We start from the raw sequence: 121,702 nt of genomic DNA, 5'->3' as shown, positions 1-121,702 counted from the left end.
AAGTTTATTCCTCACAAACCGTGCTCAAATTCCTTCCCCGCACTTTTCCCTCCACCTCCCCGGGTCCTATCGTTTCGTTTGGAGGTGAGCCGCTGATCAATGTTCAAGTATCGATTCAGGAAGTAGCAATGCTGGACCAGATAGAATGTGTGAGGCTCCAGGGGCCTGTTCACAGCTTGGGGGAAGTCGCTTTGTACTCCTAAGATTCAAATTTTGATCACCTTGCTCCTGGAGACAAAATTCAGATCTGTTTACTACTAATGAGAAAATAAATCGGTGACAATATCTTTTAATAACTTAACATTTCTTCTGTCTTGGGAGGTCCTACATGCTGCAAGCCTTAATTCCTGTGAGTTTACAGTCTTTGGAAGTTACGGAAGCCAATAATGGTCTTTACATTTTGAACAATGGTGCCCCCTTAGATAACTCCCAAACAAGCGCAGTTGGAACAGTTGAACAACACTGGTAAATTTAATTTCTAACTTTCAGTTCAACTCCCTCAAACATTGGGAATACTACTTGAAAAATGAAAATGAAAATCGCTTATTGTCACGAGTAGGCTTCAATGAAGTTACTGTGAAAAGCCCCTTGTACCTGGATCAGCAGCACTCACACGCGGCCCACCAAATATAGCTATTATTATAAGCAAGCTGAATATGGACATCAATAAGAATCTCAACCACCCAATAATGGTCTGGTTTGGAACATGATTTAATCAGTAGTGTGTCACGGGAAGGTCAGAGCAAATATGTCAAGAGTTTGGATTGAAAGCTTGTCATGTAGAATAAGGAATGGACGGCGGATGTATCACAAAATGATGTGAACCACATTTATAGTTGTAAAGAACAAACTTGCATTTATTTAGCACTTTGTATGATTTCAAGATGTCCCAAAGCACTGAAGTATTTCTGAAGTGTCGACGTTGAAGGAAATGTGGCAGCCAATTTGCCTACAAAAATGTGGTAATGAGCAAGCTGCTCTTTATGTGATATTGGTTGAGGAATAAATATTGGCCAGGTGTCTGGTGGGAACTCCCTTTGTTCCTCTTTCAAGGAGCACCATGTAACCATGTTGCCTCGGCACCTTTGACAATGCAGCACACCCCTGGTATTGTATTGGAAGTGTCGGCCTAAATCTTGTGCTCAAGGTCCTGAAGTGGTTCTTGAACTCACAACCTGCTGACTCAAAGGAAATGTGTGCAGGTCCTGGTGTAGATGCACCACGTTACTGAGTGGCCTTCCGATGCTTACCATCAATGTTCACACCTGCAGAGCCTTGGAAGCAGTATGTAATGGCGACAGATGCTGTGGAACCACACTCTCCTGTGCAAGTCACAGTCTTTACTGGGAGGGAGGCACTGAGCAAACAGGCCAAGAAACATCGACACAACTGGTGTCATTGCTAATGACACATTTATCCTTACAGTGTGCTAACATCAGAATGGAAAATTTGTGATTTTGTTTACTCCAGAATAAAATCAAGCCAAAGTGTTGATTACTGCTGGATATATTATAATGTGACGTTTGCTCCTGATGGTAAGGTTCATAGACTGCAAACAGATACGTGTGTGTGTGTGTGGAGGGAGGTAAGAAATGTCGCCATGCTGATAATTAAGGGCTAGTGCAGAGTGCAGACTGCTCAGAGTATCGGGGATGGAATACTCAGAGGAGATGGTTCATGTAGGGTTACTGAGTGGCTAAGCTGGAGATGATAATTTTGATGTGCCACAGTTATTTTCTGCCTAACAACTTTGCAGCTGTTTTCCTGTACTCTTTTGTAAAATGTTTTAACATCGCAGTAAAACACGTTTTCTTTTTCAAATGCTAGGTTCCAGTTATTTTAATTTGAATTGTTGTACCACACTTTCACGCAGCGCGAACTGCGACAACGTTCAATATTTTCAGTGACCCAGCCTCCACACATCCGAGACTGGGGCGGTGAGCTGTTCCTTTTGCTGTGGGTCTATGGAATAGTTCTAGTCGTGTTTCCGCTGAACAAAAAAAACTGGCCCTAATCTGACACAAAACTGGCAATCTAACTCAGTGGGGTGTCGGGTTGACCGGTGTGGGAATTGGAAAACTAGCAATTGATGCAGTAAAGGGTGCTCTTTTGGTAATTTAACTTAGAGCAAAAGTGGCTTCACTCCACATCTAACCGTGACGCAGGAATGGCTGGTGCCCTGAATCTCAATGGGGGCTCTCCCAGTGTCCCTGTATAACTCTGGGGCGTGCTGGTGGGCAGCATGGTAGCACAGTGGCTAGCACTATGGATTCACAGCGCCAAGGTCCCGGGTTCCATTCCCGGCTTGGGTCACTGTCTGTGCGGAGTCTGCACGTTCTCCCCGTGTCTGCGTGGGTTTCCTCCGGGTGCTCCGGTTTCCTCCCACTGGTCCCGAAAGACATCCTCTTAGGTAATTTGGACATTCTGAATTCTCCCTCTGTGTACCCGTACAGGCGCCGGAGTGCGGCGACTGGGGGGATTTTCACAGTAACTTCATTGCAATGTTAATGTAAGCCTACTTGTGACAATAAAAGATTATAGAGATGGGAATTCCTGTGCCTGCCTTGATGACAGCAATGTTTAGTGTGAAACAAATGGACCCATTAAAGTTCACTTGTAAAGGTAGAAAATTCCTCTAATCTGTATCACTGCTGCACTGAAAGGCCGCTGCTGAATATTATGCTATTGGTAGATTAGAAAATGGAGATAATGGCTTCAAAACATTTCAGTCATTTGAAGGGACCAGCTGTTCCCTCTACTTCCTTGAAATTCTGCACAACAGCAGCACCACAGAATTTGTACAATTTAAATAGATTCATACAATCCGTACACTGCAGGAGGAGGCCGGTTGGCCCACCGAGTCTACGCCAACCCTCTGAAAGAGCACCTATCTTGGCCCACTCCCCTGTAACCCCACCTAACTGTTGGACACTAAGGGGCAATTTATTATGGCCAATCCACCTAACCTGCACATCTTTGGACTGTGGGAGGAAACCCACGCAGACACTGGGAGAACGTGCAAACTCCACGCAGTCACCCAAGGTTGGAATTGAACCCGGGTCACTGACGCTGTAAGACAGCAGTGCTAACCACTGTGGAGAGGTCACATCAATCACTCAGGACTTGGAATAGTTTCACTTGCACAAGGCAAACAGGTGAGAGTTTCACAGAGCATTCAGGAAGCCCAAGCTCCATTGCATAATCAGCTGTACATTCCCAGAGAGTCATCACAGTCTTGGTGTACCCACGAACAAAGAGATGAACTCCAGAGGTGAGATAAAAGTGAATGGCCTTGACAACAAGGCAGCGTTTGACCGAGTGTGACATCAAGGAACTTCAGAAACATTGAAGCCAATGGGAATCAAGAGAAAAACTCTCCACTGATTGGAAGATGGTTGTGATTGTTGAGGTCAATCATCTCTTCCCCGGAGCAACACTGCAGGAGTTCCTCAGAGACGTGTTCTCGGCCCAACCATCTTCAGCTGCTTCATCAATGACGTTCTCTCCAATATAAGGTCAGAAAAGGGGTTCGCTGATGACTGTACAATGTTCAGCAACATTCGCAACTCCTGAGATTCAATCGATGTCCATATGTAGCAAGATTTGGACAACATTTAGGCTTTGGTTGATAAGTGGTGAGGAAGACTTCTGCCACACACGTGCCAAGCAATGATAATTAATCTTCAACAAAAGCTAATCTAATGTTTGCCCACTATTAACATCCTGGAGATTGCCGTTGCCCAGAAACTGAACTGGACCCAACCATATAAATACTGTGCCGACAAGATCAGGTCAGAGACTGGGAATTCTGTGGTGAGTAACTCACCTCCTAACCCCCCCCCCCCCCAAAGCCTGTCCACCATCTACAAGGCACAACTCAGGAGTGTAATGGAATACTCTACACTCACCTGGATGAGTGCAGCTCCAACGACACTCAAGAAGCTCGGCACCATCCAGGTCAAAGCAGCTTGAGAGGCACCTCCACCAACATCCACTCCCTCCACCACCAACGCACAGTGGCAGTGGTGTGTACCATCTACAAGGTGCACTACAGCAACTCATCAAGGTTCCTTCAAAAGCACCTTTGAAACATGCAACCTTGACAACCTAGAAGGACAAGGGCAGCAGATGCATAGGGAACACCACCACCTGCACATTCCCCTCCAAGTCACTCACCACCCTGACTTGGAAATACGTCGCCATTCCTTACTGCTGCTGGGCCAAAGTCCTGAAACTCCCTCCCTATCAGCACTGTGGGCGTACCTGCACCACATGGACTGCAGCGGTTCAAGAAGGCGGCTCACCACCACCTTCTCAAGGAGCAATTAGGGATGGGCAATAAATGCCGGCCTAGCATTCATGTCCCCTGAATAAATAACAAAGTTGTAGGCTACAATACACAATAAGCAAATTTCAATCACATGCTTAACATTTTATGAAATTATTTAATTGGCACTCGATCTGGGGCGTGGGATGGGTAGGGGGGGTGGTGAGGTGGAATAAGGTCCGGGGGTCCCGAAGCCCCTCACTCCCTTCCCCAAGCTCCCCAGTTCCTGCCCTTCCAGAATACCAACTTACCTCGCTCCACAGACCACGCTGTCCTCAGCCACGGGCCCACATGCATTCCCGCCCACGTCTGGTTGGCGATCAATTAACCAATCAGATTAGCGGGCACCTCTCGGGGCGGGAACTCCTCCGATCGAGGGGCAGAAACTCCACTCTCTGATCCTGAAGGCCACCGGGAGTGGGTTGTATATGCGGGGCGACATCGACTAACGTTGACTGGTTCTGAGCCGAGAGTATTCCCAGGGGCAGCGAGCAGTGTCCGCCCCTGTAAAATTCAGCCCGGTGAATGCAAGATAAATCGCTTAGAAATCCAGCAGGGAATTCAAAAAAAAAAAACCTCTTTACTCAGGAGACTGGTGAGAATTTGTTACCACGGGGGAGTGGTTGAACCGAATGGAATGGATGCAATTATGGATTAGCCCTGCAGCCTCACGGCGCCGAGGTCCCAGGTTCGATCCCGGCTCTGGGTCACTGTCTGTGTGGAGTTGGCACATTCTCCCCGTGTTTGCGTGGGTTTCGCCCCCATAACCCAAAAGATGTGCAGGCTAGGTGGATTGGCCACGCTAAATTGCCCCTTAATTGGAAAATATGAATTGGGTACTCTAAATTTAAAAAAAAAGAATGGAGGCAATTAAGGGAAAGTTGGTTAAAGTCACGAGCGAGGAAGGATGAGGGTTTTGCTGTCGGTGTTAACCATGTTAGATTGGGAGGAAACTCAAGTGGGGGATAAACACTGGCACAGATCAGCGGGGCAGTGTATTCTCTGTAAATTATTCAGCTACAAGCTGCAAACTGCATAACTTCATTCACTAAATTGTGTACATTATTTGGCACTGGAGTTAAATGACATTTCGAAGTCCATAGTAAAACTATCAGTAACCAGTGCAGAGTTCGGCTTACATTTCGTCAACTCTCATTCATCATTAATGGCTGGTTACTGTCACTCTGATCGTCTTCAATAACCATCTGGATTCCAACCTGGGACTTCCGACACATCGGACCACCACAAAAGCGGCTTCGTATTCCCTTTAATGTGAATTTTTAGGATTTATTTTGAGCTCACGCACATAATAAATTTCAGCAAATGTAAAAAAAATATGTGGCTGAATTTATTTTTAGCACCGTATCAGAAAATGTCCCACAGGAGAGTCAGCAGAGAAAAGTTGATACTGAGCTAACACAAGGAGATAAGAGGCCAAGTGACTGATAGCCTGGTCAATGAGGTATGTTTGAGGAAGTGCCTTAAAGGAGAGAGTGGTAGAGAGGAGGCAGTGGGGTAGAAGTCTAATGATGACTATGAAACCATTGTCGCTTAGGGCGCAGTGATTAGCACTGCTGCCTATGGCGTCGAGGACCCGGGTTCGATCCCTGCCCTGGGTCACTGTCCGCGTGGAGTTTGCACATTCTCCCCGTGTCTGCGTTGGTTTCACCTCCACAACTCAAGGATGTGCAGGGTAGGTGGATTGGCTGCGCTAAATTACCCTTTAATCGGAAAACAAATTAGGTACTCTAAAATTATTTTTTTTTTAAAAACATTATCGAATGTCGGAAAAATCCATCTGGAAGGAAATCTGCCGTCCTTACCTGGTCTGGCCTACATGTGACTCCAGACCCACAGCAATGTGGGTCACTCTTAACTGCCCCCTGAAGGGCAATTAGGGATGGGGAATGAATCCTGGCACAGCCTGCGAAGCCCACGCCCCATGAACGAATAAAAAAAAAAGGTGGAGAGCTTTAGAGGGGGAGGGGGAAATTCCAGAGTTTGGGCCCCAGGTAGAGCAAGGCACCAATGGTCAAAGAAATGGCATCCGTGTTCTTCTGAAGGGAGGCAAGAGGGAGCGGAGGGTGCGGAGCTCAGTCCTCGCATAACATTCTGTGTACACCGGTCAGTCATAGATGTTTGCTTTAGTCCCTCCCGATATGCTGTGTTTCGGTATCACAGCACAGAACGCGGGTCTCTGTTTCAAATGATCTGCTCCAGTTTTCCCTTCCGTCGCTGCCACCTCAGGAGACCTGGTGAAAAATACAAACAACAAATTGTTTTAATAATGCCGTCCCAATGTAAGCCAGAAGCCGTTCTTCCCAGTCCAACTTCCTCGTAGCCTATTCCGTGCACCCACACTTTGAGCAGGAGTAATTGGGAATGGGAACCCTGGCTAATTTCCTAGCCTGCAAGATCTAAACACAACGGTAGAACTCCAAGTAATAATAATAATAATCGCTTATTGTCACGAGTAGGCTTCAACAAAGTTGCTGTGAAAGGCCCCTGGTTGCCACATTCCGGCGCCTGTTCGGGGAGGCCGGTACGGGAATTGAACCCGCGCTGCTGGCACTGTTCTGCATTACATGCCAGCTGTTTAGCCCACGGTACTAAACCAGCCCCTATCAGGCAGTGACCCTATCAGCAGAGCCAATCGGTTGGTCAGTAACACCTGCAATGTGAGTAACACGAGTAGCTGGAAATATTTTCCTCTCATGATCTGCTCCCAACCACAGAAACTTTGAACAATAGCAAAGGGGGGGGGGGGGGGGGGGGGAGCCCAGAAAGCGAGGGAGGTGATTTCTGACAGGAAGCAAACTTTTTCCAAGTTCAACAGGAAATAACTCGGGGAACAATGCTCGGCTCTGAATGTCTTGGAAGCATTCTGATTAAAAACCGTCGAATAAGAATGCCTTCTGCTGCCACATACCCCACCAGGGGGTCTGATGTCACGCTCTGTCACCGTCGTCTGACTTGCTCCACCCTCACACATCCCCTGCAATCACTCTGTGATGCTCGTCCGCCAATCACCCCTAGGTCCACCCCTCTTTGTGCTGTCCTCCACTTTACCCTCTCGCAGAGATCTCTGCAGCTTGTCAGCTTTGCTCAAATGGCCGAAATACGGGGCAGTGGCGCAGTGGATTAGCCCTGCTGCCTCACGGCGCCGAGGACCCGGGTTCGATTCCGGCTCTGGGTCACTGTCCGCGTGGAGTTTGCACATTCTCCCCGTGTCTGCGTGGGTTTCACCCCCACAACCCAAAACATGTGCAGGGTAGGTGGATCGGCCACGCTAAATTCCCCCTTAATTGGAAAAATATAATTGGGTACTCTAAATTTAACTAAAAAATGGACGAAATAAGGACATGTTCTTTTCTGGACGTCACTTTTTAAGAGTTATTTTCATTCTTGAAATTTCAAGCCCCTCTTATGGTCTGTATTTCGAATTGTAATTGCACGTCTTAGCATCCACATTTCAAAGGCTTCAATTTTCGTCCACAGATCTCTATCTGTTGACCATTGACACACACGAGGTCACAGTCAGGGCAATGCGGCCGGTCACCTGTGAAGAGCCTGGGAACTCGCGCAGAGCAGACTCCATGGTTGGTCATGGAAAACCAGAAGGACACCAGAGGCGTGTGAAAACAGGAGCTTGGGCTGGCTCGCTGCGTGCTCAGGATGTTCTATCCTGGCCCTGACCAAGAGGGTCTCAGCCCAGCTAACTTGGTGATAGGCTCGGATCTTAGTGGGCAGCGGGGCAGAACAATCAGCCAGAGCTCTTGGTCCCAAGACGAGAGCACAGAAAATCCAGGCTGGCCCTCCCATTGCAGTACTGGAGGGTGCTTTCCTTCAGTTCAGCTGTTAAATCAAGGCCCTGTCTGCTCTCTCTGACATTTTATTTCTTATTCATTCATGGGCTGTGAGCGACACTGGCTGGGCCAGCATTTATTGCCCTTCCCCAATTGCCCTTACGGAGGGTATTTTAAGAGTCAACTTCTGTAGTCACATGTAGGCCAGGCCAGGTCAGGATGGTAGACTTCCTTCTCTGAAGGACATTAATGAGCCAGGTGAGTCATTATGACAATTGACAATCATGGTGATCATTAGACTTTTCATAGAGTCAGAGAATTTACAGTGCAGAAGGAGGCCATTCGGCCCATCGAGTCTGGCCCATCGAGTCTGCACTGGCCTTGGAAAGAGCACCCGATACACCTCCACTCTATCCCCGTAACCCCACCCAAACTTTTTGGACACTAAGCGGCAATTTAGCATGGCCAACCCACCTAACCTGCGCACCTTTGGACTGTGGGAGGAAACTGGCAAACCCGCGCAGACACGGGGTGAAAGTGCAAACTCCACACGGCGCCTGAATTGAACCCGAGTCCCTGGAGCTGTGAGGCAGCAGTGCCGACCACAGTTAGTTCTATATTTTTTGTTGAATTCAAATTTCGTCAACTGCCATTGTGGGATTCGAACCCGGGTCCCCAGATCCTTATCCTGAGTGTCTGGATTCTAGTCCAGCGACAATCCCACTAGGCCACTGCCTCCCTGTAAAAGATCCCACGGTGCTACTCTAAAGAAGAATGGGAATGATCTCCCTGGTGTCCAGGATCAACACTTATCCCACAGCCTTCGTGATTAAATTATCTAGTCATTGTCGCATTGTTGATTGTGAAATCTTGCTTTGTGCAAACTGGCTGGTGCGTTTCCTACATTCCGACAGTGACCACGCTCAGAGAGTACTGCATCAGCGGTAGGGCAGCTTGGGATATCTTGAGGTTGGGAAAAGCACTGTGTATTTCTTCTTTAAATGCCCTGGGAACGACTCGAAGTGCTTCACATCCAATGAATTACTTTTTACAAAAGGTATTAGTTATTAATGTACGGGAGAATATAGCTGCCAATTCACGCACATTGCAAGGTCTCACAAACAAGACACGGTAAAAATAATCGATGAATCAGGTTTTGTTTCCGCTGGAACATCAGCTGAGGTCCTGGAGTGCGACTTGAAAGAACTGCCAATGTGACGAGCTACAACACTCTTAGATAAGCGACCATCGACTGTTTTCCTGGCATTCTCTAGGGAAAAGTGATCTTACTTTTTAAAAAAAACATATTTTTCCTCCTCCAGTTTCCTGCTTTACTCTCATGAAGGGACGATCCTTTAAAACAGAGATGAGGATGAATTTCTTCAGCCAGAGGGTGGGTGAATCTGTGGAACTCTTTGCCGCAGAAGACTGTGGAGGCCAAATCACTGAGTGTCTTTAAGACAGAGATAGATAGGTTCTTGATTAATAAGGGGAGCAGGGGTTATGGGGAGAAGGCAGGAGAATGGGGATGAGAAAATATCAGCCATGATTGAATTGAGGAGCAGACTCGATGGGCCAAGAGGCCTAATTCTGCTCCTATGTCTTATGGACACTGACAAGTGTTGATTTTATGAAGGCACGGAGAGTTCACACCGAGTTGTACCAAAGAAACTTCAGTTTATTTACTTAAAATTTTTTTTTTTTTTTTTTTTTTAAAAGAGTACCCAATTCTTTTTTTCCAATTTAGTGTGGCCGATCCAGCCATCCTGCACATCTTTGGGTTGTGGGGGTGAAACCCACGCAGACACGGGGAGAATGTGCAAACTCCACACGGACAGTGACCTGGGACCAGGATCGAACCCGGCTCCTCAGTGCCATCAGGCAGCAGTGCTAACCACCGTGCCACCCTATGTTAGGTTTGTTTACAAGGTTTTAATACACAGCTTCTGGAATTTCACAACTGGGTCTGAACAGGTGGGTCCTTATATACAATGTGGATTGAGCGACCCCTCCCCCTTAACGGGGGAGCTCGTACTCCCCAAGGGACACGGGGAAGACCGTCAATCCCACCCCGTGCGGTTACTCTTCAGGGCGGCACGGTAGCACAGTGGTTAGCACTGTTGCTTCACAGCGCCAGGGTCCCAGGTTCGATTCCTGGCTCGGGTCACTGTCTGTGTGGAGTCTGCACGTTCTCCACGTGTGTGTGTGTGCGTGTGGGTTTCCTCCGGGTGCTCCGGTTTCCTCTCAAAGTCGGGAAAGACGTGCTTGTTAGGTGAATTGGACATTCTGAATTCTCCCTCAGTGTACCCGAACAGGCGCCGGAATGTGGCGACTAGGGGCTTTTCACAGTTACTTCATTGCAGTGTTAATGTGAGCCCACTTGTGACAATAATAAAGATTATTATTATTATTATGACAGTTAAGATATGGGCTATACAGGCACCAGGGTCTGCTCTGAGCACCTGGGTATCACAATTGGGTCCAATCCTGCTGACTTTATTGATCCCAAAATATATGGCTATCCCCATAGGAGGCAGTGGAGGGATCAGGAGCTGGAACTCCTGGAGCTGGATTCCTCTACTCCTGCACCCAGAGATATCAGAGCCTGTCACTACAATGCCCCCCCCCCCACCGTCAGCCGGGCGGAGGTCAGTTGCTGCAGGACAGACCCAGGGTGGGATCCTCCGCTCTTCAGGGTTCAGTTATAAACCAGCAGCAACCAAGCCAACAGAGAGCCATTAAAATGACTATTTCAACCATTATTGCCCCTGCAGCAGTTAAAGAAGCAGTTCACCAGAAAGTTCCCAATAGCTTCAGCCAGCTCGGGTCATTGATCTGATGGTCATTGAGGCGTCACTTACTTGGATAAGAGTTTGACTGTTTGCTGAGTGGCTCTTGTCTTTTTGTGCTGTGACCCATACAGAAAGGTCTGAATTCCCAGGCACTGACAAACACAGAGATTAAAGTATTTAATTAGAATTCTGCATTCAGCAACTACCAGCCGGACTGGATCAGCACATTTCCCACTTGCAACTGGACAGCGAATGCAAATCTGAACAAAATTAGGTGGTGGACATGTTTGCTTTCCAGTTTTTTTTTACCACCTCCCCTGGAGGTGCCTCTGGGGAGGTCTTTCCAACAGCAGCTGCATTGATCTGGAACCCAATGAAGTAGCTGAGTGTCCCTCCATGGCCTCACACCCCCCCCTCCCCCCCCCCCCCCCCCCCCCCTCTCTGTAACCTCCTCCTGATCTCGGAGATCTCCGCTCTCCTCCAATTCTGCCCTCCTGCTCGTCCCCAGCTTCCTTCCATCCACCACTGCCGGACGTGACTTCAGCCAAATTTGTGGGCCAGATTTTCAGGGTGGGGGTCTGTAGAGATCGGGGCGCCATCTTTAACGGGCGCCCCCATGAAATGAAAATCGCTTATTGTCACGAGTAGGCTTCAATGAAGTTACTGTGAAAAGCCCCTAGTCGCCACATTCCGGCGCCTGTTCGGGGAGGCTGTTACGGGAATCGAACCGTGCTGCTGGCCTGCCCTGGTCTGCTTTCAAAGCCAGCGATTTAGCCCAGTGTGCTAAACAGCCCCGAGCACAGAAAGTAAACAGCCCACCCCCGGCCGAGGGCAACCTCCCCAATTTCCCCCCCCAAGCACTGCAGTCTCGGGGACAATCCCCCCCCCCCCCCCCACTCCCCCCCCACAGTCATCATCCCTTCCCCACACACAGACATAACACCTGCCATGGGGCAGCTCAGAGCGCCCCCCCCCCCCCCCCCCCCGGGCACTGCCTGGGCATGTCCATCTCCCCCTGGGGGGGGGGGGGGGGGGGGCTATACTAACCTTTGCGTCCTCAGGTGCTCCCCTCGACTGATTCACATTTTAAAATCGCTGATGTATCTCACATCGGCCAGGTAGGAATATTCAGTGACAGGGGAACATGTGACGGGGGCTCGCTAATTATATGTAAATGTATTAACATTTATTACAACGAGGTCCTTGTCCTCTGTGGGCGGGGACCTTGTTGCGTCATCGCTGAGGCCGTGGAAAATCGGGAAACGCGATCTCACCGGCGAGAATCGCGTTTCCCGACACTCGTGATATTTTGAGTCCACGTGGCCATTCTTGCTGATGGCTAACGTGGGCTCAAAATCGCCCCATGTTCTTATTGTGCTCGAGAGTGAGAGAGAGGAGAGTGCGGCCGATAGAGATCTCTCATGGGCTTCCCAACAGCTTTCACGCCTCACGGGATCTACCCAAAAGGCCGTGACCAAATGGCGCGTGCCTAAGCAGGGATTAAACCTAATTAGGCCCAATATCTACCGGCCTCTTACCATCTGCCAACTTCCCCAGGTAGGCTGTAGCCGGGTGCTGTTCAGTACTGGTCAAACATAGACCAGGAGGAACGTCACTCGAGGGGGGGGGGGGGTCAGTCGGGCCATCGGAGGCCCCTGGGCAGTCGGGGTCAGTGCTGGGTGGCTCCCTGACCTTCCCCCCCCCCCGATCACTGGCACCGTGCCACTGCCAAGGTGCCCGGGTGGCAGTACCCAGCCGGCAGGAGCACTGTCCAGGTGCCAGGGCCAGGGTGGCAGTGCAAGAGTGCCCCAGGTGCAGCACTGCCAAGGATCAGAGCCTGAGGGGGGGGGGGGGGGGCCATGCCCATGAAAGAGGGTGGATGGGGGGTGTGCAGGACAGGTAAACAGGGGCCTCCGGGAGGTTGGGGGGGATGACGGGGTGGGGGCCCTGGAAGGGATGGGGTGCTGTCAGGGGGCTTGGCTGGGGCCTGAAGAGGGCCCCCAAGTACCCCATAGCGGGGTGTCCTCACTTGGGGGGGGCGTGTGGTGTAGTGCCCATGAGTGTGGGGGGGGTGACATTGCCCATGGGTGAGGGAGCTCACTTTGACAACGACAGGACTGGTGGGCTGCTTCCCTGCTGAAAAACAGCGGCTGGCCGGTCAGTATGTCCCGCTCTAAGTGTGGTTTGATAGCGGTGGGGAGTTCCTCGAAAATCCTGCCTCAAGTGCACTTGGAATTTTTTCCATTAAATTCCGCCTCATCCCTTCACTCACGTCACTGTGAGGAATGATGTAGCCATAATGATGTCGCCATCGCTGGCTACACATCACTGTTCCCAGGAGCTGGTGTGTGAAATTTCCTGCTGCGTTCCTGTGTCAAAGCCTGCTACACCTCATTTCACTGGCCATAAAGCGCTTCGGGATAGCCGAGTCCATGAAGGGTGCTATACAAATGCAAATCGTTTTTTTCCATCAGACAGACCATTTTAGAAATATGGTATTATTGTTGCAGAACGCAACTGTAATTAAACATTGCATCTCCCATCTTTAGTCAGTACTCGGGTTACGGAGAGGTAAATATTGCCCAGTCCACAGCTGCTGTCGAGGTGGGTCACAGAACCTCAAATAACTGAATAGCACATCAGATACCACAGTGTGTTTGCACCCAGCTCATCTTCCATGGGACATACTTAGCAATCGGGGGGGGGGGGTTAAGCCTGTGACTTATTGCCTGACATGTGAAGAATCCTCCACCGAATCACACAGCGTCAGCACAACAGGCAGCCTTTGCCTCCTGTCAGCCGACTATTGTTGCGACACTTCTTCACCAAAATGCAGCAGAAACATGGGCCGGTGAACGTGGCTAGACCAGGAAAAGAGGCCCCTGAGGGAGGCATCTCCTCCACCAAGCCCTGAGGCCACCGCGCACGATGACCTGAACTCCTCCCATCAGTCTCAGAATTGATGCTGGGCGCCAAGAGGTCCTCGAGTGCCCAACAATTGGCCCCTTTAGGGCCTCAATTGGGGATGAGGGCGGGCAGGTCCAGCTGGGCCCCATGTAAAATTGCACTCAAGTCGGGGGGGGGGGATCCAGCATCCCCCCCCCCCCCCCAGCACCCGCAAACCCACCAGCGTCACATTTTGCCCACGTAAAGAAAGCCCTCTGTAAAAAGGTAATGTTACAAAGAGATTACGGTGATGGTTTAAAAGTAATCTGAACGTTAATGCGTGCACATTAAGTGCAAACTGTTGAGAGACCAGGGAAAGCACGCGATTGTCTGGACATTGGGCGAAGGAAGGACTGAATTTGTGCTACCACAGCTCATGCGGTTGAATGCGAGAGAATAGTCACTTGCCTAAGTGACTTGCTACGACTGTGAAACAGCGTCACAACACAATTCGGGACAGGAGGCGATTAAGGGAGAAATCTGGAGAGAATCTGTACCCCATCCCACTCTACAAAGTGTGGGTGTTCTAGTCCCGTCAAAGACAACCCGCATGGTGGGTTCCACAGTGACGTGTCCAACGAGCAATGCAAATGGCCACTGATTTCTGCAGGATTGGAAGACCCCCCTCCCCCACCCCACACACCAATGGAGAGCTGGCTCCTCCGCGGAGGCAGAAAATCCCAGCCTCTCTCTTCGGAAAGGTTTACATCCAATAAGTGACCACAAACTTGACAAACGATTAAGACAGGACGGGGGTCAAAGGGGAAGTGGTGCAAGCTCGCCTTTAATCAGAGTCTCTAATCAGAGGTCAAAGCGAAGTACAGCTGCTGTTCAATTACCGCTTTAATAATTAGAGACAAAATATTTCTTGCTGGCAACTGACTTTGCAAGTCCGTCTCTTCAAACAACCCTGTTGGTGATTTACAAACTGGCCACTTCAGGATAGCTCAAAGATACTGAAGGAATCACTTTGAAAGTGTAATCACTGTTCTTATGTAGGCGTGTGCCTACACAAGTTGCACACAGCAAAGCTTCCACAGACAGAAACTGAGCTGAGGGAGGAATGTTAGCCAGGGCACAGCCTTGGGTGAAGATATGGAACTGTTCACATCTCGGGACTGGCTTCGAGTCGGAAATTCAAGGTGGGCTTCGTCAGTGATAAAGCATTTTCACAACACTGGGAATTTTAGCCCACAAAAGTCTGACTCAGGGGTGAAAGCATTAACCAGCCTCGCACTATACGAGGGGTACCTCCGCCATTTATGTTGTGGGGGTTCGCTACGCAGACACTTGAAAGACAAAGACCAGATCGTTGGCCATTTAGCATCGTCTGCATCCATTTTAAACTTCCTCGTGAAAAGTATTTTGTCTTTCCAAAGAAAGAGAATTACGAGCATCTTCTAACGAGCTCCACTTTCAGCGAAGGAGCCAAAATGTGCAGCATACTCAAGCTGATGTGACCTTAAACAAAGTCACTGACTGTGCAAGTACAAAGGCCCTTTTGTGTGCAGGAATATCGAGTTGAATGTTGGACAGATCGTAACAAACAAATAATTATAATCAATTGTACAGGAACATTTATTGATTCCAATTTGTGTATTTATCGGTCAGATGCATTCACGTGTCCTGGAAGTACAACAAAGCAAGATTAATTGCCACATTGTCTACACAACAGGTCAATAAACAACCAATGTTCTAACTGGTTGGCTTGAATAATTAGAAGTACCGTACGACTACAGGGAGCTGTATTTCAGCAGAGCCCATCACAAGATATATGGGAAACTCAGTCTTCCATTTCGTTCCAAATTGTTGTTTCTTTTTATTTGCTCTTGGAGAGTGAGCTTTGATGGCTCGATTAGCATTCACTGTGCACCTGGGGAGCAGGTCGCATCTCTTTCTGCTCCTTCTTCTTAGGCCGCCCCTCAAGAGTTCAGGATGACATGCTTTCGCGCTAAAACTGAGTTCTCAGGTGACCGAGGAGCCCAATGCGCCACCTACAGTCTCCGTGACAGGTGGGGCAGACAGTGGTTGGAGGAGCAGGTGGGTGGGGTGCCCGGGTGCCCACGCACTTCTTCTGCTATCGAATCTTGGCATCAGCTTTCTGTCGGCGATGCAACTCCAGCTCCTTCCCAGATACTTTTCCTCCGCTTCGGGCGGACTTGGGCCAGGGATTGCCTGGTGTCGGTGGGGACGTTGCACTTTTCCGAGGAGACTTTGAGGGTATTCTTGAAGGGTTTCCTCTGCTCTCCTGGGGTCCGCTTGCCGTGTCGAAGCCCCCAGTAAGAGAGCTTGTTTCCGCAGTCTCACATCAGCCATGCAGACAATGTGACCCACCCATCGGAGCTGATTGAGCCTGGTCAAAGCTTCAATGCCGGGGATGCCGGCCTGAGCAAGAACTCTGATGTTGGCGCAATAATCCTGCTAATGGATTTGCAGGATCTTGCGGAGGAAGGGCTGGTGGTACTTCTCCAGAGTTTGGAGGTATCTGCTGTACACAGTTCACACCTCTGAGCTGGAGCTGCCCTGTGTGCGACCACTCACTCCATGGCTGCCACCGGAAGTCCCATCGTTCACATCTCTGAGCCGTATATAGGAGGGCGGGTATCATTACTGCTCTGTAGACCATGAGCTTAGTGCTGGGTCTTAGGTCCTGGTCTTCAAACAGCCTCCTCAGACGACCAAAGGTTACACTGGCTCACTGCAGGCAGTGTTGAACCTTTGTTATCAATGTCTGTCCTTGTTGACAGCAGGCTCCAGTCCATGTGAGGTGGGAACAATTACAGTGCTTTTCCCCCAACAGTGCACAAGGAGGCCATTCAGCCCATCGAGTCTGCATCGGCCTTCTGAAAGAGCACCCCACCCAGGCCCACCCCCCCCCCCGCCCTATCAACGTAATCCCACCTAGCCTGGACACTTTTGGACTGTGGGAGGAACCCGGATCACCCGGAGGAAACCCACGCGGACACGGGGCGGGGGGGGGGGGGGGGACGTGCAGACTCCGCGTGGACGGTTGCCCAAGGCCGGAATCAAACCCTGGACCTGAGAGTCAGCAGAGCTAGCCACTGTGTCACCCATTTGGACGGTGGCCTCTGCTGGGACGACAGTCAGTCCCTAAAGCAGAGGAGGTGACGGAGTCCGGACTGAAGGTGGCACAGTGGTTAGCACTGCTGCATCACAGCTCCAGGGACCCGGGTTCAATTCCAGCCTGGGGCGGAGTCTGCACGTTCTCCCCGTGTCTGCGTGGGTTTCCTCCGGGTGCTCCGGTTTCCCCCCACACAGTCCAAAGATGTGCGGGTTAGGTGGACTGGCCGTGATAAATTGACCATAGGTGGGGTTACAAGTACAGGGTGGGGGATTGGGCCCAGGTAGGATGCTCTTTCAGAGGGTCGGTGCAGACACGATGGGCTGAATGGCCTCCTTCTCCACTGTAGCGGTTTTATGAATCAGGTGGTTTCTCGGTTTGGTGGACCTGACCTGCAAAGATGTTCGCCCACAAGTTGGAGTTCCGGCGGGGGGGGGGGGGGGGGGGGGGGGGGGGGGGGGGATGTTCGCCCACAAGTTGGAGTTCCGGCGGGGGGGGGGGGGGGGGGGGGGGGGGGTGAAGAGAGAGAGAGAGAGAGAGAGAGAGAGAGAGGAGGAGAAGAGGGAGGGAGGAGGAGAATGTGGTGAAACAGGAGTCGGACCGGGCGACCCCGGAACAACTGTGCAGGCTGCCTGGTGCGAAGTGGACCATGTGCAAGGTCCGTCTCTGTGCCCCACCTGCATATCTTTGATTTGTGGAAGGAGACTGGAGAACCCAGCAAAAACCCACGCATTTTAATTAAAAAAAAACAAGAAAACCAAAAACATCCCCTCAGCCCTCAACCCCTTTCAATCCCCCACACACTCCTTATGTCCCATCCTTTCCAACCTATGCCAACCCTTTGTCTCAACCAACCCCATGGCTTCTCACATCACAACCCCACTTAAAGAGGTACCTTCCCTTTCCAAGGAGGTCTGCTGCCGATCCAAATACACCCTCCAAGTTTAGACCTCCTCTTACTTGTTTAAATCTGCACATTCCGAATTGCACATTCCTGTTCTTCCAAAATCCCACTTCAGGGGAGGTAGCTGGTGATTTAAATGGCCAACTACCTCCGTGAATCGTGTGTGCGTGAGCCCTGGCCCGACTCCAGTCCCGTACAGGCGAGGATGGGAGATGCCGGGTTTAGAGTCAGGATTTCAAATTCTTGGCCACTTCTGCAATTTTTGCAATGACGGGGAGCCTCTCTGTTGTGGCGAACCCCCCCCCCCCCCCCCCCCAACTGCAGTGAATGCAGGTGCAATGTCAGTGTTGCCCTGAAGCTGTGATGTCCTCCACCTCCACTTGTACATCACTGTCCAAGGCTGACACATTGAGACTGGTCAACCAGGCGACCTAACAGAAGCTTCAGGGAAAAAGGGAACACAGAAGAGGGGAGGGAGGAAAGGTTTACACCATAAAGTTCTGGTAACCAGGCATTGAAACAAACAAACAAACTGGTATTCCATCACCCACACTTCAATCATTGGTATCGGTTTTGAAAATAAGCCGGCATTTGCATAGCACCTTACTCAGGATATCCAAAGGCATTTCACAACCGGCGAAGTACTGCCTTTTTAGAAGTGTGGTCAATGTGTTAGTGTCAGAAATGTGACAGCCAAGCTGTGCACAGCAAGATCCCAAACGTACCAACCTGATGAATGGCAGCATAATCCGGTTTTTAATTGACAGTCGAGAGGTTATTTTGACCCAATCTACGATACTGCACCACACGCCCAGCGCTCACCTTCTTGAACATTTTGTAGGCTGCTTTCTGGTGACCCTGGGCCAACTCGATTCCTCCAAACAGGTGATATGTCTCCTCCACCTCCACGCCGAAGTCTCCAAAGGTGGAAAGCTTGGCTGGCAGGGACTCCTGAAGTAGTTTTGAAGCAACCTGTGGCAAAGACGCAGTGGCCAACGTTAACTTGGGCAGACACCAAAATAACCCAGCCCCACCGACATTTTAAGATTCGCACTTTGGTTTTCGAACCCTTCCTTGGCCTCACCCTCACTCTCCCTGTAACCTCCTCCAGCCCCGCAACTCTCGGAGATCTCGGCACTCCTCCAATCCTGGGTTCTAGTGCACCCCTGATTTCCTTCGCCCTGCCATCGACAGCCACGCCTTCAGGAAGGGGAAGCAGTGGATGTGTCACTGGACTAGTAATCCAGAGACTCAGGATACTGCTCTGAGGAACTTTCACCCCCAACAACCCAAAGATGTGCAGGGTAGGTGGATTGGCCACGCTAAATTGCCCCTTAATTGGAAAATTTTAAAAATAATAATAATAATTTAACGATTTAAATTCTTAAATAAAACGCCAACTAAGGTCTGTGTAGGGCTGTGGCAAAAGAGCCATCTCACCGGATAATTCCTTGTCGTAATTAGGAATCGACAGTAATCGTCCAGGACCGAGAGAGTTTTAGCGTGTTCTTTTCCCATTTCTGTCTGGTAACATTGCAGAGTCTGTTCGTAGTATTTCTCTGCTGTGTCTAAAGAAAGATGTGAACAACTTCCATAATGAGCAGAGATACCAAAGCTTATAAATAAATGTCAAAGTATTGCCAAATATAAAGGCACTAAAAATATTATTTCACTGCGCCGAACATGATGGGACTCAAATAAAAAGTTGCAATTACACAGAAGATTCAATGGGAAGAGAGGAGTAGGTAATTCGGCCCATCGGTCTTATGTGCCATTCAAACAGATGGTGACTGATCATCTACCTCAATGCCACTTTCCCCACTATCCCTAGATGTCATTAGTATCTAGAAATCTGTCAATTTCTGTCTTGAAGATGCTCAGAGCTTCCACAGCCCTCTGAGGTGGAGAATTTGTACAAAGGCACCCCCCCCCCCTCCCCCGATAGACGAAAACTCTGGCACTGAGTGAGCAAGGGAAAGGGAGAGCACAATGAAGAGATGAACCCCAAGAGTGGATTTCCTGAAGCGTCACTTTGCAATTTCCCCTTCATTATGCAAGAGAAACTATGGTGAATGGTGCTCACCTTATTGTACACCGATGCACATTACTCTTAAGGGAAACGTACAAGGGTCCTCCCAGTAGCAGCCTGGTAATGCGAGACAGATCATAGGATAGAGTGGCACCTGTGCCGGTCGGAGCTTGGGATCAAAGGCTAAAGGTCGGAGACATCAATTTACATTCATATAGCACCTTTAATATAGCATTAATGTCTCAAAGCGCTTCAAAGGTGCATAAGGTACCTGGAGTAAGTGGGATGTCTTGTGACCAAAGGTTGGATGGACTGGGCTGGTTTCCACTGGAGTTTAGTACAGTTCGGGGGTGACTTTATTGAAAGTATATAAGATCTTCAATGGTGTTGAGAAAGTGGATGTGGGAAGGATGTTTCCTCTTGTGGGTGAGTCCAGAACTAGGGAGCACTGTTTTAAAATTAGGGATCTCCCTTTTAGGCAAGAGATGAGGAGAATTTTTTTTTTTTTTTTTTGAGGCTTGTGTGACTTTGGAACTTTCTGCCTCAGAGGGCGGTGGGGGTAGGGGGGTCACTGGATATTTTTAAGGCAGAGGTAGATGCTAGCACTGTTGCTTCATGGTCCCAGGTTCGATTCCCGGCTTGGGTCACTGTCTGTGTGGAGTCTGCACGTTCTCCCCGTGTCTGCGTGGGTTTCCCCCGGGTGCTCCAGTTTCCTCCCGCAGTCCAAAGATGTGCAGGTTAGGTGGGGTTACTGGGTTACGGACATGGGGTGGAGGTGTGGGCTTAAGTAATGTGCTCTTTCCAAGGGCTGGTGTAGTTTCGATGGGCCGAATGGCCTCCTTCTGCACTGTAAATTCTATGATTCCTGTTAGACAAGGGTATCAGAGATTAATCGGGAGGGGGTGAGGGTCGAACTCATTACCGCAGAAGGCTGTGGAGGCCAAATGATTGTCTTTAAGACAGAGATAGATAGGTTCTTGATCAATAAGGGGATCAGGGGTTACGGAGAGAAGGCAGCAGAATGGAGATGAGAAAATATCAGCCATGATTGAATGGCGGAGCAGACCCGATGAGCCGAGTGGCCTAATTCTGCTCCTGTGTCTTTTGGTCTTATGGGAGGTAGATGGGAATGTGGAATTTGAAACACAAACAGATCAGGTTAGATCTTATTGAATGACAAAGCAGGCTCGAGGGGCCGAATGGCCTTCTTCCACTCCCATTTCAAATGTTGGTCCAAAGAAAACTGACGCCAAGCCAGTTGGGACAGGTGACCTGAAGCTTGGACAAGGTGCTCGCTTTTAAAGAGTGTTTTTAAGGGGCAAAAAGGTGGAGAGGAGGAAAGGTTTAGGGAGGGATTTACAGAACTTACAACCCGGACAGTTAAAGGGCGCAGGCAACAGTGGTGGGGGTGAAGGAATCCGGGGGATTCATAAGACGTCAGGACTGCCGGAATGTTTAAAGAAGGGGAGTGAGGGGCCACGCACAGGGGGGGGGGGGGTGATTAAAAATGCACGTGGAGTGTAGTGTTTGGGGACTGCAATCTCTTCCAGGCTGGTGTAGAAATGCTTCTAAAAGACTCACAATGATCCTCATCTCTGCCAGTCGAAGTGTAGGCCTCAGCGAGAGCCAGAGTTATTTGCCCCTCCTCCTCTCCAGAGGCTGTACTTGTCAGCACGATAGAATGAGCCTGTAAAACAGCAACGGATCCAAGTTTATATCACCAGGCTGGAGCTGCCAGCTTCTTTTTTTTAAATTTAGAGTTCACAATTCATTTTTCCCAATTAAGGGGCAATGCAGCGCGGCCAATTCACCTACCCGGCACATCTTTGGCTTGTGGGGGCGAAACCCACGCAAACACTGGGAGAATGTGCGAACTCCACACGGCCAGTGACAGTGGGGCTGTTTAGCACAGGGCTAAATCGCTGGCTTTGAAAGCAGACCAAGGCAGGCCAGCAGCACGGTTCAATTCCCGTACCAGCCTCCCCGAACAGGCGCTGGAATGTGGCGACCAGGGGCTTTTCACAGTAACTTCATTTGAAGCCTACTCGTGACAATAAGCGATTTTCTTTTTTTTTTTCATTTCATTTCATTTTACAGAGCCGGGATCGAACCTGGGACCTTGGCGCCCTCAGGTAGCAGTGCTAACCACTGCGCCATCGTGCTGCCAGTTTCTTAATGCCAGGGTGCAGATCTCGGAAATCGAAACAGACCACAATAGAACACGGGGGAAAATCCTACACCGTTATGTCCACAAGCCCTTAAATGTCACACGCAAGTAACAGCAGAGACACTTCAGATAGCATGAAGTGCGTTTGGTAAATGAAAGTAAATGGTAGTTAATTTCAAAATATGAAATGAAATGAAATGAAAATCGCTTATTGTCACAAGTAGGCTTCAAATTACTGTGAAAACCCCCTAGTCGCCACACTCCGGCGCCTGTTCTGGGAGGCTGGTATGGAAATTGAACCCACGTTGATGGCCTTGGTCTGCTTTAGAAGCCAGCTGTTTAGCCCACTGTGCTAAACCAGCCCCACCATTGAGAACATAGAAAAACACAGCACAGAACAGGCCCTTCGGCCCACGATGTTGTAGTTTCGCCCTTGTTTCTTACAATGCAAAGGGCAGACAACCATGCAATAAATCAAGCTGGGCTGCCCACATAAGCACATTGGTTTGCTTTCACAAGGGTTTTGAACAGGCGAGTCGGTTGAGCATTTATAGCAATTCCTGCCCGCCTGACCAATTTTTCAACCCTCTTTCAAAGGTGCTAACTCACTCACGAGTACAGATTTACTGTAAATACTGGCAGCCGGTGCTCCGGAGCCTTGCCCTTTGCCCACATGTCAGTCCGGAGTGGGTTTCAGCAGGCTATTACACCACATGGGGCATCACAGCTGTGTCCAATCCCGCCTTTGCACCTCCTGACAAGTATATAAGTGAATTTTGCTCCGTATGTCCGATGTGGATATGCCGACTGGGATTGGCAACTGAATCGTAATCTGGTGGTAGCAGTCGGCGGCCGCTGGTGGCTTTATAATAAATCCCGTGAGATGTCACCTGGAGGCAGGTAACCAAATAAGGAAGCCGCAACATAGCTGGCACGTTTATTATTACTATCAATGCAATATCTGCACGTTTGATGCAATTTTCCATTCCCCGCCCTTTTCTGAAGGCATTGTGTCTTGCTAGATACAATGTCATGGATCCTCCAAAAGGCTGACTGGGGGGGGGGGGGTTAAATGATTAGAGTTTACCAACAGCCTATCAGGCAATTAAGAATTATTCTTCTGCATTTTGAATTTATGTAGTGCCATACGATATACTAAAGCAATAAAGGGCATGGGGCTGGTTTAGCACATTGGGCTAAACAGCTGGCTTGCAATGCAGAACAAGGCCAGCAGCACGGTTCAATTCCCGTACCGGCCTCCCCGAACAGGCGCCGGAATGTGGCGACTAGGGGCTTTTCACAGTTACTTCATTGAAGCCTACTCGTGACAATAAGTAATTATTATTTCTTCTCATTATTAGTTTACTAAGATAAAAGCTGATGTGGCAACATCTGCAGTAGTCAGCATAAGGGTCAAGCAACAAGTTCCAGTTTAACCGGTTCACAGTGACCATAATGGCCTGTTATTAAGACGCAATCTACAAATAGTCAGGATAAAGGATAGCCACATATTCTCCTAATTCGGGCTAAAGACCAGACACATCTATTGGGTCTGGCCCGAAAGTAAGGAGGTGAGGGAGGAATCCGCAGCAAGATGAAGACTAGATAAAGGTAGATAACACTCATTCTGCCTGGGTGCACATATGCAAAATGTTTAATGCAAAGTTTGAAGCAGGTGATGCACAATTGTAAACAATATTCGTGCCTACATAAGCTGGGTACTGTATAAATGATAAAACTTGATGTCAGGTGTAGGGCAGAGTCAGCTCCGGAGGTCTTTCGCTGATGCTGGGCTCTCCCCAGCGCGTTGGTCAATAAACAGTCGCTCCGTGCCCGAGACTCCTCCGATTATTTTGTGGAAAAGAAAACCACAACACAGCCAAGCTAACGTGCACGCATTCCAACCGCATATCAATGGAATAAAGAACCATGACGTATTTTTCTCGCCTTAGGCCATGGGAGACGGACTCCGGACTCCCCCCCCCCCCCCGTCTCTCGAGATCAACTGACCCTGCACAGGTCCAGGGGCGAGTCCGAGACTTTCGTAGTTCCAATGGCTCAGTTCCGTTTAGCTGAATCATCAGCAGATGGAGATAGTTAATTACCACCCCGCCCCGCCCAAGTTCTGAAGAAGTGGCATTTCAAAGCCCTGGATGATACATTCTACCATGAAGATGAAAACAAGTGCAATCCCGCTCTTAGTGCTGCTGAAGGAAATTACTTTGGGCACCAATTTGACATCAAAAAGTTTCCAATCTCTTCATGCTTTTAGTCCAGAGCTCCCTCTAATTGTATTCAAACAGATCTAGGAACGCAATCAGATGAAAGACGTTCCAAATATTCGGCTTTCAAATGGAAGTGGGTGGGTGGGGTTAATTGAATAGCATGGAAATATTTATTGTAATCTACTGCAAGCCAAGCATTCAGAAGTAAAATGGAAATAGATGACCAATCAATGTGTGTGGGCAGAACTCCAGTCAACAGTCTGTAAGGCAGATGGAACATTAAAATTTCCACCACATTCCCGCGAGCAATTTGCTAATTCCACAGATGATGTGCCAAATGCTAATTTCCTTGAGTTGGTTTTTACTTTGACCATATAAACCCAATTCTAAGAGCCTGCAGTGCTGTGTCAATTTGTTTATTAAAGTGGTCTTGGCTTGTCCATTTAAGGAAGAAAACTGGGAATTAGTGACGATAATACTTTTTTAAAAAATCAGAAATTTTAAGCAACTTCATTTTTTTTTAACAAAAATCAGAAAGATCCCAACTATGAGTTTCCTGTTGCATTGATCATCACAAATTGATGTACAAATCAGAAGATTGTGGGTTAAAGGCGGCACGGTGGTTAGCATTGCTGCCTCACAGCGCCAGGAACCCGGGTTCAATTCCGGCCTTGGCTGAATGTCTGTGCGGAGTTTGCACTTCCTCCCAGTGTCTGCGTGGGTTTCCTCCGGCTGCCCCGGTTTCCTCCCACAGTCAAAAGATGTGCAGGTTAGGTGGACTGGCCACGCTAAATTGCCCCGTGGTGTCCAGGTGCAGGTGAGATGGGGTCATGGGGATTGAGCGGGGAAGTGGGTCGAGCTGGTGTGCTCTTTCAGAAGGTCGGTGCAGACTCGAGGGGCCGAATGGCCTGCTTCTGCGCTGCAGAGATGATGAAGGCCCACTCCGCGGACATGAGCACAGAAATCTAGGCTGACAATTCACTGCAGTACTGAGAGAGTACTGCAGTGTCAGAGGTGCCTTCGTTCGATGTGCCATTAAACTGAGGCCCCGGTTTGCCTCTCAGGTGGATGTGAAAGATCCCATTCCACCATTCCGGAGGAGAGCTTTCTGGCCAATACTAATGCTTCGAACAACATCACAAAAGCAGATTAACCAGTTATGATGACTTTGCTGTTTGAAAGAGCTTTCTGTTTGCAAATCGGCTGCCGTTTTTCCTACACGACAACAGTAGCTACACTTCAAAGAGTACATGTTGGTTGTGAATCCCCCTCCAGTCATGTGAAGGAGATTTTGCCTTCATGTCTGTAAAGTGGGACATGAACCCATAGCCTTCTGCCTGTGGGATTAAAGTACAACCGTAACCCAGTGCAACACGGTAGCATAGTGGCTAGCACTGTTGCCTCACAGCGCCAGGGTCCCAGGTTTGATTCCCAGCTTGGGTCACTATCTGTGTGGAGTCTGCACGTTCTCCCAGTGACTGTGTGGGTTTTCTCCAGGTGCTCCGGTTTCCTCCCACAGTCCAAAGATGTGCAGGTTAGGTGGATTGGCCATGATAAATTGCCCTTAGTGTCCAAAAAGGTTGGTGGGATTACTGGGATAGGGTGAGGGCGTGGGCTTAAGTAGGGTGCTCTTTCGAAGAACCAGTGCAGACTCGATGGGCCAAACGGCCTCCTTCTGCACTGTAAATTCAATGATTCCCACTGAGACACAACTCATTTCAACACGATTGATTTTCACGCCTAGGCCATATGTGCTGGTAGGAGCCAAAGGATAGCAAGGAGCTGTGGCGATTTTCATCGATCTTTTTGCCACTCTTGCCCAAGGATGCGGAGTCAAATGCCCCATATTGTCACCTCAACTCTTACCTGCAAGAGGTGCTGTATGCTCACATCATGGGCACCTCTAGCTTGCTCTGCGGCTGCCAATTCCCGATAGACAGGGACACACTCCATACTGTTTTCACCCTTATCGAGCTTGACCATACAGAGCGCTTTTTCGTAACATTTCACAGCCTCTTCTGTCCTGTTCTCCTTCATATACAACCTGGAGAATTACAGTAAAATCCATTAAGTTGCAAAGTCATTTCGGACCAGTTCCAACTTGGTGCGATTTTGATTAATTTTGACTCTGTACGATGCAAATACAAATTGGTAGAGAAGGCTGCCAATTCGCTATTGTGCACTACCGCACAAGCTTAAATTGAGCCGTGTGACATCTTGTTTTAAATTTAAATCTCCAATGATTTCACAGGAGAGCAAATGGGGACATGGTACATTATAGCCAGTCTGTCACATTATAGCATACACAGCTAGAGTCCAAATGTATAGAAGTCCAACTCAGATGGAAAAATATTCCAGCTAAGCACATGCGAACTTACATTCTATGGCCTCACCACTCCATATTTCAGTAAATTTCTCCAGACCCAAAGTTCCCTGAGATCTCTGCAACATAGATCAGGTAAACCGAATTCAATTGAACCAAGTTTATTCATATGAGCCAGAGAGACTGCAGGGTTGTTAAATTTCCCCCCGAGCTTTCCTGGGAGACGGAGCTGGAAAGGTCGTGGGGGGGGGGGGGGGGGGGGGGGGGAGCAGGGGGATTCCAGCACCTGATTGTGCGGCCTAAACACGGAAACCGCAGGTGCGTCAACTTCTGGTTTGGACCAGCTCGGGGGAGTACTCGATGCCTTCCACAGCTGAATTGCCTAGTTAGGCTCGCATGTGAGGAATGCCCACCTGGGCCGAAGGGGCTGCCAACACCTACAGTACAAGAAACCCGGCGAGAATCAGGGCCTTCGCTGGTGGAAGGGGTGGAAAGAGAGAGTTAGGTTGTACAGACGATACACATCGTCTGTCTCCCTGTATCAACCCCAAACACACTTGTGCAACCGGGGGGGAATACTGATTAGTAATACCCAGGGCAAAGGGCTTGACCCTGGATTGGAAATGGTTTGACTGTTTCATTAACACCAAGGGGATAGATAATTCTCACCCTCAGTCTGACAACAGAATGAAGATCTATTGGAATTTTTTCCCCTACACATCTCTAATCTGGGTCAGAATAGGAGGACAAACGAATCCCAACTTGATTTGCTAACACCTCTATCTCCTTTAAATCAAAAGCATCTGGAATCAAGTCTTTCCTGTCCACTCCGTCGAGGCCCCCCCAATAATTTTGTACACTTCAGTTAGGTCATCCCCCAGCCTCCTCGGTTCTAGGGAAAACAACCTCAGCCTCCCTAATCTTTCCATATAGCTGCAATTTTCAAGCCCTGGCAAAATTCTTGTACATCTCCTCTGCATTCTCTCCAGGGACATTATGTCCTTCCCGTAATGTGGTGACCATGGGGGTCAATTACTAGGGGGAGCACAGATTTTAGGTGATTTGTGGAAGAATTAGAGGGGTTATTAGGAAAAATATTTTCATCCAGAAGGTGTTGGGTGTCTGGGACCCACTGCCCGATTTGGTGCTTGAGGCAGGAACCCTCAACTCACTTGAAGGGCACCTAGATCTGCAGCTGAAGTGCTGTGACCAGAAAGGTTACGGCCTGCGTGCTGGAGAGCGGGATTAGTATGGGTGAATCTTTTTTTTCCCTGTCGGCACATGACGGACTGAATGGCCTATTACGGTGCGTAACCTTTCTGCAGTTCTATGACTAGATGCCTTCCCATTCAGTGGGTGAAATTTTATCCACTGACCAGTTCTGCTGCTGTGGAACTCACAAGCGCTAAAATGAATCAGGACTTGTCCCACCAAAAAGGTAATTAACTGTGTCCCAAACTCATGCAATCCCACTGCAGCAGCACTGTCCCAGATCCAACAGATGAGATTGTTTAATTCAACTGATCGAGAATATCCGTACTATTCTGGAATAAACTCTCCGGGACATCTCTTCCCTGCATTCACGGGCAATTATATATGAACATTACTGATCACAAGACATAGGGGCAGGATTAGGACACTCGGCCCATCGAGTCTGCTCCGCCATTCAATATTTTCTCATCCCCATTCTCCTGCCTTCTCCCCATAAGGGAGTGTGAGATCAAGGCAGGCAGGAGCAAAACATGCGATTGAAGAGAAAAGACACTATTCCGCAAAAGAGATATAGAACAAATAGACTGCAAGACAGCTCAATCCCCTACTTAATAAAACTCATATTATGCGGATGATTGAGAGTTTAATGAACTCAACTTGGCAACATACGATCGATGGACTTCAAAACAAAACGCAGAGTGCAGGAGACTTTTCATTCCTATTCTGCAAATTTGTTGACTGAACTGCTCATGATTGTGAATCCTTCTATTATTTTATACTTTATTTTTAGTGATTATCTATAACTATGTAATTGTCATCGCAATTTGGTGCATGGGGTCGCAATGATGTTTCAAGAAACTAATTATGTCCCTCTCTCTATCTACCTGCCTCTAACTCTGTCTATTCTTCATTTTACACCACCCACGCTGGGCGGGTTTCCCTGGCGGGGGTTCCGTGTTCTTGTGTGTGTGTGTGTGTGGTGGGGGGGGGGGGGGGGGGGGGAGAGTTTAGCCTCCCAGGAATACAGAGAAAACCTACTGCAGGCGGTGCAAGGGGAAAACAGGGAGAGAAGGAAGGACCAAACTGCTCAGCCTGTTCTGGCAGCGAGGTCACGCTAGAAATAGAATTTGTTGCTTCTATTAGAAGTTGAATGAAGAAGGTTATCGAGTCTCAGCTTGCAGCCCCCTTGCCCTGAAATATTAAACTGGAATCTGGGATCATACACAGCCCAGACTATTGGGAAGTGCTATCTGGCAGCTGGCAATACAAGGGTCCAGTGCAAACTGAATTCAAGGCTGCCTCAAACTTAGTTCCAACGGGCATAGCTCGAGTCTGTCCCTAACTTGGTGATCCATTCCGAGAGGCGTACGTTTCTTCCTGTGCATAGTGTGAAAATGATTCGCACCGACGCCACTTCATTGGCTGGAATTGACTTTGGCACATCCAGAGGTCGTGGAAGGCGCTTTACAAATGGAAGTTCATTCATTCTACGTTCTGCCCCTTGGCGCCATCATCCGAAAACACGTCAGTTTCCACATACGTGCCCGGGACAAGGGCGGAAACTTTCCCCCAATTATATCTTGGGAAGGCTGAACCCATTGGGATGGATTCTCCGACCCTCCCGCCGGCTCGGAGAATCGCCGGGGGCCGGCGTAAATCCGGTCCCCGCCGGCCGCCGAATTCTCCGGCACTGGATATTCGGCGGGGGCGGGAATCGCGCCGCGCCTGTCGGCGCCCCCCCCCCCCCGGGCGATCCTCCGGCCCGCGATGGGCCGAAGTCCCACTGCTGTTATGCGTGAATTAAACAAGGTAATTACCGGCGGGATCAGGTGGGATCTGGAGTCCTGGGGGGGGGGGGGGGGGGGGGAGACGATGTGGCCCCGGGGGGGGTGCCCCCACGGTGGCCTGGCCCGTGATCGGGGCCCACCGATCCGCGGGCGGGCCTGTGCTGTGGGGGCACTCTTTTCCTTCCACGTCGGGCATCCGGTTTCCTCCCACACGTCCCGAAGGACGTGCTTGTTGGGTGAATTGGACATTCTGAATTCTCCCTCTGTGTACCCGAACAGGCGCCGGAGTTTGGCGACTAGGGGCTTTTCCCAGTAACTTCATTGCAGTGTTAATGTAAGCCTACCTGTGACACCGATAAAGATTATTATTATTATTACCTCTATACTTGGCAGTTCCAACACATTCCTGTCAGGCCCTCACATTCTATCTTCTGTAACCCGGAGGACATCCAAAATTCTGCTGTCTTGGTCCGAAGTTGGGGCTGTTTAGCACACTGGGCTAAATCGCTGGCTTTGAAAGCAGACCAAGGCAGGCCAGCAGCATGGTTCGATTCCCGTACCAGCCTTCCCGAACAGGCGGCGGAATGTGGCGACTAGGGGCTTTTCACAGTAACTTCATTGAAGCCTCCTCGTGACAATAAGCCATTTTCATTTCATTTCATTTCAAGTTGGACCAAGTCCTATTCACCCATCACCCCTGTTCTTGCTGAACCTACGCTGACTCCCGGTTAAGCAACGCACAGATTCTAAAATACTTATCCTTGTGCTGAAATCCTTCCACGGCCTTGCTCTTCCTTAGCTCTGTAATTTTCACCAGCCCTCCAACACTCTGGGGTCTTTTTTCTCATCCAATCACGCGAAATCCGACTCCAAATGACTTGGAGATTAACTGCGGTGAGTTGGGCGAGTTACCAACTCTCGAGAAGTGGGTCGTTAATTTTTTGGGAAAAAAATTAATTGTCTTTTCCAATGAAGGAGCAATTTAGCGCGGCCAATCCACCTACCCTACACATCTTTGGGTTGTGGGGGTCAGACCCACGCAGACACGGGGGGGGGGAAACGTGAAAACTCCACACAGACAGTGACCCCGGAGCCAGAATTGAACCCGGGACCTCGGCGGCGTGAGGCAGCAGTGCTAACCACTGCGCCGCCCCTTAGGCAAACCTGTCGTGACTACCAGAATCCCTACCCTTCTGTGATATAATGTTAACGGCCCCTGCTCCGTAATGCAATGCCAACCAACTCCTCCGCAATCTCCACCCACACCCACCCCCCCCCCCCCCCCCCCCCCCAATTCCGCACACCATCTTGTCTCCCTCCCCCCTCTCCAGCTGTGGATTCCCACCACTGGCTTTCATTTCCCAACAGCTGGCCAACCTCACAATCAGGCCGGGTAAAAATGTCCAAGTTCCCTTCCCTAAAAATGGGCATTAAATGAGTCAGTTGGTCCTTTCCCAAGAAGCTGACTGCTTCACGTTCACTCAAGAGCTGCAAGAGAGAGATTCGGCCGCAGTACTGGGAGTACAAGAAACCACTTGTTCAGCAAGAGAGATATTTGCAGTTTCTTTCCCTCCTCCGACCCTCGCCAACTTTCCCTTTCAAAAAAATAAATGAATCGCCAGAGGGTGGAACAAGATGCTGGTTGAGGAGTGGCAGTTCTCGCCCGTGGGGGAGTGCAATGCACTTGGCGGAATAAAGCAGCGAATAAAGCTCTTGTTGTAAAGATTAGTCCAAGTCGCTGGTTAACAAGGAGTTTGACACGGAATTGCTCCATCCTTTCCCAAAATATTTCTGATTTGCAATCCACTTTGAATCTACAGATCAGGGACAAGTCAAATTAACCCTTTGCAGACCAGGTGGCTTGACACCACATGATCTATCACATTTACAAACCCTCAGCAAGGGCAATAGGTTTGGTGGGGGGGGACACAACTTGTACTCAGCCCCCGAGATGGAGCACAAGGAAGTAAATCAGCCAATAATCCTATTCCCACACTGCTATTGATGGGAGCTGACTGCGTGCTAATGGCTGCCACATCACAACAGAGGCTACACCAAAAGGATTTAAAGTGACAAATTAGATTGATGTACATTGTGGTATATACACTGCTCGGTAGATCGCTACCGGGTTCCTCTCTGGTCGGTGCGTTGCTAGTTGGCTCTTTTAAGCTCCCCAGTCCCGAGCGGAGGAGCTCGTGCTCCGCAAGGACCACGAGGAAGGTAATCATCCCCACCCCGTGGGTCCTGTGCGGGTTATCACAGGTTCCTTCTCTCTATTTAAAATGCAGAAAGTGATATGTAGAAGGTGATAATCAACGTACAACCTGTACCTGGAACATAGGGGGGCTTTTACTGCAGGTGATTTATTCAAGTGGCTTTCGTTTTGCTAACCTGGGGGTGGGGGGGGGGGGGGGGGGGGCATGTGTTAGTTACTCCCCATGTCATCACCAAGACCTCCCCCTCCCCTCCGCCACCAACGTGGTCACATCTTGGAAATCTCTGGCCTCTATCCCAGCCCGGGTCACTGTCTGTGCGGAGTCTGCACATTCTCCCCGTGTCTGCGTGGGTTTCCTCCGGGTGCTCCCACAAGTCCTTAAAGATGTGCTTGTTAGGCGAATTGGGCATTCTGAATTCTCCCTCAGTGTACCCGAACAGGCGGCGATGGCAACTAGGGGATTTTCACAGTAACTTCATTGCAGTGTTAATGTAACAAATAAATAAATAAATAAATAAATAATGTTTATTGCCACAAGTAGACTTATATTAACACTGCAATAAGCCTACTTGTGACACTAGTAAAGATTATTATTATTACCCACAGTGCTACCCTCTCTTCAAACATCCTGTGCATCTTTACTGCTATTGACCAACCCTTCCCTCCCTCATCGAAGATCTCATACCTCAGCATCCCCTCTGTGTAGACCTACATCCATTCATTGCTTTCTACAGGACTCTCTATCTATACAACCTTTTTCTCACTGTTCCTATCCATCAGCTCTCTTCCACAATACTGTTATGGGCCAGGGTTTAGAGAACCCCAAAGTGTATCATGGAGTTCACCTGACCCACAACGTTTAATAGATTGTGGTATGGGGAGCGCACGGCCCATTCTACAGGTGTGGTAGAGCAGAAATGGAAAAGTATTTTTTAAAGCAAAACAATGTTTATTCTATGAACTCAAGTTAACCTTTTCAAAACGTACAGTGAACATCTTAGCAACCATTAATTCAAATACAACCCCCAAAGAGTATAACACTAAGTAATCCTTTAAGCTTTCCTTTTAACATCCAAAATACTTAAAACACGTTTTACCAGAAGCACATCAGGTTAAAGTCACTACTGTTATTAATTTTAAATCACCAGGATCGATTTACAGTTTTTAGATTACAGAGAGAGATTCATACACCTTCTGGCTGTGACTGCAGCTATCCAGCTCTGAAAACGAAACTAAAACACAGCCTGTAGCAAACAGCCTAAAACGAAAGTAAAAAGCTGACAGACAGCCCAGCTCCACCCACTCTCTGACATCACTGCAGTAATAAACACCCATTTCTTAAAGGTACCCTCACATGACAATACAATACTCCCACTCTTGATTCTCCCTCAACCAACCATCGCCACCCCAGTGTCCTCCCACCACCCCAGTGTCCTCCCACCACAAGATCACCCTCCCGCCATACCCCAGAATTTTACAACCGCCACTTCCATACTCCCAATGCAGGTCTCCCAGGGTTTGGAGCCCCTCTCCCTTGCCCGATCCAAGAAGCCCCCTACAGCAATACTCCCCAAGATCTCGCCACTCCTCTCATTCACCGTCATTCTCCCCGCTGGGTTTCCCTCCAACCACAGCGCAAAACCACGATGCTCCCCCCCCCCCCCCCCCCCCCCCCCCGGCCGGGTGAGTCCACTCTGGTGGGGAGAGAAGGACAAAAACATTGGCTGGGATTTTCAGGATCCTCCGCGTGGCGGTGGCTGCCAGATTATCCCATCCCATTGGATTCAGTCACCCTAATGTTTTAACCAGCGGACAGCAAGGTCCCACCTGAGAAAACGTGGGCAATGACACACTGGAGCAGCTGAAAGATCCTGGCGACACATTACCACTAATGCAAACTCTCCTTCAAAAGGTCACGCAGCATGGAACAGGTTAAGAAACAAAAGGACTTCAGCTATCATAACGTGACAATCTTATTAAACAGACCTCCAAACAACTTCGCTATCACTTATGTTCCGTTTTATCTACTTTTCTTTGTTTCTTTGGCAGGCCCCATTTCCACTAACACATCCGAAAGGAATTTGCCACACGTCACTTCTTCAAGAAGAGGCGGAACTTGCTAAACAAACGCTAACATTCTCACATCACTGTGCACAGCTTGTACTCGACCTAACACACAGCAGGCTGACCCTCGAAAGGTAGACGGCTGCAATTCATTTTCTTTTTGGGTAAAAACGGAGAGCATGGGTTAGACTGGATCAATGCAATCTCCGCCCTTTGGTCAGCTGGCAGACCTCAAGAGAGAGGAGCAGTAGAATGGGCAGTTAGAGTGGGGGAAGGAACGTTAGTAAGTCAATGGAAATGTGTAAAAACAGAGGGTACAAAGCAAGCTGTCGATTCATTAGCACCAAAGTCAAAAGATGTAAAAGAAATGAAGACTTGCATTTATGTAGCATAAGTTCATAAGAAATAGGAGCAGAATTAGGCCATTTGGCCCATCAAGTCTGCTCCACCATTCTATCCTGGCTGATCTCATCCTGGCCTTAACTCCACCATTCGCCATATTCCTGCCCGTTCGCCATAATCCTTCAACCCTTTACCAATTAAAAATCTGACTAACTCCTCCTTAAATTTACTCACTGTCCCCAGCATCCACCGCATTCTGGGGCAGCGAATTCCTCAGATTCACAACCCTTAAGGGCAGCACGGTGGCGCAGTGGTTAGCACTGCTGCCTCACGGCGCCAAGGACTCGGGTTCGGTCCCGTTCCCGGGTCACTGTCCGTGTGGAGTTTGCACATTATCCCCGTGTCTGCGTGTGCCTCACCCCCAGAACCCAAAAGGATGTGCAGGGTAGGTGAATTGGCCACGCCAAATTGCCCCTTAATTGGAAAAACAGAATTGGATACTCTAAATTTCTATTTTTAAAATTTTTTTAAATTCACATCCCTTCGGGAGAAGCAGTTTCTCCTCACCTCTGTTTTAAATTTGCTACCTCTTATCCTGAGACTGTGACCTCTCGATCTAGAATGCCCCGCTAGAGGGAGCATCCGCTCCACGTCTACTTTATCCATACGTTTTAGCATCCTGTAAACCTCAATTTGATCTCCCCTCAAATTTGATCTCTCCTCATTCTTCTAAACTGTTCAACCTCTCTCCATATGACAAACCCATCATCTGTGGAATCAACCTTCCACATATTCCACAACCTCAGAACATCCCAAAAAGATTTTGTAGCCAGTTGTCTGTAATTTGGAAACAATATGCGAAGGCCTCGGAGATGGCTCAATGGAGAGGCACTAAACAAATGGCAGTATTCGTTAAGGCGATCATTCTCATCGGTACTGCATCTGTGCAGAACTAGGTGAACTAACTGGTGAGATTCTTCATTCCCTGACTCCTGAACAGACACACTGTGCCGTGGCGTTACGTCTGTGGGGTGCAAGTATCTATTTAAGTCGGGCTCCAAAATAAAGACGCACTAAATACGTGTCACTTGATCTGACACAACAGTTAATTCCCGAGCTCTCTCTCTATGCCTCACACTTGGTGGATGGGGTTGGAGCATAAGGCGAAACTTCAGCCATCATTCGAGATCGAAAGCATTCAAACTATTGTTGATGAAACATTAGGGGGGGGGGGGGAATACTCACTGCCTTCTACCGTCAGTGCTCCCACATGACACTTTCTAGTAAATGTAATTTCCACATGTATAAATGTTTGCGGTCCTTGTTGCTAGGAAACTAAACATGACATTTATTGCCTTGTCTTACAGAGATAGAGGGCCAGCAAGCAGGAGTTAGACACAGCTCCCTCTGGCTGCACACGGACGGAAAAGAAACATTTCTGCATGGTTTGAAAGCTGTAAGTTTAAACAATATAGAAAACTGGAGCACTATTTTGAGACTGACCTCAACAGTGGAACAAAGGGCCATAGATACATCCAAACTGACAAAAGGCACATTTATTTATGTCAGGACAATTTTATTGCCATAAAGAACGGTCACCAACTGGAATAACTTCTGGTGGATCAGTGAAGAGTTTTTTTGGGGATAAATTTAGATTACACAATTCTTTTCCAATTAAGGGGCAATTGAGTGTGTCCAATCCATATACCCGACACTTTTTTTTGTGTTGTGGGGGTGAGCCCCACGCAGACACGGGGAGAATGGGCAAACTCCAGACGGGCAGTGACCCGGGGCCGGGATCGAACCCGGGTCCTCGGTGCCGTGAGGCAGCAGCGCTAACCAACGTGCCACCCCTGGTCAGTGGAGACTTTGAGCAGTCAGTCAGAGGATATGCTGATTTAGGAGAATGGGGATGCTATGGCATTTAGTGGACAATGCACCATTTTCAAACCTATTCCATTCAAATGACTGAATGAGAGAAACTGTGTTATTGTCCTTGGGCGCGATCTAATGGAAAGGTTTCTCAGTAACATTTCTAGCGGGAATTTCTGGGAGTTTCTCTCCGGCTCTGTCAGCGAGTTCTCCACCGCTATCTAACCACATTTTGTTACTTTTTTTCGGCCCTGGGGAGTTCCTCTCCAGGGTCGCCCACACTTAGGATTATTTTCACCACTAGGGAGCTGAGCTCACTGCCCAGACCGGTTCCTCAGGGATTGGGTCACCATTTCGAAAGGGTGCCCTGGTCTCTAAGTGGGCTTGATGCAAGGTGGATATGAAGGGGCCATCCCCACCCACGGGCAACGTCACCCCCCCCCCCCCCCCCCCCCACAGGTATTACCCCACACCCCCAAGTGATGGCATCCGCTATGGGGTTGCTGGGCCCCTCCCCATTTTCAGGCCCTTTTGCTTTCCGGAGGCCCCTTCATATCCACCTTGCATCCCACCCGACCTTGATACCCCCCTCTCTACCCTCTTTTCATGGGACTGGCTCCCCTCAGGCCCTGACCCGTGGCTGTGCCAACCTGCCAGTGCTCCCCAGACACCTTGGTAGTGCCGGGGTGGCACTGCCAAGGTGCCCACATTCCAGGGTGCCACCCTGCACTGTCCCTGACCACCCAGGGGGTCTCCGATGGCTTGGAAGACCCCCGGGTGCCATTTGTGTGAACCAGTCTTGAACGGCACCGGAATGGGGTCTCCCTGGGAGGCTGGTAGATGCCGGGAGGCGGATAGATTCGGGATCAGCACCCCTCAGGGGGTTTAAATCTAATTAGGCGTGCGCGGCTTGGCCTTGCCTGGCGGGCGGGATCCGGATTGTGATGTCTCGCGAGACCCGGGTAGATCCCACGAGGTGTGCTGGCTATCGGGAAGCCTGGAGGAGACCTCTCCCGCCTCCTACTGGCCGTGCCGCATGCTTGTTCGGGCACGATGTGGATAGCAGACCGTGCTCCTTGTTTTGGAATATGTGACAGCATTTTGGAGGTTGAGTTCCAGACGTTTTCTATTTTTCTGTGAGAACTATAAGTCAACGGTCTTGATTATATCACTCATGCTTTTACCTACAAGTCATTACGCATGATTTGTTGATACTTTTGCTTCATGTCCTGTCGAGCTAATTTATTTATTTATTTATTTTTTAATAAATTTAGAGAACCCAATTATTTTTTCCAATTAAGGGGCAATTTAGCGTGGCCAATCCACCTATCCTGCACATCTTTTGGGTTGTGGGGGTGAAACCCACGCAGACACGGGGAGAATGTGCAAACTCCTCACGGACAGTGACCCAGGGCCGGTATTCGAACCGGGTTTCTCAGCGCCGTAGGCAGCAATGCTAACCACTGCGCCGCCGTGCTGCCCGTCGAGCTAATTTATTGATGGTTTTCTGTATACCAGGCCCCATGTGGGACCATGCCTGAATGGCCAATCTTCACACGCAGGCATCGGCAACAAGTATTGGCAGAGGCATTCAACTACAGGAGGCATCAAGGATGTACTGAATCCTGTGTCAGCCATGCACTCCCCAACAAGAGTCAGTCATCGAATAATTACCATGGGGTGGGAAGTATCAGGTCAGGAACCTGCTGGCTTTCTTGGCTCAGTTACACAGAAACCGCAATCGCAGAGCACAGAATGAGGTGATTCGGCCCATCCTGCTTGTGGTGGAATAGAACAGTCCAGTTAGCCCCATTCCCCTCACCCAATCGCCATTGGTCAGCAAATGCTCCCGTTACAAACTTTAAAAATTCATTTACGGGATGTGGGCATCGCTGGCTAGGCCAGCATTTATTGTCCCATCCCTAATTGCTCCTTGAAAAGGTGGTGGTGAGCCATCTTTTGAACCGCTGCAGTCCAGGTGATGTTGGTACATCCATGGTGCTGTCAGGGAGGGTTCCAGGATTTCAACCAAGCAACAGCGAAGGAACGGTCGATATAATTCCAAGTCAGGATAGGGAGTGGCTCGGAGGGGAACTTCCAGGTGGTGGTGTTCCCAGGGTTCTGCTGCCCTTGTCGTTGTAGATGGTAAGGTACGGTAAAGTCGCCACAGGCCCAGATGACCATTGGCAGCTTTCATCTTTGAGAGAGGGGGGGGGGGTTGCTGACTGATGGTGATTTAACCCAAGGATCACCGCACCTCAGGCAAGGGGCAAGATTGAGAAGCCAGGGCCTGCATGAATAACTCGGCCGGTACGGGATGGTAGCTGTCGTGGGTTTGGAAGGTACTGTTGAAGGAGCCTTGGTGAGTTCCTGCGGTGAATCTTGAAGATGGTACACACGGTTGCCACTATGCGTCAGCGGTGGAGGGTGTGAATGCTTGCAGATGGCATGCCAATCAAACGGGGCTGTTTTGTCCTGGATGGTGTCGACCTTCTTGAGTCTTGTTAGGAGACGTACTCATCCAGGCAAGTGGAGAGTATTCCATCACACTCCTGACTTGTGCCTTGTAGATGGTGGGCAGGCTTTGGATGGTCAGGAGGTGAGTTACTCGCCGTAGGATTCCCAACCTCTGACCTGCTCTGGTAGCCGCAGTATTAATGTGGCTGGGTCCAGTTCAGTTTCCGGTCAATGGTAACTCCCAGGATGTTGATAAGTATCCAATTCTCTTGTGAAAGTTACCATTTGATTTGCTCCTACAGCCTTTTCAGACAGTACATTCCAGATCACTCTGTGAATAAAAATCTCCTCATCTGCCCTCTGATTCTTTAACCAGTTACTTTAAACCTGGTTCCTCTGGTTCCCCTCCTGGAAAGTCTTTCCCACTCAATTTCATCCAAACCCTTCACCAGTTTGAACAATTTTATTAATCTCATCTTTGATCTCCTGAAAAAATGTTTTAAAATGAGGTTATATCAAAATATACAACATTAAACCTCTTGGTGAGCAACTTTAAAAATAACTTCTATTTTTGTAACATTTACTAAGAGCCTCCCATGTGTAGAAGGCAGGACTAAAATTAAAGCAAAGTTGTTGGCATGAAGATAGCTTCAGAGTAACCAATTTGGGCTCCGTGTGTATACCAATCTATCACTATGTCTTATGTTTATGGTGATATCTGTTACCATATCCAATGTCCTAACACCTACTCCGAAGGTCACTTACTGTTTGGTTCTTCTCGAATCCAACAAAACAAAGTTGCTGAATCAGAACTAGTTTGTTAAGTTTGTTCAGACTGCAGGGCAAGATTTTTAAGAAGTATTTTTTAAATAAGTAATTCTTCCCCCCCCCCCCAAATTTCTCTCTGCCACTTGTGCGAGCGCTGACTTTAGCTGGTTCACTGTCCCAAGAGTGGCAATAGCCCAAGCCACCTGGGAGGGGACCATGGCCGGAAACAGGCTATTTGACTTTGGAGGGAATCGTGGCCGAGACTTGGCCCGCGTGTAATCAGCCAATCTTGGCTGGGGCTGCTGCCGTGAGCCTCTGATGCAAACCCTACCACAGACTTGGGGTTCCTCCTCCAATCTAAACACCTGCAAGCTTTACAGCAGGTTTGGCAGTGGCTACGTTAAGTGGCGAGTTCAAAGCTCATCGTGGGCAGTTTGACAAATGAATTTTTAAAAAAGGATGTCCTGTGGTCATTAAAGGCCCTGCATAAAATCTTTCTTCCTTATCCTAAAGGTTATTTGGCAATCTCCTCAAGTATTTAGATGAGCATTTGAAATGCTACTGCGCACAAGGCTACTGACCAGGTGCTGGGAAATGGGATTAGAATAGATAGGTCCTTGATGGCCAGCATCGATAGGATGGGCCAAAGGGCCCCTGACTGTGCTGGGAAACCCTTTGACTCACATACGTCTTTACTCAGACTTGCGCATCCCAATCCTGTCGTAATGTGGCGGGCTTATGAAATGGCGATTTGAATGCACTCGGTTTTACAAAAATATCCACGTTAAGACACATTAGAAAAAAAGGGTGTTTCCAAATCTCGGCGCTCACCTTCCCAAGGACAAATTAATTTCACTGCCTGCTCGTCTGATCTCCGTCTGCGGTGCAGCCTCGGCCTGTCGAAGTTCAGCTGCCACTTTCTCCGACTTGAGCAGGTTTTGCTCTGCCTCTTTCAGGGTGAGCAAGGTTAAGGCGAAAGCAGTGTGTGTGTGTGTGGAGGCACATCTATGCCCGAGGACATAGGAAACGGGAGCAAGAGTCGGCCATCCAGGCCCACTGAACCTGCACCGCCACTCAGCAAGACTCTGGCTGGTCATTTCAAACAACACCATTTTCTCGCCCTACTTCTCAAGATCCTGAAGCATCCAAAACCTTGGACAAATCCATGCGTCCAAAATACAGTTGGCTTGAGCCTCACAGAAGGACATGAGTGCATAATCAAGTCAATAGGGTTGTCAGGAGTGAAGTTACTCAGATGAAGCTTTGAGGGTTGTGCTCCCATCTGCCAATGGCTAATATTACTGTTGTGACCAGCGCTAGGATTTTAAGATGGGCCCCTTCAGTTGAAGATCCAAACATCTGGCTGGTGAGGAGCTCGCCATTACTTGCAGGAGCAAGAAGGAGCATCCTCCTTGCCGGCATCAGACCCCACCCCCACAATCGCCACGGCCAGGGCCCCCCTACCACTGAGGGAGACCCCGCTAAGGGGTTTCCAAATGCTCCACCCCTTGGCAGCGTCAACCTGCAAGTGCCAGGGGGGGGTTGTCAAGTCCCCGATCACCTGGGAGTGCTGATGTCCTCAGAGGCCTCCCCCCCCCCCCCCCCCCCCCCACCCCCTCAAAGGCGTGGTCAGCACATCTGGCCTGCAGTGGCGGAGACCAGCAGAGATTCCCACCGGCCTCCCGCTGCTCCAGCCGGTAAAGTTGGGGGAATCCAGCCTCAAACTGTCCCAGAATATTGAAACGCCGATCCGTCAGCTGGAGCTGCCCCCACCATGAGGCTCCCGGCCCCGTTTTCGAGGCTCTCCCCACTATGCTCCCAACATAGCGGCATTTGCGCCAGGCACAGCGCAGCTGGTGAATCACCCCGTTGAGCACAATCTCTGGACTATTATCACTGCAGCATGGAGACCATTTCTATTTGTTTTGATGGAACAGACCAGCAGTCAACACTGGGCAAAACGAAAGGCATCAATTTCAAATTTAGAACTCTCATTATCCACAAGGGGCTGGTTTAGCACAGGGCTAAATCACTGGCTTTTAAAGCAGACCCAGGCAGGCCAGCAGCACGGTTCAATTCCTGTACCAGCCTCCCCGAACAGGCGCCGGAATGTGGCGACTAGGGGCTTTTCACAGTAACTTCATTGAAGCCTACTCGTGACAATAAGCGATTTTCATTTCATTTTTCATTACATTTCATTTCAATTGGCTATGCTTTTGCAGACTGAAGCTTCTTCCATCAAATGCTGGTTGTATATCTTTGCAAATTACAATCAGTACTGAAAAAGGATATTTCTGAAGTCCCATCAGTGCTTTTCCCAGTGTGAGGAACATGGTCATCAAACATCCAAGGATATTCTTCCTCTCCTCCTCGGAAACTGGATGCTGAGTATTGGCGTACATGATCTCTTTGGCCTTTTCGCAGTGTTGCTTCGCTTGCAGGGTCTGTCCTGTGGGAGCAGTGAGAGAATTATTGTGCAACCTTTGCTCACTATTGCAGTTTATTACCAGGCACGATAATCTTGCTGCTTTCTGCTTGATCCATGAGAATTTAAAAAGTCAATTTTGCGTTCACCCACCTCCCCGTTCCCAATTTCCACAGAATCGTAGAATCCCTACAGTGCAGGAGGAGGCCATTCGGCCCATCGAGTCTGCACCGACCCTCTGCCAGAGCACTCCACCCGAGCCCACTTTCCCATCCTACCCCAATAACCCCTTAACCTAACCTGCACAAACCCTGGACATTAAGGGGCAATTTAGCCTGGCCAATCGAAAAATGAAATGAAATGAAAATCGCTTGTCACTAGTAGGCTTCAATGAAGTTACTGTGAAAAGCCCCTAGTCGCCACATTCCGGCACCTGTTCGGGGAGGCTGTTACGGGAATCGAACCGTGCTGCTGGCCTGCTTGGTCTGCTTCCAAAGCCAGTGATTTAGCCCTGTGCTAAACAGCCCCAGTTTAGCCACCTAACCTGTACACCTTTGGACTGTGGGAGGAAACCGGAGCACCCGGAGGAAACCCACGCAGACACGGGGAGAACGTGCAAACTCCGCACAGACAGTGATCCAGCGGGGAAATCGAACCTGGGACCCTGGAGCTGTGAGGCAGCAGTGCTAACCACTGTGCTGCCCCCATCTTCCTTCCTCCTCTCTCACTGGGACACGTCAGCAGCAAGTCAAGTGGTTTTTTTGCAAGTTTTCATTCCTCCTGCGTACGCGCGGTGAGACAGTGAGTGCCCCGCATGCTATTCGACCGTGGCGAGCGTCGCAACAGGCCGCACACACATTTTCTGGGGAAGCCGCGAGGTCGCTTCAGCCGCTTCCTTCAGTGGACTTACCCCACGCTAATGCTGTCGCCCAGCCAGGTCAGCTGGCTCAGCACAGGCCTGGAACTGAGCTGGAAACCTCGTACACTATTCAGTTACACACTCGGCTAACAAACCCATGTGAGACTCATTACTCAAATTGCCAGCGTGATTGACGGCATAAAGGAGGATCAGCGATGCGCAATGTGGACTTGTGCACACAAAAGGGGCCGAATACCCCAGCATTTATTTTTCAATCCTATGTAAAAGGACCTTCCCCCACACCCAACAAAGAACCGTTTTCCATGTGTAAGTCTCCAACGTGGAATGAAATGAAATGAAAATTGCTTATTGTCACACGTAGGCTTCAAATGAAGTTACTGTGAAAAGCCCCTAGTCGCCACATTCCGGTGCCTGTTCGGGGAGGCCGGTACGGTAATTATTATCCAGGGATCTGGATCTGTAATGATTTTATTACCTGCAAATGCTCGCATTCCAAGCATTGTCCAGCATCTCTGACTTTGTCTATATAAATGTTTCTGGAACATACCTCACCATTCACCCGAGGAAGGAGCTGCGCTCCGAAAGCTCGTGTTTGAATCAAACCTGTTGGACTTTAACCTGGTGTTGTAAGACTTCTTACTGTGCTCACCCCAGTCCAACGCCGGCATCTCCACATCCTGATCTGATAGATGAAAGCTGCCAGGCTGGGCTGGATAAGGTCCAGTGAGATGCCAGCAACAGTTTGTCTTTAGCTCACTCAGCTAAATCACTGGCTTTTAAAGCAGACCCAGGCAGGCCAGCAGCACGGTTCGATTCCCGTACCAGCCTCCCCAGACAGGCGCCGGAATGTGGCGTCTAGGGGCTTTTCACAGTAACTTCATTGAAGCCTACTCGTGACAATAAGCGATTTTCATTTTCATTTCTTGCAATTCCTCTCCCCCTGCTGTCCATCAGAAAACCTGCAGGAGGCCACATCAGAGGTCTCCCAAATATTATCGGCATCACGTTTTATAGTTAGACGTCGGGCTGCACGTGATTAGGATGAGGAAGCAACGATTTATTTTTGCAAAATAATACAGGGACAAGGGAAGAAGCCAGGCGGGATTTTACGCCGACCCCACCCCCGTGGCGTGCCTTTGTGGCTAAGGGAGGACGCCCCCCAGAGGCCGGCAGTGGGACTGGCAGATCCCTCCAGCGGGAATGGCTGGAAAATCCTGCCCACCATGTTTATAGAAGTGGTTTCTGGGCGGCACGGTGGCGCAGTGGGTTAGCCCTGCTGCCTCACGGCGCCAAGGACCCGGGTTCGATCCCGACGCCAGGTCACCGTCCGCGTGGAGTTTGCACATTCTCCCCGTGTCTGCGTGGGTTTCACCCCCACAACCCAAAGATGTGCAGGGTAGGTGGATGGGCCACACTGAATTGCCCCTTAATTGGAAAATAAATAATTGGGTACTCTAATTTAAAAGAAAATAAGTGGTTTAATTTCCCCACACAGAACATTTAACATTGAGTCGTGTTGGGGTGTCATTACTCAGTCACTCACCTACACCTGTGAATCCTTTGTGACCTTTCAATGTTTTAGTGGACTATTCAATCTTGGGAGGGGAACACTATTTAGCCTTCTCTTACTCTCATAGACAACATAAACACACAAACGCTCTCACAAAAGTAGGAATAACTGTGATTGCCATTCACTCACCTTTACATGCAGTGCTGAATCTTAGAGAGTGAGGTAATAGAACATAGAACAAACTCCGCACAGACAGTGACCCAGTGGGTAATCGAACCTGGGACCCTGGCGCTGTGAAGTCACAGTGCTATCCACTTGTGCTACCGTGCTACCCACAATCTTGCACACAGACTAATGCGTAATGCGCAGTCTTCTAGAATCAGCTAACCCCTCCAGGGCAGAAGGAAGCCATTCAGCCCATCGAGCTTGCACTGACCCTCTGAAAGAGCACTCCACCCAAACCCACTTTGCCACCCTGTCCCAATAACCACGGAACCTAACCTACACCTCCCTGGACACTTAAGCGGCAACTTAGCACGGCCAATCCACCTGACCTCCACATCTTTGGACGTGGGAGGAAAACAAGGCCGGGATTGAACTCGGCTCCCTGGCTCTGTGAGGCAGTAGTGCTAACCACTGTGCCACCATGCCAGCCACCTTGTCCACTCTTATGAAGTATAATCTGTGCTCTCTGGTGGTAAATTGCCAATAAACACTAACATGACTTTCACGGGTCAGAAGAATTGAAGGCAGCCTTACGGTCTTGGGGGAAGCAATGGGTCACTGAAAGAAAGATTTGCATTTATAGTGTCTTTCACAACACTTCAAAAGTGCTACACTTGGGCGTGCTGCGGTTGTGAAAGCACAATGTAAGGCAACATTGTCTTCTGTTTCTAGATATACAGCTACGGAGTTGAAGAGGATTTTCCGAGAAGTCCCTAGTCCTTCACCTACCTTTGATTTCCAGGTAGCCTTCCGCCAGGTTGACATGTGCCTGTGCCATCTTCCAGTGCGGGTCCCCAAAACTGATCCTCGCCAGCGCCACACAGCGCATCAGTTCCTGCAGTGTCGGAGCACCCTACGGCGAAGGAAATACCACAAACTCAGGCCATGAGCAGATGGAAAATGCCCCCCCAAAAAAATGACACAAGTCCGCTTCACCGTTTCAGAGGAGAGAACGTCACGGCAGAGAACGTGACTGCAGCATTGCGAGTGCAGGCCGATTAAACAACTGGTTTATTGGGAAAACCATCATGGCGGCAGATGGGAAAAGATGATGAAGATGCAAATAAAAGAAGTCATCGTGATTCATGATGTGGAGATGGCGGCGGTGGACTGGGGTGGGCACAGTAAGAAGTCTTACAACACTAGTGAGTCACCTGAGGAAGGAGCAGGGCTCCGAAAGCTAGTGATTCCAAACAAACCTGTTGGACTTTAACCTGGTGTTGTAAGACTTCTTACTGTTATCATAATTCATAACATAGTTATAGACAATCATTAAAATAAAACTGCACAATTATCAACACTCAAGTGCACAAATAATTACGATGGCGGTCTTTTTAATTTACGGAATAAAAATGAAAGGTCTAATTTACTCTGCATTTTATATTAAAGTGTATAAATCACGATGAGTTCATTTGAGTGCACAATAATGAAAGACTCGCAATTGTATAGCATCATTCACAACCTCAGGACACTTCAAAGCAGGTTATAGCCAATCCATTATTTTTCAAAGTGTAGTCACTTAAAAACATTTAAAAAAAGAGTACCCAATTCATTTTTTCCAATTAAGGGTCAATTTAGCGTGGCCAATCCGCCTAACCTGCACATCTTTGGGTTGTGGGGGTGAAACCCACGCAGACACCGGGAGAATGTGCAAACTCCACACGGACAGTGACCCAGAGCCGGGATCGAACCTGGGACCTCGGCACCGTGAGGCTGCAGTGCTAACCGCTGCGCCGCCGTGCTGCCCAAGGTGTAGTCACTGTTGCAGGTGATCTTGTGGTGCAGGGCGGCACGTCCTTTCAACAAAGAACAAAACACCGCAGGAACAGGCCCTTCGGCCCTCCAACCCTGCACCGGCCATGATACCACCCTTGGCCAAAACCCTCAGCACTTCCTAGTGCCGTATAACCATGGGTTCAAGCCCTGGGTTCAAATCCCTTTTCAGGACTTGATGGCCATGAAGGCGTGTTCATAACATGGCCAGACAGGTCGATAATCAGCCTCTAAATCCTCCCAATACGCCTGACGGCAGGCAATGAGAGCAGGGGTTTCACGCTAGCCATACTGCAGAAGGCAACGGTAAACCACAGCGATACTTTGTCCAGTATAACCGTGGACCAATCCAGTGGAAGTTCATGGTTATCAATTCCCCTCTGTGGGCCTGGAGGAGGAGTCATTATTGCAATGTAGGAAACATAATATTATAATAATAACACACAATAACGTGGGCTCAGCAGAGCAGCACGGTGGTGCAGTTAGCACTGCTGCCTCGTGGGGCCGACGACCAGGTTTCGATCCTGCCCTGGGTCACTGCCTGTGTGGAGTTTGCACATTCTCCCCGTGTCTCCATGGGTCTCACCCCCACAACCCAAAGATGTGCAGGGTAGGTGGATTGGCCACGCTAAATTGCCCCTTAATTGGGAAAAAAAAAATTGGGTACTGTAAACTTTAGTAAAACGTGAGTTCTGAAACCGCTCACAGGCAACAGTGATGATGACCAGATAGAGTGAGGTTTGAGGGATATATATCGGCAGGATACTGAGGGAGAACTCCCCAGCGCTCCCCACAACCCATTCTGTGCAACAATGGGATCTTTTACATTCTCCTCAGAGAGCAGAGGAGGCTTCGGTTTGTTACCTTATCGGAAAGACTACACCACAGATAGCGCAGCACCAGAGTGCAGTGTGAGCCTGGATACTGTGCTCAAGTCTCCAGAGTGGGGTACAGTCTCTCACTGATGAGATTGCTACCCATTGAGCTCACAGCTGTAACTCAGGGTGGTGGTAATGATCATTGTTTGTTGGTCTCTTAATTTTACACACATTTTTTCCCTTTGGCGAATAGTGTTGGGAAAATATTACTGATGCAATTAAGGTGAAACGTTTGGGGAAGATAAGCCCTCTGGTTATCAACCCGCTGGACTGGGTCACCACACTCCTTCCGGGGTCTGGTGTGGGGCTTGAAGCTAGAGCACCTCACAGTTTCATCAGTGTGCAGTAAGCCGATTGAATCCCTTGCCTCTGAAAGGCAGGCATGGATTAACCACAACTGTTACAACGCAGGCCATTCGATCCATTGTGTGTGCACCGTCTCCCCAAATGAGCAATTTGCTGAGAGCAATCGTCATACCTTCCTCCTGCAGATTCTTCCTCTTCAGGCAACAATTTAATTGCCTTTTGAATGCCTCGCTCGGCCCTGCCTCCGCTGTCCTATCAGGCAGCGCCTTCCAGCTCCCAATCACTGACTGTGAGATAAACCTTTTCCTCGAGTCAACATTCCTTCATGTGCCAATCATCTTAAATCTGTGCCCTCTCATTAATGATTCTTTCCCGAGTGGGAACAGGCCTTCCCAACCCATTCTGTCGAGGTACCTCAGCATTTGAACAGCTAAATTACCCTCCCGATTGTTGCGTCACTCCCTCAACGCATCCTTTGATTCATTGTTAAGACCATAAGACATAGGAGTGGAAGTAAGGCCATTCGGCCCATCGAGTCCACTCCACCATTCAATCATGGTTGATTTCAACTCCATTTACCCGCTCTCTCCCCATAGCCCTTAATTCCTCGAGAAATCAAGAATTTATCAATTTCTGTCTTAAAGACACTCAATGTCCCGGCCTCCACCGCCCTCTGTGGCAATGAATTCCACAGACCTACCACTCTCTGGCTGAAGAAATTTCTCCTCATCTCTGTTCTAAAGTGACTCCCTTTTATCCTAAGGCTGTGCCCCCGCGTCCTAGTCTCCCCTGCTAATGGAAACAACTTCCCTACGTCCATCCTATCCAAGCCATTCATTATCTTGTACGTTTCTATTAGATCTCCCCTCAACCTCCTAAACTCCAATGAATATAATCCCACGATCCTCAGACGTTCATCGTATGTTAGGCCTACCATTCCTGGGATCATCCGTGTGAATCTCCGCTGGACCCGCTCCAGTGCCAGTATGTCCTTCCTGAGGTATGGGGCCCAAAATTGCTCACAGTATTCTAAATGGGGCCTAACTAGTGCTTTATAAAGCCTCAGAAGTACATCCCTGCTCAGGTATCCATCCAGTTTCACCTTAAAAGTATCAGTAATATTTTCCTCAACTACTCCCTGTGGTAGAGACTTCTACGTTCTCGCCACTCTCGGAGAAAGAACGTTTCTCCTGAATTCCTTATTGGATTTATTAGGGACTTACTTATACTTATGGACTCTAGCGTTGATCTGCCTAACCCACCCCCCTACCCCACCCATCCCACACACAAAACACAACAACCCCAACAAGTGGAAACATCTTCTCTATGGCTATTCTATCAAACACCTTCATAATTTTTTTTAAAAAAATTGTTCATGGGACGTGGATATCGCAGGCTGGGCCAGCATTCATTGCCCATCCCTTGAAGGGACACTTAAAAGTCAACCACACATTAGTCCGGGTTCGATCCTGGCCCCGGGTCACTATCCGTGTGGAGTGTCTGCGTGGGTTTCACGTGGATTGGCCACGTGAAATTTCCCCTTAATTGGGGGAAAAAAACATAGTTGGGCACTCTAAATTTATTTTAAAAAAAACACACATTGGTGTGGGTCTGGAGTCACATGTGGGCCAGGCCAGGTAAGGATGGCAGATTTTGTTCCCTAAAGGACATTAGTGAATCAGATGGGTTTATACAACAATCGACAATGGTTTCATAGACTTTTTAAATTGCAGATTTCTATTTAATTCAAATTTCACCATCTGCAGTGGTGGGATTTGAACCTGGGACCCCAGATCATTACTCTGGGTCTGTGGTTTACTAGTCCAGTGATAATACCACTATGCCACCATCTCCCCTGTAATTACCTCCATTATTAGATTGCCCCCCACCCTTCTCTTTTCTAGAGAATAAGAGTCCCTGCCTTTCCTGATAGCTTTAAGATCTTAGTTTGGGTATCAGCTTTGCAAATCCCCTTTTTGCACCTTCTCCAGTGCCTTTTTGCAACATGGCGATGGCATCCGGTGATATTTCAGCTCATCTTAAACTCTACCTCTCGGCTGGCAGTGTGCGCCCTTGCCCTCTGTTCCGCTTGTGCCAGCTTCTCCTCTGGCAGAGCCATGATTGCTGCTTCCTCCGTGTCATTTCTGTGTTTCTGCCTGTTCCGCACACTTCCCGTGAGCGACCCAGCTCCCCCTGAACTCCTGCCGGTGGTGTCACCAAATCTGGATGGGGAGGAATGAAAATTTGAATCACGATGCTGCAAATTTACACCCGCAGAGCCCTGAAGCTCAGGGGGAATCACGGCTGAAATCACTGCCCAGGTCAGCATTGATTTTCCTTCTCAGACGAAGGAAAAGGCTGGCATTTATATACGGAGTCTTTCACATTTTCAGGAGCACTTCACAGCTGAGGAGGTGCTCTGAAATGGGATCACTGCTGTAACGTGGGGAACACATATCAGCTGGCACAAAGCAGTGCTACGAATATTTAACAGGACACCGGGGAGAACTCTCCTCCTCTTCTTCAAACAATACCACGGGATTGTTTTCATCCACCCAAGTGGGTTGACAGGAGGCCTCAATTTAACATCACTATCTGCAAGACAGCCCCTTCGACAGTGCTGCACTCCCTCAGCACTGCCACTGCAGAGTCGGCCAAGGGTATGGAAGAAAAAGCGAACTGCGACAAGATGAAATCCCAGTTAAGCTGCTTATTTTTGAGAAGACTGGGAGAGCTCCCTCCTCATTCCATCGTGCCATGGGATCTCGAACACTGGCAGAATACCACAGTTGAAGTCCTCCGCTGACAATGTAGTTTTCCCTTAACACTGCTCTGAAGCTTCAATCTGGATAATGCACTGATACGGCCTATTGCGGAAGCTGGTCACACAGCCTTCCATCTCAGGAGTTATTGTACAATTGCTGATTCTCCAATAATTTATTCAACTAGCACCAACCCTAGCTCACTAAGATATTGCATTTATAAATTATTTTTAAAGTATCACTTTTGCATATGAAATCAAAAATGTAATTAACAGGGGCGGCACGGTGGTGCAGTGGTCAGCACTACTGCGTCACGGTGCCGAGGACCTGGGTCCGATCCCGGCCCCGGGTTGCTGTCCGCATACATTCTCTCCCTGTATGCGTGGGTCTCAACCTCACAACCCAAAGATGTGCCGGTTAGGTGGATTGGCCACGCTAAATTGCCCCTTAATTGAAAAAAAGAAAAAAAATGTGACTGACAGATTGGACTGACAGTGGTTTGGTGGTAGCACACTTGTTTCTGCATCAAATGGCTGCAATTATTTGAGCGGGCGACGATCCAGACGCTACACCACTACACTACACTTGCAGTGTGGTACTAAGGCAGTGCTGCACTGTCTTGAGGTGCCATTTTTGCAGGTAAGACATTAGAATAGAACATAATAATAGAATAATCTTTATTAGTGTCACACATGGGCTCACATTAACAGGGCAATGAAGCTACTGTGAAAATCACCTAGCTAGTTGCCACATTCCGTCGCCTGTTCGGGTACACTGAGGGAGAATTCAGAGTATCCAAATTATCTACCAGCACGTCTTCAGGACTGGTGGAAGGAAATCACGCAGACACGGGGAGAATGTGCAGACTCCGCACAGAGTGACCCAAGCCAGGAATCGAACCTGGGACCGTGGTGCTGTGAAGCAACAGTGCTAACCACTCTGTTACCGTGCCGCCCTTGTAAACAGTGGCCCCAAGTGGACGTAAAATATCCCAAGCCACTACTTCAAGAGGATTCTAGGGAATTGTCCTGGCCAGTTTTTTAGTCACTCAGTCAATGTCACTGAAACAGACAATCTGGTCATTATCACATTACAAACTTAGGTAAATGCAAAGCGCCGACATTCAGTTTAAACAGATGCCAAAATGTTAAAGTGGAAACATTGAAAACAAGCGGCTGTGAGAGAAAAACTCAGCATTGAGCTGATGCATTTTTTGCTTAACAAATATTCTGCAAATTACCAAAGAAGCAAAACATCAAATAAAAGTAATGTTAAGCAGGAAATGAACTTTGGTTTTAAAGAGGCAAACAGTCGCAAACAAGATTTTAAAAAAATTGGCACCAACTCACTGTGTCTCCTCTCCTGTTGAGAATATTCTGGAAGATGCTTCACTGTCTAAATCCTCCTCCTGGTTCTGGCTCAACACTGCCCTGTGCATGATTTAAACAGAAAATACCAATCACTCACTCCTTAAATTACTTTAAAAGTGTTGTCTATGCAGAATGCACATTACTGGCTTCATAGCAAACGTTTGGCCGAGCTGAGGGCAAATTATGTTTGCAGGAAAGAACATTAACACCCCAACAGCAGCAACTCCCAGGCAGGCTCCACTTTGCACATAGCAACGCACTAGGCCCTGATTGCCTGGCAACGTGCTGTCAATCAGCCCAGCGCCGGCCAATCACAACACAAGGAGGCGGGAAGAGCCCACATGAAGGGCCAATCGCTGCAGGGAGAGGGCGGTGTTTACCTGGCCCAGGTAAACTCAGATGGTTGTCAAGGCCTTATGGGGAACCTATCGTTTTTTTTTATACTTGCAAAATTTTGGAAAGAGGGGCATTACACTTCAAAACACGTCCGCAAAATAGGTATCACAGAATCCAGACAGTGCGGAAGGAGGCCGTTCAGCCCATCGAGTCTGGACCGGCCCTCTGGAAGAGCAACTCACCCAAGCCCACTCCCCTGCCCCGTCCCCATAACCCCTTCACCTGACCCGCACAGCCTCGGGGCTGTTTAGCACACTGGGCTAAATCGCTGGCTTTGAAAGCAGACCAAGGCAGGCCAGCAGCACGGTTCGATTCCCGTAACAGCCTTCCGAAAACAGGCGCCGGAATGTGGCGACTAGGGGCATTTCACAGTAACTTCATCGAAGCCTACTCGTGATAACAAGTGATTTTCATTTCATTTCATTTCATAACTAACGGGCAGTTTTAGCGCGGCCAATCCACCTAACCTGCACATCTTCGGCCTGTGGGAGGAAACCGGACCACCCGGAGGAAACCCACACACACACACGGGGAGGACGTGCAGACTCCACACAGACGGATACAGAGGGCTAGATTCTCCGTCGGCGGGATCCTCCGTTTCGCCGGCTGCCGGGGAGGAGAATCCCAGTGGAAGCAGGGACGCGCCGAATCCCGCCCATAGACTTTCGCTGGCCTGTTAAGAACCGCAGTTTTGTTTAAAAACTTCCCTTTTCTCCCGAAGACATCGGGTTTTGTTATTTTATGTGGGCGTGTCGGGCAAGGCCAGCATTGGTTGCCCATCCCTAATTATCCTTTCAGCTGACTCAACCACATTACTGCGAGTCTGGAGTCACATGTAGGCCAGACCGGGTGAGGGTGACAGATTGTACCCTGAAATGACTGTCTGTTTATTATTTTACGCTTTATTTTATTTATGATCACTTATTTCATTTGTATTGTCATCACGTTTCAGCACCTGCTGCCATGATGATATTTCAATAAACCAATTCAAAAGAATTTAAGTGTGGAAGTTAGGGGATAGAACTCTTGCTGATTTTCTGTTGCACAGCAAATTTTTAACATCCACTGCTTTGCCTCAGACTGGATCAGTGTTTTTCAAACTTTTTTTCTGGGACCTACGTCTGCCCACTGGTCGATCTACGGGACCCAGGCTGGCCAACCTTCGGGACCCACGGCGACCGACCTTTGCGACATACCTTTAATGTGAAAGCGGAGCCTGCTTGGTCCTCACAATCTCACTCCAATCAGGTTCAAAGGGGGAGATGGCAATGCGTATATCAGGTGCAGACTTCAGCCAGTTCTTTTGTGTCGTCTTCATCTTTATGAAAATGGAAAATCCAACCTCGCACGTGTAGGTCACCATGAAGGGCAATAGCAACAAAATGCTTGTTTTACTCAGCACTAGATAATTCTAGAGATGCTACATCAGAATGCTTAGAGTCGCCTAAGCTTTTGGCACCTTTTTAATGTGTATCACAGGTCAGCTGCAGAAGCAGAGTATTTTAATTTGGAGTCAGCTCTCAGTTAACAACTGACTCTGGGGTCTCAACCTCAAAAGGAATTTTTCTCCCACCACTTCTCTTTCAAAATCTGAAACTTCTCCTCTGATTTTTTCATAGAATTTACAGTGCAGAAGGAGGCCATTCGGCCCATCGAGTCTGCACCGGCTCTTGGAAAGAGCACGCTACCCAAGGTCAACACCTCCCCCTATCCCAATAACCCAGTAACCCCACCCAACACTAAGGGCAATTTTGTACACTAAGGGCAATTTTGTACACTGAGGGCAATTTATCATGGCCAATCCACCTAACCTGCACATCTTTGGACTGTGGGAGGTAACCGGAGCACCCGGAGGAAACCCACGCACACACGGGGAGGATGTGCAGACTCCGCACAGACAGTGACCCAAGCCGGAATCGAACCTGGGACCCTGGAGCTGTGAAGCCATTGTGCTATCCACAATGCTACCCTGCTGCCCTGATTTGTCGTTACTTCCCTGCAAATAACACTCATGGGCTTTGCATCCTTATTTGGATTGGCACAATTGACAAAACCATACCTCAGGACGTCACCTTTATACTGCTTTGTTCCTGAGTTAAGTTTCTTCTTTGTAGGCTGTTAACCAGAGGCCCTGGAGGCCTGTACAGAGCTAACACTCGCACTGCTCTGTGCTGCTCTGGACTCTCCTAATCAGCTCTCACCAGCAGATTCTGTTGTGGTGAAACTGCCTATTCGAGTCTCTGCTAGTCTCTTACTTTTAAGAAAACCATTTATCTTCACCGTTCACTTGCCTTGCTTGCCAGCAGCTGGAAAATGGAACCAAGACTGCGCCATAATTTGGCGCCCAAAGCTCATACCTGGAGGTGCTTGACATCAAGTGTGTGTGTGCAGGGTGCCTGACCTGCTCTCTGCTGCCACTTCTGGCCGGAAGACTCCACACAACCTCATTAATTTCCATTTAAAAGGCAGCAGCGGCCGTTATTCTCAATGTAAAAGCTGGCTGCAGCTGTTGCGCGCTTCTCCACCGCGGGAATGGCACAATCTATCGCTCCACGACCCTACCGACACTCGAGTCGCGGCCCACACTTTGAAAAACCCTGGACTAGATAACTCATCACAAGATCAAGGATCAAACCTGTGACACTCCTATTCTGTAACTCTGTACTTCTACATTGGGCAGTTCACTAAGCATCTGAACTTTCGATGGAGATCTCTCGGTAAGTTTAAAAAGCTAACATAATTAGAGGATGAGTAGAAACTCGAGGTTTCACTAACCCTCGGGACCTACACGGGCGGCGCAGTAGCACAGTGGTTAGCACTGTTGCTTCACAGCGCCAGGGTCCCAGGTTCGATTCCGGGCTTGGGTCACTGTCTGTGCGGAGTCTGCACGTTCTCCCCGTGGGTTTCATCCGGGCACTCCGGCTTTCTCCCACAAGTCCCGAAAGACGAGGCTTGTTAGGTTAATTGGACATTCTGAATTCTCCCTCGCCTGACAGAGCAGTTTTAAGTTTTGAACCTGTTGTTTTTGAATTTATTTGGGAATGAATAGAGAAGGAAGAGAGTCCTGACTCGCTCTCCCTGTCGAGCCTTACATTCCATGTGTGGTTATCGACCTGCAGGCAGTGTGTCCTCATCTGGGTGTAACATGTCTGCATTTGGCAACCTACAAAGCTGAGACAAGAAGAATTGATTCAGCTCCATTTTCTCCTCCGTGTTTTGCTCCTTGATCAATTCGGCTGCGATCTTATTGAATGGCAGAGCAGGCCCGAGCGGCCGAGTGGCCTACTGCTCCTAATTCATATGTCCGTGCCAAAGCTCAGTTGGTGAGAACCTCCAGACATTTACTGGGACCAATGGTCCATCTTCACATGAGGGAGCTCCAGGTCGACGTGTTGAAACCCTGCAAAACGTCCAGCCTATCTCCATGTCTGCTGTGTGCTGGGGTATTTTAAAAAGGAATAGATAGCTACACTTCCAGAGTATGATTGTGTGTGAACCAATTCTTGCAACGTAGGACAGCATGGTGGCACAGTGGTTAGCACTGCTGCCTCACCGCGCCGAGGACCCGGGTTTGATCCCAGCCCCGGGTCACTGTCCGTGTGTAGTTAGCGCATCCTCCTCGTGTCTGCGTGGGTTTCGCCCCCACAACCCAAAAGGATGTGCAGGGTAGGTGGATTGGCCACGCTAAATTACCCCTTGATTCGAAAAACAAAACAGCGCTTGCAACCTTTTGTAAAAAATGCGTTTTGTTTTATATTTTATTTATTTTATTTTTTAAAATAAATTTAGAGTGCCCAACCAATTATTTTTTTTCCAATTAAGGGGCAATTTAGCCTGGCCAATCCACCTACCCTGCACATCTTTGGGTTGTGGGGGTGAGACCCACGCAGACACGGGGAGAACGTGCAAACTCCACACAGACAGTACCCCAGAGCCGGGATCGAACCCGGGTCCTCAGCGCCGTAGGCAGCAGTGCTAACCACTGCGAAACCCTGCTGCCCTGCATTTTGTGTCGTAATAGATCAATCGTTCTGTGTTTCTCAAAAGAAGCCTTGTTCAAGTCTCTTTTACTCTGCATCTAACAGCAGCGCAGGTAAATAATTGACCGTTTTGTTGAGTCAATTAAACTTTTAATCTAATGGTGCGGCCTATGGGGTAGTGGTGGTGGTGGTGAGGAAAACTGCCCACCCCTCCCATCCCAGTCGTAACAGCAGTCACTGTTGCAATGTAGAAAACTCGACAACCAATTTGCACACAGGTAATGACCAGACTGTTTTCTTGAGGGAAAAATATTGGTCATTTCAAGAGGAGAGCAAACCCATTATTTTTTCTTTTATTTTTGGGGCGGCATGGTCGCACAAGCGGCTAGCACTGTGGCTTCACAGCGCCAGGGTCCCAGGTTCGATTCCCTGCTGGGTCACTGTCTGTGCGGAATCTGCATGTTGTCTGCGTGGGTTTCCTCCGGGCGCTCCGGTTCCCTCCCACAGTCCAAACACGTGCAGGTTAGGTGGATTGGCCATGATAAATTTCCCTTCGTGACCAAAATGGTTAGGAGGGATTATTGGGTTACGGGGATAGGGTGGAAGTGAGGGCTTAAGTGGGTCGGTGCAGACCCGGAGGGCCGAATGGCCTCCTTCTGCACTGTAGGTGCAGGGGCTGGCTTTGAAAGCAGACCAAGGCAGGCCAGCAGCACGGTTCAGTTGCTGTACCAGCCTCCCTGAACAGGTGCCAGAATGTGGCGACTAGGGGCTTTTCACAGTAACTTCATTTGAAGCCTACTTGTGACAATAAGCGATTTTCAATTCATTTTCATTTCATGTTCTATGTTCTTTCATGGACTGTGGGCGCGCTGGCATGGTCAGCATTTGTTGCCCATCCCTAATTGCCCTGGAACTGAGTGTCTGACAAGTTACGAATCGACAGAGGGTGGTTATGAGTCACCCGATTGCTGTGGTTCTGGAGTCACATGTAGGCCAGACCGGGTAAGGACGGCAGATTTCCTTCCCCAAAGAGACATTAGTGATCCCGATGGATTTTTATGACAACCGACGATAGTTTCATGAGCATCGTTGCTGAGACTAGATTTAAATTCCAGATTTGTTGAATTGGATTTAAATTCCACCAGCTGCTATGGTGGGATTTGAACCCGTGTCCACAGAGCTTTAGCCTGGGCCTCTGGGTTACTAGTCCAGTGACATTACTACTATGCTCCCATCTTTGAAATAGTGCCACGGACGTTTCACATCAGCTGCAGAGGGTAAAACTGGGGCCTCAGCTTCACATCTCATCCCAAAGCACGGAATTATTTTTCCCTCCAGGCATATTTTAAAGTCCGTCACTTGTGTGTGGATTTCTAATATATTAGATAGATTTATAAACAGTGTGGCTTGGGAGGGTCTCAAAATCGTTTGTTCTCAAATCACTCCACCCCTGTGGGTCCCTCGCCTCATTTCTGGGTCTGTTGTTGGCTTAATGGATGGAGATTAATCACTGGGATTAGCCAATAATTTACCATTATCATTTCCAATTGCATCACGTCACTATCAGGATGTGAGAAGATGAACGAGATGGACCCTGTTTTGTTTATTGTCTGACAATTGTCATATTCTTGTGAGAAGTCAATAAGAAAGAGTGTGGCGTGTTGCATTTCATGTGCAGTATGCAGCTATGGTCACTTGGGGGTAGCATTGTTACACAAATGAAAGAGTAAGTGAGCGAGGCACCGTTTCTGAGATTTCTAAACACTGCGCATGTAATAGAAACTTTATTTGAAGATTAATCTCCACGTAAATGTGAGCATTGCAAATGCTGCAACAATGGGCGCATGCTCCCATTGCAATGAAGAGAAACTGATACTAATTGGGTTTTGCCACATCAGATAGTCAGTGAACATAGAACATAGAACATAGAACAGTACAGCACAGAACAGGCCCTTCGGCCCTCAATGTTGTGCCGAGCCATGATCACCCTACTCAAGCCCACGTATCCACCCTATACCCGCAACCCAACAACCCCCCCTTAACCTTACTTTCATTAGGACACTACGGGCAATTTATCACGGCCAATCCACCTAACCCGCACATCTTTGGACTGTGGGAGGAAACCGGAGCACCCGGAGGAAACCCACGCGCACAGGGGGAGGACGTGCAGACTCCACACAGACAGTGACCCAGCCGGGAATCGAACCTGGGACTCTGGAGCTGTGAAGCATTTATGCTAACCACCATGCTACCCTGCTGCCCCCTGAATTAGCAACAAACATGTACGTTTCCCGCTGCCTGTTAATGGGATTTCCCATTGAAGCCCCCCCCCACATGCCGTCGGGAATCCCGGGGGCCGGGGTTCTATGCCGGCGGGAAAAGGGAATCCCGACGGCCGGAGGATTCCGGCACTGGTCTTACTTGGCCGGTCGTTGGTATCCTCCCATCGATGAGAGACGATGGTGGGTCTTCATTTGGCGCACCTTTGCTGACGGCAGCGGAGGCCAATCTTTGAGAGGCAGGGGGCTGGATTCTCCCAGCCTCCCCGCTGAAATCGCGTTCCGCGCAGGGGCGGAGAATGGCCGTTTACCCGGAATTCGGGACTGGCGCCGCTGAAGCGATTCTCCAGTTGAGTTCCCGACGGTGTAGTTCTAACCACGTATCGGAACCCCGGGTGGTGGCTGCGGACTCAGTCCATGGCCACCCTGGTGTGGGGGGGGGGGGGGGGGGATTGATCACCGGGGAGGGCCTCATGGATGGCCAGGGGAGCGATCGGGCGGCAGGGATCCGTGGGCGCATGTGATATCGGTAGGGGGGGGGGGGGCTACATTTTGATGGCGGTCCACGGTCCGGGTCCGCCATGTCCCACGGGGCGGCCACTGGAGGCCACCATCGTGCACGGACTCCCGATCGGAAGTGCAGGGCCCCAGTATCTGCAGCCAGAGCTGCGAGCAGCACTCCGGGGCCCTGCCAGCCCCCTGCAGATGGGAGAATCACTCAGGAACTTAAGGAAAGTCCAGAGTGAAACGCCCGCGTTTTGACGCTGGAGTGGGGACATAGCCCCATTTTCGGAAAATCCAGCCCAGGGTTTGCCAACAGTGCCACTGCGACGACCACCGTGAATTTACTTCCCTGTTGCAAAATCGCACACATCAAAGGGAATAACAGCTGGGCGGATGGGAGTAAAATGCAAACTTAATGTACTTGATCGCTCGAATGGTTGAAGTACAAATTAAAGAGGGACTTGCGTTGATATGGCGCCTCTTACAACCACCAGATGCCGCAAAATGCCCTACAGCCAATGAAGTACTTCTTTGTGCGGTAGTCAGTGTCGCAATGCTGCAAACACAGCAGCTAAATTACGCTCAGCAAAAACCCACAAACAGCAACCTGAAAACGACCCAGATAATCTGTTTTTTTTCACACTTTTGAAAATATTCCTTCTTTGGCAGTGAACATCTCTGGCTAGGCCAGCATTATTCGCCCATCTGTAATTTTCCTTGAGGGGGCGGTGGAGAGCAGTCCCCGCTGTGTAGGTAATGTGACATTATAGAAATGTTCAGCGTACAAAGAGTTAATGTCATGTTACAATTGACCACTAGATGGAGCTCGATGCAGTACTATATAAATCACTGACTCTCGGGCTTCTGGGAGAGAGCGAGTAGGCTGGCGTAGAGTGCATAGGAAAGATCTAGAGAGGTTAGAGTACAGTTAGAGTTAGAGTGTAGAGACTAGTGTTAGTAGAGTGTAGATTACTGTAATTATTGATTACTATAGGAGTGAGTGGTCGAGCTTAATTTAAGTAGTGCAAATAAAAGTTAGCTTTGTTAATGAACTTAGCTTCTGTGGTCTTTCAGAACACTACGACATCCATCCTGAGAACAGAATCATAAACAACACCACAGGTAACACCCACAGTGCCGTTAGGATGTTGTTTGAGGTTTAAATGTTGACCAGGAAACATGGGAGAGCGCCACTGCTGTGCTTCAACATAGTGTCAGGGGGTCTTTTACATCCACCCCAGAGGACGGACAGGGCCTCTGTTTAATGGCCCAACCAAAAGACAGCACCTCCAACAGTGCAGCACTCCCTCAGTACCTGCACTGCCATGTCCATTCTGATTTGTGTGCTGAGCATTTGGTATCTGGGCTGAAATCTATCCCAGATAGCTTGCATGGAGAACTCCTTTGTCTGGCTCTTCTACAACATACAGAATGAGTTCTGTTAGTCTCAGCCTGGTTTTTAGGGGGTTAGTTGTGGGGACAGACGTATCGGACTGACCAATGCAGCGGAACATGGAATCCGACCTCCAGGGGAACATTCAACCAAAGTTGGCCACCCGAGTGGGAACTGCAGGGAAGACCCTTGGTGCTGACGTACAAGGCACGAGTTTAGCTCCAGCTTTGGGTCGGATTTTCATCCCCGGGGGTTGGGGGCACGGGTAGTCAGGAAATTTCCCAGCTCAGCCAGCCCATCTCGGGAGAAAATGCCAGCAAACGCTGGACTTCTGTTCTGGGGGTGATGCAAGTGTTAGCTTGAATCGAGCCCATCGCCCCTGGATCAGTTAGGGTTGCCAGGTGTCCAAGCGGGCTGACCATGAGGCCCACCTCAGTGCTCTGGGATTTCGTCCCAAGTACAAATCAACGTTACAGTATTCAGCCCTCCCCCCCCTCCCCCGCCCACACAAGCCCCATACCCCATTCATGCCACCCACCCAAACCCCATGTCCCCTCATACCTTCCAGGCTTAGCTATACCTCTCCATCCACCGCAATGGAATCTCATGCTCTCCGTGACACCCAATGGCATTTCCATGCCCATTTTCCCAGTATATATCTGTGCAGAACCACTGAATCGTCTAGTAACAACAGCATGTGTGAAAAAAGCTTAAAAACACAGTAATCCATTCATCAAAAAAATGCTTTTGCAAAATCCCTAAACAGGTGCCTCTCATCCAGTCTGTTTAAAGTAACAATAGCAGAAACTGCAAACACTTGAATCCTCTTTATCTTGTACAAGTAAATATTTTGCAATTGGCAGCTTGGGTGGCTAGCGTGCAGTCCAGAATAATGCCAACACAGCATTTGATTCCCGTGCTGTCTGAGGTGGCCTTGGGGCCTGCTTCCTCACCCTGAAGCTGATTGTGGAAGGCATTGGCAAACCACCATTGGCAAAAGCTGCCAAGGAGAAAAACATCTCAGGATGAAGCGGCGGCAGAGATTCAGCCAAGGAGCTGCCTTCAGGCACAGCATGAATGGAGCATTGTTATTATCTTCTACACCTCCCGCTGCACTGGGAAAGCGGGCAACATACTCTAAAGACCCCTCTCACCCGACTTACTCACTCTTCCAACCTCTCCCATCGGGCAGGAGATACAAAAGTCTGAGAACACACACGAACTGACTCAATAACGGCTTCTTCCTTGCTGTAACCAGACTCCTGAATGACCCTCTTATAGACTGACCTGATTAATACTACACCCCTGTATGCTTCACCTGATGCCAGTGCCTATATATTTACATTGTGTACCTTGTGTTGCCCTATTATGTATTTTTATTTTATGTTATTTTCATGTACTAAATGATCTGTTAGAGCTGCTCACAGTAGAATACTTTTCGCTGTACCTCGGTACATGTGACACTAAACAAACAAAATTATCAGTTTCCCTTTTGGGTTTTTGAGAGGAGTTAAGATACAGCAGCATCTGCTGATCAGACTCACTGGGAATCACTAAATCGTAGTGTCCATTTATAATGTTCTACATCTGAAATGTGTCCTTGAGTAACAGCAACTGAGAAACATACAATATTTGATGAGGCTGTGACCATCCAAGTTCAGAACCAATACCATTGAAGCAGGTTACAGACAACAACATTGTAAATGTGGACAGTACTTCTGATGTATAAATATCCTTTTCAAATGTGTTTATAATCGCATTGAAGTATCAAGCAGAGGAGGTTTGCAAGAGCTTTTAATATGCTGTTAAAATGCTGCCATGGCAACAGTTTCAGCACTGGGTTCATAACCGTGACAGTTTAAAAAAAAAGCAAGTCTTGCTCCATAAATTCCGCCACTTCCAACGATGTTTTTGTTCCTTGTTTTTCTTTAGTTGTGTTCACCATGATGAGGAATGAAGATGTCGCAGGCTCCGACATCTCCCATTTCAGGCAATCAAAGCAATCTCGGGATCAGCCAGATGGAGAGAAAAGCGCCTTCTTCGTTCTCCAACAACGCGCTCCAAGTACCAACCACAACAGAGTAGCCTCGGCTGTAACATCAAATCATAGAATCGTGCTGCATAGAAGGGGGCTAGTTGGTCCATTGAGTCAGTGTCAGCTCTTAGTGAGTCCCACTTGCAGATTAGAGCAGAATCATAGAATGGTTTCATCACAGGAGGGAGGCTGATCATTATTGTGCCAGCGCTCTGAAAGCGCAACTCAGCCATAAGACCAGAAGACCATAAGACATAGGAGCAGAATTAGGTCATTCAGCCCATCAAATCTGCTTTGCCATTCGATCATGGCTGATATTTTCTCATACCCATTCTCCTGCCTTCTCCCCATAACCCCTGATCCCCTTATTAATCGAGAACCTATCTATCTCTGTCTTAAAGACACTCAGTGATTTGGCCTCCACAGCCTTCTGCGGCAAAGAGTTCCACAGATTCACCAGCCTCTGGCTGAAGAAATCCCTCCTCATCTCTGTTTTAAAGATCGTCCCTTTAGTCTGAGATGGTGTCCTCTGGTTCTAGTCTCTCCTACTAGTGGAAACACCCTCTCCACGTCCACTCGATCCAGGCCTCGCAGTATCTTGTAAGTTTCAATAAGATCCCCTCTCATCCTTCTATACGGCAACTAGTACCTCAGCCAATCCCCACCTTTTCCCCAAAGACTTGCAATTTCTTCCTCTCCAGGTTACGACCAAATTCTCTTGCATCTAATGAACGAATTAATTCTGCTTGCCTACTCTTTCCCCATTTTCCTGCTAATGTTTTTTCTCTTTTTACGGAGCCGAGGCCCCAGGTTCGATCCCGGCTCTGGGTCACTGTCCGTGTGGAGTTTGCACATTCTCCCCGTGTCTGCGTGGGTTTCACCCCCACAACCCTAAAGATGTGCAGGTTAGGTGGATTGGCCATGCTAAATTGCCCCTTAATTGGGAAAAATTAATTGGGTGCTCTAAATTTATTTTTTAAATGTTTTTTCTCTTTTTAGCTTGCATCCTGTTCCTGTATGGAGGCTATGTTTGAATCTGTTTCCATCAGACAATACTTTTCGAATCCGAATCAATCTTTTGCTGATCACCTTCAGGGTATCCTCTGGTTTTCTCCAGGAAAGCCCAGAGTGATTCGCGCCCGTTTTCTTGCGGGCGTGGAAACATAGCCCCATTTTCACAGAGTTCCGCCCGCTCTTCCCACCAGATGGACGAGTAATGAGATATATGAATTTTGATGGCCGTTCGCCCCATCGGCTGGTGGATTGGATAAACAGTCCCTCCGGCTGTTCATAACACGTAAAGCACCGACTTCCCAACCAGCCTCTGATCGCGGAACTCAGAACATTTAAAAAAAACCTTTCCCAGTTAAAGGGCAATTGAGCGTGTTCAACCCACCTACCCGGCACATCTTTGGATTGTGGGGGGTGAAACCCACGCAGACACGGGGAGAATGTTTAAAATCGACACAGACAGTGACCCAGGACCCGGGGTCGAACCTGGGACCTCGGCGCCGTGAGGCAGCAGTGCTAACCACTGTGCAGCCGTGCCACCCGGAACTCATGACATAGTGTCCAACATTAGATGTGGCTCCGTGATTGGACAACCCTTATTAACCAATCTTGATTGTGCTAAGAATTAGACTGAAAACCAATTTAAGATGGCCAGGCGGGCTTGCAGTGTGTGGCTCACTTACACACGCTCGAAGCTACGATATATTCACACATGGGGCCCTGCCCTTTGAAGACAGGACAAAAATGTTCATTCAAGTGGCCACATGGTCTCTGGCTCATCCTCAGGTGGTTGAGGGTTGTCCAGATTTTCTGCGGAAGGTTGGAACTTGGTCACAACTCGTGTCAGTTTCCAGGTTGATGATTGCAATTAACATGGGGGGGGGAGAGCCATCCAGAGGTGAGGCTATCGTCAGTTTGCAGGGTGTGGAGGGTGCTCCAGTAGAGACAATGGGATTTCACATGAATGGGTGAGATTTTGTTTTGAGGCCTTATGTCAATGGGAGTGCTTTGCCAGCTGTCAACCGGTGGTATTCTTTGAGGATCATCAGGACCCTCAATGGGCGCTAGCGCAAGAAGCCAATGGAGCTGTGTTGTCCACGTCCCAGAAATTATTCTGGAAATCTACCATGTTTGGGCGGCAACCCCTGAGCCAGGTTGAGCATAAAATTACAAATTGTTTTTGTGGAGGCCTAAACTCATAAAGCCATAAGGCATAGGAGCAGAAGGAGGCCATTCAGCCCATCGGGTCTGCTCCGCCATTCATAGTATAGAATCATAGAATCTGCAGTGCAGAAGGAGGTCATTCAGCCCATCGGGTCTGCTCTATCATTCAATGAGTTCACGACTGATCTGATGTGATAATCCTCAACTCCACTTTCCCAACCGAATCCCTTAAAAATCTCTCTCTGCCTTGAACGTAAATAATGACCCAGCCTCTACAACCCTCTGCGGTACAGGATTCTACAGTTTTATTCAGCAGTCGTAGACAGTGGGCAATGGTGTTCTATACTCCACTCAGCTTTTCACTACCACCGTTGCCTTCTTGCACAACACAGATTGATGCCCCGCCATCTCTCCTGGTCCCCTCTGTCCAGGATGGGATGCTCCTTAATGTGAGGTACAGAGAAGATTCATGAGGATGTTGCCAGCACTGGAGGATTTTGGTTATGAAGGAAGATTGGATAGGCTGGGGCTGCCTTCTTTCAATCTGAGGGAAGACCTAATTAAAGGGTGCCCAATTCCGAAGGGCGAAGGTAGACCGTGTTCTCCTTGGTTGAAGGATCCATAACCAGGGAGCAGGATTTAGGGTTGATGGAACCATCAATTCACTAGACACGTGCTTTAAGATATGAACATGGTTTTAATCTACTTACTACAGGGCCAGCCTGTTACCCGTTGAACTCTCGATGAACTGCAGGCTGGCTCTGGACAAGGGTATTTATACAGCAGTCCAGGGGGAGGAGTCATGGGCGGAGCCAAGGGTGGAGCCCTGTACAAACACCTGAGCATTTCCAGAGCTACTTCCCCTAGTGGTCGGATAATGCTACTGCGCTCACAATGGTATTGGTAAATACAGTGTGAATTACTGAGTTACATTTACCACAAGGGTCAGAGGTAAGAGTTTTAGAGAGGACGAAGTGGACATTTTTCATTCAGAGGATGATGGGGTTTGCCCTGTTTTGTGTGTGCTGTCAACTTATTCACGGCGAGCAATGTTCTGACCATGAGAAGAGCTTTAAAAGCAAAAAGGAATCTGTTGAAAAACCAACGCACTCCGTACTAGGGAGAGACCGTTCACCTGCATCGCGAATGGGAAAAGGTTAATTTGGTCATCCCACTTGGTGAGGTCACACTGATAATAATACTCAAACTAAAGTTGGAAATTTTAATCGCAGGTTTAGGTGGATTGGCCTTGCTAACTTGCCTCTTAGTGCCCAAAGGTTTGGTGGGGTTACAGAGAACATAGAAAAATACAGCACAGAACAGGCCCTTCGGCCCACGATGTTGTGCCGAACCTTTGTCCGAGATTAATCATAGATTATCATAGAATTTACAGTGCAGAAGGAGGCCACTCGGCCCATCGAGTCTGCACCGGCTTTCGGAAAGAGCACCCTACCCAAGGTCAACACCTCCATCCTATCCCCATAACCCAGTAACCCCACCCAACACTAAGGGCAGTTTTGGACACTAAGAGCAATTTATCATGGCCAATCCACTTAACCTGCACATCTTTGGACTGTGGGAGGAAACCGGAGCACCCGGAGGAAACCCACGCACACACGGGGAGGATGTGCAGACTCCGAACAGACAGTGACCCAAGCCGGAATCGAACCTGGGACCCTGGAGCTGTGAAGCAATTGTGCTATCCACAAGGCTACCGTGCTGCCCTTACGAGGATAGGATGGGGGAGTTGGCCTGGATAGGGGCGCTGTTACAGAGGGTTGGTCCTGACTCGATGGGCTGAATGGCCTCCTTCTGCAATGTAGGGATTCTATTGTTCTATGTGGCGTACTTTGGTCTCAGGCGATGTGATTCACCAGCTGCCTGATCGGGTCCGAGCGCCAGAGACCCGCGTACCATTTAAAAATTGCTGGGCTATGCCACTGCTGTCAAAAGGCAAGTGGGATTCGGCTGGCCAGCATGGCCCCGATGGGTCAAATGGCCTCCTTCTGTGCTGCAAATGTCAGTGGTTCTAGAGCTTACCTGGCCCACCTCAAATCTTGCACTTTGCCCCCACGGGCAAAACTTCAATCACACTTTTAAAAAGTGTATAAAAAAGAAAGAAAAAACGAAGCTGATCTTGGGAATTTATAAGCTACCACAATATATGGAGAAACACCCCTGGAGAATTTCTCAATGAACTCAATATAAACCTTTTTTTTAAATAAATGTTGTTTTATTGGTTTTTGAACAAAGAATATTTACCGTTATGTACACAGGATAAGCATACACAAAAAAAAACAAAATAAAATAACTGGTATTATGCACTAGCTCAACAACAGCAACTCTGGCAATATTATTTTTGACACATAAGTAGGCATCTGTTTGTGGGGGGGGGGGGGGGGGGGGGGGGGGGGGGGGGGGGGGGGGGGGGGGGGCGGGAGGGGGAGACTGGGGAGGTGAATATACATTTGGGTGCCGGAGAAACAATTACAGAGGGCAATACGCGAATGGATCTGGTGTTGGTGTTGTCACTTGCTTCTCCTGGACGGATTGCGCTGTCGTTGTCGTCTCGCGCTCACCTCCGCTACAGCCGTTCGGCCCGTCTTTCGCCCACATTTTCCTTGCACTCTGTTCCTGAAGATGCCAAGTTTGTTACCGTTTCCCGTGTCGTCCTTCCGGCTATCATTCCCTTGCCTCCCCCACCTTTCTGGTTCCCCTCTATTGTTCCCTGTCTCCTCCCTCTTCCCCCCCTCCCCCCCCCCCCCCCCCTCCCCCTTTCCTGTGGTTAACTCAACATAAACCTGAGATGATTGGATTGGATTGGATTTGTTTATTGTCACGTGTACCGAGGTACGGTGAGAAGTATTTCTCTGCGAAAAGAAAAATACATAATAGGGCAACACAGGGTGCACAATGTAACTAGATAACACCGGCATTGGGTGAAGCAGACAGGGGTGTAGTGTTATCAGGTCAGTCCATAAGAGGTTCGTTTAGGAGTCTGGTAACACCGGGGAAGAAGCTGTTTTTGAGTCTGTTCGTGCGTGTTCTCAGACTTTCGTATCTCCTGCCCGATGGAAGAAGTTGGAAGAGTGAGTAAGCCGGGTGGGAGGAGTCTTTGATTATGCTGCCCGCTTTCCCCCAGCAGCGGGAGGTGTAGATGGAGTCAATGGATGGGAGGCAGGTTTGTGTGATGGACTGGGAATGAGCCAATAACTATTTAGATCCATTAGGCCGAATATATGGACAAGTCAGACGACACACAGCTCTATAATGCCTGGTCCATATGTCCCCAATAGTGATATAACCACAGGTTTCAAATTGTTTTGGGGTCTGGTGGTGCAGTGGGTAGAGCCCCTACCTCAGAACCAGTCTCTTGTCTCACTTCAGGACTTGGGGGGGTGTGGAAGGTGCGTTTTGTAACACAGCCAAGCAGGTTGATTATTAACTTGTAAATCCTTCCTTCCGCAATGCCTATCGCGGGTAGCAGGAACGGGAGAGGGTCCTGGTCAGCCATCCTTGACACAGAGTGTAACCCCTCAACTTACAGGTCAGTGTGGGGAGGACTAGCCATGGAACCATTTGCCTGCCTCATGCATTGCTAGACGTGGGAGAGAAATGAAGATGGCATCCCAAATTAATCCGGGAGGACTGACAAATGTCCTGGGATGATTTCTAGGAAGAAGGCGTTTCAATTAACACTTTGGTTGTCAAATGGTTAACATCAAATCCACGGACCAGCCTTTGGGTTGGTGGCACAGAACATGAAGGTTTTTAATGAGGAAGCAAAGGCACTCGTTCCTGCGCAGATTTGAGGAATAATTGAACTTTGCGATGACGGTAATGACATTTCTGGGAGTTAATTGGCTTGAGTGTAGTATTTTGTTGATTGCCCTATTAACACCCTCTTGAGTTGTCCAGAAATTCAACCATTAATAACGTGAACGGAAGTATGTAGTACACTAATGATTCCTGGGCTGAACATGTCTTCCCTTTCTCTACCGTTCCCACAGGCGATTCCACTGCTGAATAATTGATCTGCTGAGAGTTGAATCAACGCCCTTTGCTGCTTCTTGCATGTCACAGTGCGTGAAAAATCCGAGAATGTTTTCTTCATCCTCTTTCACTCTTCTTCAGCTTTATGATCGAGCTCGTTAAAGTGGCGAGACTGCCGACTCCTTCCTAACGTTTGAATGAATCAAATTCGGATTTTGCTGCCTGGGATTCTAGTGTGTTTTTTTTAATTCTAGTGTTTTTTTTTAAATGTTAATGTTGACACAGACTGTAGGCTGCTCTCCCATTTGAGAGAGGAGAGGGAGAGAGAGCTGACCGGTGGTGGTTTAACCCGAGGATCACCACACCTCAGGCGAGGGGTAAGGTTGAGAAGGCGGGGCCTTCATGGACTGGTATGAGAATTGAACCCTCGCTGCTAGCGTCACTCCGCATCATGAACCAGCCGACTGATGCCCCCCTTTAGATGGGGTGGGGGTGGCTTGAGAAATGCTCTGAAGGCTTCCAGTAGTAACAAAGGGCTATATTAACGAAAGGCAAAGGCTGGTAATTATATTGGCTCAGAGCGCAATAGGATGGGCCTTGTCTCTTCGGCTCCCGGGCCCACACTGTCCTTGCTCCATTTAACATCTTTAATCCAGCTTAGTTTGCTGCAAAAGACGCCCTCGTATCTTCTCAGGATTGAAGGGTGGGTTAGTAAGTTTGCCGATGACACGAAGGTTGGGGGAGTTGTAGATAGTGTTGAGGGCTGTTGCAGGTTACAGCAGGACATTGACGGGATGCAGAGCTGGGCTGAGAAGTGGCAGGTGGAGTTCAACCTTGATAAATGTGATGTGATTAATTTTGGAAAGTCAAATTTGATGATGAATACAGGGTTAAAGGCAGGGTTCTTGGAAGTGTGGAGGAACAGAGGGCTCTCGGGGTCCATGTACATAGATCCCTCAAAGTTGCCACCCAGGTTGATAGGGTTGTTAAGAAGGCGTACGGTGTGTTGGCTTTCGTTAACAGGGGATTGAGTTTAAGAGCCGCGAGGTTTTGCTGCAGCTTTATAAAACTCTAGTTCAACTACACTTGGGATATTGTGTCCAGTTCTGGTCGCCTCATTATAGGAAGGATGTGGATGCTTTGGAGAGGGTACAGAGGAGATTTACCAGGATGCTGCCTGGACTGGAGGGCATGTCTTATGAAGAAAGGTTAAGGGAGCTAGGGCTTTTCTCACTGGAGCGAAGGAGGCAGAGAGGTGACTTGATAGAGGTGTACAAGGTGATGAGAGGCATGGATAGAGTGGATAGCCAGAGACTTTTCCCCAGGGTGGAAATGGCTGTCACGAGGGGACATAATTTTAAGGTGATTGGAGGAGGGTATAGGGGAGATGTCAGAGGTAGGTTCTCTACACAGAGAGTGGTGGGTGTGTGGAATGCACTGCCAGCAGGGGTGGTGGAGTCAGAGTCATTGGGGACATTTAAGCGACTCTTGGACAGGCACATGGACAGCAGTAAATTGAAGGGGTGTAGGTGAGGTTGATCTTAGGTTAGGATAAATGGTCGGCACAACATGGTGGGCTGAAGGGCCTGCACTGTGCTTTACTGTTCTATGTTCTATGATGTCTTGAAGAACTTGAAGGAAGTTTAAAACATTTCCAGCCAATTGAGTTTGATTTGCTTTAACCAGTCCCCTCCCATGGGGCAGGGTCTGTGCCCTTCCACGGCAACCAGCGGTAGATGGGCCTCTAGCTCTTTATAAGCCACTGGTGCGGTGGAGGTCCCGAGGATTTTCAAGGATTTCTCCCATGTAAGTGGAAAGTTTGGCTGTCGTTTGTGGTCCGTCATTGATATACTTCTGTTTTCAAAGGTTTGTCGTTTATCTTTAGGATAGTTTCAACTGTGGCCGTCTTGTTCAACTGGACTACGTTCAAACAGTGCGTTGCGTGCTCCTCGTCAGAGCTCTTCTCTGCTAAGTTCAGAGGCGTCGTGGACTGTGGATGTTGTTTTTTGGCATTGGCGCGCTTGCGCGGCAACGTGCATGAACATGACCGCTACGATTACAACGGAAACACACAAACTCTCGATAATGGCAGCTCTCTTGGGGATGGTCCCCTCCCCCCACAGTGATAGCAGTCCACCTCTGTCTTAGGCCTGTTCTTTTCCCAATCCTTTGACTCCGGTCCAGTCCCGAAGACCGTATCTGGTTCTCTGCTGGGTCTGTTGATCCTGGCGCGCATCTTGTGGCCTTACCGCCCCAAACTTGATTGGCGTCCCCTTCAGCCACACGTTGGAACTCAATGGCGCCTTTTTTGACGCACTCATTTCTTGATCGCTTTTTCCAACGCGATGGTAGTTTCAGCCAGCAGTTTCTTTTGGATGTTGAAGTTATGGATTACACAAACCAATCGGTCACGCAACATGTCACTAATTGCGTTCCCGAACATGCAGTGCTCAGAGAGCTGACGGAGCCTGGCTATGAAAGCTGAGATGGACTCAACAGGGTCCCTAACCCCGAGTTACATTTATAATGTTGGAGGATAGTCAAGGGCCTCGGGTTAAAGTGTTTCTTGACCAACTTGACAATCTGATGAAAGGCCTTTGAGTCGGGTGCCTCCGGGAACGTGAGATTCCCAATTAGATTCTAAATTTGGGGCCCACAAACTGTTCGAAGTATCACCTTCTGCTTGTCTTCCCCTGTGACCTCCTTCAAGTGAAGAGATAGTGGAGCTGTCCGATGTACTGGCTCCAATCTTCAGTCCCTTGGTCAAACGGGTCTCGTTTACTGATAAGAGACATCTCCACTCACGTTTTGACAGTTCCTGACTCTCGTTGATCCTTCTTTCTTTTTCCAATTGCTCCTTTCTTCCCCCCTCGAATCACAAAGTACTGCGGGCTGCGATCGAACCTTTCACCTCATCGCCAATGTGGTGTCTCGAGAAACACTCTTGAGGCTTCCTGTATTAACAACGGGGTTTATTAATCAAAGGGAAAGGGTAGTAATTATACAGAACACAATAGGATGGGTCTGATCTCTTCGGCTCCCGGGTTCACACTGCCTGGGTCCCTGCTCCATTGATTATCTCAGTCCCTTTCAAAAGCATCAATTCAATTTGCCTCCGCCACACTCTCAGGCAGTCCATTCCACATCCTAACCATTCTCTGCATCAGAAACATTTTTCCTCATTTGGTCCTGTTGGATTGAATGGTCTGTTTCTGTACTGCCTGCTAATGCATGGGTGCGTGGCCACTTTGTTTTGCTTACTGCTAGTTCAGACAATTAAAAAAAAAAATTTTTTAGAGTACCCAATTCATTTTTCCAATTAAGGGGCAATTTAGCGTGGCCAATCCACCTACCCTGCCCATCTTTGGGTTGTGGGGGTGAAACCCACGCAGTCATGAGGAGAATGTGCAAACTCCACACGGACAGTGACCCAGAGCCGGGATCGAACCTGGGACCTCGGCGCCGTGAGGCTGCAGTGCTAACCACTGCACCACCGTGCTGCCCCAGCCAATTTAATTTTAATGGACCTGTTTTCCTGTTCCTAGCTTTGAGCTCATCGCAACTTTCCAACAGGAGTAATCCCTCACCTTTCCCAATCTACTCCCCTTGGGTTCTTCCAACAAAGTGGACAGTTTCTCCCTATTGTCATGTGAGAGTACCAGGGTTTAGAGAACCCAAAGTGTATCATGGAGTTCACCTGACCCACAACATTTAATAGATTGTGGTATGGGGAGCACACGGCCCACTCTACAGGTGTGGTACAGCAGAAATGGAAAAGTATTTTTTAAAGCAAAACAATGTTTCTTCAAGTTAACATCTTAGCAACCATTAATTCAAATACAACCCCCAAAGAGTACAACACTAAGTAATCCTTTAAGCTTTACTTTTAACATCCATAAGACTTATAAAAAAAACCTTTAACAGAAGCACATCAGGTTAAAGTCACTACTGAGAGCAGTTATTAGTTTTAGATCACCAAAGGATCGATTTACAGTTTTTAGATTACAGAGAGAGCGACTCATACACCTTCTGGCTGTGACTGCAGCTACCCAGCTCTGAAAACGAAACTAAAACACACCCTGCACGAAACAGGCTAAAACAAAAGTAAAAAGCTGACAGACATCAGGTTAAAGTCACTACTGAGAGCAGTTATTAGTTTTAGATCACCAAAGGATCGATTTACAGTTTTTAGATTACAGAGAGAGAGACTCATACACCTTCTGGCTGTGACTGCAGCTATCCAGCTCTGAAAACGAAACTAAAACACAGCCTGTAGCAAACAGCCTAAACCAAAAGTAAAAAAACTGACAGACAGCCCAGCTCCACCCATTCTCTGACATCACTGCAGTAGTAAACACCCATTTCTTAAAGGTACTCTCACTACAGATATTTATATACACACCCATTTACAAACATCCATTTCTTAAAGGTACTCTGACTAGAGATATTTATAGACACACCCATTTATAAACCCATTTATAAACATACATTCCTTAAAGGTACTCTCACATGACACTATCCACTCTGTCCAGACCCCCCATGACTTTGAACACCTCAATCAAATCTCCTCTCAGCCTTCTCCTCTCCAAGGAGTACTGCCCCGCCTTCTCCAACCTATCTACCTAATTGAGGTTCCTCATCCCGGGATCCGTTAGGCCTCCTGTGCCAGCCGTGAGAAGTGCCAAGCACAAAAGGCTGAGGCCCAACCACCAGTCGACGCTGAGTAGACGGAGTTCAGTTGGCGAATAATCGCAGATCTGATCACCCTGGCAGGAAGTGGGAATCTGGATCGGGAACAGTTCACACCCAACGCAGAGACGTACATGGGAAGTTTTGTGAGCGCTACGAAGAATCCAGCACGAGTTGAAGGGTAGAAAGAAATAACATTCATTCACAATAACATATATATATATATACACAACAGCAACTCCCTCGCTGCTCACTGCAAACTGGCCAGCTCTATTTATGCAGGGAATCTGCTAATGATTTCTCCGCCCCCCCCTCCCCTCATTGGGGAAGCTCATACTCCCAGAGGATTGTGGGATTGCGATTAGTCCCTGGCCAGTGGTAAGCAGGCAGGTTATAGCATCCACACCCCCCCCCCCCAAAGTCCAAGGAATCCACCGAAGACCCTGGCGAAGGAGGGCGTCAGACTCATTTTGCCGCAGGCCGGAGACCACTTGCACGAGGCGCTAGATTGGGCGGCGTGTAACGAGACGGAGAATGGCGCTTCCATGATGAACGGCATAACGGCTATACATCCACGGCCCGTAGGCCTGTGGACTCGCCCTCTGAGGCGTCCTGTGTCTCCGTCACCGGGTGCAAACTGCCGAATCGGCCGATGCCGAGAAAAACCATGTCCCTGCCGTTCTTGAGTGCGGCGTACTTTTGCGCCAATGTCCGGGAAAACCATGCTAAGGCGGGTGCGAAGTCTCCGGCCCATTAGGAGTTCCGCGGGAGCTACCCCAGTCACCGCATGGGGGGTGGTCGTATATGAAAACAAAAAACGAGCCAGTCTCGTGTCCTTTGACCCGGAAGACTGCTTCTTTAGGCCTCGTTTGAATGTCTGCACTGCGCGCTCCGCCAACCCATTGGAAGCCCATTGGTACGGAGCAGTGGGGATATGGCGTATGCTGTTCATCTTGATGAACCGTGCAACTCCTCCCTTGTGAACGGAGTGCCGTTGTCCGTGACCAACACTTCGGGGAGGCCATGCGCACTGAAAGACAAGCGCATCTTCTCGATTGTTGCGCAGGACGTCGTGCCGACCATCTTACGCACCTCTAAGCATTTAGACTGGGCATCGATTAATAGAAGGAACATGGATCCTTGAAAAGGGCCGGCAAAATCCGCATGCAAGCGCGCCCAAGGCTGCCCTGGCCATTCCCAGTGATGTAGGGGCGCGGCCGGCGGAAGCTTCTGATGCTCCTGACAAATGGAGCAGTTTTGGGCCACCTTCTCAATGTCGGTGTCGAGGCCTGGCCACCAGACATAACTCCCGGCCAACATTTTCATTTTGGTCATACCCGGATGCCTATTGTGCAAGTCCCTTAGTATCAGCTCCTGTCCTTTTTCCGGGACAATCACACGCGTCCCCCACAAGAGGATACCGTCTTCCACGCTAAATTCTGACAGCTTGGAGGAAAATGCCCGCAACTCGCCTGGGAGCTGTCTATGCTGCCCACCATACAGGACTATGTGCCGAACCTTTGGCAGGACTGGCTCCATTTGGGTCCATTCACGGATCTGTGATGCTGTGACAGGCAAGGTGTCCATAAAATTTAGGGTTGCAACCACCTCACCGGTCGTGGGGGTCGACATGGAGCCGGTCGATAAAGCAATCAGCTTCATTAGTCGGCATTCGCTATCTGGGTTCCTGGTTTGTGCTCCAGAGAATACTCGTATGCAGCGAACAACAAAGCCCAGCGCTGGATCCGTGCAGAAGCAATGGGCGGTATTGGCTTATCCTCTCGGAAAAGTCCCAGCAGAGGCTTATGATCAGTCACGATAGTGAAGTGGCGGCCATACACATACTGGTGGAAGCGTTTCACCACAAAGACCACTGCCAGGCCCTCCTTCTCAATCTGTGCGTACTTATTTTCCGCTGCAGTCAATGTGCGGGAGGTGAAAGCTATTGGCCGCTTGGCCCCGTTCTCCATCTTGTGGGATAGGACGGCCCCAATACCATTCGGGGATGCATCACCTGTGACGAGCAAAGGCTTTCCAGGATCATAATGGGTTAGTAACCCAGATGACGACAATTGTTATTTTACCTGCCGGAAAGCGGTTTCTTGTGGCTGACCCCAAACCCAGATGTGATTCTTCTTTCGCAGAAGGTGCAACAGGGCCAGTGTAGTTACCAGATTGGGGAGGAACTTCCCGTAATAGTTTATGAGGCAGAGAAAAGAAAGAAGATGCGAAGTGTCAGTCGGGGGGGGGGGGGGGGGCCTGTTGAATTGCGCGCATCTTCGCTGCGACGGGGTGCAAACCTTCGCGGTCCACCCAGTAACCCAGGTAGACTACTTCCTTTGCCTGAAAAACACACTTTGTGCGACGTAAACAGACTCCAGCCTCTGAAAAGCGTCTAAGGACAGCCTCCAAATTTTCCGAATGTTCCTGCTCCAACGTCCCTGTAATCAAAACGTCGTCTAAGTAGACAGTGACACGTGGTAAACCTTTCAAAATGCCCTCCATGACGCGTTGAAAAATAGCGCAGGCAGAGGATACCCCAAAGGGCAACCGTGTTTATTCATACAGGCCCCGGTGTGTATTAATAGTTACACATGGCCGGGAGGCAGGGTCCAGCTCCAACTGTAGGTAGGCGTGACTCATATCTAATTTCGTGAATGAGAGTCCGCCTGCAAGCTTCGCGGAGAGATCCTCTATGCGAGGCATTGGATATCGGTCCTGCCGGGAAACCGTATTCACTAAGTTTATAATCGCCGCACAAGCGAACTGTGGCACCTGGCTTCATTACAGGTACAATTGGTGCTGCCCAGTCAGCGAAACGGACCAGCCTGATAATACCCAAAGTCTGCAAATGAGTGAGCTCCCCTTCTACCTTCTTGAGCAAGGCGTAAGGACCTGGGCGTGCCCGGAAATAGCGCGGCGTGGCTCCTGGTTCGACTTGTATATGGGCTACGGCCCCTTTTATTTTCCCCAAACTGGGCTGGAATACATCTGGGTACCATCCTAGCACCTCAGTCAACCCTCCAGAAACTGTTTGGAGGATGTGCTGCCACTGCAGCCGCAAATGATGCAACCAGTCCCGACTCAACAGGCTGGGCCCATGGCCGCGCACCACGATAAGTGGGAAACGCCCCTCCTGGCGTCCATAAACAACAGGGGTCATTGTAGTTCCTGCAATGTCCAATGGTTCCCCCGTGTAGGTGGCCAACGAGGCCTGTGTGTCAGTTAATGTAAGGGTCTGTATACCCTGCTTGATGCGGTCGATTGTCCTCTGGGCGATCACGGAGACAGCTGCGCCAGTGTCCATCTCCATCTCAAGTGGGTGACCATTGACCCGTACTGTCACTTTAATGGGGGCCACACGGGGAGCTGCCACACAATGCAGCTGCAGGCAGTCCCTCCTTCATCTCCACGTCCTCGGGAGTAGTCGCCGCAGGTTCATCCAAATGGAAGATACAGCCCCTGGGCTGGCCCCAGTTTCTGTCGGAACTACGGCGCCTCTAGCACCCCCAGGACCGGCGTCCGTGACGGGGTCGGCGCCCAAAAGTCCGACACGGACATGGCTCCTCATCCATTGGTTCTGGAGAAGGCTCCCTTCGGGGATGAATGTCCGATGGCCACTGGCGTCGATCAGGACGTCGCCTCCCTTGCTGCTCACTCCTCTCTAGCTGGTTCCAAACTGGCCAGCTTTATTTATGTAGGGAATCTGCTAATGATTTCTCCGCCCCCCTCATTGGGGAAGCTCATACTCCCAAAGGATTGTGGGATTGCCATTAGTCCCCAGCCAGTGGTGAGGAGGCAGGATATAGGCATATGGGAATTAGGTCACAGACTGAAAGTGGAGAAAAGGAAAAAGCAAAGTGTGAACGTGGCCTCCTCCTGAATCTCTACTGTTTTGTGTAGAATGCAGAGTTTGAACCGTTTGAGTGATGCAATGCAAAGTTTACTCCTGGGAGCTGTGAAAACTGACAGTTAATGTCTTGTTTTTATTAAATCTGTGAAAGCTAATTGTGTCTCGGTTGAGAAAATCAATAAAGAGCTTCAATAACCGTGTTCATAAATCAGAATTGCCTGATTGATCCCGGCAAATGCAGATCCATTGGAATCTGTCAGGATTAGCCTGAAACAGAAGAGGTTGAAGATTTAAACTGATAGCTCTAATCAGAACCATATGAGCTTCATGATAACCATTAACATCTTTGATGGCCCCCTCTGCAACCTTTGTGACAGGTACAAGTGATTGGATTTTGTTTTCGAAAGGGATGGATTTACACAATCCGGTGTTTCTGAAAAAAGAGACACGCTGTTGAAGCTTTTTGCCTCGCACTCATCAGAACAGATGCAAGAATGCCAAATTTCAAAGGGAGCAACAATTTATACGGTATGAGAAAGTGATGCCGAATTGACTTGCCAACCAATCAGCAACCTTTTCTCATGCACTATAATTGTTGGTACATTTTGAACAAAAATTACGGAGGTAAAAGAGAGCCGTAGAGACGCGTATAGGCCCCTGTGCGTGTTCATGGTGACATACCTGCTGGAGGCAGGATCCAACTCAAGCTGCAAGTAGGCCTGGCTCATATCGAGCTTCGTGAATGGATGGCCCCCCCGCCCGCCCGCAAGTTTTGCGTATCTTCCTCAATGTGGGCCATGGATCCTCAATGCGGGCCATGGATCCTCAATGTGGGCCATGGATCCTCAATGCGGGCCATGGATCCTCAATGTGGGCCATGGATCCTCAATGCGGGCCATGGATCCTCAATGCGGGCCATGGATCCTCAATGCGGGCCATGGATCCTCAATGTGGGCCATGGATCCTCAATGTGGGCCATGGATCCTCAATGCGGACCATGGATCCTCAATGAGGGCCATGGATCCTCAATGCGGGCCATGGATCCTCAATGCGGGCCATGGATCCTCAATGCGGGCCATGGATCCTCAATGCGGGCCATGGATCCTCAATGTGGGCCATGGATCCTCAATGTGGGCCATGGATCCTCAATGCGGGCCATGGATCCTCAATGTGGGCCATGGATCCTCAATGCGGGCCATGGATCCTCAATGCGGGCCATGGATCCTCAATGTGGGCCATGGATCCTCAATGTGGGCCATGGATCCTCAATGTGGGCCATGGAGTCGCGGTCCAATCGTGAAGCCATGTTCACCGTTAACCTATAGTCCCCGCACAAACACACCGATTTATCCGGCCTCATGACCACTGGTGCTGCCCAACCTGCAAACCAGACGGGCTTAATGATCCCCAAGGATTCTAAGCGACCAAACTCAGTCGCCACCTTTTCCAGCAAGGCAACGGGAACTGGGCGGCCCGGAAATATCGGGGCGGCGGGCGCTTCCGGGTCGACCTGTGTGGGGGCCGGGGCCCCTTTTATCTTCCCCAATCCGGATTGGAACACTTTGGAGCGTTTCCCTAACACCGCGCCCAAACCACTGGAACTTCTCTGAGGAACGTGCTGCCATGGCAACTGTAGGTGACGCAGCCCAACAGGCTGGGCCCGTAGCCTTTTACCACGATGAGCGGGAGGCGCGCCGACTGCCGCCCATTAACCACAGTAGTGCCTACAATATCCAATGGATCTTCCGTGTGGGTAACCAGTCTAGCCTGAATAGTTGTCAAATCCAGGGTCTGAACTCCCATTTTAATGCGGTCAAACGTCCGGAGACCGTTGCGCCGTTGTCCAACTCCATATCAGGCAGGTGTCCATTCACTTGGATTGCAACCTTAATGGGGCCACTCGGGGGTTGCCACGCATCGTAACTGCGTACTGTCACCCTCCCCCTCTGGATCATCTAAATGTTATGCACTTTGGAAGGAGGAATTTAGGCATAGACTATTTTCTAATTGGGAAATGCTCAGGAAATCAGAAGCACAAAGGGACTTGGGAGTCCTTGTTCACGATTCTCTTAAGGTTAACATGCAGGTTCAGTCGGCAGTTAGGAAGACAAATGCAATGTTCGCATTCATGTCAAGAGGGCTAGAATACAAGACCAGGAGCATACTTCTGAGGCTGTATAAGGCTCTGGTCAGACCCCATTATTGTGTATTGTGAGCAGTTTTGGGCCACAAATCTAAGGATGTGCTGGCCTTGGAAAGGGTCCAGAGAAGGTTCACAAGAATGAAGCCCGGATGAAGAACTTGTCGTATGAGGAATGGTTGAGGACTCTGGGTCTGTACTCGTTTGAGTTTAGAAGGCTGAGGGGGGATCTTATTGAAACTTACAGGATACTGCGAGGCCTGGATAGAGTGGACGTGGAGAGGATGTTCCACTTGTAGGAAAAACTAGAACCAGAGGACACCACCTCAGATTAAAGGGACGATCCTTTAAAGCAGAGATGAGGAGGAATTTCTTCAGCCAGAGAGTGGTGAATCTGTGGAACTCTTTGCCGCAGAAGGCTGTGGAGGCCAAATCACTGAGTGTCTTTAAGACAGAGATAGATAGGTTCTTGATTAATAAGGGGTTCAGGGGTTATGGGGAAAAGGCAAGAGAATGGGGATGAGAAAATATCAGCCATGATTGAATGGCGGAGCAGACTCGATGGGCCGAGTGGCCTAATTCTGCTCCTATATCTTATAGCCTTATAAGTTAAGGGCCCTAGGCTGATGTGATCTCTATCAGGACGTCTGGACCTCTGGTTCACCCGCGGGCTGCGCTACACCGCGATCAGTGACCACAAGCCTCACAACGACCTGGTTCCCTCTTTACGGACTCCGGGGAAGATTCCCGACGGGAATACTTGTCCTTCGGCCACTGGGTCGAGCCTTTACGATGTTTGGTCCAGGGCAAGGCTGCGGGACGGAGGAGGGCCCAGGACGGGAGGTGACGCCCAAACAATTCACCTCCGATCCCAGCATTTCCTGCACTCGCCGCTTATTTGGGGGGGGGGGGGGGCTCATTATCTGCAAACTCCACGGGGATAATGTGGCACAGTGGTTAACACTGTAGCCTAGGGCGCTGAGGACCCCGGTTCGATTCCTGGCCCTGGGTCACTGTCCGTGTGGAGTTTGCACATTCTCCCCGTGTCTGGGTGGGTTTTGCCCCCACAACCCAAAGATGTGCAGGGTAGGTGGATTGGCCACGCTAAATTGCCCCTTCATCGGAAAAAAATAATTGGGCACTCTAAATTTATAAAAAAAACAATGTTAAAAAGAAACTCCATGGGGATAGTGGGTCACCCCTACCCCAGAAAGCCCGCGCGGATTATAACATTTAGCTCAGCCAATTTAACTTTAATACTGTCTGTTTTCCTGTTCCTTGTCTTGGGGTCATCACAGTTTGTTAACAGGCGGAATCCTTCAGTGTGGTCCGCTGTCCATTTAAATCATGACAGAGTTTGCCTTTCATGACTCCAATCAATTCTAAACGCACTAAGGACCAATTTACCAACAAATGAATCCATTCGAGCAAGTTTACCATGAAAAATGACCTGAAGCTGCAGGAACCTAATTAAGACCGTTAAGGACTGAATGTTCACTATTTTAACTATCATCTCTGCACCGCCTTAATCTAGTCAGAAACCAGGCAACTGAGTACATAAAGTTCAGTCAGAACATCGAAAAACACAACCAGGAACTTCTAATGAGGAGCAGAAAATGTTTACAGTCTAATCTCAGTTTGTTATCTTAAACTGACTCCGTGCTTCATATTATAGATTACGAAAATGTTGGCCTGTAGACGCTGAAGAAGCCAGAACTCTTTTCCCTCGGCAGACAGAGAATGGTGAGGGGTGATCAGTTCAAGGTCTTTAAGATTATTGAAGGATTTGATAAATCAGACATGAAGATCCTTCCATTCTCCAATGGCCAGTTTGGCTTAATCACACCATACTAGGCTTTGAATCTGAATTTTAAAAATTCTTTTATCCGATGTGGGATCACTGGCAAGGCCAGCTATTATTGCCCATCCCTAATTGCCCTTGAACCGAGTGTCTCGCTCGGCCATTTTGGAGGACAGTTAAGAGTGACCCACATTGCTGTGGGGTCTGGAGTCACATGTAGGCCAGACCGGGTAAGGACGGCAGATTTCCTTCCCTAAAGGACATTAGTGAACCAGATGGGCTTTTAAACAACAATCAATAGTTTCATGGTCACCCTTACTGAGACTAGCTTTCAATTCCATATTGATGTACAAGGAACAACCCTACTTAAGTATTTAATGGTTCAGGTCCCTGAGATGTCAACTTGAAAGTAAATAAGTTTCAATGTGGGCAACATGTGGTTCTCCTTCTGCTTCAGACGCCCATGGGCTAGGGTAGGGGATAAATTAGCCAGTGTTCTCACTGCTGGTCGAACTCATGGGAGTGTGAATGATGGGTGCTGAGAGAGGCTTGGCTCAAATGTCTTGTACCGACCCTTTCCATGGTTGTGCATTACGCATCTAGACCCGTGTATGAAGAATGAGGTGCTGAAGTGCATGCTCAAAACTAGCCCAGGCTCCCAGTCAGCGTGGTCTCCTTCTTTGCCAAATGATTCTATGACGATCATCAGAGCACAAGGCAGAAAACAGGAGATAGAAATTCAGAAGCCCCTACCCCATCTCTTTTCACAGCAGAAATCCCCCTTAATCTAAGGATACACAGCTCCTGGTGAGCTGTTGAATCCACGAGAGATTCACAATAAGTAGGGGAAGGGAGAGGGAACAGAAAATAATAATTATTACAGCCAAATAACCATTTCAAACTTTAGTTGGGAACACATCCTTGAGTTTAACATCTGCAAGGAATTGTTGAGAAGAATAGAGATCCCCAAAGATCTTATTACAGCCAAAACAAGCTATCATCAAAGCCTAATCTGTTGCTTTAACTATTGAACATTGATGCTGCTGTTTCCTATATCCCTGCACTCCGCCTTAACAACGTTAAAGCTAAGACTGTGGCAATTAGCTTTATTAACCATTCCGTGTCAAATTAACAAGTCAGGGATAAAGAAAGAAAATAAGTCATTGGGATAAAAGAAACAGACCGTGGCTGTACAAATCCCTCTGCATGAATTAGCAGACGTACTGATCGGCAAGTTAACTGATTATAATTGTTGGCCTTTTCAAGTTTTGTTTTGTACAGCTGACGTTGAATGGGAATTGAACTGAACATAGAACATAGAACATAGAACATTACAGCGCAGTACAGGCCCTTCGGCCCTCGATGTTGCACCGACCTGTGAAACCCCTCTAGAGCCCATCTACACTATTCCCTTATCATCCATATGTTTATCCAATGACCATTTGAATGCGTTTAGTGTTGGCCAGTCCACTACTGTTGCAGGCAGGGCATTCCACACCCTTGCTACTCTCTGAGTAAAGAATCTACCTCTGACATCGGCCCTATATCTATCTCCCCTCAATTTAAAGCTATGTCCCCTCGTGCTGGACATCACCATCCGAGGAAAAATGCTCTCAATGTCCACCCTATCTAATCCTCTGATCATCTTGTATGCCTCAATTAAGTCACCTCTTAACCTTCTTCTCTCTAACGAAAACAGCCTCAAGTCCCTCAGCCTTTCCTCGTAAGATCTTCCCTCCATACCAGGCAACATCCTTGTAAATCTCCTCTGTACCCTTTCCAATGCTTCCACATCCTTCCTATAATGCGGCGACCAGAACTGCACGCAATACTCCAAATGCGGCCACACCAGAGTTTTGTACAACTGCAATATGACCTCATGGCTCCGAAACTCAATTCCTCTACCAATAAAAGCTAACACAAATTGTGGAAATTATTTTTTTATTCCCGCCTTTAATTTTCTACAGTTACTGTGTCACTGGAAGCATTATTTTCAAGGCAATAAACGTAGTTCTCCAAATCACATTGTCACTTTAAGGCTGAATTCCTCGCTCAAGCCAAAGAACTGATTGCTATCAACTGTTAAGTGTGATTTAAGATTTTGCTGTAATGGCCCTGCATTGTTTGGGGGGGGGGGGGAGATGTTTCAGGCGCAGTAATAAAAACCCCTGTCAGGGGATTTAACAGAGATGTTCAGGATCTTATGGCATCTCTGTTCCACATTCCACATCTAGTCGCTGGATGCTGTTCAACACGGTCAGGTCGATGATGCTTGGAATTAAGCTGAACATTGGAAATGTGTTATTGCCTTTCCCCCCGTGCTTTCATACACACCGGCACAGATTGGGAGCTGGTAAGGGGGCTGTCTCTCTCTCTCTCTCTCTGTCTCTTTCTCACACTGATGCTTAATATCATCACACTGCTCATAAACACCTATATATTACCATCCCACTGCATTAGGGTGACTGAAACACTGAATTTCTTGAAGTTATTTATTTTCTAGCTATAAATCACACTGAATCACTTTCCCATCACCAAAATCACCAGTAACTTCACAACTTTCACCAGTTTTTATGATGTTCATTTTGGATCATCTGTAGCTAATTAAAAAAAAAATATTTTAATTCTGTTTTTGGTAAACATATTGCTCATTTTAAGTGTCAGTTTTTTCGCTCAACCTTTTTTTTGCTTTAACCTCAGGCTGTTCATTTTCAAACAAAGGTGCAGCTGATATATTTCTGCCTTCTGGGAGAAAATGAGTCACATCAGGTGAATCCAATTCAATTTATAGATGAAGCATTGGCAGGCTGAAAAATTTGGAGTTTGGATGGAATTGATCAAATGGAAATGGACACAATAGTAAAATATTGGATTGTCTGTCAATGCAGATTTTCCAAAAATTGGCCCATTATTTAGTTGGGAAAAACAACCACAGTTGAAAGAGGACCCACTGTGTAGCTAACATGGAAGGTGTGGGTAATAGTCAGTTAAACCAGGCAGCTGGTTTGTGATGCAGAGCGAGGCCAGCAGAGTGGATTCAATTCCAATACCGGCTGAGGGTATTCATGAAGCCCCGCCTTCTGAACCTTGCCTGAGGTGTGGTGACCCTCGGCTTAAATCACCACCAGTCAGCTCTCTCCCTCAAAGGGGAAACAGCCTGGGCGCGATTCTCCGCTGCCCAGGCCGGGTGGGAGAATCGCGGGAGGGCCGCTCTGGCACCCCCCCGCGATTCTCCCACCCCCCCAAGATGGCGTGTCGCGTATTGCTGTGCATGCCGCCGGCAACCACACCTGGTCGCTGCCGGCGTGAACATATCGCAAAAGGTGAGTTTGGGGCCTGTGGGGGGGGCGGAGAGGGGAGCGAGCACCACGTCCGTGCTCGGGAGGGGACTGGCCTGCGATCGGTGCCCACCAATCATTGGGCCGGCGTCTCCAAGAGACACACTCTTTCCCCTCCGCTGCCCCGCAAGATCAAGCCGCCATGTCTTGCGGGGCAGCGGAGGGGAAGACGGCAACTGCGAATGCGCAGGTTGGCGCAGGCCAACATGCGCATGCGCGGCTGATGTCATTAGGCGCCGCCGGCAGCGTCATTCTCGGCCGAGTTCCCCGCAACGCTGCTCCTAGCCCCCCCCGGGGGGGGGGAGAATAGGGGGAGAGGAGCGGCCTCCGACGCCTTCGTGAAACACTCCGGGTTTCACGACGGTATCGGCCATTGCGGAGAATTCCGCCCCCTATGACCATCTGGGACTATGGCGACTTTACCATTATGTAACAGTTCATTCAGGGTGTCCAAGTTGTGCAACATTTACTTTTACACACAGTTTATTCTGTAGCTACAGCAATGTAGAGGCTTCTATATCCTTTCCACCACAGAACTGACCAAGAATTTCTCCTACTCTTACCATCTGCGACTGATTTATGTTTGAAGCATTTACAGGTTGATACTCAAACTGTTTGGCCTCTTGGAACAGACTTTCCTAGTCCATCAAGCCCTGGGGTGCGATTCAAACTCAGAGCTTTTGTGTTTAAAGGCAGGGACACTACCTACTGCGCCACATGAGCTCCACAACATGGAAGGAGTTACCACTAAATGTTGTCAAAAGATTCAATCAAAAGTTTTCTCGCTTCGTAGGGAACAGATTACTTGACTTTGGGGTATCAGGAAACATGCTCTTTTAAAGCATCCAATGCACAGAACTTAGCTGTGGGATGAATTGAATGAGTGAAATGGCCTTTTTCCATTAGCATTCTATCTCTGCAAACATAATAATCTTTATTTTTATAATCTTTATTATTGTCACAAGTAGGCTTACATTAACACTGCAATGAAGTTACTGTGAAAAGCCCCTAGTGCCTGTTTGGGTACACAGAGGGAGAATTCAGAATGTCTGATTCACCTAACAAGCACGTCTTTCGGAACTTGTGGGAGGAAACCGGAGCATCCGGAGGAAACGCACGCAGACACGTATTTCAAGTCGAACTCAAAGATTATAATCAAAAGGAATCTTGACACCATCATTGTGGGAATCACAGCCCGAAGTTGGAATCTCGCTGGGGGGTGGGGGGGTTAAGGGTGATTGTGCTGAAGAATGACACGATGGTGCAACTCTTTTGTTAAGACGGTTGAGGTGGAGTTGGTGTTGTAGGAGTTGCCCTCTCACATCCAACTAACCTGGAACTGCTTGGTACTGACACTGGATGGACATCGGCAGCACGGTAGCACAGTGGTTAGCGCTATTGTTTCACAGCGCCAGGGTCCCGGGTTTGATTCCCGCTTGGGTCACTGTCTGTGTGGAGTCTGCACATTCTCTCCCTCCCAAAAGCTGAACTGTCAGAAATCTGGCCGTGCTCGCTGTTGCCCTTGGGCGAAAAACCTGTTAGTTTATCCTGTAATGAACAAAAAAAACATAATTGCAGGAAATATATAGAACAGTACAGCACAGAACATATAGGGAAGTACAATGGGTAAAGCACACACTCATCTTTCTATTCATTCCAGAGTGGAATGCTGTCCGGGTACACTGAGGGAGAATTCAGAATGTCCAATTCACCTGATAAGCACGTCTTTTGGGACTTGTGGGAGGAAAGCGGAGCACCCGGGGGAAACTCACGCAGACACGGGGAGAACGTGCAGACTCCGTACAGACAGTGACCCAAGCCGGGAATCGAACCTGGGACCCTGGCGCTGTGACGCAACAGTGCTAACCACTGTGCTACCATACCACTTCCATTCAGTTTTAAGTTCTTTCTGTCAACTGAGAAACGTTCTGTGGAAATGCTTGGATTGACCTCGCCCTTTCCGCACTAACAACCCAATACTGTTATTCCCTTCAGTAATCAGAGGCTAAACTGAGTCCAGCAGTGACTTTTCTCACCATCAGAAGGTGAGAAACAGTATGACTGAAGTCTCCCTCCCTGAATACCTTTCTACTACAAAAAGGTGTCAGGGAAACGGGGACAGAGCCCCCCCCCCCTCCCCATTTTCACAAGGCACAGAGCCCCATTCAAATTAAACTGACTTTCAAAATAAAGCAAAGCTAATTTGTAAACAAAATAAGCGAATTTACAGAGCTGTTGATACAAACAATGAAAGTTCAGAGTGAAAGATGACTTCAGGAGTGAAATATCAGCATTTTGCTGACACGGTTGATTTCTAGTTATGTTTTCAACTCAGAGATTGAATTTCGGTCGGAATGTTCCGTCTGGGATTCGATTCGATTGCGAGTAATCTCAACATGGAGAGCTTAATAAATAAAGGAGAAGCTGAATAAGCTCCATTTATTGGCGCAGACGCCCACTGAGTTACTGTAATTGTCAAATGAAAGAGTGGGAAGTTTTCACAGGCAATCGCCCACCCAGATCTGGGAGGTGAGAGAAGGGGTGGGAGCCACGGAAGCGTGTATCACACCCGCCCTCTTATTGATTAGCTGGGTTTTTGGACAAGTTCGTGATTATAAAAAGGAGTGGCTCTTTGCAGAGCAGGTCACTAAAACAGAGAGAGCGAGCGAGAGAGGCTCAGAGTGGAAGAGCTGTTTCAGCACCATGGAGAGCTCCAGGTTGTTCATGCTGCTTCTTGTCTGCACTATCCTCCCTCTCCTGCACTGCCAGCCTGGGCCATCCAGAGGGGCAACAGAAGACTATCCAACTTCAAAACACAGCGACTCCGCCGAAAGGGAATTGGTCAGTCTCATTTATATCCATTCTCCCCAACCAACTGCATTGACTTAACTTTTCTCCAGCCTTCTTTCCCCCACCCCCCTCTGCCTCTCTCTCCTTTGCTGTATCTCCCAGTCCACAGTTTCCAGCGGCTTTTCAAACTAACTTAGACAGGCTCCACACCCAGCTCACTTGAACTGCGGTTTCCTCTCTCCCTCTCTCTTCTCCCAAATTGAATTATTTGCCTCCACGGGGACGCGCGATGCTCCAGCCTCTTCTGTCTGTCTGCAGTCCTGACTTGTCTGGGCTCTGAGTTTTCACTCGATTGATGGTCTGAATGGGAGAGGAGTGCCGATAGCTCGGTGATCACACAGAATCACAAAGCCTTTGCAGGGCAGAATTGAGGGCATTCGGCCCCTCCGATCTGCGCTGGCCCTCTGAAAGAGCATCCCATCTAGTCCCACTCACCTTACACCTGTAACCTTGCACATTCTTTCTTTTCGGATAGAATTCCCTTTCCAATACTTGAATCGAACCTGCCTCCACCACCCATCTCAGGAAGCTTATTCCAGACTCCAGCCACCCTCTGGCGAAAAGAAAAATCCCCACATCACTTTTATCCCTTTTGCCCATTATCTTGAATCTGCGCCCTCTAGTTCTTGATGTATTCCTAAGAGGGAATGTTTACCCTGTCCATACCTCTCAGGATCTATTTATTGAGATCTGAGTTTTGGATTTATCTGCCAATAGTTGATAAAAGCGTGGACACCTTCATTGATTGGAATAAGGACTCTGAGTCAGGTCATTCATTGTAAGAATTGTGTTGAACGTTAAGCTCTTTGATTAACATGAGCATGTTAAGGATGTCAAACATTTAATTAAAGTGGTCGTGCAAACTTAGACGTCAGATATCTCCGAATAGCCTCGACACCTTAATATTTCAGACACGTCTTTGTCACAAATCAGGTTTGGAAATTCTAGAGAACTGCGGCATCTTTCTGAAGTACAGTGGATAACTCCAAAAATAATTCTTACTTGATTAAAATTATTTCAAACATCCCTATTTCGGCTCTGACATAATCTGATGAAACTCTGTTTCTCTCTCTCTCCACAGAAGTTGCCAGACCAGCTGAATATTTCCAGCATTTTCTGTTTTTACATCAGATTTCCAAAATCTACAATGTTTTACTTTTACAAAAGAAATGTTTGAACAAGTAGAGTGTAGACTTGAATGTGGAAGGTTGCGTGATCTGTCTATATAATTTATATAATGGTATTTTTATTTCTGATGTAAAATTATATTTATTTATACTTTGAAAATGGAATTCATGCAGAATACTTGAGCACAGAACAAGGCCATTCAGCCCTGGTGTCAGTACTAGCTCTCCGAAGGTGCAAGTCACATAGTGCTACTCCCCCCTCCCATTGTCTCCACATAGCCCTGCATGTCCTACCTTTTTCAGATAATAATCAATTTCTTCTTAAGTGCCTTGATTGAATCTGCCTCCATCACATTCTCAGACAGCAGATTCCAGATCCTAACCACGCTGTGTGAATCTGCCTCCATCACACTATCAGACAGTACACACCACATCCTAACCACTCGCTGTATGAATCTGCCTCCATCACGCTCTCATGGAACATAGAACATACAGTGCAGAAGGAGGCCATTTGGCCCATTGAGCCTGCACCGACCCTATCCTCATAACTCAGTAACCCCTCCTAACCTTCTTGGACACTAAAGGCAATTTATCATGGCCAATCCACCTAACCTGCACATCTTTGACTGTGGGAGGAAACCGGAGCACCCGGAGGAAACCCACGCAGACAACATGCAGATTCCGCACAGACAGTGACCCAGCGGGGAATCGAACCTGGGACCCTGGCACTGTGAAGCCACAGTGCTATCCACTTGTGCTACCGTGCTGCCCAAAGACAGACAGCACATTCCAGATGCTAACCAGTCACTGTGTGCAAAGGTTTCTCCTCGCATCTCAATTGCCTCTTTTGTCAATTATCTTCAAACATCAATCCTGTTTCTCTCTGAAGGGGGGGGGTGGGGAGGTCAGCAATGATACCTCATAAAACTAAATAGTTAGCATGCCACAAGAGTAGTTTTACATAAGTTACTTTATTAAGGATTGAGATGAATTATAGGAAGAGTACCGTGTAATCATTATTAACCATTAAATATGTATTTTTAGGACATAGCAGTAATAAGTAATCAATAGTGAAACAATCCAGGGTGCTGGTTCTGTTGTTCTGTTTCTCACAAACAATCAGCACAGGATGTTGAGATTTTACACAGCTGTCAGGAGGAGGATCCTGGCAACAATCATGGATTGCTTGCAATTCTATTGGGTGAAGTTTAAACATTGCTTGTGATTCTATTGGGTGAAGTTTAAACATTGCTTGCCATTCTATTGGGTGAAGTTTAAACATTGCTTGTGATTCTATTGGGTGAAGTTTAAACATAGCAACTTCAGGGATTGGATCACGTCCAACTGGGGAGGGCTATTGATTTTTGAAAGTTGTGTATGTGCTGAGTTTGTGTGCTTGTTCTGTAGAAGGACATTGGCAGCTATCCAGGTCTTCATCTCTCATGTACATGAATGCAAGCTTGTAGAATATCAAACCGTCTGCAGATTGTTGATGTGTCTGCTGCTCTTTGTACTGAGTTGAGCCACAGGAGAAAAGCCCACGTGGAAGCCGACTCAATACACAGGCCTTGAAACCGCTGCTAAATTTTTTGGCGCTGAGAACACTCTCCATCAATGGTGTCAGATCTCTTTTCCTTTGGGGATGCAATGTAGTTTATTTTATTTGTTTATGGGATGTAGGGCTCATTGGATCGGTCAGCATTTGTTGCCAATCTTCAATTGCCCTTCAGAAGGTGGTGGTGAGCTGCCTTCTTGAACCGCTGCAGTCCCTAAGGTGTAGGTACACACACTGTGCTGTTAGGGAGGGAGTTCCAGGACTTTGACCCAGCAACATTGAAGGATCAGCGATATATTTCCAAGTCGGGGTGGTGAGTTACTCGAAGGGGAACCTCCAGGTGGTGGAGTTCCCAGGTATCAATTGGAATAGATTTTCCCTAGCTACTCTGTGCAAACATTTTTTTTAAAAATGGGAGATTAAAAGAATATAATTATTACTTTGCCATTCCATATTTGGAAGAATATGCTTGATCAGTTAATAGCTATTTCATTACTATGAGAGAAGGTTGTCTGAGATTCTACATTACACCAAGACTTGAGTAAGCAATCTACTCTATCAACAATCTATTATTGTATGTGGAATCTTGGTGTGTGCTTTGATGTCAACCTGCATAACAGCAGTAACTGCACAGTTTGAGTCTTTATAATATAATTCAATCTATCTGAAATGCCATCAGGTATCAGGTAAAAGCAAGGCTTAATCTGGGTGCCTGTGTCCAGTAAGAGGATTGAAAGAAATCCAGTGAGCATTGAAGTTTGAGCATGGCTGGCTCATCCAGGTATTACTAAGGGACCTCTGGTGGTGATGTCCCCCAGGCATTAAACAGGTGCTCTACCTCTATTCCCGTGTTCTGGCATTCCCGTGTAGATTGACATTAATTATTCCAAAACACTATCCAACAAAAGTAGAACATTCTCCTTGTCTCCTGTCAAGCATTCATTCCTCAGTTGACCACCAAAAACAAGAGTAACCAATAATTCATTCCATTCTTGTCTTTGGGTTCTTGCTGTGTGCAAAATAGCTTCCAGCTGAATTTGCACGATGGCACAATGTAACTCAGTACCTGAGGAATATGATTAAGCCGATGCGAGTGTGTGGGGACCATTACAAAAGGTAATGAGACGCAGCAAGCTCTTTACTTCATAAGTGGCAATTATTTAACATTAAATAATTTTTTTTACAGTTTGAAGTCATGGATGATATACTAGGGAAAATCAAGAGCACCAGGCTTTCGTCCTATGAGAAGAAAGCTGGACAAATCCCTCTGGTGAGTTTCAGACTGAAGCATTATCTGTGGCAGGGATGTGAAAACATGAATAGCTGAAATGAGAAATGGCCATTCAACCCATCAAGCCCATCCCTGCTATAATTCATATCTCAATCATGGACAACATCAATAAGATTTCTATTGACTCCATGCCAATCAGATTAATGTATGTCACTCCCTTAAATAAACTTTAATTTTCAAAGCCATAAAGTTATTATTTAACTTTAAAAAAAAAATGTGTATCTTTTATCCAAACAAGGGGCAATTCAGCGTGGCTGATTCACCTAGACTGCACATCTTTGGGTTGTAGGGGTGAGACCCACACAGACACAGGCAAACTGTACACAGACAGTGACCCGGGGTCGGGATTGAACCTGGGACCTCAGCGCCGTGAGGCTGCAGTGCTAACCACTGCGCCACCTTGCCACCCGTTATTATTTAACTTTAAAGTAGACATTTCACAATCACTTAATGTTGAAACTTCAATTAATTAAATGATTTCTGGTGAAAATTAGCTGTTCTGTTTTCAAATTTGTTTTGTTATATTAAAATATTATGTGTACCCCCATTTAAAAAACTTCCACTAGCTTCCAGAGGGAGGCTATTAGGGAGCGAGATTTCTCCATCCATCATTAAACATTTACTATCTAACACAGGAGGAGGGTTACCATAGTGATGCCTTTCTCCAGATGTGTCTATTTTTTTTAGAACATACAGTGCAGAAGGAGGCCATTTGGCCCATCGAGTCTGTACCGACCCACTTAAGCCCTCACTTCCACCCTATCCCCGTAACCCAATAACCCCTCCTAACCTTTTTGGTCACTAAGGGCAATTTATCATGGCCAATCCACCTAACCTGCACGTCTTTGGGCTGTGGGAGGAAACCGGAGCACCCGGAGGAAATCCACACTGACACGGGGAGAACGTGCAGACTCCGCACAGACAGTGACCCAGCGGGGAATCGAACCTGGGACCCTGGCGCTGTGAAGCCACAGTGCTATCCACTTGTGCTACCGTGCTGCCCTGTCTATGGACCATAAATCTCAGCAGATTATTGTTTTCTGGGAATTTTGAAGTCAAGCACAACATCAACACAAACATACAAAATCCAAAGATCAGGGGAACAATGGAACAGTCAACATAGTTAAGACCCACCTTCAGCATCGTCTTCTATCCAAGAGCTCACTCAAATGGAACCTCCCTGCAGAGGTTAAATAAAAATCCAACTGAGGAAACTAAAAGTTGCCAAAACGTATTAAAGGCATATTTGCGCATATTCCAAATTGATTGCTGCTCAATTAATCTTCTATTATTGTCTGCTAGTCTGAACTGAGGTCTCGAGGCCCTATTGAGTGACCCCAATCCCAATCCCAACAGCAGAATTCGTCCACTGGCCAATATTTTCCCCTCGACCAACACCACTAAAATAGATGATCTGCTCATTATCTCATCGCTGTTTGCAAATTATCTGTCGCATTTCTTACACTGCAAGAGTAATGGCACTTCAAAAGATTACTCTACTAGTTGCTTTGCGATTTAAAAGGCAGCCCAGGTGGATTGCTACTTGAAGGGGGGGTTCAAGTATTTGAGTGTTGGAAACCTGACTGATTGCCGGTTCTGTTTCTGTTCCTCAGTGTTATATCGGTGATCGGTGCGCAGTCAAGCAAGGGCCCAGGATGGGTAAGCTGTGCGACTGTGCCAGGGGCACCACCTGCAATGCCTTCCTCCTCAAGTGCATCTGACGCAGAGTGGAAAGCAAAAGGTCAACATGTGGTGAAGATCTTGGGGAGGGAAAATATGATCAGCCCTGAGCAACAGTCAGAAGGATCGGTGTTGACACTTCAGCTGATATTTTGCTAATTCGTCATCCATTAACGCCAAAAAAAAAAGAATTGTAACTTTCACTGAAACTGATTGTTGTAATCGTCATTCGCAATGTTGTCTCACTGAAGGTGGTTGGTTGACACTATCTTAAATGTGAAATATGTTACTTGTCTCATTGAGGGGATTCTCTTTGCCAATGTTGCCCAAATAAAGTATTATCTTCATTATGTAACTTGGTTATTGCCCAACGGTTGGTTACAGATTATGCATCACTATTAGAACCAACAGTTAGTAATCAAGAATGGTTCAAGCGAAGCGTTAAATGATAATGAACTGATGTGGAGATGCTAGCGTTGGACTGGGGTGAGCACAGTAAGAAGTCTTACAACACCAGGTTAAAGTCCAACAGGTTTCTTTCGAATCACTAGCTTTCGGAGCACAGCTCCTTCCTCTAGAACTGGGTAATGCCTTGGTCAGATCTCATCTTGAATATTGGGTTAAGTAAGGGAAGCGTTCAAGTCATGGAGACTGTGTAAGTTATTCCCCAGTGTAAATCCAAGGTTTATTTAAATACCGACAGTCTATCAAATGCACGCTGTTTATAAATTTAATTTCTTCACGTGTCTGAGATTCCTCCGCTTGCATCATGACCTGCTCAGCATGTTTTTCCATGGAAAAGACAGAAGAAAAGTGTTTGTACAGCCATGTCCCCTTCCTCCATGTGCAAATCTACATTTTTAAAAATAAATTTAGAGTACCCAATTATCCTTTCTCTAATTAAGCGGCAATTCAGCACGGACAATCCACCTAACCTGCACATTTGTTGTGGGGGTGAAACTCACGCAGACATGGGGAGAATGTGCAAACTCCACACGGACAGTGACCCAGGGTCAGAATTCGAACCTGGGACCTCAGTGCCGCAGTTCCAGTGCTAACCACTGTGCCACATGCCACCCCGTAAATCTACTTTTAATAATAATAATCTTTATTGCCACAAGTAGGCTTACATTAACACCGCAATGAAGTTACTGTGAAAAGCCCCTAGTCGCCACACTCCGGCGCCTGTTCGGGTACACTAAGGGAGAATTCAGAATGTCCAATTCACCTAACAAGCACGTCTTTCGGGACTTGTGGGAGGAAACCGGAGCATCCGGAGGAAACCCACACAGACATGGGGAAGACGTGCAAACTCCGCACAGTGACCCAAGCTGAGAATCGAATCTGGGACCCTGGCGCTGTGAAGGAACAATGCTAACCAATGTGCCACCATGCCGCCCAAATCTAGCTCACTTTTTCTATGGCTATAGAAGACTTTTGAATTCCTTTACAGACGTGGATAGTTGCAACCTGAAAAGAGAGGGACGGCATTAAACCCCTCAAGTCTGTTCTGTCAATTAGATTATAGCTGATCTGTATCTTAACTCCAACAATCATAGTTCCATGTCCCTTAGTAGCTGAAACAAACAATCTTTACTAATCTCAGCGTTGAGCAATGGCCTGGGAGCACCATCACCACTAAATGTCCCTTCAAACAACACAACAGCTGGCATTTTCACTCTCAGCACAGTCCCTTCATCCTTATTGGAATCCCTACGTGACACCATCTTGAGTTCATTGCCACCATAAGGATTCCAGCGGAAGACCCACCAATGCCTCCTCAGAGTGATAGACAATAAACCAAACCTTGACACATCCTAGCAACAAATCATTTAGAAATTCCAATTTGGAACAGTGCGAACGAGTGCTTGGTGCTTCTGTTTGGGCCTTTTCTGGTACTGCAAATTCAACATTTCTTTCTCCCACCCTCAATTGTTGACCTGGTATCATATTTGAAACTTACATATTTTTCCCTCGCCTCATAGAACATAGAACATAGAACATAGAACACTACAGCGCAGTACGGGCCCTTCGGCCCTCGATGTTGCGCCGACCTGTGAAACCATCTGAAGCCTATCTGACCTACACTATTCCATTTTCATCCATATGTCTATCCAGTGACCACTTAAATACCCTTAAAGTTGGCGAGTCTACTACTATTGCAGGCAGGGCGTTCCACACCCCTACTACTCTCTGAGTAAAGAAACTGCCTCTGACATCTGTCCTATATCTCTCACCCCTCAATTTAAACCTATGTCCCCTCGTGTTGGTCATCACCATCCGAGGAAAAAGACTCTCACTGTCCACCCTATCTAACCCTCTGACTCCTTTTTCAACTTGGGACCAATCAAAAACAAGTTTTAAAAAAAATGATTTACGGGATTTGGGCGTCACAGGCTAGACCAGACTTTATTGCCCATCCCTAGCTACTCTTCAGAAGGTGGTGGGGAGCTGCCTTCTTGAACCACAGCAGTCCCTGTGGTGTAGGTACATCCACCGTGCTGTTAGGAAGGGAGTGCCAGGATTTTGACCCAGCGACGGTGAAGGAACGATGATATTTCCAAATCAGGGTGGTGAGTGACTTGGAGGGGAACCTCCAGGTGGTGGGGTTCCCAGGTATCGTGGGTTTGGAAGGTGCTGTCTGAGGAGCCTTGGTGAGTTACTGCAGTGCACCTTGTAGATGGTACACAAGGCTGCCATTGTTTGTCGGTGGTGGAGGGTTTAAAAGTTTGTGGAAGGGGTTGCAATCAAACGGGCTGCTTTGTCCTGGATGATGTCGAGCTTCTTGAGTGTTGTTGGAGCTGCGCTCATCCAGGCAAGTGGAGAGTATTCCATTACATTCCTGACTTGTACCTTGCAGATGATGGACAGGCTATGGGTGTCAGGAGGTGAATTACTCACCGTAGGATTCCTAGCCTTTGACCTGCTCTGGTAGCCGCAGTATTAATATGGCTGGGTCCATTTCAGTTTCTGATCAATGGTAACCCCCAGGATGTTGACTGTGGGGGATTCAGTGATGGTAATGCCATTGAATGTCAAGGGGCGATGGTTAGATCCTCTCTTGTAAGGGACACCACCGTGGTGCAGTAGTTAGCACTGCTGCCTCACGGCGCCGAGGACCCGGATTCGATCCCGTTCCTGGGTCACTATCAGTGTGGAGTTTGCATATTCTCTGCCTGTCTGCGTAGGTCTGACCCCCAGAACCCAAAGATGTGCAGGTTAGCTGGATTGGCCATGCTAAATTGCCACTTAATTGGAAGAAAAGAATTGGGGACTCTAAATTTTTTTTTTTTTAAAAGATCCTCTCTTGTAGGAAATAGTCATTGCCTCGTGTGGTGTTAATATAACTAGTCACTTGTCAGCCCCAAGCCTAGATATTGTCCAGGTCTTGCTGTATTTGGACATAGACTGCTTCAGTGTCTGAGGAGTCACAAATGGTTCTGAATATTGTGCATTCATCTGCAACATCCTCATTTCTGACCTTATGATGGAAGGAAGGTCATTGATGAAGCAGCTGAAGATGGTTGGGGCCGGGGATAGCACCCTGAGGAACTCCTGCAGTGATGTCCTGGAGCTGAGATGATTGACCTCCAACCACCACAACCATCTTGCTTTGTGCCGGGTGTGACTCCAACCAGAGGAGAGTTTTCCCCCTGATTCCCATTGACTCCAGTTTAGCTAGGGCTCCTTGATGCCATACTCAGTCAAATGCTGCCCTGATGTCAAGGGCAGTCACTCTCACCTCACCTCTGGAGTTCAGCTTAGTTCGCTAGAGAATTAACACGTTACAGTCATTGCTATTTTGTTCTTTCATCTCATTCCACCTATGTCCAGATTCCCTGCCCTAGACACACTTACCTTCGACATCTTCAATGTGTTGAGCCTCCGGCTCGAATCATTCTTTCACAAGAACTTAGAACTCATCGCCATTTTCACTCTTCCGTTCTTCCTACAGTCTAAAGGCTATTAGAGACCCGTCTGGCATCACCTAACTTCTACTTCTCAATTTGTCTCTGCTTCACTCCTACTCCTTGCTGGTGTCTTTTCCTGTGGGCCTCCAATCATTGTATTTCTTACAAAGCTCCTATGTGCCTTGCTGTGTTTATGGTAGAGTTTGTAATTTTGCCAATGGGGTCAAGAGGTGGGAAATTTCCAACTTCCAAAGAGTTCTGTTCATGTTACACCATTGGACAGAGTGGTTTCCCATCCATCACTCCTTTTCCTTTCGGGTTGTCCATTCCTGGTACAAGCACTCACTTATAGTCACCCCCGTGTGACAGTTCTGAGTGTGAGGTGCGACCAACTGTTGTAATACGCCTTTAAGAGGTTGCAGCATGAGGTCGCTCCGCTCTAAGCAAGCATGAAACTAAAACTGGGTCACATGGCACACTTCCATGCAGAAATCCCTTAAAGACATATCACGACACAGACCTATCCACATGAACCTTCCCATTGTCTCAATGAAGACTGTTTAACAACGGATTTTGGGGGCATTCCCTCCCATTGTGTGAATCATAGAATTTACAGGGCAGAAGGAGGCCTTTCGGCCCATCGAGTCTGCACAGGCCCTTGGATCCCACCCAAGCCCACACCTCCATCCTATCCCCGTCTAACCTATTTTTTGGACACTAAGGGCAATTTAGCACGGCCAATCCACCTAAACTGCACATCCTTTTGGACTGTGCGAGGAAACCGGAGCACCCGGAGGAAACCCGCGCAGACACGGGTGAACGCGCAGACTCCACACAGACAGTGACCCAAGCGGGGATCCCTCCATCTCACCACTCACTCTGGACTGGCCACTTCCACAGAAAATCATCCACTCTGCCAATCCTTAAATGCAACCCAGCATCGTTTTTCAATCTGGAGGAAGATTCTTGCTTCATACTGCAAAATGTATCATTTTTATAGCATTTAATAATTTAGATTCACATATATTTTATGACACCATTGTAAATATTGATTACGTAAAGGTACAAGAGAGACCTGGGGCGTTTACAAATAAACCTTTGAAGATGGCATGTTAGGTTGATGAGGTTGTTGAAAAGAAAACCTCGGGGGCAATTGAGCCGAAAAACTTCTAAGTGTAATTTTGGGCGCGTTTGGCTGGGTCTATCTCAGGCTTGTGAGAGAAGTTATAGATTGTGGATTAATAGCCACAGAAGAAACATTTCTGTGGATATGGCTGAATGACAGGAAACAGAGAGCAACGGTTAACAGTTGTTCGGACATGAGGAAGTTTGATAGCAGTTACTCAGGGGTATGAGTTCGGACCCTTGCTCTCCCTGACATATATTAACCACCCAAACTTTGGTGTACACGGCACACTTTCAAAATTTGCAGATGATGCAAAACTTGGAAGTATTGTGAAATATGAGGAGGATAAAACGGGTTAAAGGGATATGGGAACAGGTAGGGAGGTGGATTTGAGACCAGGAAGAGATCAGCCATGATCTGATTGAATGGCAGAGCAGAATCGAGGGGCTGAATTGCCGACTTCTGCTCCTAATTCCTATGCCCCTATGTTCCTAGGATAGGGAAGAACATCAAAAGCACATCGCCAGGTAGGTGGGATGGGCAAACAATTGGTGACATTTAACACAGAGAAGTGAAAAGTGATTTATTTTGGCAGGAGAACAAGGAGAGATAAGGTAAAATAATTGATACAATTCTAAAAGGGGTATTGGGGCAGAGGGTGTATATATGCATAAATCATTGAAGGTGCCAGGACATGTTGAGAATGTGGTTAATGAAGCATACAACATAGACTGTATCAATAGAGGCATAGAGTACAGGAGAAAGGAGGTTACATTAAACCTGTATCACTCACCAGTTCAGCCTCAACTAGAGTATTGTATCCAGTTCTGGGCGCCACAATTTCGAAACAAAGTAGACATTGACGAAAATGTAGCAAAGATTCATGAGAATGGTTCCAGGGATTAGGAACATCGGTACATGGATAGAATGGAGAAGTTGGGACTGTTTTCCTTGGAGAAGAGAAAGTTGGGAAGAGATTTGCTGGAGTTGTTCAAAATCATGTACAGAGTAGACAGGGAAAGGCTGGAAGATTTCAGACAGAGGGGGCAAGAAAGTTAGGGTAATTGACAAAAGAAGCCACATAGGCAGGAGGATAAACTTTTTCACTTAGTGAGTGGTTGGGATCAGGAAGCTGTCATGGGACTGTCCCTTTAAGAAAGGGTTTTGTCTTGTCACATGGCTTCTGTGATGTCATTGCGTGGGTGGAGCTGGGCTGTGACTCTGTGAGTTTTTTAACTTTCGCTTTGAGTTTTGGACTGGTTTGAACTGCACAGGTTGAAAGAAGTGTTTTTCTCTATCTTCATTTTAAAAGTTGTTTACAGACCTCTTGGTGACGTAAAAGAGATAATTGCTTTCTGGAAGGAATTCAAACCGGCTGTTTGGAAAGGGGAACAAGAGTATTAATAACAAGTCTTATACCAGTAAGAATGCCGTGTGCTGGGCCACACCTTTGAAAAGGGGTTTCTGGTTTTCTTGGATTTTGTTATTGAATTGGAACAGTTAAGGGGTAATTCATTAATGGTTATACATAGATTACTGTAGCTGTGTGGGGTCTTTGTGTTTGTAATTGATAAACATTCTTGCTGTATGCGTTTATACAAATGTTCACTAAATTCTTAGAACAAGCTTGTTTTTTTGATTAAAAGCACCTAAGGAGTCTGTTGAATAACACCTGAAAAGCAGGCACTTGTGCTCATCCTAGCCAAATTCAACAAACAAATTCAGGTGAACTCCATAATATACTTTGGAGTTTTCTAAACCCCGGCCCATAACAATGCGCTGCCTGAGCGTGCGCTGAAGCAGGTCCAATCGAAGCTTTGAAGAGGAAATTGGATTATTATGAAAAGGTAGAATGTTCGGGGTTAGGGAGAGAGGGCAGGAGAATGACACAAGATGAACTGCTGCTCCAGAGAGCCGTCAACTAAATAATGGGCCAAATGGTCTCCTTCTGTTCTGCAACCATTGTATAGAACATAGAACAGTACAGCATAGAACAGGCCCTTCGGCCCTCGATGTTGTGCCGAGCAATGATCACCCTACTCAAGTCAACGTATCCACCCTATACCAGTAACCCAACAACCCCCCCCCCCCCATTAACCTTATTTTTTTTTAGGACACTAAGGGCAATTTAGCATAGCCAATCCACCTAACCCGCACATCTTTGGACTGTAGGAGGAAACCGGAGCACCCGGAGGAAACCCATGCACACACGGGGAGGACGTGCAGACTCCGCACAGACAGTGATCCAGCCGGGAATCAAACCTGGGACCCTGGAGCTGTGAAGCATTTATGCTAACCACCATGCTACCGTGCTGCCATTGTATGTATGTATGTATGTATGGTTCCATAATTTAATCGCAGTGTCATTTAGCTTGAATAACATTGTTTTGTGTTCGACTTGCTGGAATTGTGCTGTAAACAGTAATAGTGTGTTTATTATTGGTGATGCCAAGCCTCCATCTGTTTTGCGATCTAATCTAGCCACTTGTGCATGTCTTTCAAGTTGGATGCTTGGATTACAACGCCTTATTAAACTAGGCATTTGTACATGAAATCGGCATCATCTGGAGGGGTCAGAAGAAAGGCATTCCAGCAGGTCAGGCAGCGTGAGGGTTTGAGGTTATGTAGTCGCTGACGAAGAATCCAGGGATCCAGGGAAATGCTCTGGAGTCCTGGGTTCAAATCCCGCCAGGGCAGATGGTGAAATTAAAAGTCTAATGATGGCCATTATTGATTGTCGTAAAAACCCATCTGGTTCACTAATGTCCTTCAGGGAAGGAAACCTGCCGTCCTTACCCGGTCTGGCCTACATGTGACTCCAGACCCACACCCCCTCTGAAATGGTCTTGCTCAGTTCAAGGGCAAGTAAGGATGGGCAGAAAATGCTGACCCTGCCCACATCCCAAGAACAAATAAGGAATCAGTGGAGAGAGCAACAGAGTTAATGGACAGGATTTCCTCGTTGCTGGTTTCCTGGTGTCGAAGAGTGTATTCAATGGGGACAATGGACCAATGACGGACCACCTCCCACCGTGAAACATGTGGCAGTTTGCTCGGTCAATCCCGCCCAATAATTGAATTATTTCACCGTTGCAGGTACTGGGTAAAGCTAGAGATGTAGGGCTGGATTCTCCGATTGCCAACACCAAAATCGCGTTTGGCCATCGGCCGGAGAATGCATGCTTACGCCGGAATCGGGGACGGTGCCCTTTTTGCGATGCTCCGCCCCCTCAAAATTGGCATATTCGTGGAGTACGGCGCAGGTCGTTCAGGACGTCACCTGAGGCCCTCCCCCGATGCTCTGCCACCCCGATGGGCCGAGTCCCCGACGGCGTCGCCCGCGTGTGCTCACACCGTGCGAATACCTCACGTGGCGGCTGCGGACTGTGTCCAGAGCCGCCACAGCTGGACGGGGAGCCGTTCGGCTGGCAGGGGGTCTTCGGTGGGGGCTGGAGGGACTGGTGCAGGGTGATCCGGGGGTGGCGAGGCTGGTTACAGGTGGGCAGTTTTTGGCAGGCTGAGTCTGCACACGGCTGCCGCCATGTTACACGGCACAGCCGTCGTTGTGCGCATGCGCGGCCACGGACCCGGCCCTTCTCCAGGCGTGGCTGCTGGCGTAAGTGGGGGAGCCGGGGGAAGGAACAATACAGAAGTTCTGTGTCAGGGTGGCAGGCAGGAAAGATTAAATGTGTTCCAAGCTAATGGTACACGGCAAAACGGAGAACTTGAAAAGAAACAAACAATGGATTTAAAGAAGATGTAAATCACAGAATTGTCTTTATTCTTTTCTGGGATATGGGCGGCACTGGCTGGGCCAGCATTTGTTGCCCATCCCTAATTGCCCTTGAACTGAGTGGTTTGCTCGGCCATTTCAGAGGGACAGCTAAGAGTCAACCGCATCGCTGTGGGCCGAGAGTCACATGTAGGCCAGACCGGGTAAGGATGGCAGATTTCCTTCCCTAAAGGATACTGATGAACCGGATGGGTTTTTAGAGAAATTGATGATAGATTCATGGTCCTCGCCTCTCATAAGATTCAACGGCCTCGTTGTGTCACCAGGTCGGGCGGGACGAGGCCATTATTAATTCGCACCATACGTGCGCAAATTGCTGAATCTGCAATCTTACAATCAAGAGAAGAGTGCGACCCACTGAACCACTGAAAAGGGAGTGAATCACTCAACAGCAGGTCGATTACCGGATTTGGCTGTCGCATCGAGGGGACATTCAGCCAGGATTGTGACTACTCCATCATCCATGTTTCTCACTGGTACTGGCATCTATGTAGGACATCGCTGCCACCTGGAGCTTTCTACCCGGAGCTTTCTACCGCTCTTCAGTCAGAATTAGGAAGAAGAAAAGCCATTTCATGTGAGCTGCCGGAATCCGCGATGCCAATTGATCTATTCACAACTCGCACAATGATCCATCGCAAAATCCCCAGCCACAGTGCAGGAATTCCTGGAATTGGGAATCTCTTTGGGCTGAAAGGTGTAGAACTCATCAATTCGTGAAGTGCAGCCATGTTGCTCAACATATCAGCCGCGAGCTACATGCGGCTAATTTGGAAAATCCAGGTACGGCCAATGGTATTTTTGATCAGTAAATTAGAAGATCGAACACAGTGAAATCGCGATGAATCAAGCTCAGGTAACGCAAAATTCCATCTGTGTTGAAGTTGTCAACCATTCCCGTTGGCAAAATAATAAATCGCATGGAACGATCCCTGTGGTTAGCCGGAATTCCGCAGTAGGGACTCTGGATTAGCCAAACTTGTCATATGGTGAGGGTAACCACTCAGGGGAGTTAGGCCTTGCAAGTGTTCTGGAGCACTGGGCAAGTCATTGTCTGAAATTCTCCCACGGACGTTATTCCCTGGTGATTATGCTGCTGATTTTAAATTATTGGGTGGAATTCTCCGCTGGTGGCCAAAATCGTGGAGGCCGTCGGCCGAGGTTCCATGAGACCATAAGACATAGGAGTGGAAGTAAGGCCATTCGGCCCATCGAGTCCACTCCGCCATTCAATCATGGCTGATGGGCATTTCAACTCCACCTACCAGCATTCTCCCCGTAGCCCGTAGTTCACGACGGCCTTGGGGCCCGCTCCCCGCACCTAATTCACCCTTCGCGGATGTCATCCGCGCATGCGCAGGAACCCGCGCATGCGCAGATGACATCAGCGCGCAGACGACGCGAACCCGCGGTGCCGTCTTTCTCCACCGCCGCCCGGCAAGACGTTGGCGGCTTGATCTTGCCGGGCGGCGGAGGGGAAAGAGTGCGTCCGGTTTGGACACAGGCCCGACGATCGGTGGGCACCGATCGCGGGCCTGTCCCCTCCCGAGCACAGTCGCGGTGCTCCCGTCCCAATCGGGCCCCTGGATGCCCCAAACGGGTATCCGGCGCCCGTTTCACGAATGCAGCGACCTGGTGTGGTTGCTGCCGTGGTGAAACGGGCGTGAAGGGACGGCCGCTCGGCCCATCGGGCTCGGAGAATCGGCGTTCGCCGTGAAAAACGGCGAGCGGCGATTTTTCCGGGGGGGGGGGTTGAATCGCGGGGGGCGCCAGTAAAAAATGTCGGGAGGCCCTCCCACGATTCTCCCACGACGTGTGGGGTGCGGAGAATTCCGCCCATTGTCTTTTCTCCTGACAAGGGTGCGCAATACATGAGCACAAGGGTCACCTGTTATCCTGCATTGGCAATATGGCAAACCCCAAATTGAGTTGGTCATGTGATACATGGTTTGTGCAGTCTTGCCCCTTCTTTTAATGTGCTGTAACCCTTGCATTGATGAGGTGGAGGTGCATTTTAGACACCCCTTATCTTATTAATGGAGAAGATGAGGGGTGAATGGTGGATGGTTGGTGTGGTGGTGGGTACGGGGTTAGATAAATCCTCACTTGAGTTGAGGAAAGCCCTCAGTTTGAGCGTTTTGTATCAGGTTTTTATTGAGCATTTTTGTTATCTTGAGAATCAGTGCTTATCTCCGATGAAGTCCCGGACAGATCATGTATCCTGGAGAGGACTGGGGTTCCTTGGGATTCTTCCTTGTGGCTGCTGTGTTTGGGAATGGGTGGTGGCGTGCGCCCTGGTGTGACGGTTAATCCTTGCTGGATTCGTTGAAATGAGAGTCTGCACGCTGTGGATTTGGGTTGCTGGAGCCCTTCTTTGGTTTGGGGGTAGGATTGATGGGAGAGTTAGCCCCCTTCCTCCTGTGGTCTTATATGGTGGTTCCCTGACTGTGTCGTCCTCGTTGTAGTTGGGTCATCCATGGGGAGGAGTGTTTTAGTCTCTCCTGGGGCAGCACTGCTCTGTGCCTAAGTATCCTCCTTGACGTACAGTGCTGGTCGGTGCCTGACGTTCCTGGGTTAATTTCTCCCATGGTGGAGTTCCTCACTTTATTTGGATGAGCAGTGTGCCATTGTGGGCCCTGATTCGGTCTAATGGGTTACGGGAGGGGTAGGCTGGTTCCCTTATTGCATCCGAGGGAAGGAATCGACCCCCTTCCCAAGATGTCCAATTAATGGGTGTGTCTTTATGGTTCTCCTCTTTGGTAGTTGAGGCTAATGTGATTTTTCTCGTGTTGGTAGGGCTGGTGTTCCGTCCGGGGTGTGGTTAGTGAGGAGTGGGGACAGTTGATTGTCTTAGTATGTGCAGGGTGTCCTGGGGTATTGACTCCTTTGTGGCAGAATGTGCTGGACTAGGTCAGGTCTGGTGCTGAGGCTGGTTTCCCCTGCTGCCCCCCCCCTCCCCCCCTCCTTTAACTTGGGACATCCCCTCTCGAGGGCAATTATTAGGGTCGCCCTGAGAGAGGACTCCTTATTGCACGAGGGTGTGGGGTTGAGTCAGGTCCTGTACTGCGGTCGATATCCTGTTGGAGACGGTACAGAAGCGGTTTGTTAGGATGTTGCCTGGTATGGAGGGCATTAGCTATGAGGAGAGGTTAGTTAAACCCGGTCTGTTCTCACTGGAACGAGGGAGGTTGAGAGGCGACCCTGATAGAGATCTACAGAATTATGAGTCTCATGGACAGAGTGGATAGTCAGATGCTCTTTCCTGGGGTAGGAGAGTCAAGTACTAGGTAGGGGACATAGGTTTAAAGTGCATAAGAGGCAAGGTTTTTACACAGAGGGCGGTAACTCTGCACTGCCTGGGGAGGTGGTGGGAGCCGGTACGATAGCGGCATTTAAGGGGCATCTAGACAAATATATGAATAGTGTGGGAATGGAAGGATACGAACTCCGTAAGTTCAGACGATTTTTGTTTAGGCGGGTAGCATGGTCGGCACAGGCTTGGAGGGCCGAAGGGCCTGTTCCTGTGCAGTATTGTTCTTTATTCTTTGTACCAGCGCACACCAGAACTAGGCAAAGATCCCGAATTCACGTGGTTGTAGTGAGCAATCGCCGCATGGGAATGCATGCACCATCTTTCAATGGCCTTATAATTTTCTCGCTTGTTCTCCGGTAGTGTGTATAGAAGCACCAAGTTGAGTCTAATGATCGTATTGAGCCAGCCATATTCCTGTTCTCCTGTTCCCCTCTGTATCATCTTTGCCGAGCTGTCCCATTCCTGAGGCTTTGGTTTAGCATTATTTTGCTAAAATGGAAAACTTGAAGAAAAATACTTTTTTAAAAAATGGCACCAATTCTGCAGCAACATCTTACTTCAAGATCCAGCTTTCTCTCACGGATATAAGAAACCTTCAAATTAAAAGCACTCGTTAGGCAAGCATGGGATTTGTTTGTACAATTAATTTCCTCTGACACTTTTCCGGGAATTAAGCAACAGAGTCAATGTACTGTGCAATGTTTGTCAAGAATCAAATCATACTCTTGGCTCATTGCCTGTGCTTGTTTTTCGTGAACCTTCCTGAGATTCTGGGCGTAATTAACCCCTAAATTTGGATGGCAAAGAAACATTTAAGACTCGGTGGAACTTTCTAGAACTTCAGTTTAGACTGCAGGTGTCAGCAGATTAAAACACGCTCCAGGTGGAATAATGTAGATCTGCACCATGCCCGCGCTGAGGTATTTTCTTTCAATGCTTCACGAATTTGCGAGTTTGCACACAGCAGAATCACAGAAGCAGCAATGAGATGGATCGCCAGTTATTCTGTTTCCGCTGGTGTAGTTTGATGGGTAATTATTCACCAGGATGCCAGATCTTCTTCAGGGTGAACCATGAAACCTTTCACATCTAACTCAATAGGCAGACCAGCACACCCCAAAGACGGCATCACTGACAATGCAGCATTCCCTGGAGTGTCAACTGAGGTTTTAAGGGTGGCACGGTTGCACAGTGGTTGGCACTATGGCATTACAGCACCAGGGTCCCGGGTTCGATTCCCGGCTTGGGTCACTGTCTGTGTGGAGTCTGGGTTTCCTCCGGGTGCTCCGGTTTCCTCCCACAAATCCTGAAAGACATGCTGTTAGGTGAATTGGACATTCTGAATTCTCCCTCTGTGTACCCGAACAGGCGCCGGAATGTGACTAGGAGATTTTCACAGTGACTTCATTGCAGTGTTAATGTAAGCCTAATTGTGACAATAATAAAGATTAATAGTAAATTGAATCCCCTCTGACTGCAGGATGAAAGAACTACCGACAGAGTCAAGTTAACACAACACAAGCTCTTGGCCAAAGAGGTATGTGGTAAACAGCATCTTAAGCAAGACGAGGCAAAGAGGTTTGGGGAGATAATCCCACTGCACTGAAGGTTCAATCAAGGGCGGCATGGTGGAGCAGTGGTTAGCACTGCTGCCTCAGGGCGCCCAGGACCCGGATTCGATCCCGGCTCTGGGTCACTGTCCGTGCGGAGTTTGCACATTCTCCCCGTGTCTGCTTGTGTCTCACCCCCACAACCCAAAGATGTGCAGGGTAGGTGGATTGGCCACGCTAAATTGCCCCTTAATTGGACAAAAAAAAGAATTGACCACTGTAAATTAAGGAAAAAAAAAATGAAGGGTCAATCACGATTATGCGTTTTCTCTAGAGTGGGATTTGAATCAATGCCCATCCTGACCCGGGGCAGAGTGTTACCCTCTGATCCACGACTCTCCATACTGCATGTCGCTGCTCGTGGATTTGTTTTTTTAACTCTAGATATTCGATGCACTACGTGCCTGATCTTTAAAGCCGTTTTGAAAATCAATACACCATTTCATTATAAAACAGCTTGAAATGTTCCTCAGCTGATTTACAACTGCCTGCTCCCATTTCAATTCTAGCACAGTCAATGGACAAAATAATTAGTTACAGAATTGCAAGTGGAGTGACCATTCTTTACGCGTTTGCGACATATCCATTAGAGGCCCAGTGAGCAGATATATCCTAATGCAGCATTGTGTCAACGTGGCTCAATTGATAGCATCGTTGCCTCTCGGTCTGTGAAGCTGTGAGTTCCACAGCGCCGATGAATCTAGAGATTGAGTCCTTACTGCAGAGAAATACAAACTGCTCTGACAAAAGGTTGTCCATTTGAAAGGGGTCACTGGGACACTTGTAGAGGCGTCAAGGGTTTTGCCTGCTGGCCGGAGATCTGGCAAAATGCAGATGCCGTAGCCTTTTTTCAGGAAGGCCCACCAACTCATGGGCCAATCAGGCAGTGGTGAGGCCACCAACGGGCCTTCCTGTGGAATCAAGACCCTACCGAGCATTGCCGGCCAATCAGAGGTTGGGGACAAATAGCATTTTGTTTAAAATTGGTAAAAGTTGAGATTCAAGACACCCATTTTTGAAATAAAACCACAAGGTTCCACGGGTTTTGAACAAACAAAAGAACTTTACAATACAAGCTCAGAAAGATAAAACAATTCACAATATGTACCTTATACTCAGCACATTCTCCCCATGTCTGCGTGGGTTTGGCCCCCTCAACCCAAAGATGTGAAAGGTAGGTGGATTGGCCACGCTAAATTGTCCCTTAATTGGAAAAAATTAATTTATTCAAAAAAGGTATGAGGTACTTGTGAATTAAAAGTCGTACTGCGGTCAAACACACCACACTACGAAGTAAATTACAGATCCAACCAAAATAGATTCCATGGATTTCTCATCAGACCACCCAGACATTATCATCACTGAAACTCCGTCTTTCTCACGAGAATTTCCAATCTTCACCTTTGAAGATCTCTCTGTAAGGTGCTCCCACTCAGATGGCTTCATCAACGGTCTGGCTCGCAGGATTTCGATCTCAGCTTCCGAGGCTCCTTCTCAGATCTGGTGACCTATCAAAACGCTCGCAGAATGTCCCATTCTTGTTGTGGGGCAGGAACCAATGTAACCAGCATTGGAACATCCTGTACCTTAAGCGTTACAATCTCTGCAGGCTGCTAAATTAGCACCCCGGAATACAAACATCAATGGATTTCGAGACACTATCACAAAGGTCAAAAACTGGAAAACGTTGGGCCGGATTCTCCGTTCTGGAGACTAAGTCTCCACGCCGGCGTGAAAACGGTGGTGTTTTACGCTAGGAAAACTGGCGCAAAATGGTCACCAATTTCCTGCTCTGTGGGGGTGGGGGGGGGGCTAGCAGGGAGGCAGCGTAGAGTACCCAGCTCTAGCTGCCGATACAGCCTGGAGAATTGCCGGGTCCGTGGCTGTGCATACGCACAGCGGCAGCCTGCAGCGGCTCTGCCGTGCTTCATGGCCCGTGGATCCGTCCCGTGAAATAGTTCCCCCCCCCCCCAATACTTTGGCTGGCACGCGCGCTCCAGACCGCACCACCACAGTGCCCCCAGCCCCGAATAAAGCCCCCCCTGCCCGTGGATGGGCCCTCACCCGACTGTGATGGCGCTGGACTGAATGCGGGTGAGACCATGCGTGCCCCACGCCGTCGGGAACGTGGCCGGTCGGGAACGGAGCATCGCTGGGCGGGCCTCACCAACGTTCGGAGGCCGTGGATACGGCACGCTTTTCAGGGCGTTGAGCGTCGCGAAAGCGGCGCCGCCCCCCCCGGTTTCGTCGTCATCGGGGATCGGATTTGTGATTTCCTGCAGTATTCTGAGATTCTGAATCTACAGAGGGTGACCTACCTGCCCTCCAGTGGCCTCCCAAGGTACAGCTACCAGTTATTTTTACAAAGAATATACAAGTGGAACTTTCCATTGATGAGAGTAGGTGTGTGGTGGAATGTTTTGGTGGTGCTCAATTTGCTGGTTGGAACGGCAGGAACTCGCCCCCAATTCTGTGCTGCGTAGCTCATTAATTATGCACCGGCCCTTAGAAAACCTCAGGAGGCCCGAGATGTTAAGTTAAACAAAGTTTAATTAATCATCAAAAAGCAAAGGCCGCAACGCAGCACACAGCCCAGAGACCCAGCCGGGACGACCGACCACATCGGTCCCAGTCCGGGATGGTTTTTATAAGGCAAGTTTAGGAGCCCCAGTTGGTAAGGCCTCTGTCCACTAGTAGGGAAGCTCATATTCCACGAGGCCCATGGGAGATCAATTGAGGTGTCCCCATGAGTCCCATGCGGGCCGAATGACCTGGTGGGTTAGGAGCTGATTTGTCAGTCTGCTGTCATCAGCTGGTGGGATCAAAGATCCGGGCGCCATATTGAAATGCCAGCCCAACAAATACATCTCACTCACTCCATAATATAACAATAATAATGGCTTATTGTCACGAGTAGGCTTCAATAAAGTTACTGTGAAAAACCCCTAGTCGCCACATTCAGGCACCTGTTCGGGGAGGCCGGTACGGGAATTGAACCCGCGCTGCATTACGAGCCAGCTGGGCTAAATCAGCCCCCTGTCTTCAGGAGCCGGTCACAGATATCTGGCCGTTAGAACAACAGTACTTGCCCGAAGAAGAAGGCAGCACCTCCTTCATCCGCCAGGCTCTCGAGGCCTTGATCAGAGAAGGGCAGGCACACGGGCGTGTCCTGTAGCCCAGGGAGGCCTCCAGGAAGAACACCAGCCTCATGTCCCTGACCTGGGAGGCCATCGCAGAGTGGGTAATGGGTAGATGATCACACCCACACTGTCAGGATGCCTTTCCTTCGACTCCCTCCGTCATCGAGCTCTCATCGTGGCATCATCTACTCAAACTGCTACTCTTCACGAATCTGACACATCCATCAGCCGGGGACACATAGCAACACCCGTTCTCCCAGGGACACTTGAAAAAAAATGAAAATCGCTTATTGTCACGAGTAGGCTTCAAATGAAGTTACTGTGAAAAGCCCCTAGTTGCCACATTCCGGCGCCTGTTCGGGGAGGCTGGTACGGGAATCGAACCGTGCTACTGGCCTGCTTGGTCTGCTTTCAAAGCCAGCGATTTAGCCCTGTGCTAAACACAGGGCACTTTCTTTAAAAAAAAAATTTTTTTATTACCGTTATTCAATTTAATAGAATATTTACATACATCAACCATGTAAATACAATATCCACCATTAATATCTCCCCCCCTTACAAATCCTAACTCTGCCCCCTCTTCCCGCCCACCGCCCCCTCTTAACAACATGGTGACCAATTCTTTGAAATAAACAATTAAAGGCAGCCACCTCTGACAAAACCCCGAGACTGCGCCCCTCAGGGTGTACGTAACTTTCCCGAGGTACAAAACTCCATCATGACCTCAGCCACAGCGAGGCACTGGGCGGAGATGGAGACCTGCACCCCAGCAGAACCTGAGGGGAAGGTCAGGACGTCGGCCCTCGCACACCCGTCTGCCGCTCTGGTGAGTCCGACATCCTAAATATGGCCGTTAAAGGACCGAACTTCAGCGCAATCTTTCGAATTGGCAACATGGTGCGAAGGAAGGAGACGCAATGCCCCACAAGCTTGGGGTAAGACCAGAACATGTGCACATGGTTAGCCGGACCTTCTGAACAGCGCTTGCCCCTGACCTCCACCCCTAAAAAGAAGCCACTCGGTCTAGACTTGGTCAGGATCGCCCTAAACACTACCTCCAGCTGGATCAAACCAAGCCTCCTGCACTAGGCCATGGATTTAACCCTGTAAAGGGCCTCAGTCCATACCTCATCATCCAATATGGGCCCCAACTCTCTCAGGGACATCACCACCATCCCCATCTATCATGTTGTTCACACGCCATCCTCTGGACCTCCTCGGGAGGGTTCACCACACACACAGCGGGCAACAATTCACCCAACCTCTGCTCCATCACCTCTGGTCGCCTGCCTCTCTGTTGTGAGCGGGCCCTCACTGAGTTTGAGGAGGCTGCGGCGGAAATGAGGGCAGGATCGCTCCATGGGGGAAAGGGGAGATCAGCCTCTCCCAGCAACCTAGTACGGATCACAGCTCAATCACTCCACTGAATCCTGGCAATCACAGTGAGCCACGCACAAAGTTTTAAATAGCTCCTGCTCAGCCACTGAAACTCTACCACCAGCAGATCGAGGGCCACAAGAGGGAGCTCTGGAAGTGGTCACTTCACTCAACCCACCCTCCGCCAGCGCAGAGACACGCACTGTGTTGTTCCTCGTGTCTTAATAAAGCTCGTAGTCTCAAATGTGGAGAAGATGCTTTATTGTGAATTTGTTCTCTCTTCAGAGCTTAACCTACGGCTACCTCAAATGCTACTTGCTGGTGTGTCTGTGTCCTGCTATCAGTTCTGCCTTCTGTGAAGTGTGTCCTCACTTCCTGTCCCGGTCTATTTATATGGCTCTCCCATGCTCCCTCTAGTGTTTGCTCAGTTGTATTGCATCTAGTTAACTTGTGATCACCACACGCACCTCGGGGGGAACTCAGCTCTCGTAGAGACTCAGGCCCACTCTCTGAAGAACAGGGACAGCCCAGGTCCCCGACACTCGGTGGGGATGCTGGAGACCAACCAGCCGCTCAGTCCCAGGCAGATGATCAGCCTTTGGAAGCAGCTGCCAGCTCAATGCTGGAGATGGAGTCATAGAATTTACAGTGAAGAAGGAGGCCATTCGGCCCATCGAGTCTGCACCGGCCCTTGGGAAGAGCACCCCATTTAAGTTCACACCTTCACCCTATCCCCATAACCCAGTAACCCCACCTAACCATTTTTGGGCATTTAGGGCAATTTAGAATAACCTAACCTAACCTAACCTGCACAAATTTGGACTTGATGAAAAGAGAGGCAGCAAAACATCGGGTAGAGATTTATCAGTCACTCAGCGACTCAGAGTGAACGATGGAGGAGTCCGTCCGCATTCTGTCCAATGTCATTGATCTGACATAGGAGCACATCGGGGCCACCATGGGAAGGTTGGTGACCACCATGGAGATCCTGGGCCAGCAAGCCTTGCTGGTTTTGCACTCGGCCCTGCACCCCATGGCCACACACGCCCTGGTGGGAACCATCAGGGTGTCAGTGACTTGGAGGTGAGGCACCTTGACCTTCCTCCAGGGCCACCAGAGGACGTCCATCAAAGACATCAGGATGTAACAGTCCGCAGGTTGCCTCCACTCTGCAGCGGATGTTGGGGCTGCCCCAGGCGGCACGGTAGCACAGCGGTTAGCACTTTGGCTTCACAGCTCCAGGGTCCCGGGTTCGATTCCCGGCTTGGGTCGCTGTCTGTGCGGAGTCTGCACGTTCTCCCCGTGCCTGCGTGGGTTTCCTCCGGGTGCTCCGGTTTCCTCCCACAAGTCCCGAAAGACGTGCTGTTGGGTGAATTGGACATTCTGAATTCTCCCTCCGTGTATCCGAACAGGCGCCGGAGTGTGGGGACTAGGGGCTTTTCATAGTAGCTTCATTGCAGTGTTACTGTAAGCCTACTTGTGACAATAATAAAGATTATTATTATTAGAGTTAGCATTAGGAAAGATAAGAAACCTGATGTGACTTTTGGGTCACGGGTGTGTTATCAGTGAATAGAAGTTGCACTTTTGTGAATATGTTTGATGGTTCTGTGAATGTTTTGGTCAACCGAGCGTGTTGTGAATTTGTACACTAGAATCCTCTTATATTCAGGTTTAGCCATCCTCTCACTCGATAACAGTGTCCCTCTGGGAGAATAACATTCCTGTGATGTCAATCACATTCAACCAGTCTCCGCCCCCCCTGTGTGATATCAGGGAGATGTATTTAAACCTTTATTTGAAGTGTGTGATACAGGCGTTTATAACCTTTGTTCCTCACGGAATGCTGTTAAGCGAGGGCAACTCTTCAGCATCGATATTTTGGCGGCATTTGTGTCTCCCCAGTTATGGTGGCAGAATAAGGCATGTACAGGAGGAGCATATCCTCCACAAACGGAAGCTCAGGAAGAAATCACTCACCGCACCCTCCACCAGAGATATTCCCCAATCCTCCTGCTGTGAAGGAGGGTAGAGCTTCCTCCTGTTCTTCTCCAGGCTCCCTTAGCCTTGATGATGCTGAATCCCACAGTTGTGGTAGACACTCCTACTCTCTCCTTCCCGTGCCTATCAGTTGTGACATGCCCATGCCCCATGTAGACATCTATCACCTCGTGTAGGTGACTGCATCTGCCCCCCCAACCTCTCCGACAATAAGGAGAGCTTGATATACCACACCCCCATTTAAATACCCAGATGCCATGGCAGCACGGTAGCATGGTGGTTAGCATAAATGCTTCACAGCTCCAGGGTCCCAGGTTCGGTTCCCGGTTGGGTCACTGTCTGTGCGGAGTCTGCACGTCCTCCCCGTGTGTGCGTGGGTTTCCTCCGGGTGCTCCGGTTTCCTCCCACAGTCCAAAGATGTGCGGGTTAGGTGGATTGGCCAGGCTAAATTGCACGTAGTGTCCTAAAAAAGTAAGGTTTGGGGGGGGGGGGGGTTGTTGGATTACGGGTATAGGGTAGATACGTGGGTTTGAGTAGGGTGATCATTGCTCGGCACAACATTGAGGGCTGAAGGGCCTGTTCTGTGCTGTACTGTTCTATGTTCTATGCCACTTTCACCCATCGCCCCGGTGTCAACCACTAGGCCTACTCGACCTCGACCGGGCGCTGTTTAACAACGGTTTCCACAAACATGCACCAGGCTTGACAGCACCTCAGGGTGGCTCGCACGCCATTAGAGACCCCAGGTGGTTGGGGACGGGCAGGGTGGCACCCTGCACACCCCTTGGCCCTGCCACCCTGGCACGGCCAGGATGTTAGACCGGTAGTGCCGAGGTGCCCGGGTGCCAGGTTGGCATTGCCAGCGGTCAGGCCAAGCGAGCCCTCCATGAGGAGAAACTCCCCGAGGCCCAAAACACAATCCCGACCAGCAGCTTCTCACCAACCAATCAACTTACTGTTTCCCTGTGTCAAACTAAGCCCTCTGCTGCAGTACAGAGTGCCACCTGCCGGTCCGGCTGCCTCCCTCCCGGATCTAATTTCTATCAATAACCCCACAGCAAACTCATGATAAGGTAAACTCAAAGGGTTAGTTTATTTGCACGCACTTAAAGCGTGTGAGGAGGAGGGGAGGTTCACCATTTAGCCCCTTGTACACGCTTATAGCAAAAAAGGGTTAGAAAGAAGAAAGATTTACAGGGCAAAGACCACAGCAAAAATAACTATCGCTTCACGTGTATCCAAAGTCCAAGATCAAAGTCCAATGAGGGATTCGTTCACGGGGCTGGGCGGGTTGAAAACCGATGCTGTATAATTCATTTTTCCATGGAGTTGACATCACACAAGATGACGAACAGGCGGCAATGAATCAATCCTGTAGGCGATGGTACAGATGTTATAGTAGAAACAGTGTAGATGGGGCACGTAGTCGGTCTGGGAAGAACCCCTTTTCAGTGCTGCTGCTTGTAAACCGACAGACTGAGACTTTGCAGTACAGCAAGACAATATTCTGGTTCCACAAGCTAGAGAATTCCATTTCACATGACACCCACTTCTGCCCAGTGTATTTGAAAAAGGTTGTGTATCCCCTGCCTGGTTTCCTGAGATGGTTAAATGTTCTAACCTTTTAAAACCTGAAACTAAGGCCATGGGGTCCTTTGTTCTAGCAGATGGACAGGCCCTGGTTGGCCAGGCCTGGCTTTATGACATGCAGATGGACTTTGTATAGCTCTCTTTGAATTTTGTTTCTATAGCCCACAGGGTGTTGTTAGTATCTCTTCAGTGATAACGAGGTGCACGTTTCTGCAATACAGCCAAAGTAGCTCCTTAGGTTCAGGGGGTCACAGGCATTTGTCCATTTAAAAACATTTTTTTTTAGAGATTAGCCAGATCTAAATATAATTTGTAAGCATATAATGTGAGGTCTTAGTCCGCTGATATCTGTAATAGATCAGACGATATGGAGACTAGTTCAAGTGAGTGGGTTAATGCCTGGATAACTTTTTGCATCTTCCTCTCCGTGTGACTGTGTGTATCTCTGTGGGGTGCCTCGGCTCCGGAGAGCTCATTAGCATCTTGATGAGATCGCTTGCTGTGAAAGCATGGTAGCATGGTGGTTAGCATCAATGCTTCACAGCTCCAGGGTCCCAGGTTCGATTCCCGGCTGGGTCACTGTCTGTGTGGAGTCTGCACGTCCTCCCTGTGTGTGCGTGGGTTTCCTCCGGGTGCTCCGGTTTCCTCCCACAGTCCAAAGATGTGCGGGTTAGGTGGATTGGCCATGCTAAATTGCCCGTAGTGTAAGGTTAATGGGGGGATTGTTGGGTTACGGGTATGTGGGTTTAAGTAGGGTGATCATTGCTCGGCACAACATCGAGGGCCGAAGGGCCTGTTCTGTGCTGTACTGTTCTATGTTCTATGTTCTAAAGCTGATTATGTGATGTAGCCGTGATACTGAGTCAGAAGGTCTCATTCCCCAGGGGGCTGATCTAGACTGATACAGCGCTGAGGAGGTGCTGCACTGTTGGAGGCGCTGTCTCTTGGTTGAGCGTTTGGACCGAGGTGCCCACTCCCCCCCCCCCCCCATCCACCCCCCACCCCCCCCCCCCCAGCCACACTGCACTGAATCATCAGCTCAGGTTACCCTCTAAAACGCTGAGGTGAGACTTGAAGCCATTACTCTGAGCCAGGAGCGCTTCCCGCTGAGTCAATCTGACACTGGATGTAATGACATACAATATTCCTTCTTTCACAGGCAACTGTGCACCTGCTGTGAAAAATCTCAGCAATACAGCAAGTGATTCATCCATCATCAAGATTTTTTAAAAAGAGCAAATCTTCCCAAATGGTTTGGGTCTGCTTTATCCCTTTGAAGGAAGTCCTTTCATCTTTTCCCCTTTGATTTAGCTGTTTTTTTAATCAGACGTTTACGTCAATCTTTTCAAACAGATTCTTAATTTCTTTCTGTGAGGGCAAGTCTTCCTAACAAGGGGAACATCTTTTCGACCTGACCAGAATGCCCAACAAAAATATTATTGCTACTTCGGGAGTGAACACTGAAACTTTTATCCACGTTTTGTCTCGAAGCCCGTCTTGTCTCTGGTTCATTGACCTTCCCGCAGTCGCTGTTCCTCTGAACTTGCCTTTCTTGTTCCCCCTGCGTACCAATCACCTCTGCGCCACCGATGCACAGTGGCAGCAGTGTGTACAATCCACAAGAAATGAAAAAATGAAAATCGCTTATTGTCACGAGTAGGCTTCAATGAAGTTACTGTGAAAAGCCCCTAGTCGCCACATTCCGGCGCCTGTCCGGGGAGGCTGGTACGGGAATCGAACCGTGCTGCTGGCCTGCTTGGTCTGCTTTAAAAGCCAGCGATTTAGCTTGGTGAGCTAAACCAGCCCCTGAACTGCACTGAAGCAACTATTACCACCCCAGGCCAGAACCCACCCCCCCCCCCCCCCCCCCCCCGGGCAGCCGGCCAACAGGGGTTCCCATTATCGGCAACCCCACACCGTCAGGAAATCCGCAGGCGTGAGTGCGTTTCCGGCAAAGCAGAGGAACCCGCTGACGAAGAATCCTGCCCATGGTGCAGTAAGGCAAACTTTATTGCCAACACAGTACTCAACTGATTTTACCATCACAGAAAGTTGGCTCACAATTACTAGTTAAACATTTCTGAACAGCAAAATGAGAAACTTTAATTCTTAACTGATATCTCCTGTATCTCCAATCAAGCAACACCCATCACAGGTGAGAAACCACTTTAAATGCAGTTAGCAAACGCAGGATTACTTGCCGGCTTCTGTATAAAGAGCTGCTGTTCACACCTTCCAGAAATGAACTCAAAAGGTGCACTGTATCTTCACGGGAAGGCCCACCGAACCAAAGGCCAATCAGGTAATGGCAAGGTTACCTAGAGCTGCCAGATAATTAGGGGCCGGGAACTCTTGAGAGCTCAGCAGCGCCACTGGGTGGTTGTGGCTGCTGGTGGAAGGGCAGGTACCAGAGTATGGCGGGGCAACCCAGGCGATGGGTAAGTAATTGGCGCGTTTTCACAGGATAGGGGTTGCGGGGAGAAGGGTGCAGGAGTGTCAACAGCAAAGGGCAGTGGAATGGCCATCAGAGGGCGCCACTCTGCCCCCCCCCCCCACCTTCCTGGTGTCCAGATTTTACTCAGTGCCTTTTGCCCGAGGGATCGTCTCCCATTCTCTGGAGGTGACAAGCTGACCTCATGGTTTATCTGTTGCATTGTGACAAGCCCTCCGGCAGCTGGGTTAATACCAGAGGCACCATGGTGAGGTCCTCGTGGTCATTAACCGATGACGTAAGGGCCTGTGGGACGGAAAGGGTAACTGTGGACCTTCCTGCCCAGAATCTAATTCAGGCAGAGGTGGGAAGGTAGTGGGGCACCAGCATGCCACCACCCGCCTGGCGACCCCCCCTGCCCCCTGCCAGAATCACCACCAGCGAGAACAGAAGATTCCACCCAGAGTTTTAGGTGATCAGAAGTGGCGAAGGTTGGGTAGGACAAAGTGCTAAACAAATTCAGACATCTTAAGCGCGATTCTCCCAAAGGGAGACAAAGTGCCGACGCCGGAGTGAAAACTGGAGTGTTTCACTCTGGAATTGGAGGCCACTCCTCGCCCCCTATTCTCCCACCCCCAGGGGGCTAGGAGCGGTGGCGTGTCAATCTTGCGCGCTGGGCCTTGGCGCCCGCGTCAAAGCGGTGCCGCCTGAATGACACGGCTGGCGGTGCCTAAATGACGTCACCCGCGCATGCGCAGGTTGTCCGGCGCCAACCCTGCACATGCGCTGTTGCCGTCTTCCCCTCTGCCGCCCCGTAAGGCATGGAGGATTGATCTTGCGGGGCGGCGGAGGGAAAAGAGGGCGTCTTTTAGAGATGCCAGCCCGACGATCAGTGGGCACCGATTGCGGGCCAGACCCCTCCTGAGCACTCCCCTGGTGCTCGATCCTCTCTCCGCCCCTCACAGGCCCCACATGCAGCGGTCGCGCGATGTTCACGCCGGCAGCGACCAGGTGTGGTTGGCGCCAGCGTGAACCGGTCGGATTAGGCAGGCCGCTCGGCCGGTCGAGCAGCGACTTTCCGAGCGGCCTGTCGCGAAACGCGACACGCCGTTTGGGGGGGGGTGGGAGAATCGCGTGCGGGTGCCAGGGCGGCGTGGCGTGAAGCACTCCCACGATTCTCCCACCCGGCGTGGGGGTCGGAGAATCGCGCCCCTTCCCTTTAGCTCTTTCCTCTCCCTCCCCTATTCCTGTTTCTGCACTCGTCAATTCACTAATCGAAAACCGGAATTCATTCTGCCTCTCATGTACAACGATGGGCTCCAGTTAGGTCAGGTAAGTGAGCCCTGGTTATAACTATCACTCTGTGCACTGATGTGCAGCCTGTGAAATGAAGCTCCGTATGGTTCACACGCGGGCCTCTTCCACGTGAGTGCTTTCACTGACGCCTGCAAAAAGGTACAAGGCTGGAGTCTCCGTTTCCTGACGCCGATTTCGTAATCGGCTATTGGGCGGAGAATCCACTTAAACGGCCCGATCAGGGGTGGTGCCTGTATTCCGCAGGTTGCGTATGCTCCGCCCCCTCCAAAACGGCATCATTGGGGAGTACGCTGCACGCCGTTGTGACAGCCTCAGGACGTCACCTGAAGGCCCTCCCACGATGCTCCGCCCCCCGATGGGCCGAGTTCCCGATCGCGCAGTTGACGTGTGGTCTCAGCGGTCTGGAATCCAGCGTGGCGGCCTCAGACTGTGTCCAGCACCGCCACAGTCGGGCAGGCGCCGGGGGGGGGGGGGGGGGGGGGGGGGGGGTTGGCCCAGGGGTGTCCAAGGGGGGCACTATCTGGCCGGGCGGGTCAGCGCACGGCCGGTTGCCGTGTTTTACCGTGCGACCCCTGCAGGTCGCCGCTGTGCTCTTGCGTGGCCACAGACCCGGCAATTCTCCGGCCGTTTCTTTCGTGGAGACTGGGCAGTTTACGTGGCGCGTTTGCTAGCTGATCACCGGTCAGGGGATCGGTGCTGGGGCGGCGCCGATTCTTCCCACGTAAAACACCCCTGATCCTCCAAACATAGCCTCAAAATCGGAGAATCCAGCCCACAGTATCTGGTTGATATCACAAGGTGGCACTATTGTTACATTCCTTAGCCATGGTCAGCTGTTAGAGAGCACCAGGTTCAATCCTGAATACGGGATAGGGGGACTTATCTTCGGGTACGAGCATCGCCTCTGAGTCCCAACGAGTATCTAAAAGCTAAATTTTGCAACACTCCCTCAGTGCTCTTCCCCCCCCCCCCCCCCCCCCCCACGACCTCAGCCCCTAGCTTGAGGTGGCTGAACCTCTCTTTGCTGCTACGTTCAACTGGGGCGCCGTTTTTGTTCTGTTTTCTCACCCGAGTTTCTCAATGACATTTTTTTTTTAAACGACATAGGGTTTCCCCGAGAAATGACTTCCTTGTGTAACAGAAGTAAGGTGCAGCAGTGACTCAAGCAGTCAGGAATGGCCACAATTGTCATTGTTTTAACAATCCAGCTGGATGAAATTAAATGAAACGAAATGAAAATCGCTTATTGTCACGAGTAGGCTTCAACGAAGTTACTGTGAAAAGCCCCTAGTCGCCACATTCCGGCGCCTGTTCGGGGAGGCTGGTACAGGAATTGAACCCGCGCTGCTGGCCTGCCTTGGTCTGCTTTAAAAGCCAGCGATTTAGCCCAGTGTGCTAAACCAGAATGTGGGGGAATGTCGGCAGAAGCAGAATTGTCGAAACACCCACTTCTGTCCATTTTTAGATTTTTCAATGCAAAAGATTCTAAAGTTAAAGTCAATTTTTAATTTAGGTTGTGTTTAAATGTCTTGACATTATAGAGATAAGGTTATTGCTGTCATCTTAATCCCTTTATTACTGCAATATTTGTGTTTATTTCACTGCGTCTGGTGGTAGGATAAGTTGATCCAGGGAGATGTTAATTCTCTTCTCGTGAATCACTCCAAGAGCGAAGACTTTTATGGCTTTAAGAATTTACTGATTTTTAAGAAAAATAATATTCAATGGCCTGTCTGATAATAATATTAAATCTGTCTGCCCCCTGACTTCGAAGAGGAACAAGGCAGTTTTCCTAGTGTTCTGGCTAATAATGAACCCTCGGCCGACATCACTAAAGCAGATTTTGTACAGTTTTCCGTCTCCCTGTTTGAAAAATAGGTATGATTGCGTTAGAAGCGGTTTAGAGAATGTTCACCCCTCGAAGGGGCATCTTGACAAATACATGAATAGGATGGGAATAGAGGGATACAGACCCCGGAAGTGTAGAAGATTTTAGTTCAGACGGGCAGCATGGCCGGCACAGGCTTGGAGGGCCGAAGGGCCTGTTCCTGTGCCGTACTTTTCTTTGTTCATTGAGATGAGTGGCTTATCTGCTTATCTTATGAAGAAGGTTTGGACCGGCTGGGCCGACGCCCATTGGAGTTTAGAAGAGTGAGGGACGACTTTATTGAAGCATTTCCAGAGAGCATTCAATACCAGGAGGATGTTTCCTCTTATGGAAGGGACCAGGATCAGGGATACAGTTTACAATAAGAAGTCTCACATTTAAGACGGCAATGCGCAGAATTTCTTCCTCCCGGAGGATAGTTATTCTGTGTAATTCTTTCCCGCAGAAAGCAGTGGAGGCTTGGCCATTGAATTTATCCAAGGCCATGTTGGAGAGATGTTTAATAGACCATTGGAGTCAAGGATTATTGACGGGGTCGGATGGGGGGGGGGGGGGGGGGGGGAGGTGTGGGGGGAGGGGGGCAGATGGTAAGGTAGGGTTGAGTCCACAAACAGATCAACCATGATCTTATAGAATGGTGGAACAGGCCAGAAGGGCTGAATGGCCTACTCCTGTTCTTCAATCCTTTATTTTTGTGGATTTTCTGGCTATTTCCACTTTCTAAACTGAGAAGGTGAGGTTGTCCCACTGTGAATAGTGATACTCACTGATGCTGTACACGCTTGATCTCGTAAAATCTGTAAAGAGGCAGAAGCTCAAAGACATTTCTGATCATTTCTGAGTCAGTGATTTCCTCTTTCCCACTTCATAAGTTGATAAAATTATTTACAACTAAACCATTCCTCAAGCAAATTAAGCACGGAATCTGATTAAAGTATTTTTCTTCAGGGAAAACTTGTTCTTTCCCCCCCTGTACATGTCTCATGGCAAAAATCTAAATCAGACAGAATGTTGATGTTGAAAATAGACAACTTGACAACCAACTGAAAAGGGTTGTTAACTGTCAGCAACTGGGCAAAGCTCCTTGCACACCACCTTCCAAACCCACAATCTCTGCCATCTCGAAGGACAAGGGCAGCAGATACATGGGAACCCCACCACCGGCAAGTTCACCTCCAAGTCACTCGCCATCGTGAACTGGAAATATATCCCCCTTCCTTCACTGTCGTTGGGTCAAATTCCTCCCTAACAGCACTAGGGTGTACCTACACTACATGGACTTTTAAAGAAAAATTAATTTACGGGATGTGGGCGTGGCTGGTTAGGCCAGCATTTATTGCCCATCCCTAGTTGCCCTTCAGAAGGTGGTGGTGAGCTGCCTTCTCGAACCGCTGCAGTCCTTGAGGTGTAGATACACCCACTGTGCTGTTAGGGAGGGAGTTCTAGGATGTTGCCCTAGAGACAGTGAAGGAACGGCTGATATATTTCCAAGTCAGGATGGTGAGTGGTTTGGAGGGGAACCTCCAGGTGGTGGGGTTCCCAGGTATCTGCTGCTTTTGTCCTTCTAGATGGTAGTGGTGGTGGGTTTGGAAGGTTCTGTCCAAGGAGCCTCGGTGAGTTACTACAGTGCATCTTGTAGATGGTAATTATGGCTGCCACTGTTTGTCGGTAGTGGAGAG

At 48.8% G+C, this 121,702-nt stretch overlaps 2 protein-coding genes across 5 annotated transcripts; one reads left to right on the top strand and one right to left on the bottom strand.

Annotated features, from left to right (window-relative positions):
- Positions 1-6,231: 6,231 nt before the first annotated feature.
- ttc23 (tetratricopeptide repeat domain 23) lies at positions 6,232-51,699 on the bottom strand. 4 transcript variants are annotated; one of them, XM_038784396.1, is made up of 11 exons: positions 51,427-51,699; positions 49,366-49,537; positions 45,088-45,211; positions 41,611-41,767; positions 40,150-40,275; positions 26,145-26,322; positions 21,468-21,573; positions 19,298-19,425; positions 18,680-18,829; positions 10,995-11,077; positions 6,232-6,579 (listed from the first exon to the last, which is right to left on the bottom strand). In XM_038784396.1, the coding sequence occupies exons 1-11, from the start codon at positions 51,513-51,515 to the stop codon at positions 6,453-6,455; spliced, it is 1,440 nt and encodes a 479-aa protein (XP_038640324.1). In that variant the 5' UTR covers positions 51,516-51,699; the 3' UTR covers positions 6,232-6,452. The 4 variants fall into 4 exon arrangements, with proteins under 4 accessions (XP_038640324.1, XP_038640327.1, XP_038640325.1 ...); XM_038784399.1 differs by lacking the exon at positions 49,366-49,537; XM_038784397.1 differs by lacking the exon at positions 10,995-11,077 and having other exon boundaries at positions 6,372-6,579.
- Positions 51,700-86,558: 34,859 nt separating this feature from the next.
- On the top strand, positions 86,559-92,876 carry LOC119956868 (cocaine- and amphetamine-regulated transcript protein-like). The gene is made up of 3 exons (XM_038784400.1): positions 86,559-86,864; positions 90,742-90,825; positions 92,460-92,876. The coding sequence occupies exons 1-3, from the start codon at positions 86,727-86,729 to the stop codon at positions 92,565-92,567; spliced, it is 330 nt and encodes a 109-aa protein (XP_038640328.1). The 5' UTR covers positions 86,559-86,726; the 3' UTR covers positions 92,568-92,876.
- The last annotated feature ends 28,826 nt before the right edge of the window (positions 92,877-121,702 follow it).

Source organism: Scyliorhinus canicula, chromosome 24, assembly GCF_902713615.1.
Source record: "Scyliorhinus canicula chromosome 24, sScyCan1.1, whole genome shotgun sequence".
Taxonomy (NCBI): Eukaryota; Metazoa; Chordata; class Chondrichthyes; order Carcharhiniformes; family Scyliorhinidae; genus Scyliorhinus; species Scyliorhinus canicula.
Note: the sequence above shows the minus strand (reverse complement) of the source record. Positions and strands in the feature narration are given on the sequence as shown.

Coding starts and splice junctions, on each gene's coding strand:
- ttc23 (XM_038784396.1), bottom strand. CDS start 51,515: ATGCACAGGGCAGTGTTGAGCCAGAACCAGGAGGAGGATTTAGACAGT. Junction 49,538..51,426: donor TCAACAGGAGAGGAGACACA/GTGAGTTGGTGC, acceptor CTCCCCATCCAG/ATTTGGTGACACCACCGGCA. Junction 6,580..10,994: donor ACAGTCAAACTCTTATCCAA/GTAAGTGACGCC, acceptor ATTTTTCACCAG/GTCTCCTGAGGTGGCAGCGA.
- LOC119956868 (XM_038784400.1), top strand. CDS start 86,727: ATGGAGAGCTCCAGGTTGTTCATGCTGCTTCTTGTCTGCACTATCCTC. Junction 86,865..90,741: donor ACTCCGCCGAAAGGGAATTG/GTCAGTCTCATT, acceptor TTTTTTTTACAG/TTTGAAGTCATGGATGATAT. Junction 90,826..92,459: donor AAGCTGGACAAATCCCTCTG/GTGAGTTTCAGA, acceptor TCTGTTCCTCAG/TGTTATATCGGTGATCGGTG.